This window comes from Podarcis raffonei, chromosome 6, assembly GCF_027172205.1.
Source record: "Podarcis raffonei isolate rPodRaf1 chromosome 6, rPodRaf1.pri, whole genome shotgun sequence".
In the NCBI taxonomy this organism is placed as follows: Eukaryota; Metazoa; Chordata; class Lepidosauria; order Squamata; family Lacertidae; genus Podarcis; species Podarcis raffonei.
Window position 1 is genome coordinate 85,970,821 of NC_070607.1, and position 126,180 is coordinate 86,097,000.

A 126,180-nucleotide genomic window follows, 5' to 3' on the forward strand; every position below is an offset into this window, starting at 1 on the left:
ATGTCAAAATATTACATTTACAAGTTCAAATAATAAAACATTCATCAGAGGTTTGAAAAATTTAGTGGCTGGATTATACAAATTTGAGCAGAACTCGGAAACACCTAAATGTTAAAGGAAAAGTATTTTGCATGGAGCTCCTGCCTACATCTGGCCAGCCACCTTTGTGCATTTCTTTAGTATTTCTGATTTTAAAATAAGGTATGTATTTCTAAACAAGCATGAAAGAAAGATAGAAATAACCTTTCCCCTTTCTCTCTTTAAATAGATTTCTCTGATATTTTTTTTTTAATGCATTCTGTTGCTTCTATATTAACTCTGTTAAATCGGACAATAAACTTTGGTTTGTAACTCCTTTTTTTTTTTACAAGGGTAGTAGCTGAATTCCCACTGCATAATCAAGCCCCCCCCAAAAAAATAAATTGGCAAACTGGTTCAGCTAAAGAAAGGGGTGCTTCCAGGCAGTCACTATCTTCAGGTGGGACTCACACTCTGGCAGATCCAAGTCTCACCATTATAGTGGACTGGGAGGCCTTACAGAATAATCCTGCTTCTCCCATCTGAGCTTTTGCAAGAAGGAAAGTGATGGGGAAATTCACTTGCTTTGACACAACATCATCTAGACTCCCCTCAAACAAATCAGGAAGAATGCTCAACAAACAAGTCATCTGGAAGCACCTTAGAATCTGCTATGGAATAGTGGCTGAGAGACTGAGCTGGAGGCAGGACAGGCTCCCCTATTGGGCAGGGTAAGGAGACCACCTCAGGCAGCATTTGTGAGGGAGCAGTAGAAGCAACCTCAGGGCCAGCCCAGGAATTAGACAGATTGAGATCACTGTCTCAGGTGGTGGGTATGGGGGACAATGAATTGCCACCCTGCTCCACCCCACGCACCCCATTATTGGCCAGCCAGTGGGGCAAAGCTCTCTACCATAGCCTCTGCCTCCCTGTGAGAAAGGGTCAAGGGGGCCTTTCTTCAGCGCCAGGTATTCTTGACGAGATGTTCAGGACTTGGTAGCAACAACTTCCTACTGTGAGCAAACTGAAGCTTCCATCAATGCATCACCAATTAAAGGCTTCCTAAAGAAGCCAATCTGAAATCTTTCCAGCCTTCATAAGATCAACTAGAATTTTAAATCTGCATTAGGGACATCTCTTTTTGGTTGTGATATACTTCTCGCCCACGTACAGGGATGAAAGAAGGCATTGATTTCCACTCCAACTTTCCACTCGATTTTCTGTTCATCCCATGCAGAGTTGTTTCCCTTCTACTGCAGTTTGGCTTCTGACAAAAAGCTACGGCATTCATCTTCCTGTCAGAATTGAATGTAATCTATTTTTAATTAACTTATTTATACTTATTCATAGGTATACTAACATACATGCCCATTACAAAGTATATTTTTATAAGATAATAAGATAAGACAGCTGCTTAGTCTTAAAAAGTCGGAAAGAAGAAAAGACCTGTAAAAAGAGAAAGGGGGTGTAAAGGTCATTCATTGCGATGCAAAATTGGGGGCAGGGTGAGCCTTCAATTACATATCTTTTGCAGACTAAAAACAGCAGCCAATTGTTTTTGCGTGGACAAGCGGAGTCCCCCAAACTCTGGGCAGCCCCCACGTGGAATAACGACTCAAGGGAATGTGCTATAGGATTAAAATTAGCCCCAACTTTATTATGTTTCAGATGTGGGTAGACCTTGGCTCAGGGATCTAGGGAACATCAGGGTTATCCAGTGGGGGGGGGATGGGCTGGCTCTGGAGAACATATGTTCAAGCAGAGAGAGCCTGCCCCCGTTATGCCGCTGTCACAGGGGTGAGCAATGACAACCTCTAGGCATACGGCCAAAGCCTCCCCTCAAAACAACCCCTTTAACGAGGAACCCTGGTATCGCCGTCGCAAAGAGGAGGGAGCGTGGGTCACCACTACACGCCCACCCCCATTTAGAGAAGGTAGACTAAAGGCTTCCGCCCAAGGCCTGATACCGCCAAAGTTGTGAAATTTTGCCACGGGAAACGCAAACCTGCCAATGCAGGAGAATTCCTTTCTGGCCCTTCAACAGCGACCTTGACGTAGCAGCGCCCGTGTACCAGTGGAGAAAAGGTTAACCTGCAAAAGAAGTCTTAACTGAGGGTGGGTAGGGTGGGAGAAGCTCTGGAGCCAACTGACGATTCCCAGGTAAGATCCTCTCCCTATTGTGTGGGCAGGTGGTCCCTCCCCCTACCTGGCCTGATCAGCTTGGCAACACCTCCCCAGGTGGGATTGGGCAAGTGGCTGAGGTAGGCGGAGACCTCCAGGTATCCCACCTGGAGAAGGCAAAGCCAAGCCTGTCCTAATGGTGCTGCATAGGGTCCAGGGGGCTGCGCATGACCATGCAAAGGGCGCCCCCCATTTAATGTGGGGAGCGGTCATTGCTGGATGGATTTCCATTCTGGACATGGGATGCGTAAGGGAGCATTGGCAATTTCCTATCTCATTTCAGTTTCCGCTGGAATTTTCTGACATCCCTATTCAAGTATGGCTATCTCTCTATGGATAATGGCAATGGTTTCATCATGGTACAGTTGTTTTGTAGTATTTAGAACTTGATATTTGAAGTTTTAATGGAGAGACCCCTAAAAGCCCAATGATGCCCTTCACTGCTTGCAACTATAGATGTGGTGAATAGCCAAGCATGAAATTATTAAAATATAGTTTGTTGTTAAGCTTACGAAGGTTCAGATTTGTACAAAAACACTTGGCTTCATTTTTACAGGAAATATTTAGATAGCATACTGGAGTCAAACTGAAATTTCAACAATATATTTTCTAACATCTCCCAAGGAAAAAAGATTACCGTTCCCTTTCCTCTAAAAGGATTTAGATGGAATAACATCTGTGTTGAGATTATTGTGAATATGTTAAACTGACAGCAAGCCTCTGAGGGGCACTGCTCATTAATGTTCCACGCATAAAATTAAAACTAGAAATATTTTTTTTCCAATCCATTTTGAATCATTTAAGCAATTCTCATGCAAAGAAACTATTGTGCTGCAATAATATATTTGGAAAGTAAAGTATGAAAGCCATTAAAATGTCTTAGACCTCCTGCTTTTCATCAAAAGAAGAGGGAAAAAGCATCTCTCTGCTGATTTGAAATGCATGCTGTATGAGACACGAAAAACTACTTTAGAATGGCATTAAGAGTTTGACTCCAACTCGTTGGAGCCATGAAATCGGAAGTTAAGTTTTCCAAAAGCATCTTTAATTCATGCTGTTTGTTGAGGTGCTGAAGCATATGGTGGAATGCAGGAACTCTCCCAAATGCGAAGCAAAGGCATCTAACCGGAAGATGCTGGGCCTCTGCATGTTTCTTTTCAAAATTTGGTGAGAGAATCCTTTCTTTGAATTTCTTGCATCGGTAGCCTCTTTCAACAAAGTCACCGTTGCAACAATGATGGAAATTATAAGCAAAACACCGCCGGCACCTTAGCAAAGTGGTGATGTAAACTTATGGCCTAATCCCAACAGCACTATGTGAATCCCAACCATCACAGAGGAATGTGAATGACAGGATTTCCTGATGTATGTCCTCACTGGTTAGACGTTCTCTGGGGAACGCTGGCAGTCTTGCACAGGTGCAGTATGTCTTGAGGTTTGGGGCATTCCCAAAATTTCCATCGACTAGTTGGGATTCACCAAATTTCTGACACTCAAGAGTTATGGCCATTTTGGTTCCATTGGGTCCTGTTGACAAGTAAGTAATGTTGTGTAGTGGCAAAGAGGCTATGCTGTGAACCACAACATCAGTTCTGTATCATGAACTCATTACACAAGCCACTTTCTCCTCTACAATGTGGGAATCGTGTTACTACCAACCTATCGTACAAGTTGTGTTCCTGTATGGCATGTGTTCAGAACACTCTAAAAGAGCTCTGCGAATGCCTAGTATTATTGTGAAACTATGATGGTCATGAATATCCCAGTGTAAAAACCTGCAATAGAGCAGATGACATTATTTGCAGCTGTAGCAAACTGTTACCAGCCATGTTGATGGACTCCTCCTGTTCCTTTGAGATCATCACTCTAGAACAGGCATGGCCAAACTTGGCCCTCCAGCTGTTTGGGGACTACAGCTCCCATCATCCCTAGCTAACAGGACCAGTGGTCAGGGATGATGGGAATTGTAGTCCCAAAACAGCTAGAGAGCCAAGTCTGGCCACCACTGCTCTAGGAGATAGACTGTCGGGCTGCTACTCAATCTAGTGGTGCAGATTACAACTGGGGAAGGTAATTCATGAAGTTTTCATCCAAGGAGTTGCTCTTGTGAAATGGGCTTGGTGTTGATGACCTCTTTGTCCAAAATGTCTTCTCCTACCCAACAGCTGAAGGTTCAGCTTCCCTCCTTTGATCTGGCCACTATATTAGAATTAGAGGTTTACCAAAGCTTATCTCCATTCTTCCAAACGTAGATTATGATCATGGGGATTGAAAAAGAGATTGTAGGACATAACTTGATCATATGAGTTTGTCTTCTGGATAAGTTCATAGCAAAAAGGTAAACACAGCAGTCAGTACATCGTCTCGTACAGGATAATTTTTAAGTGGCAACTGTGCACACAACAGCAATTGTGAACAGAAAACTGGCATGCTCTGCAGCGTAGATACAGTGATATATTGATGGAATGTATTGAGAGTCTCCTTTCCATGGGATCAGATGATGAATGCATCGTTAATATACCCAAGGCACGTTTATGGAGAAATGTATACAGAATCATTATTTTATTTATTAAATTTACACCCCACCCTTTCTCTCAAAGGAGCTCAGAGGAAATAACCAAAGCACTAGATCTGCAAAAGCAAGAAGAAGAAGAAGAAGAAGAAGAAGAAGAAGAAGAAGAAGAAGAGGAAGAAGAAGAATAGTAGTAGTAGTAGTAGTAGTTTGGATTTGATATCCCGCTTTATCACTACCCGAAGGAGTCTCAAAACGGCTAACATTCTCCTTTCCCTTCCTCCCCCACAACAAACACTCTGTGAGGTGAGTGGGGCTGACAGACTTCAGAGATGTGTGAGTAGCCCAAGGTCACCCAGCAGCTGCATGTGGAGGAGTAGGGAATCGAACCCGGTTCGCCAGATTACGAATCCACTGCTCTTAACCACTACACCACACTGGCTCTCTCATAAGCAAAAGCATATGAATACATATGTTTGGGACCAAACATAAATAATGTCACCATTGTAAGGGAAAGGACGGAGCAAGGGGGTATTTGGACAAGGCAGGAAAAGATGCTGGAAGAGCTGCAAACAAATGAATTCCAAATCCAAGTAGGAGTGACATGGGATCAGGGGGTGCTGTGTGTGACCCAAGAACGTTTCCTGGTTAAGGTATTTGAGTTTTACATACCTACTATATACCGTATTTTTTGCACCATAACACTCACTTTTTCCCTCCTAGAAAGTAAGGGGAAATGTCTGTGCGTGTTATGGAGGGAATGCCTACGGATGGCGGGGGGATCTGCTGCAGTCGTGAGCAGAGGATCCATGGTTCCCCTTCCTTCCCTTCTCCGTGACTCGCTTTGAAACAGCAAAGCGGGAGAAGAGCCGCTGAGTGGGGAGGAGAGAGGGACAGAGAGCCTGCTTGCTTTAAAGGAGCAAAGCGGGAGAGGAGAGGAGCCTTCTCCTCTTATACCCCTCTTCTGCATTATTAACAGCAACCTTCTCCACACACCCCACGCGTGTTCCTTGTCCCTTGAGTGCTTTTCCTTCCCTCCCCACTTAAAACGTGGTTACAAAGCACGGATCCACATGGATCCTCAGGATTTTTGCACTGGGTCACCCCAAATTCACCATCAGATCACATAGCATGTCCATGGCTACATCTTGCACCAAAAAAACCACGCACCCACTGTTGCCTGGGGCCGCAGTGGTGCAAAAACGTGGTTACAAAGCATGGATCCACATGGATCCTCAGGATTTTTGCATTGGGCTACCCCAAACTCAGCATCAGATCACATGTCTGTGGCCACAGCATGAGCCGCAAAAATCATACATCCGCTGTTTCGTTTAGAGTATTTTTTTCTTGTTTTCCTCCTCTAAAAACTATGTGCGTGTTATGGTTGGGTGCGTGCTATAGAGCGAAAAATACGGTAAATTATAGCATGCAGATGGAGTTACATATTTATAATGCCTGTTTCCCCAACTCAGTGCAAAGATTTATTCCCTATCAAAGGGAATTAAAAACACTTAAGGAGCTGCCACTGTAACTCTGATTTTGGTTGCCTTCATTAAACGATCATTTCCCTCCCATACGATGTGGCAGGGTGTATTAAGGAGACATAAAGAGTGTGTGAGCAGCAGGAGTTAATTAAACAGGACAGTGGATAACCTTTGGTAAATATTATTGTGACCTCAAATGAATGTATAAAAAACTCCATTTATAATCTGGTGGTTTTAGGATATTCTCTTGGATTTCTGAGTGGTCAGAAGTATTGTGAAAGTGTGAAATAACAATTCTATCACTTATTTAGCTGTGGGAAACAGTCGTATTATTTTGCTATAAATAAATTCTACTGCGTATTGGAAGTAATAGTCAAAGGTATACTGCAGTGTTTAACCTTAAACCACACAAGCACTTCCAGAAATCTTCTTTCTGTTACCCAGAAAGCATATCGCCTCTGACAGTGAAGGTAAAATACAGATAAGAAGCAGAGGATTTATGATGGCTCAAGTGTGGATAGAAATACCTGTGGTTTTTCTTAAATGGGGAAAAAAAACACCTTAGACACTGCAATATGTGTTTACAACAAACTTTGAGCAAAAATCAAACATTTTAAAGCTTGCACTTATTATGGCTTCACAGATGTGGGCAGGCGGTTTTAAGAAATAAGGAGAGCCCTGCTGGATCAGGAATCTAGTCCAACATCCTGTTTTAACAGTGGCCAACCAGATGCCTTGTGGGGGGCAAGGCAAGAGAGCATGTCTCTCATAGAATCATAGAGTTGGAAGGGACCACGAGGGTCATCTAGTCCAACCCCATGTAGTGCAGGAATATTTTGCCCTGTGGGGGTTCCAGCCCACAACCCTGAGATTAAGAGTCTCATGCTCTGCCAGCTGAGCCATCTCAGCTGAAGAAGGGACCGTTTAAGTGAAAGAGACAGTTGGCTTCATTTGTTGTTGAAATGTTTTATGAAGCCACTGCAAGAAGAAGGGGGGGAAATGTACTGGAAAGTTGACAGAAGGCCAAAAATATTAATATACTAGAACACAGTGAACTTTTTGCATGCTGTAAATATTTTCTCAGGCTCTCAAATATAGCCAGGAAGTGTGTTCAGTTTTTCTCTTCTACATCATCTAGAAGAAGTGAATTAACACACAGCCCATCCTTCTCCACAAACCATCTTGTAAGATATTGTTATGTGTTATATTTGAATATTGCTCTTCGCTTAGGAGTTTAAGAGGCAAAACTTCCAGGTGATTTGAGAAATAGTTATTTGGGCATATGGCTGTCTACTGAGGTTCACCACTAAGGAAGGATCTGAACCTGCAATTTCCTGTGACCAAGCAACCAGCACAGTGGTACCTCGGGTTAAGTACTTAATTTGTTTCGGAGGTCCGTACTTAACTAAAAACTGTTCTTAACCTGAAGCATCCCCCTTTAGCTAATCGGGCCTCCTGCTGCTGCCGTGCTGCTGGAGTACGATTTCTGTTCTCATCCTGAAGCAAAGTTCTTAACCTGAAGCACTATTTCTGGGTTAGTGGAGTCTGTAACCTGAAGTGTATGTAACCGAAGTGTATGTAACCCGAGGTACCACTGTACTGTACACCATATACTTTCAGATATCAATGTTCACTGGAAGATTTTGAAACCTGAAGGATGTTAAAAGTCTCAAAGCACAGGGGGGTGTTTTCACACACAGCACTAAAGCAGTTTTTTTCCTGCATTCCGTACTGCGACTGCGAATTAGCTTAAGGAGGCAATCGATTACGGAAATGTCCACAAACAGCACAAATGCACTATATGTGCAATCCTGTACCTTAAAATAACAGTGTCTGCCAAAAACTGCACCCGACCCCTACAGGAAATTGTTGCTTTGTTTGGACCATCCCTGATCTAAAGAGGCTAGTAATCTGAATTAGGAAAACTTATTTATATATGGGGTTTTTTTAAAAGCATTTCTAAACCACTCAGTGTTTTAAGACTCTCTAAGTGGGATACGCTATGTACATTGTACAGTACAGAAACAATAAACTTTTTTTTAAAAAAAATACTTAACTAGAAGCAGGAATTGTAGAAAGATTTCGACAGGTTTTTCTGGGTGGGGTCAAAAGAAAATAATTTAAAACAACTGCGGTTGAGACATTTCATTCCGAATCTGCTAGACAGAGCTAAACAGAGATGGGTGTCTTGCCCTCCCCTGCCATAAATCCTGGCTATGCTCATGTATGTGGGCACCTGCAGAAAATATATAGAGAGAGCAAAGCTTATCATAATGTGAAGGGTACTCCGCCTGGCATCCTTAGCGCTGGGCAATATAATGTTGGCTGTGAGTTTCAGCGTTCTTGCACTCCGCGCGATCCTGTCTCCACCTCTGTTTGGTGGCCGAGTGCGCAAACCATCCATCTCTGCCCTGGCAGGCGGATGCAGCGCCTCCTCCCTCCGCCCCTCCCGCGGCATTCCTCAGCCGTCTCCTAGCAACGCGATGCAGCAGCAGCAGCAGCAAGCGGGGTTATCTCCGGCTCGGAGGTGGCTCGCTGGCTGGAGCCCGGCTGCTAGCAGCGCCCGCCCTCTGCCCAGCCGCCAGGGGGCCCTAGACCGGGGGAGCTAGTCCGGGATGACGCAGAAGAGCAAACTCAACTTCGTGGCTGAAAACCAGATCTGGTACAGTCCTTGCTTCTTCGCCTTACCCCACCGACCGTCTCTTCCCACCCCACTCCCAACCATTCCTCCTGCCGGGGGTACAGCCTGCCTGGGATAGCCAGCAACATGACCTCTCTGAAGTCTAGCTCCTAATGCTGAAAGCACACACACACACACACACACACACACACACACACAGGACCCAGTTACAGGCTTTCCTAATAATAATAATAATAATAATAATAATAATAATAATAATAATGGCACCTGTTTGCTTTGCAAGACCCTTCCATCACCCCCACTGTCCATTGCTGTAATGAGAGAGAGAGAGAGAGAGAGAGAGAGAGAGAGAGAGAGAGAGAGGAGTCATAGAATCACAGAGTTGGAAGGGAGTCTGAGAATCTTCTAGTCTACCCCCCCCCCAAAAAAAAGGTAAAGGGACCCCTGACCATTAGGTCCAGTCGTGACTGACTCTGGGGTTGCGGCGCTCATCTTGCTTTATTGGCCGAGGGAGCCTGCGTACAATTTCCGGGTCATGTGGCCAGCATGACTAAGCTGAGAGAGCAGCGCACGGAAACGCCGTTTACCTTTCCGCCAGAGCGGTAGTTATCTATCTACTTGCACTTTTTGGTGTGCTTTCAAACTGCTAGGTTGGCAGGAGCAAGGACTGAGCAACGGGAGCTCACCCCGTCGCGGGGATTCGAACTGCCGACCTTCTGATCGGCAAGTCCTAGGCTCTGTGGTTTAACCCACAGCGCCACCCGCGTCCCTACTCCAACCCCCTAGAATCCAGGAAAATGCAGTTGTCCCATATGGGGATCAAACCTGCAACCTTGGCATTATCAGCACCACACTCTGACCAACTTTGAGTTGGGTGGTTGTCAGTTGCGAAGTGGTGGACCGAAGCCCCACGTTTGTCTGTCCCCCTGGAGTAGACAAACAGAGTCTAGGCAACTGAGGCTATCGTACAAACTTTTCTGCCCCACAGTGCCAAATTTCAAATCAATCACTAGAGCCATTTTCTTGTTATAATGGTGGGATGTGATTTCGCCAATATGCGCTCAACAATAGGGCCGCCGCCGCCGTCCTATAATAGTTCATACCACAGGAAATGCGATATTTCCTCCTCCCTAGCCTCAAGCTTGTGTCTCTTATTGCAGTTGTGATTTCTGTGTGGAATGTGGTTGCACAAGTGTTAATGGGCACCTGCTGGTTGTATTTTAAGTCATGGTGACATGACCGCTCCCAACACCTCAGGTGTGCCATTTTTGTGAACTTTTAATGTCCTATTTCCCCTATTCTACAGTATTTAGTCCATTGTGCTTTCGTTTTGTTTCTTAAACAAAGCTACTACTGCCATCCTACCTCCTTCAGGAACATTTTTAAAAACATTTTTTGATGGCCCTGTTGACAGAGCAAAAACATAAACAAAGTGCACATCCTGTCCAGCTCATGCAAAAGTTGTGTGACATTGGCTATAGCACCACCACAATCCAATACATGGGTGCTGGATCAGAGCTGTTTTAAAGTAAGGATTTTAACTAAGGATAAAAAACAGGCTACTTCTTTTTTTTAAGCATCTGGAAGCCAGTCCTTTACCACAAACAGACGGGCAAAACAGAGTAAGGGATAGAATCAATGTGTTTATAGACTGGCTTACAAGCGGCGTGGTAGCCATTAAGTGGTCAGCCCCTTCTATTTGTTCAATATCGTTTATGTTCTCTCGGGTGTGAAAGGCGAAAACTAAAATGTAATCCTAAACTGAACAAAGGAATAGCAGAGCAAGGTGTTGCATTCCACAGATGATCAGAATTGCTTCATAACAAGGCTCTTAAAACTGCAGTCTAAGCTCCTTCTACGGTACAGTCCACCGCTCAGTGAAATCAAAGTACATTACAGGCAACAGTCTCACTCCAAGTACTTCATCTTAACTGCCTCGTGGGTCACGCTGTTAACAACTTAAGAGGACAAGGTTACAATCTGCAGATCACTTATTCCAAAACAATGGCTTGATATAATTACTGTAGAGTAAATAAAGTTGTGGGTTGCTGCAGGGTTTAGTTGTTCTATTTATTTTATTTTTTTTAAAAAGTCCTTGAGAAGGACTTACTCAGTAAAATAAGCCAACTCGCTCATTATTCCTTCAACTAGCAAAATACATCATTCTGTTAGGTGGAGATGAGTGTGCACAGAGAATAAAGCTTATGTATTTCAAGGTCCCAGCTGGCAACCTGGCTCTGTGCAGAGAAACACACTGTGTTCCTTTGTCCACCTAAGGTTAGAAGTGTGGGGCAGGTTTTACTCTCCACTGGCGCTGTGGGTTAAACCACAGAGCCTAGGACTTGCTGATCAGAAGGTCGGTGGTTCGAATCCCCGCAACGGGGTTAGCTCCCGTTGCTCGGTCCCTGCTCCTGCCAACCTAGCAGTTCAAAAGCACCTCAAAGTGCAAGTAGATAAATAGGTACCGCTCTGGCGGGAAGGTAAACGGTGTTTCCGTGCGCTGCTCTGGTTCGCCAGAAGCGGCTTAGTCATGCTGGCCACATGACCCGGAAGCTGTACACCGGCTCCCTCGGCCAATAAAGTGAGATGAGCGCCGCAACCCCAGAGTCGGTCACGACTGGACCTAATGGTCAGGGGTCCCTTTACCTTTACCTATTCAGTATTTTACTACTCTCCATGGGGGTGAATGGCAGGATTATGGAGGAGAGTCAAGGAGAGCCCTGAGGGGCACAAATAGAATGGGGCTGTATTTTCTCTCTGGTCCTAACTGCACCCTTCCTCAAACCCACCAATGATCATTTCGGCAAGCGTACCCAGACAAGCAATTTAGTTATGTAGATCTGAGCTGTATTCAGCATCACGTTATGCAAATTATTCAGTTGGCACAAGGATTTCTCCTTGCGCAATTGAACAATCTCCCCCCTCTCATCCCCTCAAACAGTCCATCTGTTTTAGGGGTTCCCTCAACTCTCTGGAGCAGATTTGGGGAATGGGGAAAGGTGTGTGGAGTGTGTCAATTTAGCTGAACACAGCTCTGTGCTTCTGAACTTCTTGCTGATTTTATTTGTGTTCTGTTGGTAGTTTTATTATGTACACTGCTTTGAGAGTTTTCTGATTCAGCGGTCTATAAATCTTTCTCAATAAATAAAATAAATAACCATATAATAATAATAATAAAATAATTTTATTTATATCCCGCCCTCCCCAGCCGAAGCCGGGCTCAGAGTGGCTAACAACAATAAAAGTAATACAGCATTCTAAAATCAATTCATTCTAAAATCAATTCAAAATCAAATTAAGTTCTGTGAGGATTACCAAAGGAGGGGGTCAGACTGTGCCTTGGCCAAAGGCCTGGTAGAACAGCTCTGTCTTGCAGGCCCTGCAGAAAGATGTCAAGTCCCGCAGGGCCCTAGTCTCTTGTGATAGAGCATTCCACCAGATCGGGGCCACAGCCAAAAAAGCCCTGGCTCTGGTTGAGGCCAGCCTAACCTCCCTGTGGCCTGGGACCTCCAAGGTGTTTTTGTTTGAAGACCGTAAGGTCCTCCGTAGGACATGCCAGGAGAGGCGGTCCTGTAGGTACGAGGGTCCTAGGCCATATAGGGCTTTAAAGGTTAAAACCAGCACCTTAAACCTGATCCTGTACTCCACCGGAAGCCAGTACAGCGGGTATAGCACAGGGTGAATGTGAATATAGCTTCCCTCTTAGATTCAGTCTTTTGGGCATGCTAGAATGTGGTGGGAATTGGCTATTTTTAAATAAACAGATCTAGAAGGTGCCGAAGGAGGGCAGAAGGGCAAGTAGTAGCCCCACCACAAATAATGAGTTTCCCCCCTACTATCTCAATTTCTGCACTCCTGTCATAAGCACAGGCTGTTATTTTTCTTTCTCATCCACCTACAAATATTCTTCCCTCTTCTGTGCCACCCCTCCCCCTGGGAGATTTTTGTGATGCTACCACTGCTTTTCAGAGACTATGATTATAATGATGATGATGATGTACTGCCCATCTGACAGGGTTGCCCAAGCCACTCTGAGTGGCTTCCAGCATATAAAAAAAGCACAATAAAACACTAAATATTATACACTTCCCTCTACAGGGCTGCCTTCAGATGTCTTCTAAAGGCTGTATAGTTATCTTCTTGACACCTGATGGGAGGGCATTCCACAGGGTGGGCGCCACTACCAAGAAGGCCCTCTGCCTGGTTCCCTGTAACCTCGCAGGGAGGGAACCACCAGAAGGCCCTCGGAGCTGGACCTCAGTGTCCAGGCTGAACGATGGAGGTGGAGACACTTCTTCGGGTATACAGGGCCGAGGCCGTTTAGGGTGCTTTTAAGACCCATTCAAAATATTTTTGCCAGTGGCTTTCCTTATGCAGGAAGACAGAGGATTTTTTTTATGTTAAGGGCTTACACACACTTCGATTTGTCCCCTGGTTTTTAGGCATGGGTCCGAGAGGTTTTTCTTTTGTCCCACCACTTTCCCCAGGAAGCTCCGCTGTTTGCTGATCTGTGGATTAGTGTTTGTTCCAATTCAGTGGTAAAAACCACAGATTTTCCTGCGTAAAGCAGTGGGACAAATGAAAAACCTCTCAAACCCATTGCTAGAAATCACAGGGCAAGCAGAAGAAAACAGAAGTGTGGATGAGCTTAAGACTGTTTCGTAAAGCCTTTTAAACCATTTCTTTTGTATCCACATCAGGAAGGATCATGTTGAAACGGAAAACATAGCTGCAAGGAGATGGCCCCAACGGTGGGGGTTTATGTTAACACCAGTGGAAGAGGTAAAAAAAAAATTGTTTGTGTGTGTGTGACATTTATCCATGAAGGGCAGTTTTGTTTCAGTTCTTAATCCCACTTCATGACCTGCATTGAACAAGAATCACCTTCTTGCAGAAACGTGAGGATATGGTCTTGTTTCACAAAAACATCTACATCTCTCCTTATGGCCCTAGAAAGAAACCCTAACCATCAATTATATGTTGTTGGGAGGACAGTTTAAATGTGTGTGTGTGTGTGTGTGTGTGTGTGTGTGTTCAAAGATATACAAAAATGCATACCCACTACAAAATGTACTGAGATCAATCAACTACTTAGTCTAAAAGAGAACAAAGCCAGAAGGAAGAAAAGACAAGGAAAGGAGAAACCTAAAGAAAGAGAAAGCGAGAGAAAAGGAAAAGAAAGAAAGAAACTAAAAAATAAAATAGAGAAGGAAAAAAATAAAAGGATTTCCAGCTCTTTGTCCTGCAGCTACATATGATATTCATTCCTTAACATCCAACCATTCTCCCTTCTACAAACCAGCATTTTTTTCAGTCTTCAAATCCAGATATTTCAAGTTCCTTTTCTCTTTCTCGCAAAAAAATCCACAATAAATTTCTAGTCCATAACAAATGACTGGAGTGCTGTTGATTATTTGTTCTCGGAAAGGATTGCCATAAGTTGAGAGCACTTATCCGTCCTTCAGATTCAGTTGCTAGCCTTAAAATGACAATTAGTTGCCCATATGGAACAATGGATTTCAAAAGCATCCAAAGCTATATAATATATAAATACAGTGGTACCTCGCAAGACGAATGCCTCGCAAGACGGAAAACTCGCAAGAAGAAAGAGTTTTCCGTTTTTCGAGGTGCTTCGCCAGACGAATTTCCCTATGGGCTTGCTTCGCAAGAAGAAAGCCCATAGGGAAATCTCCGGGGACCTCTTTTAAAATGCTGGCGGTCGGGAGCAAAGACTTTCGCCCACCGCCGGCCTTCAGAAGAGGTCCTGGACCTCTTCTGAAGGCCGGCGGGGGGCAAAAGTCTTTACTCCCCCCCCGCCTGCCTTCCCAGGATAGCGGAGAAGCGCAGCGCGTTTCTCCGCTATCCCGGACTGCTTTTGGAGGCAGGCGGGGGGAGCAAAGACTTTCGCCCACCGCCGGCCTTCAGAAGAGGTCCAGGACCTCTTCTGATGGCCGGCGGGGGGCGAACGGCTTTGCTCCCGACCGCCAGCATTTTAACAGCGCCCCGGGACAGCGGAGACTTCTCCGCTGTCCCGGGCCGATTTTAAAATGCTGGGGGTCGGCAGCAAAGCCTTCGCTGCCGACCGCCAGCATTTTAACAGCGCCCCGGGACAGCGGAGACTTCTCCGCTGTCCCGGGGCGATCTTAAAATGCTGGCGGTCGGCAGCAAAGCCCTCCTGTCCCCGGAGCTTGCGGGGCAGGAGGTGGGGAGAGGGGCTTTTCTTCCCACCGCCAGCCTTCAGAACAGCCTTCTGAAGGCTGGCGGTGGGAAGAAAAGCCCTTGTCCCCCCCCCCCAGCCTTCAGAAGAGGTTGGGGGACAGACTGTCCCTGGACCTGGTCTGAAGGCGGTTTCCATAGGAACGCATTGATTGATTTTCAATGCATTCCTATGGGAAACCGTGCTTCGCAAGAAGAAAAAACTCGTGGAACGAATTAATTTCGTCTTGCGAGGTACCACTGTAGGCTTATATCTGAAGTCAAGTACAAGGTCATTAGCTACTGCTATGATGGAAACAGCATAAATATCTAGATAGATATGAGTTGTTACAATGTTATCCCAATGCATGGCTCAGTGTGAAGTACCCATTAATTGTATTGCATTTTTCTTCTATTTTTAGTTGTTAAAAGATGAAAAGAAGCCACCTGCCAAACCCAAGATCCCACTTCCAGAACACTTACAAATCCGTCCTGTGACACCGGTGGAAACATATATTAAGGTTAGGCAATAGTCGCACAGTCTTAAATGGCACCACAATTTCAAAACATTTATTTTGAAAGAAAGAAAGAAATACCTCTGGTGGTAGATAGCCTTGAACGTTCCTCATCAGTTGTTCTACAATGACTCGGGATGCGGCCGGCACTGTGGTCTAAACCACTGAGCCTCTTGGGCTTGTTGATCAGAAGGTTGGCGGTTAGAATCCCCTAGATGGTGGTGTGAGCTCCCGTTGCTCTGTCCCAGCTCCTGCCAACCTAGCAGTTCGAAAGCACACCAGTGCAAGGATATACATAGATACCGCGGTAGCAGGAAGGTAAATGGTGTTTCCGTGCGCTCTGGCTTCCATCACGGTGTCCCATTGTGCCAGAAGTGGTTTCGTCATGCTGGCCACATGACCCTGAAAGCTGTCTGTGGACAAATGGCGGCTCCCTTGGCCTGAAAGCGAGATGAGCGGTGCAACCCCATAGTCGCCTTTGGCTGGACTTAACTGTCCAGCGGTCTTTTGCCTTTGCCTTCTACAATGGTTGGTCTTTCAATAAAGATGAGAGTAAATGGTGCTGGAATCCTGAGGGCTACTTTGAAAGGACAACTTAAGACAGGAAGTCTTCTTTGAATGTTCTGCTGAGCAAATGTTTCGTTGTCTTGCAATACAGTGGCCCTGCTGCAGGACAGGAAAGTTATATATCAGGTTAGCTATCTCATCTCTGCAAGTGTTCAATGCACAGATCAAAATCCAGAATTATCTTATGTTCCAGGAGCACACAAAAACCACTTTCATGAGAGATGTTTAAACTTCGAATGCCCCGCTTTTCCATACGGATATCAGGCCAACCACATAAGATTTATGATCTTGAGAAGACATACTTACAGTTTTCTAATAAAAGCTAGACCCTTTCAGTAGCAGGGGAATCCAGATGGTACATTATTCTGAGGCAAGAGTAGCAAACGGGAGGTCTTAGAATCTTGATGCGGACCAGTGAACAATTTCATGTAGTCTCTGTAAGCTTCCTACCAAATTAGTTTGGGTAAAGGAATTTGGATTGGCAAGAAAAAATAATAATAATTCAGATGTTGTGAGAGAGTCTACACATTAACATGGCATCTCTTTGGGTCTGTATGCAATGCCCTTTGTAATGTCCAAGCCGCCATGTGCTGCATATATGTTTGTGAATCCCCAGTTGTTAATTAAATTGACTGTACTATAGCGCATGAATGGGTTGATGATCTTCATCTTCATGACTGCATCGTTCATGGGACAAGAGAAATGTGCACAGGTGGCTAAATCATCCAGCCCAGTGTTCTTCAGTCTTGGATCTGCAGATGGAGGGCACCATCGCTGGCCATTGGCTAAGCTGGCTGGGGCTGATTGGAAACGTAGCCCAACAATGTCCGAGGACTCAAACTTGAAAGATCGCTGAGTCAGTGGTGCAGGAAGTTTCTTTTCTTCTTTTTTTTTGGAAAAGTTTTTATTGTTAAAATAATCCAGCATTAATACACACATATTGCTAATATACAAACATACATTTCATACAATCCTTAAAAATGTTCAAACATACCTACACTCAATCCCACAGATAATTCCTTTTCCCATCACCATCCACCACCCCTCACCCCACCTTTGTGTTAGACTTCCAATCTACTCAATTGCAATTTCTTTCCACTTCTGTTACTTTCTTTCACACACCTTTAACCTAATTTCATGCTCCTTTTTCTATTACACATTGTTATCCATCTTATTTAGTATTCCAGTATTTAAAACGGAACTTGTTTATTCTAATAGGAGTTCTGATTTTTCAATATGGTTTTGCAAGTATCCTTTAAACACCTTTCAGTCCCTGTCTATCTTCTCTTTTGAGATCCTTCCAATTTCTCCTATTGTTTTGGATATATTGTAGTACTCCAATAATTTGGCAAGACACTCTATTTTTGTCTGTATAATACCACTTTTCAAACAATTTTGGGAAACAATATATAACGAAATGAAAAAAATGTTTGGATATTCATTTAGGAAAACACCAGAAGGTTTTCTATTGGGAATAGTACCAGGAAGTCTAAAGGAAGAAGACAAGACGTTATATTTATATGCAACAGTAGCCGCAAGGCTATTGATTGCGAAAAATTGGAAAAGAGGAAGTTTCTATATGTAACCTGTTTTGCTCCATAAGCATACTGTGTTACAGCACCTCTGAACTGTGGGCCTGTCGGATATGGAAGTCGGGAACTAAACCTGGCCTGTGTGCTGCTTTCAAGTCGTGGCTTGTCCGTCAGGAGAAAAGTTAGTTGGTGACTATGTGGAGGAGAACCAGTTCTGGTGTAAGTAGTTAGTGTCTGATTAGGACCAGGGAGATCAGGGTTCAGATCCCCACTCAGCCACAAAGCCCGCTGAGGGGACCTTGGGCCAATTGCTGCCTCTCAGCCTAACTTCTCTCACAGAGTGGTTGTGAGGATAAAATATGGAGCCTGTATGAGCACTTTGGAGGAAAAGAGGGATAAAAGGTAATCAATCAATAAGCAAATAAGCAAGCATTTAAACACCTGGGGCTTGAAATTCCAGTTTGCTCTCTCACTTGAAAATGAAAAACCACTTGCATGGTGAGGCCCCGGGCCCCACAGTTCCCACAGAAATAAAAACACAAACACAAATATGTTGGGTTAATGGGATAAATTAGGCCACAACTTTATTGGTTACAGATGTGAGCGGTTTGGCTTAGGCAATTGGGTGAAGCATGACTATATCCTGACTCCTGCCCATGTGTAGGAAGTCTCGAAAGGGTCAACCATTGATAGGGGGCGCCCTATGATATACATCAATTAAGAGCTGCCCCAGGGTCACCGATGGGGTCGTGGCATGGCCCCAGCCCACGCCCAGGCTTCGGACAGGAACCACACCCCCGGATCCCTTTAATGGGATACCCTTAGCTTAGAGGGGCAGGCAGAGGCAACAACCTCCCCTCCCATAACAAGGCTTACTCAATGCCTATTGTGACGATTGCTACTAGGTAGGTGAAAACCAAATGGCTGGAGCCAATTTGCCAAGTGGAAATATTCCTACTAACCCAATTGATCAGTCGGGGGGCGTGACGCAACTGGGCGTCCTAGTGACATGGGCAGCATCCCTCTGCGGGTAACTGAGGCCCCGGAACTCCTCCCGCAGTGCAGCCCCTCCAGAAAAAGCGGAGTGTCTTATCTATTATTCTCAATGGGTTGGGCAAGGAATCCTTGACCAGGCCCTTCCGACTCCCTCTGTGTGTCTGTCATGCAGCATGGAAGCAAGTGGATATAATTGCCTCCTTTGTTTGGCTCTGTGGGTGGTGCGTATGGCCGTGAAAGAAAGGAAAGAAAGAAGAGGCAGTCGGTTCAAAGGATGTCCTCCGCCTAGATATCACAAACGTTTCCCAGTCTTGGCTGAGGAACAAAGCAAAAGGGCTCTGGCAACAGAACAGAAAGAGAAACATTGCTTTCTCGCTGTGCGTTTCTCCAATGGATAAGCCCCCAGATGTTGAAGGGATACGTGGAAGGCTCTTTCGATGTGCCTTGTGGAGGTGGTTTAGTCAAAGCAAGCGCAGAAGCCAAGGCTGATACGGCCCTTCAGTCTTTTCCCTCCCCTCCCCTAGCTAGATTAGTTCCTTATTAACCAGGTTCATTTATAGCAACTACAGATTGAAAGATTCAGGCGTTGGTGTGACGCAGCTGAAATAAATAAAAAATTGTTCAGTAGCACCTTAGAGACCAACTAAGTTTGTTCTGGGTATAAGCTGAAAAAGTGTGCACGCACACAAAAGCTTATAGAGTGTTACCTCAGGTTAAGAACTTAATTTGTTCTGGAGGTCTGTTCTGAACCTGAAACTGTTCTTAACCTGAGCTACCACTTTAGCTAATGGGGCCTCCCACTGCTGCTGCGCTGCCGCTGCGCAATTTCCGTTTTCATCCTGAAGCAAAGTTCTTAACCTGAGGTACTATTTCTGGGTTAGCGGAGTCTGTAACCTGAAGTGTCTGTAACCTGAAGCATATGTAACCTGAGGTACCACTGTACCCAGAACAAACTTAGTTGGTCTCTAAGGTGCTACTGGACAGTTTTTTATTTATTACAGATTGAAAGCTTTTACAAAAAGTTTCTTTCTGCAAAAAAAAAAAAAAAAGCCTAGTCACTAATATTTCTTACATTTGTCCTGAAAACTCTTCCCCTCCTCCAGCCCAATGTACATAATGTGTGTTTAATAGAGAGGTGGATAATCTTTTTTTAGCCCAAGGGCTACATTGATGGTTAGCCAACCCTTGGAAGTCTTCTGCATATGCACACACAGATTTGAACCTCTGTAGCCGGTTTCCTGCTAATGTTTCCAGAGAATATTTTCTTGCTCCTCTTGGATGCCAAGGGAGTCAAAAGTGTGCTAAAGAAGGATAAGGATCTTGCAGAGAAGTTGGATGAATTATTTGCATCTGTCTTCACAGCATATCCTTGTGTCAAGTGTCCTGATTTCCCAGGACATCCTGAAACTACAGAAGCTATCCCGACTTCTGATTTGATCCCAGAATGTCCTATTTCCCCCCTCCAGCACCACCACCGCTGAGCTCAGAGAGGAGGATGAGACAGCACTTGTTGGCGCTTGCTGTAATGTTGTGTTAGCATGTGACTCAGCTAGCTCCCACGAGAGCACGGCACCCGACGACACACGTGCAAGTCGCTCACGCAAGAACGCAGCACACAAAAACACGCATCCCGATTTTCAACAGTGGAATGTTGGAGGGCATCAAAGTGCATATCTCTGAGCCTAAACTAACTTTCGCAGGGCAGGAGTCTGAGGAACTGAGGCGGGCAGTGATTGTGAGAGATGAAGTTTTAGACCTAATAGACAAAATGGGTAAAGGTAAAGGGACCCCTGACTATTCGGTCCAGTCATGGCCGACTCTGGGGTTGCGGCGCTCATCTTGCTTTATTGGCCGACAGCTTCCAGGTCATGTGGCCAGCATGACTAAGCCACTTCTGGCAAACCAGAGCAGCGCACGGAAACGCCGTTTACCTTCCCACTGGAGCGGTACCTATTTATCTACTTGCACTTTGACGTGCTTTAGAACTGCTAGGTTGGCAGGAGCAGGGACCGAGCAACAGGAGCTCACCCCGTCACAGGGATTCAAACCGCCGACCTTCTGATCGGCAAGTCCTAGGCTCTGTGGTTTAACCACGCGTCCCGATAGACAAAATAGAAACTGACAAATTGCTGGGTCTGAATGGCCTCCACCCAAGAGTTCTTGAAGAACTCAAATGTGAAGTTTGCTGATCTTCTTTTAAAAAGATATATTATATGACTTGTCTCTGAAACCAGCCTCCATACCTGAGGACAGGAAAGTGGCCAATGTAACACCAATTTTTGAAAGGGGATCCTGGAAATTTCAGGCCACTTGGCTTGTCATCTATCCTGGGGAAATTGGTGGAAAGTATTATTAAAGATAAAATAGCCAAGCATATAGAAGAACAAGCCCTGCTTTACTCCTTCTCTATGGTTGGAGGCACTTGCTGGAAATCCTAGGAGGGAACAGTGTTGTTGTGCTGAGATCCTGCTTGTGGGCTTTCTACGGGCATCTGGTGGACCACTGTGAGAACAGGATGCTGGCCTAGTTGGGCCACTGACCTGTTTCAGCTAGGCTATTTGCGTGTTTTTATATCCTTTTCTTAGCTTCTGGTGTAGTTTGTCCAGGGAGAAACCATAATCACAGGTTCAAACATCACACTAAGCCAATGTTTGTGGTTTGTTGCACATGCTGGGAGAGGAACCAAGCCATTCTTTGCAGTAAATAATTAACCATGGCTTACCACAATGTGCGGACGCAGCCACTATGTTCTTGCTTCCACATAAATGTTAACAGCTGTCCTGAAGAGTCAGGAAGAATGTTTTAACCTTTGAAAGGTTAGTCTTCATACATACATTTTTGCAGTGCTGTGATATAAATCTGATTTATTGTTGGTGTGGTCTTCTTTTTTTCATATTGTTATATTTTTACGTATTACATATATTTATGGGATTGATCTTCATGAAGAGCGGATTATACATTACCTATTCATATATACATAGACTAGTTAAATATTTACCTTTAGGGTTAAACACATTACTGTTTCTCTACTTCTTTAAGCACTCGTTCTGATCCCCCTGAGGGTCAAAACTGACTTGTACAAACAGATTTTCAATGGGTTAATGGCTACAACTTCATGCCCACAAGGCAACTGCGGGGTCAAATGCAGACACAACTCCCTCCATGTTGTGGGTAAACTCAATGTTTCCCCCCACCCACCCCCAATCTAGTACTTCTTTGGACCGGAAGAGACGGCATCATATTGTGTTTGCAAGACTTCTGTATCAGGGGGCACCATTGCATTTCACGCTCTTACGAAAGAAACTTTTTTCATCTTGGCATTCCTTAAAGCAGCTGCCGTCCTCAGTGGGACAGACTCTTCCTCAGCAACTGTGTGGCTTCCAAGTGTCGTCTTCTCACAAGTGGCACTAAGGAGGCCTTTTTGTTCCTCACACGGGGAGTATTTGAACTTGGAGTTGTGATTTTGCTTAATGTAGCATATACCGTGTGAAAGAGCCATAGTTAACTCTAATGGTGGTCCCCCTAGAAATGTTAGGAATTAAATATGAATAATCTGGAGGTGGTTGCACATTGCCCAACTCCCCCGCCCGCCCCCCAAAAAACCCTGTATCCATCTTTTCATCTTGCAGAAGAAAATAGTTGTAATGGTATATTCCAAAGAGCGCAAGAACATTTAAGTGTTAACGTGTGCATAAGGCAGACATGGGAAATCCATATTGATTTAAGTGTCTTCTGTAAAAGTGGCATTAAACTAAACACTCTTCCAATTAATTCAGCACTTTGCAGAATTAAATCCCATCGTTGTCAGAAATATAGGCTCAGCTGCTTTGTAGGGACTTTTATTTAAATCTTCGGGGGCTGTCAGTATTCTTTTATTTATGTGGAACAGTTTGTTTTGAGTATAAACTAGTAGGAACTGCAGCAAAATTTTGCACCATGGGGTGCTTCTATTTAGGGCTTTCTGGTTTTCTTCATCTCAGCAATCCGTCTGACTTCTGCAACCACTGAACATGCTCAAATCTTCCTTGGGCTATTCTGTGGATTGTGCCTCCCTTGATATCCCCCCACCACCATTATAATTTTTTGTAAGAATGCAGACCTTAAGATTCCCCACCTGCCGATGCCCACCATCTTGTGTGAGAGCAGCCACCATTTTGGCTGCACAGTTGGAGAATGAGTTCACTGCAGTTGGGGTAAGGACAAAGAAATAGACAAAGTTCTACCCAAATATGTGGATTGAGATTTGTACTCAAGTTGTGAGCTCATCCTTGTCCCTTTGCCAACAGAGGTGTGGTTGGCGGGGACAAGAATAAGGGACAAGAGGCTGTGGACACACTTACCCATTGTAGCACAAATAAGTCGTTTTTCTCAATACAGACTTGTGCATGCACATCCTCAACCTGCTGCTTTCATTCTAGTGAGACTTCAGAGCCTCCCATCCACAAAGGTGGACGTGGTAAGCATTTGAGAACCGTTCCCTCGATTAGTTTCTCCACACTTTTCCTCCCTGAACGAATGAAGAAGGAAGCAGTAAATGTGATCTTGGTTTATGCCCACCTACAATGGCACTGGGCAGGTGTGGACACAGGCCTCATTGTTGGGGCCATCTCCATCCCTTTTCAAATGGACACATTGGGGAAGAAGGCAGAATCAGTCTTCCCTGAGCTTTTGTGTTCAGAATGAAACAAGTTGGTGGAAAAGTGCTTTTCAGGGGTGTAAGATATGCAGTAGGGCCAGATGATGTGAGGGAAGACCTGTTGTGCATAGAGCTTGAATAAAACTACCATATTTTTCGCTCTATAACACGCACCCGACCATAACACGCACATAGTTTTTAGAGGAGGAAAAGAAGAAAAGAAATATTCTAAATGAAACAGTGGATGTATGATTTTTGTGGTTCATGCTGTGGCCACAGACATGTGATCTGACGGTGAGTTTGGGGTAGCCCAATGCAAAAATCCTGAGGATCCATGTGGATCCATGCTTTGTAACCACGTTTTTGCACCACTGCGGCCCCAGGCAACAGTGGGTGCGTGATTTTTTTGGTGCAAGCTGTAGCCATGGACATGCTATGTGATCTGATGGTGAATTTGGGGTGACACAGTGCAAAAAGCCTGAGGATCTATGTGGATCCGTGCTTTGTAACCAAGCTCTCTGTCCCTCTCTTCTCCCCACTCAGTGGCTCTTCTCCCGCTTTGCTGTTTCAAAGCGAGCCACGGAGGAGGGAAGGAAGGGGAACCATGGATCCTCTGCTCACGACTGCAGCAGATCCCCCTGCCATCCGTAGGCATTCGCTCCATAACACGCACAGACATTTCCCCTTACTTTCTAGGAGGAAAAAAGTGAGTGTTATGGAGCAAAAAATACGGTAATTACTGTTTGGTTCCACTGACCTGTCAATCATTAAGAATGTAAGAAGAGCCTCCTGGATCAGGCAAGGGCTCGTCTAGTCCAGCATCGTGTTCTCTCAGTAGCCAGCCAGATGCCTGTGGGAAGTCTGCAAGCAGCACACTTGAGCCCAAGAGCCCTCTCCCTGTCTGTGGTTTCCAGCAACTCGAATTCAGAAGCATTGCTGGAGGTAGAGCGAAGCCATCTTGGCTAGTCTTCTCCTCCATGAATTTGTCCAATCCTCTTTTAAAAGCATCTGAGTAGGTTAAACCAATAACATTACAGTCTAGGTAGCAAAAGCCTCAGTGTGCAGTGGATGTAGAATATAACGTTGTGTGTATACCACTACAGAGAGCCTTTGCCATTGCGGTGTCTAAACTCGGGAACCGCCTCCCAAGAGATATTGATCTGGTCTCCTTCTTTGCTTTGCTCTTCAGACCATTTGATTATGGCAGGTCTTCTTTGGTGTGGGATGATACTTCCCCCCCACACACACCAGGCTGTTGCATCTATGTACATAACCTGCCCTTGGGGCCATATGGAAAAGGCAGTTAAGAAACCGATGCATCAGTTTTACCATTGTTTGTTTTGTTTTATAGGGCTGGATTCAGCTAACAGGTCCCACAAGGGCTTACACTAGCCCAAGAGGGCTTCCCCCGCTCTTCGTGCAGCCTCACTCACCCTCAGTTGGGCTTTTTGTGGGGTGGGGGATTGGGAAGACAGAATAGCACTCAGGGGGAGGTGAGGGGGAAATCATTCCATCTGACAAGTGGAAATGCTTACGCTGATGGAATGATTGCCCTAAGTGCGGCATCAAATTTCTCCTAGTGTCAGGGTTATTTTGAATTTTGTAGTGCTTCCTGGTTTGTAGCGCAGAAAGCTGGGATATATACTCAAAGAGGTGGAAGGAAGAATCAATTCCGACCAGGGAAGAATGGAAAACCAACTTGATGGACTATGCAGAAATGGCAAATTTAACTGGGAAGCTCAGAAACCAAGAGGACAATAACTTTAAAAAAACAGAAAGGGATAAATTTATAATTTATTTAGGAGACCATTGTAAACAGATGATAACATTAGCAGGATGTTGACCACACACTTGGAAAATAACAAAAACTATGGGCAATTTAAATGGATAAAAAAAATGGATAATGAACTGATACTGTTAAGTTGTGGGTGAACATATCAGACGACACAGCGATTCTTCAAACAGCTCTTGTTTATTCACAGGCCCAGAACAGAACTGGGCTGAAGGGTTCAGCCAGCCTGCTTATATAGAGCTCAACTACAAAGCAACAGTAACAACTTTCTGTAACTATCCAATCACTGAACGTCACTTTCAATTCCTTATTTGCATATGTGGACCTGAGTGAAAACTATCTACAGTATCGCCCTGCTGGCCCAGGATGAGAACTTCAGTACATAACAGATACGCAGTTGTAAACATTGTCACTAGGACCCATGGAGGGGATGGGGGGAAGTCTCGAGAATCAGAATAATCTATATGGATTCTTAATTTACAGTGGTACCTCTAGTTACGAACTTAGAGAGCATTTGTAACCTGAGGGGTTTGTAACTCGAGGTACCACTGTATTTTGTTATTCGTTTATACTCTTTAAAATCTAATAAAAAATATTTATATAAAAAAAGAAAGGTGGGACAGATATATATATATGTATATGGCCAACTAAATAAATTGCATGCTACCTCCATTTCAGATTCACCCATCTCCTCCTGTCCCTCAGACGACACAAGGCTTCATAGGCTGGAGATCCACAGTTCCAGGTCTGGGACTTGAACGTTACTCTAAGATCATAAGCACCAAAGGTGCCTTTTACAAGGACGTGCAGTGGCCAAATGAACCAACCGACTGACTTTGTCCACCTCTGTCAGCTTCCCTCACGTTTATTTCCACCAGCTTTTCAGAGGCTCCTACTAGGTAGGAGAACATACGTCTTAAGAATGTGTTTGTCTACCATTTCAGCAGTACTTTTAAGTGAAGGTTAACGATGAAGTTATGCATGGCTTAGGGGTGTTTTATTAAAATCAGCAGTATACAACAGACAAGTGCTCTTTGGGGCTTTTTTGTAACCCAGGTGGTTCTTTGTGATGATGGAGGAGGAGGAGGAGGAGGAGGAGGAGAAGGAGAAGGAGAAGGAGAAGGAGAAGAAGAAGAAGCAGCAGCAGCATCTAGGAGCTCAAAACAGTGTTCAATAGAATTGACTGTCCTCTTCTGAGAACAAATAGCAATTCCTGGCTCAACCATCCTGTTTATTCAGAATTCATCCCGATTTCCTTGCACAAAAATTACATGGTGGTTCAACCTTTAGGTCCTTATTGAGCGCTTGTTTCAGTTTGCTTGCAGGGAGGCTGAGCACTCATTCTACATTCATCCTGATTGCTTGTAGAGTATTCTGTGTCTTCCTAGGAATTATTAATTCATCCAGCTTTTCAGTGCATTTCCTTTCCACTTTTCTAAGTGCAGAAACTCACCCCCACACACACATTTAAGTGGATTTGTTGCACTACAGCAACAGAGAACTTTAATCCACTTTAACTGCAAAAACTGCACACACTTCCTCTTTGCCCTGTGGCTAGAAAGCATGGGTCTGAGTGGTTCCTCACTGGTCCCATTTCGCCTAGGCATGGGTCCCAGCAGTTTTGCCTTTGCCCTGCTGCATTCTCCTCTTTTTAGCCCTAAACCGGAGCACATGTCAATCAAGAGAAAACCCAATTGATGTTTGCTCCCATTCAGTAGTAAACGGCAGGTTTTCCCAGTGGAAAGCAGAGGGGTAAGTGGATGAGCCCCTAAATTTGTGGTGTGCACTTGAATTGCTCCTGAAATATACTTAAAGTAAAGGGACCCCTGACCATTAGGTCCAGTCGTGGCCGACTCTGGGGTTGCGGCGCTCATCTCGCTTTATTGGCCGAGGGAGCGGCGTTCAGCTTCCGGGTCATGTGGCCAGCATGACTAAGCTGCTTCTGGCGAACCAGAGCAGCGCACCGAAATGCCGTTTACCTTCCTGCCGGAGCGGTACCTATTTATCTACTTGCGCTTTGACGTGCTTTTGAAGTGCTAGGTTAGCAGGAGCAGGGACCGGGCAATGGGAGCTCACCCCATCGTGGGGATTCGAACCACCGACCTTCTGATCGGCAAGTCCTAGGCTCTGTGGTTTAACCCACAGCGCCACCCGCGTCCCACGCAATATACTTACCCCTGTTCTATTCAGCTTGCCCACATGACCTAGCACACACAGAAACTGAGCCCTGCGTCTCACCAAGCAAGTTATGAATTGTTTCTGCAGCACCTTCTCAATAATCCCACGGTTCTTTGTGGCTGTTATTCTTGCATTATCAGCCCAGCAGAAAATCTCCTGCATGGTGGCGGAAGTGGCAGGGTCAGTTGCTGGTGACTTTAGCCTTCTAGAAAAGTTGCAGCGAGCCATTTCCCTCTTCCTGCCTGCAAGCGCTTTCTTTGAATCTCTTGTTCCGCACCCCTCAGAAACAAACTGACCTTCTCAACATTCTTTCCGAATAACTGAGAAATGATTCAGAGCCTTTGGAAAGAACCCTCAAAGAATGAAAACACTCGCAGAAAACATCCTTCCCCCCCCCCCAGAGCTAAACATTACTTCAGGAAAAATGGGAATAATATGTTAACAATCAGACATGATCCTGTATTTATTGGACACAGTGAAGATTCTTGTGGTACAACTTTGGAAGGCTACCCGCGTTCCCGAAGTTACATTTTGGTCGAAAACATTTTTGGGAGTTAGAAGTGGCCCTCCCTCCATCTCCCAGTGCTAACACTGTGTAGCTAATAACACAATTTATGCAGTAAGACAGCATCAAACAACTAAGCTGTGACAGATCAGGTCAATGGCATAGCCACACCCTGTCGGAACACATCTGGGGGGCACATGCAGCCCCCAGATTGACACAAACCTCTCCGGGCATCTTCCTGATGAAGCACAGCCCAGGACATTCACAAATCAGTCCCAGTGCACACCAGTGACACATATCAAAAGACATGTGCACTCTCAATCAGCAGAGTATAGCAGAAACTATCGTGGAGGGTGAGTGTGTGCATTCCAAGTGTTTATTAAGCCATATATACAGGACAAAGCTATCATGGCGTCCTCTCCCATCTTCTCCGAGAGAGAGAGAAAGAAAAGTACAAAAGTACAGTGCAGCGGAAGTGGGATAAGACTGACTTCCGTTCTCATACTTTCCAAGCCTAGAAAGTAAACACTGACATGTGATATAACAATCACACATCCAGCAACGGAGGAGTGAAATGCTAACACACCCATGAATTTGAACCCTTGGGGGGGAGTCTGTCAATTAAAAACAGTACCAATACAGATGCAAGCTGGGAAATATCTCGGCTAGAAAACCTTGTTGAAAGAGGAAGATCTACAATAGCCACTGAAAAGACTCCAAAGGTTAGGCACCTCCACACTAAAGGCCCACTTCCTACATTGTGATTTTCTATATCTATCATCTCCTTCATGGATCACTGCCTTGTCATGGCGAAGGGGCTTGAACAACTCAGAGAAGCTATGAGCTGTGCCGTGCAGGGCCACCCAAGATGGACAGGTCATAGTGGTGCTCCTCCATTATGGTGCTGGAGGAGACTCTTGAGAGTCCCATGGACTGCAAGAAGATCAGACCTAACCATTCTGAAGGAAATCAGCCCTGAGTGCTCACTGGAAGGACAGATCGTGAAGCTGAGGCTCCAATACTTTGGCCACCTCATGAGAAGAGAAGACTCCCTGGGAAAGACCCTGATGCTGGGAAAGATTGAGGGCACAAGGAAAAGGGGATGACAGAGGACGAGATGGTTGGACAGTGTTCTCAAAGCTACCAGCATGAGTTTGACCAAACTGCGGGAGGCAGTGGAAGACAGGAGGGCCTGGTGTGCTCTGGTCCAGGGGGTCACGAAGAGTCGGACTCGACTAAACGTCTAAACAACATATCTATCATAGGGATAGATTCAGAAGTCAAATCAAGGGGGCTTCTGGTGCCAACATCAATGGCAAGAGAATTTTGCTATTCGGTTTAATCTTGTCTCTTAACTAGGGGCTATGGATCTTCTAGATACATTTATATGTATCCTGATAATTTCCTGGTTCAGGTTGGGTGGACAGAAGCAGGAGCAGCAGCAGTTCACTCCCTTGAAGAGTCAGTTTGACCCTGGGTTCAGAGTAACAACAAAAGAACATTGACCTAGGTCTTGGGGCAGGCTTTCTTGACAAGGTAGAGTCAGTCTTCAAATCCCCACTCAGCCATGAAGCTCACTGGGTGACCTTGGGCCAGTCACTGTCTCTCAGCCTACCCTACCTCACAGGGTTGTTGTGTGGACTAAACGAGGAGGGGAGAAACCTTGAGCTCCTTGGAGAAAAAGGTGGGATACAGAGGCAACAAATGAATAATATACAATATTCCATTTTTGGTTTTGCAAAGCCAATACAATTCCAACAATATTTTGCTAACACAACTTGTGCTTTGCTGGTTGCATGTTAAGATCAGCAATTTGGAATTGCAGTGGCCCAGATCCACGGACACAGTCCTGATCAAACGTGGAGTCTCCTATGAAATCCAAGAGACTGCCAACAGACAAAAGAACCTCATATGCACATTGGACTAAAAGTTCCGGATTTGGACAAAACAGTTGTTAACACTAAGTACAGATTGTTAACACAGGAGTAGATTAATTTTTGCAATTCATCTTGCCCAACTAACTTTGACCTCATCTATCCTTTGGTAGTATGATGCTGTTATAGAGTCCATTAGCTCGGTAAATAAGTAACTCCACAAAGGATTTTCGTTGCTTAGGGCTGCAATTGTGAGCACAAGCTGTAACTGTAAGCACACTTACTATTATTTAGTTATGCATAAAATTAGCATCCTGCCTTGGTGCTGACAACCTTGCAGCCACTTAGCAGAAAATAAAACAGTGAGGTTAGGACAACGAAGAAGAAGAAGAAGAGTTTGGATTTGATATCCTGCCTTTCACTCCCTTTAAGGAGTCTCAAAGCAGCTGACATTCTCCTTTCCCTTCCTCCCCCACAACAAACACTCTGTGAGGTGAGTGGGGCTGAGAGACTTCAGAGAAGTGTGACTGGCCCAAGGTCACCCAGCAGCTGCATGTGGAGGAGCAGAGACGCGAACCCGGATCCCCAGATTACGAGACTACCACTCTTAACCACTACACCACACTGGCTACGACCAAAGAAACCCCACCAAGCTACAGGCAAAACCATACAAACTTGATGGTGAAAAGCAGATGAATCTGTAATAAGCAGCAAAAGGGGTCCAAGGCATTGCTAAAAGCAATGAGAGGCAACAGAATGGATTTTGCCTAAAATATATTTTTAAAGGTGCTAGATGTACATCATTAGGGAAAGTGGGCACCGTCACTGAAAAGGCCCTCTCCCTTTAGCTATCTGCCTAACCTCAGACGTGGAGACATGACAGCTATTGCTAATAGCTATGGAGGGACGCGGGTGGCCCTGTGGGTTAAACCACAGAGCCTAGGACTTGCCGATCAGAAGGTCGGCGGTTTGAATCCCCGTGACGGGGTGAGCTCCCGTTGCTCAGTCCCTGCTCCTGCCCACCTAGCAGTTCGAAAGCACGTCAAAATGCAAGTAGATAAATAAGTACCGCTCCAGCGGGAAGGTAAACGGCGTTTCCATGCGCTGCTCTGGTTTGCCAGAAGCGGCTTAGTCATGCTGGCCACATGACCCGGAAGCTGTACGCCATCTTCCTCGGCCAATAAAGCGAGATGAGCGCCGCAACCCCAGAGTCGGCCACGACTGGACCTAATGGTCAGGGGTCCCTTTACCTTTACCTTTATGGAGGGGGGTTCATCACAATTGTGGCAGATTGGACCTTTTTGAGGAGAGCAGACCTTACCAGAGGCAGTAATGCTCTGAATACCAGTTGCTGGAAATCACAGGAGGGGTCCTGCTGCAGTCCTGATCTAGACTGAGGGTGGGGGCGGGGCAGACTTGCATGGCAGAAAAGGCTCCCAGTTCCAGATACAAGGGCCTTGTTCCAAAGCAGGACTGCAGTGGATCTGGCGGACAAAGGGCTAAAGCCCCACTACCAGCCGCTTGCCAGAGTCCTAATTTAGATCAAGCCATGTCATGTCAGCAATCTCAGTAAGAAAATGTACTTTGGCCTTCAGTTGGACTTGCTTCTGAGTAAATATGCTTAGGATTGTGCTGCACATAACCTAAACCTCTGGGGGATTTCCTGAATCAAAAATTAATAAAAGTAAGTCTTTCCGGTTTTTCTTCTTCTCTCTCTCTCTCTTTCTCTCTCTCTCTGTTTTGGGGGGGAGAGATTTTCTTTTGAGTGACCCCCCTGACCCCGCCAGCCAGATTTGGCAGCAATTCTCTTTCAAATATATTTCATCACTAACCAGAGTTTCTAACATGACCTTCTTGTGGGGGGGGGGGTGTTTTTAAAAAAACAACCTTCAGATGCAATTACAAATTAGTCATAAAAAGGACTGGCTAGTGAATTGCAAACAGGCAACACCAGGGTATTAAATCACTCCACACTGTATGAAACCTGGCATTTAATCTATGGAAATTAACCTCCTTATTGGAATCCAACTGGGTACATAAATGTCACCAGCGCTTTAAAATGCCACGCGGTTGCCAAGGTCACAAGAGTGTAAGTAAATCTGATGTATACCTATGGGACATGCACTGAGACACTCTCTCGTGTGCTTGTTTGTTTGTTTGTCTGTCTGTCTGAGGATCATATTTAAAACTTTGAGCAAAGACCCCCGTTGTAGTGCGGTGTTTATATATGTTTATTAATTTTAACTTCTACAAATTAAAAGTTCAAAAGCAACAGGGGCAGGGAATGAAAGGCACATTGAAACGAAAAGTTTGTCACTTGATCTTTGACAACAATCTCCTGGCTGTTCTACACAGCTCAGAAACAACTCGATGGTGGGGGCAGAGACATTTCCTGGAAGATAGATTGCTTACCAGGTGGGACAGGCAGAGGTAGAAAGAAGGCCAGCATGGTGCAAATGCACCAGCAGAAGCACCGGAATGAGTCCACCAGTGCATCTGCACCGCACTGACTTCCTCACTGCTGCTTCTCTCTCTCTCTCTCTCTCTCTCTCTCTCTCTCTCTCCCCCCCACCCTACCCAGTAATCAACTGTGACTCACCTGTCAGGAAGCTCGTGTCATGGCTGCACAGGCAGGTGTGAGAGCCAGTATGGTGTAGTGGTTAAGAGCGGTAGTCTTGTAATCTGGTGAACCACGTTCGTGTCTCCGCTCCTCCACATGCAGCTGCTGGGTGACCTTGGACCAGTCACACTTCTTTGAAGTCCCTCAGCCCCACTCACCTCACAGCGTGTTTGTTGTGGGGGAGGAAGGGAAAGGAGAATGTTAGCCGCTTTGAGACTCCTTAGGGTAGTGATAAAGCGGGATATCAAATCCAAACTCTTCTTCTTGTTGTTGTATACACCAGCAGTCCAAGCAGCACTGGACTCCTGCCGCAACACACGGTTGCAATAGCCCCACAGGCAAGCTGACATAGGCTTCAATAGCTGAAGCTCCCAAACACACTTAATGGGCACCTGCACACACAGCACATGGCAATAATCTTTCATCAAGGTTTACGGAGGCATGGGTGATGACAGCTGCTAGATCCAGATCAGACAGGCATTGTCAAAGCTTCCTCACTTGATGTAATTGGTAAAATGTACTCCTGGCTGCCGAGGCATTGTGGAACTCCAGGTGCGGCAGAGGAGGCAGCCGTCATTCTAAGCTGCGGACCTGGGAAGTGATAGGATGCCCTTCAGCTATGCTCATTGGACCTGCCAAGAGTCATTACTTCAGCTTTTGTCAGGACCCGGCCTCAACTGTTTTTATCAAGCACACCATCCAGTTCAAAGGCAGTGCTAGAGACACCAGTTGAGGGCCATTTGCAGTACATTTAAGGGTACACAGTGTTTGTTTATTATTTGGAGAGCTGGCTTGTTCCAATTCTTTCCTGCAGCTAACTTCAAACAAAACTGTCCCTTCCTGATGATGTCATCTAGCTCAGCTACCTCCAACTTGGTCCTCTCCAGATGTTCTGGACTACCATTATGCCTAGCCAGTGTGGCCAATGTTCAGGGATGATAAGAGTTGTAGTCCAACAGTTTTGGAAGAGCCCAAGATTGGGGGAGGCTGAACTAGCTTAACAGAATTTTACTCTTCCTGCTGCCATTTGCTCTGGGGAAAGTGGGAGAAGGAATAGTGTCAGCAGTCCTCACTAAATGATAGTTCCCAGGATCCTTTGAAGGAAGCCATGATAATTAAACTGCTAGACATTTGTAGTACAGACATGGTCAGCAGAACCAAATGCAATGAATGTTTTGGACTATCAAATGCAAACATGTTTTTACTTGTTGGTACTGTTTTATGCCTGTTGTCTTTGTCCATGGAGTTTGACAAAGACATAAAGCATCTTAAAAACCAGAGACATCACCTTGCCAACAAAGGTCCATATAGTTATAGCTATGGTTTTCCCAGTAGTGATGTACGGAAGTGAAAGCTGGACCATAAAGAAGGCTGATCGCAGAAGAATTGATGCTTTTGAATTATGGTGCTGGAGGAGACTCTTGAGAGTCCCGTGGACTGCAAAAAGATCAAATGTATCCATTCTTAAGGAAATCAGCCCTGAGTGCTCACTGGAAGGACAGATCCTGAAGCTGAGACTCCAATACTTTGGTCACCTCATGAGGAGAGAAGACTCCCTGGAAAAGAACCTGATGTTGGGAAAGATGGAGGGCACAAGGAGAAGGGGACAACAGAGGACGAGATGGTTGGACAGTGTTCTCGAAGCTACCAGCATGAGTTTGACCAAACTGCGGGAGGCAGTGGAAGACAGGAGTGCCTGGCGTGCTCTGGTCCATGGGGTCACGAAGAGTCGGGCACGACTAAATGACTAACAACAACAACAACTGTTTTATGTTCTAAATAAAACTGTAACCCACAGTAATAATAAATGCTGCTGAAATTTCTCTCAAAACTTGGTAGAGTTCCCCTTGTTGGTTATTTGTTGAGACTGACCATCAGGCAGCCAATTTTTATCCTAGCAGTTGAATAGATAGCTATAGTCTCTCATTCCCTTGCCATTTTTCAGGCGACACCTATTTGCAGGTACAAGATAACAGCTCATGAAACAACTTTTAAACAATGAACCTAGTGCTCTTCCCCCAGCTTCCAGGTAGCACAAGTTTGGAGTCGTTCCATAAAAGTCAAAGGGGCTGTCTGGAGAAGTCCACTCAATTTATAATGACAACGGGCAATTGTTGTTAAATGCCCTCCAAATTTGGAGAAGGAATTAAAAAATCAATATGCTACCCCATCACTTGATGAGAATGTTTGTGGTGTTAAAATATGCACAAACACAATTTCTGAATTTACACTTGGACTAATTCGCTTGGGATCATATGGAGTTTGGATACATATTTGTTGTTTCAGTGCAGGTGGGAGGGAGCAATGTAGAATAAAGATGATATGAAAGTCAAATAATGACTGTGGAAACTGCACTCCTAGAAATGCAATCAGTAAACAAGCCTTGATCTATATCATTAGGGCTTTAATTACTATTATCATCCAGCTCCTAAAATTCCCTTAAGTCCTATGTACTTATTTATTTGGGTTTTATGATAGTGCGTTAAGGATCAGAGGTCTGATCATTTAAATGTATCCCACTTTTCTATACGAGTCAGCTAACAAAATCAGAACATCAGTACCTAGGAGTAAGACCACTGAATACAATGAAACTTACTTCTGAGAAGATCTGTATAGGATCGTGGTGTAAATTTTTATATTATCCGCCAATACACATCCCCATGGCCAACACAATTCTCAAATGTTGATGCAGAAGTAAGTATATCTTGCTCAGCAAAAGTCTCCTGCAAATTTAATTAGAAGCTTCCTTCTTGAGAATTCTTCCTTTGACTGATGATCACAGCCTGGATTTCTTTTTCTTTCCCACCCCACTGGAGCCATGATCATCTGTGGGAATTAAAGTTCATGTAAGGGATGACTCGTCACCAGTAATGCTACACCAAACTGAGGCGGGAGCAATCAAAGGCAGAAGCTGATGAAGGAAACATCTAATTAAAGACACAGCAGCCCTGTAAAACCTCAATAGTTCTTCACCGGACAAGACTGAACAGACTGGCACTACAATTATGGTTTCAATCACCATTTACTAGTGGGGGGAAATCACCACAAAAGAAATCTGAAAAAAAGATAAGAGGATAAGAGGGAAAAAAACATTAGTGTATGAAGGAGAACAATTCCAGTGTAAACAGCTAGTGTGGAAGCCATTTATATTTTATTAAGCATTTTTGCACACTATATTTTGTAACACTCTCTAGAAGCCTGTTATACTGCAAATAAATTTTGCAGTATAATACACAACAAAGACAACATTGGCAAAGGGAAGCAATGCAAAGAAAGCAAAACTCATAAGAAATAAATAAAACTGCTCTCTAGCACTGAGATTATTCCTGTTGTTCTTTATCAGATCTAATGAAGAACAGCCACTATAGTGCCGAAAGTACATTAATAAAATGCTGAAAGAATGGTAGTGCTCCAGTTTATATTCATCTAGATTGCTAGAAACATAAGACATAAAAGAGAATTGTATATTGACGCAAGCATCCTCTCGCCCGGCCTGAGGTCTTGTGACTTTTAAGTAGTGAGAATGTTTTTCCATTATCAGAAGAGCCCCAGTTTTAGAAATCCAGTTTTCCAGTGTTGGTATTTCAGGAATACTAACCTTAGCAAAACCTTGTTTAGTTACTAAGAACAGAAACATTGAGTAGTATATAATTAAGCTTTACTCAGAGTAGACCATTAAAGGTAATAGCCCTAACTTAATCATGGGCCTAGCATAGTCTATCTATCTAGCATAGATAGATGATAGATGATAGATAGATAGATAGATAGATAGATAGATAGATAGATAGATAGATAGATGATAGATAGATGATAGATAGATAGATGATAGAATGCTGAACGAAAAAATTGCGTAACATTTTAAGGCAGTGTACAAACCAATCATGCTCCGCTCTTCATGCATTAAAGTGTGCTGGCAAATAAATATATTAGATGTATATTCATCCTTCACCTTACACCCCGCCCCCCGCCCCAAAAAAGTTAGGGCACATTTTAAATTCAAGCTTCAAGAATGATGCGGAAGTTGATGTCTCGGGTGCTAGCCAATAGGTGCTTGCCACAGCCAGCTCTTTTCCAGTTTAAGCTGAAACATACTAGAAGAAACCTGTAGGATCAGGGTTGTTGTTGTTTTTCCAGAGCTCTCCAGCAGACAGAAAAATATGCAAATGTTTGGAGAGCAACTACATGGCTAACAAACTACCTCCAACACTCTTGAAAAGTTACATCTGTCTTCACCGTACATGTCTGCTTTCCTTTAGATGCCTGACAGTCCCTGCTCTCTGTCTTTCTCTGCGCCTTCCTTTATTAAACGCTGCTGTAGTGTAGATTTGACACTCCATTGTGCTTGGAAGCAGCTCTATAGGTGAATAACAATATCTGCTTCGGACTCGTTTCTTGAGTTCATTTCACTGAGGAACTGCGCTGTAAGTGGAGAAGAAATCGCAATGGGAAGACTATATTATAACTAAGACTAGAAAGCTTTCCGCAGCAACAAAAGAAGCTGCAAGAATTCTGCTTACAGCTGTAAAATAAAACCCTTGTGGAAGGGGAGGAGGTGGAATTATTTGGGTCATATGAAGCGGAGCTAGTTTTGACATTCAGGCTTCAGGCTGGTCACAAAGGACTTAGAGGCTTCCTCTGTAGCAGACAGAATAGATTACAGAGCTTTTCACTTGCATGATCAGGGTGTAACTGGTTGACAAATGTGGTACAGGAAGGAATTTTCCCCTGGTCAGAACGTCTGGGGAACCCAGTAAGAGCAGGGAGTGTTCACCTAGCCTTGCAATTAAGGCTCAACTTGCAGGCTTGAGCTATCTGGGCTTATTCGACAGAGTGCCAGAATCCTGCATTGCAAATAGCCCAATTCTCAAAACAAGGCTGATCCAACACCAGCACAGGTTTGTGTGTAGGGGGGGATGTCACAGGAGCATAGCTCAGTCTGTAGAGCACAAAAGCCTTAGTCTCCAGCCCCACATTGGGCAAAAGATTCCTGCATTGCAGGGCGCTGGACTTAATGACCCTCATGGGTCCCTTCATACGTTTCCTGGCCCACCAGGATTGCAGTAATGAGCAAGCTCCCTTGCAATTAGGATCGACGTTATCAGTTGCAGGATGCACTTTATCAAAAGAATGCTTTTAAGAGCCGGGACTTCCAAAAATGCCATTTTGTGCCTGGCGTAATCACTGGATGCTGAGGATAAACAAGGGAGGGCTGTGGCCTTCGAGGCCATATGCATCCAGCTGGCCCACAAACAAAATACTGAGTTCAAGGGAACTCTGGCCGCTCTTGCAGAGCTCTTTTTGAGGAAGGGCTGCAAGCTCCCACCCTTTGCGTTCAAAAGGCTGCAAGTTCAATCCTTGGTATCTCCAGTTGAAGAAAGCGGAGGGGAGATCAGGGAGCTGCTTACACCTGAAGACAGATATTTCCAGTCTGTCGTTGGTTTGGGGTGGGATTCACTGGCAATCTGGCAAATTCAGGTTGTGCAATGAAGGCTGCGTACATGCCGCATATTTCAAGCACATGACTCCCCCCCCCCCAAGAACTTTATTGTTTGCTCCTCAGAGAGCTGCAATTCCCAGCACCCTTTAACAAACTGCGGTCCTTGGAATTATTTTTTTTAAAAAAATTATTAGGAATTTCAACATAACAATTTATCAAAAATATATCACCCTCAAATGAAGGGTGGGGAAAAACCCTGTCCCACCCCCACCCCAGACTACCCTCAGCTCCTCTCTCTGGTTTCTCAGCACATATTATTCTCTGCATGTTATAAAGTTGTAAAGATCCTCAGTTTGTCTATCGGTATATTACCAATAAAGAGTTTGTGAATGTTTATTTAAAACCTGCCAAGGAGTCCAGTTCATTTTGTTGTTTCTTTAAGTACCGTATTTTTCGCTCTATAACACGCACCAGACCATAACACGCACGTAGTTTTTAGAGGAGGAAAACAAGAAAAAAAATATTCTAAACGAAATAGTGGATATATGATTTTTGTGGTTCATGCTGTGGCCACAGACATGTGATCTGACAGTGAGTTTGGAGTAGCCCAATGCAAAAATCCTGAGGATCCATGTGGATCCATGCTTTGTAACCATGGAGGAGGGAAGGAAGGGGAACCATGGATCCTCTGCTCACGACTGCAGCAGTTCCCCTCCGCCACCCGCAGGCATTCGCTCCATAACACGCACAGACATTTCCCCTTACTTTCTAGGAGGAAAAAAGTGAGTGTTATGGTGCAAAAAATACAGTACTTCATCAAAGGTTCCCATTCTTCTTCAAAGTCACAGTTATCTTTGTCACGTAGTTTATGTGTCAGTTTTGCCAGTTCCGCATAGTCCACCAGTTTCTCTTGCCATGGTTCTTTAGTCGGGATTTCCTCATTCTTCCATCCTTGTGCTATTAAGACTCTTGCCGCTGTTGTCACATACATGAAAATGTTTTTTAATTTCCTTGGCAGGTCTTTTCCTACAATCCCTAACAGGTCCTCGGGATATTTTGGGCAATGCTGTGTGCTTTAAATGTGTGGTGTGTATGCAGCCTAAACTGATCAGGTCGTCTTGCACAGGAAACCGGCTTCCCCAGAAGATCAGACTTTTTTGTGATAAGGAAAGTGATGGGAAAAGGCACTGGGAAAGGTGGAATAGCACTTACCTTGACGCAGTGCCCCTCCCAGGAAACAAATGAAAGTGGATGCTCCTTAAATAGTTGCCTAATCTCCCCACAAACAACTCAGGATGAATGATCAATAAAGAGGTTGCTTGGAAGCACATGGCTTCCCCTGAAAGAATATTGGTAGTTCATCCCATACTGCTATCTTCAGCTGGGATAGCTCAGTTGGCTAGAACGTGCTGCTGATAACACCAAGGTTGCAGGTTCAATCCTCGTATCGGACAGCTGCATATTCCTGCGTTGCAGGGGGGGTGGACTTAGATGACCCCCAGGGTCCCTTCCAACTCTACAATTCTAGGATTGCCAGCACCCATCAATAAACTACAGTTCCCAGGATTCTTTGGAGGGCGCCATCTGGTTTAAATGTGCATTGGAAGTGCTTTAAATGTATGGCTTATGGATCTGCCCCACAAGACAGCCTCCTATCTATGCCCTCTTTGAGGATTCCTCCTGTCGCCCCCTCCCTCCAGTGTGAGTCTTTTGGCTGAGGAACAGAAACACTTCAATCTGCTTCGCTGAAAGATCACAGCCGTTTCCCCCCACCTCAGACCGCCCTCTGCACTTCCATTGCCTCCTCCTCCTCTGGGGCAAGCCAGAACGGGGGGGGGGGGCAATTTGCACGGGCCTATGATATTATTATTATTATTTGTAATTTATTAAATTTGTATATCCCACCCTCACCCCCCGGTAGAGGCAAAGGGGGAACCTACATTTCCCATCTGGCTTGAGCCAATTACAGTGATACCTCGGGTTACATACGCTTCAGGTTACATACGCTTCAGGTTACAGACTCCACTAACCCAAAAATATTGCTTCAGGTTAAGAACTTTGCTTCAGGATGAGAACAGAAATTGTGCTCCAGCGGCGTGGCAGCAGCAGGAGGCCCCATTAGCTGTGGTGCTAATGTGGTGCTTCAGGTTAAGAACAGTTTCAGGTTAAGTACGGACCTCCAGAACGAATTAAGTACTTAACCCGAGGGACCACTGTATCAGTGTGGCACAGCCCTGCTTCTGGATGGGCACCCTCTTCCATGCTCAATTCCCCCCCCAAAAAAAAAAACCCGCAATTCCTCCAGGCTACGGTCTGACAACCAAATCCTCTCCCCAGTGGTAGAAAGAGCCAGGCAGCCTCACGCCTTAGCCTGACCTCAGCTGACAATGTCTTCCTCTTTTTCTGTGTCTACAAACACCCTCCTCCTCTCATCTCCTCGCCAAAGTGAGAGACGGCTAGTGCTTTCAAGCTCCTCGCTGGAGAGGCAGGAGGAGTTCCGCTGCTCCAGCTGAATCTCCTTCCCTCTCGCATTGGCACAAGTTAGACACTGCTGATCAGCCTTAAAAGCCGGCTGGGAGATAGAGACCGAGATAGAAAAATATGTGAAATCAGGCAATGGAAGTACAATTTCTCTGCCTGAAGAGAATTAAGCGTTCTCCGTTGTGCTGTGTGGCACTGCTAGGCCTGTTCTGCGCAACTAGACCTCATTTAAGGAAAGACGGATCAGGCCCAAACCTCCCTATAATGGCCCTAATTCCTGTGATCACAGAGCACCTCCCATTCCCTGCTTCTCTACAGCCAATTGATAGTGATCATCAAGTAAAATGTAAAGGTAAAGGGACCCCTGAACATTAGGTCCAGTCGTGGCCGACTCTGGGCTTGCGGTGCTCATCTCACTTTATTGGCCAAGGGAGCCGGCATACAGCTTCCAGGTCATGTGGCCAGCATGACTAAGCCACTACTGGCAAACCAAAGCAGCGCACGGAAATGCCGTTTACCTTCCCACCGGAGCAGTACCTATTTATCTACTTGCACTTTGACGTGCTTTCGAACTGCTAGGTGGGCAGGAGCAGGGACTGAGCAATGGGAGCTTACCCCGTCGTGGGGATTCGAACCGCCAACCTTCTGATCGGCAAGCCCTAGGCTCTGTGGTTTAACCCACAGCGCCACCCGCATCCCAAGTGATCATCAAGACACAATGGCAATTCCAGGCTGCCACTATCTTCTGGTGGGGCTCAAACACATACCAGCAAATCCACGTTGGTGAGATCCAATATGAATGGGCTCTCTCGCACAGAAAACCCATACCTTCCAGCACTTCTCTGATGAAGACAGGGCCGTCCTAAGGAAAAGTGGGACATTCCGGTATCAAATCAGAAACCGGGACGGCTTCTGTAAATCCGGAACTTGTCCCTGGAAAATAGGGACACTTAGAGGGTGTCAAAACCTGCTTCCTCAAAAGAGCGAACTTTTTATAGAAACGGTACTTGAAAGTATGAGATAACTTCATGTTATCTAGCCTCCCTATGAAGACATCAGAATGTTTGCTCATTAAATAGCTGGTGGTGTTTAACTACCAAGCAAGCAAGGATGAATGCTTAACAAACAGATCACCTGAAAGCAACTATGGGAACTTGTGATCTAATCACCCGAGGCAGAGGCCTTCTCACAAAGGGTAGGAAATGAGCTGTTTTCTTCTGCAAATGTTACAGCTGTTAGCAGCTGGAGGAGGAGGACAGAGGGAGAAGAAGGGGGAGGGGGGACTTTTCCCATCCTTTGGGCCCACTGGGAAACTCAACAAACCTGCTGGAGCTGGAGCTGAGTGTGGAAAGTGCAGCTGAATGGGACGCGACATTTCTTCATTTTATTGCTGGGGGTTGGGCTAGATGACCCTCGGAGCCCCTTCAATTCTTCAATTCTATTATTCTGTGCACTTCCTCTCCCCTGTAAATGCCATCCATTCTTGTCAAGTCGCAGGCCACCTTCTTCCACCCCAACAATTACACTTGCCATCTCTGCAGACATGTTTCCATTTCTCTCTCTCTCTCTATCTCTCTCTCTCTATATATATATATCCAAAGGCAAGTCAAATAGAAAGTGCCACATCTTAATGACAAACATTAGACGCTGGTCTGTTTGATTAACATAATTTCTTTCTGCAGTTGATTTTTATATATACATATATCAAAAATTACTTCCAGATCAGTTGTTTCCCCTCTCATTTAAGTGCACGGGTTGTGGGGAGGGGATTGCAAAGGGGGCGGCCAAATCTATTTTGACATGAAGCACTAATGTGTCCTTTGCTGTGACCTTCTGTCTGCAAGTTTGCGTTCTCACCTCTCTCCCTGCTCTTTAGAAAATACAAATCAGCTCCGACCACAGCCATTGGTCAAGAAGAGCTCCTGCTGGCTCCCCTCCAAGCCTCCGGGGTTTCTGGAGCAAATAAAAAGGTCCTTTCTTATGACACATATTTAAATTTAGCACTAAGCAAAGTGGAGGGTGGAGGTGGGAGACGGAGGAAAATATGTAAAATGTCAGCATCTGACAAGCAGAAAATTAGAATTCATTCCCCTGGGACTTAAATGGACTTTTCTGCTTCTAGTCACTAACCATGACAAGGTTAACATTTTTCAGCTTAATGACTAAGGACATTAAGTGTGCATGTGAATAAGGAATAAAATTACTAGAGGGTACTTGCTTAAGTGTGCGACAACAGAGATGACAACGGAACTGGGGCTATGTTAAATCCAGCAAGCCGGGACCGTCCCTCGTGGAGGGCTCATGATTATGGTGGGAGTTCTGAGCGCCCGATGATGGACTTATCATGATCACTGAGTACTGCTAGACAAGAAACTCATAAACCTCTTCCTTGCAGCTTCTGAGGGACAGGCTACCCATTGCACTCACATTAAAAAGGAGATTTGCTACGTCTGCTCAGATCTGAGGCCTCCTCGCCTGCTGGCCAGGAAATGTGGATGGCTCAAGGTAGGCATGTAAGGAGGCAGCGATTTCCATGCCCTCCTGCATTCAGCGCAATCACCGCTGTTCCAGTTCTGCTACAGTTCGACTTCTGCTGAAACCTACCTTATTAGTCATGCTATGTGCTGTGTGCAATTCGTTATTATGCGGTTGATTTCTGTGTATTGCAATAGAAGGGAAACACCAAAGAGCAATGGAGAAAACAACATAATTCTTTATGTAACATTTGTGGTCTGAAAAAAAACACTGTATGGAATATTGCTCTTGTTCACTTGTGTAATATCCAACCTCAGAGGAATGTGTATATGGTGACAGTTTCCACTCCTATTTTTGTTTCTGACTGAATTCTCCAACATCCCTATCTACAGGATAAAGGGGGCCATTTGTTATCTTTCTTATTTATTTATTTATACATACATACATACATACATACATACAAACATACATACATACATACATACATACATACATACATACTCTGCCACTCTGGGTGGCTTTCAACAGAACATTAAAAACAGAATAAAACTTCAAACATTAAAAACTTTCCAAAACAGGGCTGCCTTCAGATGTCTTCTAAAAGTCACATAGTTGTTTATTGCCATGACATCTGGTGGGAGGGCCTTCCACAGGGTGGGCGCCACTACCGAGAAGGCCCTCTGCCTGGTTCCCTGTACCCTCACTTCTCGTTGTCAGGGAACCGCCAGAAGGCCCTCGGCAGGCTGTTAACATCCCAAGAGTTCAAAGGGCCTTAAAGACTTGTTTTAATTGGTCTTCCCTAGAGTAATTCTGGGTCCACTTACCACCCCAGCTGAACTAGGGTTACAGTTGACTGCGTTATGTTTTACCATCCTAAAGTAAAGGTAAAGGTACCCCTGCCCGTACGGGCCAGTTGTGTCCGACTCTAGGGTTGTGCGCCCATCTCAGTTAAGAGGCCGGGGGCCAGCGCTGTCTGGAGACACTTCCGGGTCACGTGGCCAGCGTGACGAAGCTGCTCTGGCGAGCCAGCACCAGCGCAGCACACGGAAACGCCGTTTACCTTCCCGCTAGAAAGCGGTACCTATTTATCTACTTGCACTTAGGGGTGCTTTCGAACTGCTAGGTGGGCAGGAGCTGGGACCGAAAGACGGGAGCTCACCCCGCCGCGGGGATTCGAACCGCCGACCATGCGATTGGCAAGCCCTAGGCACTGAGGTTTTACCCACAGCACCACCCGCGTCCATTTACCATCCTACAGATTGCTAACAAATTGAATGGGTTTTATTCTTTTGCTTTTCTTCATAATTATGTTCTTTTTGTGTGGTGGGTTTTTTATTGTTCTTCTAAGATGAGCATTGCCTAGAAATTCAACCTACAGCTATGTTAAAATAGAAGAATAAATAGGTCCTGTGGTATGGTCTGAAGGCACATTATGAAGCTAAGCAGGTCTTGTTCTGGTCAGTTCCTAAATGTGTAACCACTTGGGAAAATGCATGTACACTGCCTTGAGATCCATGATCGAAGAAGTGTGGAATATAAACATAAATAGGATAAATTAAATTATGCAGCAAAAGCACCCCCACCTCCTCCCTGTGTGCAAAGTAACAACATACCATAGCTGTCAACTTTTCCCTTTTCTTGTGAGGAATCCTATTCAGAATAAGGGAATTTCCCTTAAAAAAGGGAAAACGTTGACAGCTATGCTACATACATGAAAGGGTGACAACTCCCGATGAGCAGTGATGGTGCCAAAGCTGGCCATCATATAAAAAGTTTCTCCGTACTTAGAAAATTAGCACTACAACTTCTCCTTGACATGCTAGATTTCTGCATGCAAGACCAGGGAGAGGGTGCATTGAAAATGTTTAGTGCCCAACCTGCACCCGCAGAGCAGCATCCCATGGCCCTCCTGCTAATGTAGCTTGTGGTCCGGAGGCAGTTGCCTCGATCGGGTTCAATTTAGTAGTTACTTTCATGCGGCTCATGATTTCTCGCGGTGATGGACTGATCTATATTCCACATTCTTCTTGCTCAGACCGCACTCTCTTATTGCTTTTGGTCCCTGGCCTCATTACCTCATTCTTCTCCTCTCTGCTGCGAGCCCCACAAGTCACTTATCAGGCCCTAATCCCAATATAGCCAAATCATTTTCAATATGTTTGCTCTGCTCAGGAGCTCCTTCTCCAGCCCCACACTCACAGCGCTGTTTTGTAGCCTCAGCACATTTAAGTCACTCTTGAAATTACATCTCGCTCAAGGTCATCGTGCTGAATTTTAAAACGCTCTTCGGTTCGGCGCGCCATCCCTGCACCTGCATTAACTCTCGTCTGATTATCCTGTTTGTTGTTGCTTACAAATTAAGTAAAAAGGAAGGGGAATCCAAAGATACCTGCAGTCTCTTCCTCCAGCCCACCCTTGAACTAGGCATAAAATGCTAATCAGATATTGGCGGGGGGCAGAATCTGGCAGGCATGTAATCAGCTGAAAAGGTTTCCAACCACCTGGCTCCTGTATCCCAAATCTGGGTCTTGACTCTCTTTCTATGGTTTTGCTGTTCGCTTGTTCCACAGCAGAACATGCCTGTTTAATGACAAACATAGGCAGCTGTCCAATGTCAAGTCAGACCGTTGGTCCATCTATTTCAATATTGTCTACACTGACTGGCAGAAACGCTCCAAGGTTTCAGACGGGGACACCTCCAAGCCTTACTTGGAGATGGTGGGGCCTGAACACACACACACTGCAAACTGCTCTGAGGTATCCTCATAGCGAGTGGTCTATACAGTGGTACCTCTGGTTGCGAACTGGATCCGTTCCGGAGCCCCGTTCGCAACCTGAGAGGAACGCGACCTGCGTCTGCACACGTGCGGGTCATGATTCGCGGCTACTGCGCATGTGCATGATGTCCTTTTGTGCGTCTGTGCATGCAGAAGAAGAAAAAGAAGAAGAAGAAGAGTTTGGATTTGATATCCCGCTTTATCGCTACCCGAAGGAGTCTCAAAGCGGCTAATATTCTCCTTTCCCTTCCTCCCCCACAACAAACACTCTGTGAGGTGAGTGGGGCTGAGAGACTTCCAAGAAGTGTGACTGGCCCAAGGTCACCCAGCAGCTGCATGTGGAGGAGCGGGGAATCGAACCCGGTTCCCCAGATTACGAGACTACCGCTCTTAACCACTACACCACACTACACCACTACACCACATTACACCAGTGGCGAAACCTGGAAGTAACCCTTTCCGGTACTTTTGGGTCGCCTCAGGACGCAACCTGAAAAGACATAACCTGAACTGAATGTAACAAGAGGTATGACAGTACAGGGCTCTCTTAGGGTGGGGTGGGGAGAACAGGGGTAACAGCCCCAGAGCCCACACTTTGGGGAGATGCATACCCAGTGCTGACAGCCACAAGTAGCTGCGAAACAGCAAAATGCAGTAAGCCGGGCGTGGGGGGGTGGGACATAGGAAATTGCCTTGCACTGAGTCAGATCATTGGTCCACCTAGCTCAACATGTCTGCCCTGACTGGCTCATCAGGGCTTCAGAAAGGATCTCCCTTGCACCAGCCCTGCCTGGAGATGCTGGGATTTAACTCGCAGCCTTATTCGCGCAATGGATTCTCTGCAACTGAGCAATGGGAAGATGAAGGCAGCAGGAGGCCCACACCGTGCAATTTGCCCTTCTCAACAGGCCCTTCTCGGTGGCTGCTCCCAGACTCTGGCACTCCCTCTCGAGGGAAGCTAAACAGGCTCCCTCCTTGTTGTTCGTCCACTGGGAAAGACCTCCTTGTTCCAACAGGCTTTGGGGAACAGGCTGCTTCTAATGAAAGGGCTGGTGCTGTGCTGTTTTAATTGCAATCATCTTTAATAGATCTTTTAGATGTACATGTAGTTTTGATTCTATGAAAGTTTACTTGTTTTCTAATGATTGGGCATTTTAAAAAAATGTTTTTAGCTGTTCCTATTTTACCTGTAGAGGATGTGGGTGGCGCTGTGGGTTAAACCACAGAGCCTAGGACTTGCCGATCAGAAAGTCGGCGTTTCGAATCCCCTCAACAGAGTGAGCTCCCGTTGCTCAGTCCCTGCTCCTGCCAACCTAGCAGTTCGAAAGCACTTCAAAGTGCAAGTAGATAAATAGGTACCACTCCAGCGGGAAGTTAAACAGCATTTCCGTGCGCTGCTCTGGTTCGACAGAAGCGGCTTTGCCATGCTGGCCACATGACCCGGAAGCTGTACACCGGCTCCCTCGGCCAATAAAGCAAGATGAGCGCCGCAACCACAGAGTTGTCCGCAACTGGACCTAATGGTCAGGGGTCCCTTTACCTTTATTTTACCTGTAAGCTGCCTTGAAGGTGGGGTAATAATAATAATAATAATAATAATAATAATAATATCAATACCACCACTCCTGGGATAGCTCTGGTGAAAATATAAGCTGTGTACATAGCTGCAGGCTGTGAAGCATCCCTGCTTTGTGTTCTCCCTCCTTTTATGTGCATGGCAATCGCACGCCACAAGGCAAATACCAAATTGACCCTTCTTCATCTGGCTGCGCTGGATGCTCCTGCCTGCAGCCAACCTTCAGTTTTGCAGGTTGGTCTTTGGAGTATCCTACCTGGTCTCCGGAGGAATCTGAAAGACCAAACAATGAATAGCTGCTTGGTGTCTGATCCTTGAGCGCCCTCTACCGGGTACTGTTAGAATGGACATTCAAAACAGAACTAAAAGGTGTCTTCAGTGGCGAAATATTTCAAAACCAGGGAATGGGTTCTTGTCGTTGTCTCGTTGGGCTGTGTACGTGATAAAGGGGAGCCATACGGCCTAGGACCCTTGTACCTATGGGACCACCTCTTCTGGTATGCCCCGCAGAGGACTTTACGGTCCACAAATAATAACATCTTGGAGGTCCCGGGCCTTAAGGAGATTAGCCTTGACCAGGGCCAAGGCCCTTTCGGCTGTGGCCCCGGCCTGGTGGAACGCTCTGTCACAAGAGACCAGGGCCCTGCAGGATTTGACATCTTTCCACAGGGCCTGCAAGACGGAGCTGTTCTGCCAGGCCTTTGGTCGGGGTGCAGTCTGACTCCCCCTCTCTCCTTATAAGAACTTGCATGAAAGTGCCCCCCCCCACTTTTCTCACAGGCTCATATAAGATCAGTATAAACAGTTAGGCCTGGTGAGCATTTAAAGTCCCCATCCCAAATGGCTTTCCCCCCCCAAAGTTTAGTTTGTTTTCCAGAGGCTTATGCCTTTGTAACTTGGTGAGCCAAGGGGCCAAACAAGCCATGGTTAAGGAAGGGTGCTGGGTTCAAATGTAACTCGAAGCTATTGTTAAAGCAAAGTTCATAAGCCAACAACTAAACTGTGATTTCAGATTGTTGACTTATTTGGCAGTAAAGAAATCTTACAATTAAGCCACTGGCTGAGGTTCAGACAATCAAACAAGCCATGGTTTGCTTGCAGGACTGTCAAACAAATTTCTGAACCCTTCTTCTTCCACCACTAGCTGCAGAGATATAGCACTGGGATGTGTTGGTGTCCTACTAGAGGGATTGTTCTAAAATTATTGGAGGAGACAACTTCTCTATTTATCCCAGAAAACCTGCCTATAAAGTGAGTGACCAGCACCCCTATTGGAGGCATCCCATCCCTGCCCAGATTCGGATCTAGGGTAGCAAATTTGGGGCAACGGTTTACTGCCCAAATATTACATGCTAAATTTGCCTCCCAAGATTAGGTTTTAGATTAACTGGGCCAGCGACTGAGAAGGCAAGCAGCTGTCTTCTAGCCATTCCCAAAAGTGCTGCTGACTGTGTCTCCCAAGAATTAGATGAGCATATGGCTTGTTCCAGTAATAACCCATAAACGTGACATGCAGATAGAAGTAATGAGAAAAAAGTCCCCTCAAAATCCAATAAAATCCAAGGTTGGATTACTGCAATGTGCTTTACATGGGGCTTCCCTTGGACTTAGTCCTGAAACTGCGTTGAGTCCATATTACACCTCCGCTAAGGTAGTTGCATTCATTGCCAATAGGCAGTGAGTTCCACAGATCCCAGAGGTGTGCTTAGTGTGTCCTAGAAACCAGGCTTTTCGTATAGTAGCTTCAGCCCTCTAGAATCAATTACCAGCTTAAATTAGACAAGTACCTACTGGTTTGTTTCTGACCCAATCATTTTATGGGATGTCAGTTGCACAATTCTATACATCATTTTATTGCTCTTAACTTTATAATTCATTCTACTGTACAGCACTTTGGTAACGTTGGGTGGTGAAGCAGTTTATAAACCTGCATTAAACAGACACAAACACACACGGGGATGGAAGTGTCATCCGTTAATTGTGTGTTTGAGAAGGGAGGTGTTGACTTACAGAGGCAACCATCACTTACACAAACAAACAAACAAAACCTAAACTGAACAATTTAGAGTCCATGCTGCACTTCTTCCCAGATAAACATTCGGTGATGCTCAGACCAGGTGCTTCTCAGCAAGGGATCAAAGCCCCTCCACTGGATCTTAGACTCGGAATCAAGGTTCCACTCTATCCACCGATTTGACCTTGATAGCAGCGAGCTGAGCGCTTGCGCCTGCCCGCAGCTTCCACTGGTACCGAAAGAGCCTCCGCTCACATTCCTTCTGCCCCCACAGGCGGGCCAGCATCACAGCATTTTGGCCATCATTGTCTTCATCACTAATCTTGGCCCCGTAGCTAAGAAGCAGGTCGATGCAGTCGCAGTGGCCCGAGGTGACGGCAACGTGGAGGGCTGTTCTACCCAGCGGCGTTTTATATGCCAAATCAGCACCTGGAGAGGGGGAAGCACACAAAACAAGGGATCTAAGAGACCAGAGTTTAACATATCAAAAAACTTTTGTAAGACAATACAGTACAGTCATACTTCAGGTTACAGATGCTTCAGGTTGTGTTTCTTTAGGTTGCAGACCGCCAAAACCTGGAAGTATCAGAACGGATTACTTCCTGGTTTCGGCGGTCATGTATGCGCTTTGCACATGCGCAGAAGTGCTGAATTGCAACCCACGCATGCACAGATGCTCAGACACAGGTTGCGAGTGCTGCAAGTTGCAAACGTGCATCCCACATGGATCACGTTCGCAACCCAAGCGTCCACTGTAAACTCTTTAACCCTCTAATGCAGTGGTCTTCAACCAGTGTGCCCTGGCACCCTGGGGTGCGTTGAATGCTGGTCAGAGGTGCCACGGGCAACACTGGCCTCTGTCCCTCTTCCCTCCCCTCCCTCCTCTGATGCCCTCTTGCATCTCTGCCTCCCAAAGGCTTGCGTGGCTGTTTGTTGCAGCAGCCCAGGCTACAAGCTCCCCAGGCAAATGGTGCCTCTGGGGCTGGCCAGGGGGTGCTGGTTGCCAGGAGCTGAGTAAAAAGTAAGCAAGCAAGTGGGTGAAGGAGCCCAGCCAGACAGTCCACCAGCCCTTGCTGGTGGGAACAGATGGAAAAGTGGGAGGCCAGGCAGGGAAACAGGCATCGTACTGGCTTGCTGTGTGCAAGGCCTGCCTGGGAGCTGCGTGTCTGGTGCCAAAGGGGAGTGGCTGGGGAAACCCATCCAGATGTGCGGGGTATAAATAAATTGATGTTGTTGTTGTTGTTGTTGTTGTTGTTGTTGTTCTGCCATGCAGGCCTGGCAGTGCCCACTGCTGCCATTGCTGCCTCCCAAGGTGAGTAAGGTGCGGGTTTCACGTTCACCTCAGCTTCACGATCTGTCCTTCCAGTGAGCACTCAGGGCTGATTTCCTTCAGAATGGAGAGGTTTGATCTTCTTGCAGTCCACGGAACTCTCAAGAGTCTCCTCCAGCATCATAATTCAAAAGCACCAATTCTTCAGCGACCAGCCTTCTTTATGGTCCAGCTCTCACTTCCATACATCACTACTGGGAAAACCATAGCTTTAACTATATGGACCTTTGTTGGCAAGGTGATGTCTCTGCTTTTTAAGCTGATGTCTAGGTTTGTCATTGCATTTCTCCCAAGAAGCAGGCATCTTTTAATTTCGTGGCTGCTGTCACCATCTGCAGTGATCATGGAGCCCAAGAAAGCAAAATCTCTCACTGCCTCCATTTCTTCCCCTTCTATTTGCCAGGAGGTGATGGGACCAGTGGCCATGATCTTAGTTTTTTTGATGTTGAGCTTCAGACCATATTTTGCGCTCTCCTCTTTCACCCTCATTAAAAGGTTCTTTAATTCCTCCTCACTTTCTGCCATCAAGGTTGTGTCATCTGCATATCTGAGGTTGTTGATATTTCTTCCGGCAATCTTAATTCCGGCTTGGGATTCATCCAGCCCAGCCTTTCGCATGATGTATTCTGCGTATAAATTAAATAAGCAGGGAGACAAAATACAGCCTTGTCGTACTCCTTTCCCAATTCTGAACCAGTCAGTTGTTCCATATCCAGTTCTAACTGTAGCTACTTGTCCCACATAGAGATTTCTCAGGAGACAGATGAGGTGATCAGGCACTCCCATTTCTTTAAGAACTTGCCAAAGTTTGCTGTGGTCGACACAGTCAAAGGCTATGCATAGTCAATGAAGCAGAAGTAGATGTTTTTCTGGAACTCTCTAGTTTTCTCAATCCAGCACATGTTTGCAATTTGGTCTCTGGTTCCTCTGCCCCTTCGAAATCCAGCTTGCACTTCTGGGAGTTCTCAGTCCACATACTGCTTAAGCCTGCCTTGTAGAATTTTAACCATAACCTTGCTAGTATGTGAAATGACTGCAGTTGTGTGATAGTTGGAGCATTCTTTGGCGGGAAAGCCATGTCTTATATGACGACCAGCTCACCATATCATTTTAGGCAAATTAACCTGTTGGACTAATGCTCTGTGATCAAATTGTATGTAATAGTTTTCTTCTGACCACTAAGGATGACCAACTGGGCTGAAACACATCTGGTCTTGGACAAATTTTGGTTATATTGGTCATATAATGGTTTTGATCAAGTTTCAGCTCAACAGACAAGTCCATTTGTTATTATACTATCTTTGTAATTTTATCTATTTTGACCCTGGTTTTTATGTTGGACTGAAACTGTGTTTCACTTTCCTACAATGTTTGGAAGCAATTCACTTATTTATTCCTAACCACCTTAAACTTTGAGACTTGCAAGATTGAAAACATCAGCCTTAGACAGCTACAAGGGCCCCTTCAGAATATAGGGATGCTACCATTTTGAATCAGGAAATCCACTGCATCCAAACGACCCCTGCGCGCATTGATAAATAAAGCCACAAAGGTTCGGTGTGCTAACCATTCGCTCCTCTCCGCTGGTCCCAGGGATGTGGAATAGGCTGTGGAAAATGTGGAAGACATTGCACCTCCTGCAACAACAATCTGGCAATGGAAGACACAAAACAAGTATTGACTCATTATTTAAACAGACTCGGAGGAAACCTATTGCACACTGTGAGCGAATCCCAAGCTGTTGGAAAGGCAGTAGAAGATGGGCAACATTTTTCCTGTTTATCTAGTCAGCGGGTTTGCGGCATCGCCTTCCATTTGGCTTCTGGACTTCTCTGCCAGACTCGTCATTATGTGAGGATTGAATCATTGTGGGAAGGGCGATGCAGAAAATAAGCCAATATGATGGAAATGTTAGGGTTGCCATATGTCCCCTTTTCCCAGGACACATCCTTTCTCTCATGGGTATGTAAAATGAGAGTCGTCATAGCGATCCATAGTTCAAAGTAGAAGTTTGCAAATGTGTCCTCTTTTTTTGCTCTTCAGAATATGGCAACCCTAATATCCTTCCCAAATGCATGCGGATTAACAGACAAAAGCTATTCAATGCAGGCTTCCTCAACCTCAGCACTCCAGGTGTTTTGAGACTACAATTCCCATCATCCCTGACCACTGGTCCTGCTAGCTAGGGATCATGGGAGTTGTAGGCCAAAAACATCTGGAGGGCCGAGGTTGAGGAAGCCTGATTTAATGTGAATGTGAAGGTTGGATGGTTTCAGGGAAACAGAAATATTGTTAGGGTACGGTATTTATTCATTCAGAGCCCAAATTTCCCAGGGCAGCTTATATAGAGAGTTCAAATTATTATTATTATTATTATTATTATTATTATTATTATTATTATTATTATTTGGGTGGCTCCCAACAGGAATAATAATAATAATAATAATAATAATAATAATAATAATAATAATAATGCAATAAAACAACAGACATTTAAAACTACCCTAAACAGGGCTGCCATCAGATGTCTTCTAAAAGTCAGATAGCTGTTTATTTCCTTGACATCAGATGGGAGGGCATTCCAGAGGGTGGACGCCACTACCAAGAAGGGCCTCTGCCTGTAACTTCACTTCTTGGAGTGAGAGAATGGCCAGAAGGCCCTCGGCGCTAGATCTCAGTGTCCGGGCTGAACAATGGGGGTGGAGATGCTCCTTCAGGTATACTGGACCGAGGCCATTTAGGGCTTTAAAGGTCAGCACCAACACTTTGAATTGTGCTCGGAAATGTACTGGGAGCCAATGTAGATCTCTCAGGACCGGTGTTATGTGGTCTCAGCAGCCACTCCCAAACTGGTATTGAACTCAGTTATCTCATTCTTTTTTGGCGTTCCCTCTCAGCAGTGATGTACTGGGCTAGGGATGAAGCTCCTTTGCTTATTTCACAGCAATGTCACTGCCCAGGGTGCTGTCTGCCAATCCCTCTGCAGGCCAAAGAAGTTTGTCTCAGAAGGCAATTCATCCAATAAAGCGGGAGAGACGGACTACATAAACCAAGCACGGCTAAGGGTTAAACTGCAACCTTGTTCTGAAACATTTCAAAATCCTTTTATTTACTATGGCAACTGAGCACATCACAAAACAGCGAGCAAGCCTTCAAGTCCAAACAGAACACTCCATCAGCGCTCAGTCGGTAGAGCAGGACGCTCTTAATCCCAGGGTCAGGGATTCGAGCAGCCATGTTAGGAAGAAGGTTCCTGCACTGCAGGGGGTTGGACTAGAAGACCCTCGTGGTCCCTTCCAACTCTACAATTCTATGATTCTATGTTAAGCAAGTTGTGAAGGGGTAGGGGGAAAGCAGCCTGGCTATTGATGCCGTAAGTAAAAAAAATTAATTTTTCCCTATATATGTTGGGAAAATGTGTACGTGCAGCTACTCACACAGAGTCAATTAAGGTTTGGCAGACAGCCAGAAGGCAATCTGAAGGAGTAAGTCTGCCTGGTGATAACAGAGACATGGAGACCGCTCCCTGATTGGTCAAGCTCTCTCAAGGGAGTGATATTTAATGGCCTACTAACTGGAATGTGCTAGTTCAGGAGTTCAGTGTTCAGAGTTTGGAGTTCAGAGTTCTGTGTCAGTATAGGAGGTGTGAGTCTTATCAGGGAGAGCTAGCAAAAGATCCGTGTTCTGTTCCTGTAAATAGTCCATTGTATATAATAAACACCTAACTACAAGTTCCTGGTTCCTGCTTCGTCTATCCTGTCTGCAGCCAAGTCGCCCGTTGCTTCCATGGATTCTGCGTTTACTCTGCTAGGTCTGGCTAGGTTTTGCCAATAATATAGTCTCAGCAGGGGGTCAACAATGAGTGGCCGCTGCACTCATCAAGATGGGGATGGGCAGCGGCGAGGTTGGGGAGCTACAGGTTGACAATGGAGAAGGGCCTTTTCTGCAGTGGCTCCCTGTTTGTGGAATGCTCTCCCCAGGGAGCTTCAGCTGGCGCCTTCATTATACATCTTGAAGTGCCAGGCAAAAACGTTCCTTTTCAACCAGGCCTTTGGCTGACTACATCAGATACCCTTTTAAATGTGTTTTAGGGGGATTAAGGGGTTATTGGTTTGATATTGTTCCTGTTTTAACAGACGTAGCAACATATTAAGCTAAAGCAAGTTATGCAATGCCAATTTTAACTTCACACAGTAAGCAAAATGGTGACCCTGAACAATGTAAATGAAGATTCTCTTATGCATCTAATAATAATAACGCCTTTATTGTCATTGTACAACCTGTGAGAAAAGTGTGAGTAAAGGAAGTTATGGAAATGCCACTATCCTTTAAGGAAAGGAGCCAAACTGGTGCTGCCTGATACAAGCAAGCACCAAGGTAGTATCTCTAGATTATTATGTGGCTGCTTTTAATGTCTCAAGCAACTAGTTGCTTTAACAAGGTGGCAGAAGTATTAAGCTCCCTCTGTTTCTGCTAAGCACCTTGTGATTTTGAGATCTTGTGCTGTATTCAAGGTGTACTTTGGTCCTGGGCAGAGAGTGTGTCAAAAATGCACATATATCCTCTGACTTTTTATGACACGGTAAAACATTTGTGCAAAAAGAGAAACTGAGAATGAAACAACAACAGTGTGTGACATGGGGGACAACATTAACATCCCTTCTCCTACTACGGAAACATTGATTTCCTCAACATAAAGACACCCTCACAAATCACCCGCTGCAGTTTCTGTAGAAGGAATCCCCCCTGTTTAGAAAAGAAAACCAACCTTTTTGTTGTTTCCTGTCACAGCTGCAGTCACCAATTGCCCCCAGGAGTCTTCTGGCCAAATTCTCATGCTGATGGTTCCTCCAGGAATAATGTCATTATGCTTGAACATAGAGTGGTCACTGAGATCCACTGCAGGAGGAGATAATTCAAAAAACTTCAGAAGGTTGCAAAGCAAAAGATGACGACCGAGATGTGGAAAGGAGGGTTGAAAGACCAAGATCAATTTGCGGGGCGGAAAGGGAGCAAACATCAGTCCACTTGAAGGTCTCAGGGTGACTTGAAAGGCACTGACATTTAACAGCTGCATTTTAGGGCGTGAATTTATGATTTCTCCCTAGTCCCTACCCTTAACACACAAGAATAATTTCCTGTAATATGCACAGGGATCACCTGTGCCTCCACAAAGCAGCCATTTACAAGCCAGCCCTGAATTTTGAGCCATCTATACACAGCCCAGGGTAATCTGGGTATCTCATAGAAAGGCAATTAGGGTAATTGTCGTCATCGTGTTTGTTTGTTTTTTAATCAAAACATTGAAGCAACCAAGAAGAGAAAACGAAGAAGGCTGTCGCCAGTGTGGTGCACTTAAGTGCTAGACATGGATCTGGGAGACCAGGGTTCAAATCAAAGAATTGTAGGGTTGGAAAGGAGCCTGAGAGTCCAAACCCCTTGCAATGCAAAACTACGCAACTGTCCCATACGGGGACTGAACCGGCAACCTTGGCGTTATCAGCAGCACATTGCTCTAACCAACTGTCATGCAACTCACTGAGTGGTGTTGGGCCAGTCATTGCCTATACAGTGGTGCCTCGCAAGACAAAATTAATTCGTTCCGCAAGTTTTTTCTTCTTGCGAGTTTTTCGTCTTGCGAAGCACGGTTTCCCATAGGAATGCATTGAAAATCAATCAATGCGTTCCTATGGAAACCGCCTTCAGACCAGGTCCGGGGACAGTCTGTCCCCCGACCTCTTCTGAAGGCTGGGGGGGGGGGACAAGGGCTTTTCTTCCCACCGCCAGCCTTCAGAAGGCTGTTCTGAAGGCTGGCGGTGGGAAGAAAAGCCCTTCTCCCCAACTCCCACCCCGCAAGCTCCGGGGACAGGAGGGCTTTCCTCCCGACTGCCAGCATTTTAAAAGCCCCCAGGACAGCGGAGACTTCGCCGCTGTCCCGGGGAGATTTTAAAATGCTGGCGGGCGGCAGCGAAGGCTTCGATGCCGCCCGCCAGCATTTTCAGATCGCCCGGGACAGCGGAGAAGTCTCCGCTGTCCCGGGAAGGCAGGCGGAGGGAGCAAAGACTTTTGCCCCCCGCTGGCCTTCAGGGGCAGGGATAGAGGGAACAGTGTATACCATCATGAGTTAATAATAATAATAATAATAATAATAATAATAATAATAATAATAATTTTTATTTATACCCCGCCCATCTGGCTGGGCTTCCCCAGCCACTCTGGGCGGCTTCCCAAAAAAATTAAAATACTGTAATACATCACACGTTAAAAACTTCCCTAAACAGGGCTGTCTTCAGATGTCTTCTAAAAGTCTGGTAGTTGTTGTTCTCTTTGACATCTGGTGGGAGGGGGTTCCACAGGGAGGGCGCCACTACCGAGAAGGCCCTCTGCCTGGTTCCCTGTAACTTGTTGGCGGAAAGGTGGGATATAAAGGTTATAATTTATTTTTAAAATGGATTTTTAAAGCTAGAATTCTGGCCAAACTTTAAAGCAGTTCACGACAAGAGTCTCTGCAGGAACAGCCAAACCTTTTTGATTGTTCTAGATTCTGACTACATTCTTTTAACCCTGTCTTCAAACCCACATGGGCTAGGGTTTGCTATGATTGCTTAATGGCAGCGGAGATTACCAGCATGAAAATTCTGTGTCTCGTACCATAATCTCCTTTTTCTCGTGAACATTTGGTTTCTTGGTCAGATAATGACTTGCTTAGTAAACTAACCCACCCATGTACAGTTAAGCTATCTCAAAATGATAGATTTAGGGAGGTAGAACTGCAAACGTTATACTGGATCAACTGCAAAACAAATTGGATTAACTGCTCAACAGTCTACAAATTCATGTAACGTGTTTTATAACAATTATTAAAAGCAAACAGCTAATGATGACTCCTAAAGCAACTAAACATAAAATATTTCATGTTATGACAACCAATATTCCTATATGAAAAAAAGACTTCGCTGCTTCTCAGCTCCATTTGCCAAACATTACGGAACAATATAGTGTGACAGAATTGCCACCTGCAAGATGAAAAGAAGCTAGAAACCGACACTAAAGGTTATTAATTCAGGTTCCTTGAGGCTGAAAAAATACACTTCAAAGTTTGTGGGCATTGCCTGCACAAATCTTAGAAGCCAGAAAGGGGTAACTGAATAAGGGGTATCTTTGCCCCTCTCAAAACTAGAAGAACCAGAATTATACAAAAGAGTAAAAAGTAAAAAGTAGGGAATTGTGCTAAATGAAATTATGTATATTGGCATAATTAATACAATTCAGCTTTCCTTAGCACAGAATCTGGATTGCTTGTGTCCAGAATGACACTTTAATCATTCTGGCTGTAGAGGCCTCTGTGACATATAGAATCATATAGTCATGAATTTTACAATACTTGAAGCTGGCAATAAACAGGTAACCATCAATACAAAGTCACCCTTTTTGGTAGACAGCTCTTGAAACTAGAGTGGTACCACAGGTTAAGTACTTAATTCGTTCCGGAGGTCCGTTCTTAACCTGAAACTGTTCTTAACCTGAAGCACCACTTTAGCTAATGGAGCCTCCAGCTTCTGCCACGCTGCCAGAGCACGATTTCTGTTCTCATCCTGAAGCAAAGTTCTTAACCCGAGGTACTATTTCTGGGTTAGCAGAGTCTGTAACCTGAAACGTATGTAACCTGAGGTACCACTGTATCCAGTTTTGGATGCCGACTCCCAGCTTAGCTGGTCTAACTCTGAAAGGTGGATTCATTTCCCGTAACACTTTTGCTGATTGTAGAAGAGGGAACTCACCTCTATCCAGGTAGTGGAGGCGCTGGAAATTCACAGGGATCCCAACTAAGAGCTCCAGACGGTTCTTCAGATTTCTTATGGTTAAGTCGCGGTGACACTCGGGCACCGTATAGACCTCATCAGCCTCCACCAGATGCAACTTGATGTTAAAATATCGGATCAGGGGAGATTGAAAGTCCCCTGGACGTAATGACCTATGCCGTGAGAAGATGCCGCCGCGAGAAGCCCCCACTCTGAGTGAGGAAGTGTTCACTGGCTTTTTTTTCTTGGCCAGCATTCTTTGAACCACTCATCAGATTGTTGCTATCTGAACCTCTAGGACATCAAAGCCATGATGTCATGACACAGGACAATGCACGGCTGGCAGATCATCAGGACACAGCCAGTGTGATGTCATGTTGCAGCTAGGACACACCTTTGACAACTTGCAATTGGAACTCCCGGCAGATAACAGACACTTAAATCTCCTTTCCTTCACTATTTATCCCCCACTGCTGGGAAACATAAGATATTAGGTGTCAGGGACCGTGCTGAGGAGGGCTGCACAGATGAGGAATAGCGGGAGCAGCCCCCTCCCTCGGATCAGGATCCTGAATCTTCCCAGGAGCAGTATAGATTTTGAACAGTGGTTCACAGAGGGACATAGTTCAGAAGACAAAAGTTGGGAAGAACTGGGTGGTGGACAGCTAGGAAAACTGGAAGAAAGAGAGTTAACAGACTCTCTCTCGCTGGAGAGCCTACATCCGCCCAGCCCAAGGTCACGATGAGCAAATAAGGTGGCAGCACAGACAGCAAATTGGTTGCGAGATCAGGTTGCAAGACGAGGAAGTGACGAGGGTGACTGGGGGGGAAGTAGGTGTAAACCTTAATTAGGAGACCTTAACTCTGAGAATGGACTCTCTGTTCTTTTGGTGTCATCATTAAAATCTCTTTAAATGGTAAAAGACAATTTTTGCTTTGTTCTGTTTATCCACGGCCAAAGGGAGAGAGGAAGATGTTTCCCCGAAGCCTGACATTATGGGGTGCCTGACATATTTTGAAGGTAGCCCTATTAAATTGCTTAGAAGGGTTTGCTATGTTATGGTGTAAGTCAACAAAAGAAAGAGAAGTTTGGGAAAACAGTCATTGGATTTATTGAGATAAATATGAATAAAAAGTTACATAGATTCTATGTTTTGACAAAATCAGCGGCACTTCCAGAGTGTCTTCATCTATTCTGGGTCCTAAACATCACCTTTTACAGACATACAACTGCCACTTGGGCAGGATTCCAGGAGGCGCCAAATTTATAACCACATACAGCAGATAACAGCAGGTTTGATTTTGAGGCAAAATGGCTAGCGTGCTTTGGATTACAATATTTCAGTATTGCACCACTTATATTTTTTGCATCCCTTATCTAAAAGCAAAATCCTTGCAACTTTTGTGCGAGAGGGATGGCAACTTTTGCTCCTTGTGAGGTCCACCAAATTTCTTTTTACATAATTTAAAACAGAGTGAATGAATATGTTACTCCACAGCATATGTCCATCTGCCCAGAGAGTGATCTATAAGGTGCTGTCATCATGCACAAATTACATTGGGGAGCAAGTCAAGAACCGTTGCTCCCCCTTTTCAGTCATTTCAGTTGTTTATGCAGAAGCGACAAACAAGCCACTGTGAAATGAATGGAGGTTGTGACAGTGAAGTTCTTTGCTACTCTCACCTATTGCCAATAAGAAATGGAATGCAAAACACACAAAATCGGAAGGGGGGGAGGGTTTCAATGTTGGAAAAGTGAGGTGAGAGAGGGAAAAGTCGAAGATAACTGCCCAGAATTCTCTCTCCTCAAGTGCATGCAACTCTAGATTTTTAAACACCATTAAAAAAAAAACAATTTAAGAACAAAAATCCCATTTTAAAAATGGTCAAAACTCCTGGATTTAGAAAAAAGGTGCTATTTTTAATGAAAATTTTGATTTGTTGCTTCTGCAAAATTAAGTTCAACAGCTTACTCATGCATAAGTGAAACTAACTAAACAATACCTTCATGAAAACTACTCCAACTTTCTAAAGACACATGGATACTTAGGTTATTTAGTTAGGCTAGTGTAGCAAAGGGTACCTATCAATCTAAATCTAACAACATGGCAGCTCAAACTGGATTATTTTAATGTCCAAACAGCAGACCATATACAATTCTTTTCAAACATTTCTATATACACTTAAAAAAAGATGATCAGTGCTGAAAAAAATTTAACGACCTGTTATGGTCAACAAAACTAAAAACTGGTTAGAACAATTTTAGAAAAATCGGAACTGTTAAAAAATACTTGTATGTTAGCATTAGAAAAAGATATTAAAACTACAAAAAAAACTGACATTTTGCTGAAAAAACTGCAGTCATAAAAATCATTTGCATTGAAGAGGCATTTTGTTTTAAACATATTAAAACATTTAAGTGTAGAACCACCTTGCAGAATTCACAGAGTTTAAACGTTTTGTACTGAAATAGCAAGGACACATTTCTAAAAGCATTTTAGGATCTTGCAAAGCAAAACGCTATTATAAACGTTAAACACTGTATTGCAATCTGGAGCACAATATTTCATCGTATTATGTCCAGAATTCAGTAGGCAATTGTGGCAAATTAAACCATAAAATAAACAAATTGAGAAACATACCAGGAAGCAAGCTGACAATTCTGACAGTACAACCACTTAATGAAGCAAAGTTATTTGAGAGACCATAGTTATGCCCTATCTAGATACCAGACAAATGCTAAACGGAAAATATTTACTTGCTGCTAAATGTGATTTGGTCAGATACCTTTAAAAAGAGAGAGAGATTCAGTTATGCTTAGCCAAAGGTTACAGTGCTTCCTGTGAGGTTCTCTGCATTTAAATTCCAAACAGCACAATTTTATATCTTATCTACTTAGAAGTAATTATCACAAAGATCTGTGGGACTTACTTCCAAGTTGCGTTTATTTATAATTGCGCTGTGAGGCTTGCATATTCAAGTACTGTAAAGAAAACTTGAAGAGGATACTATTTCATAACTGTTAAGACTCTACTGCAGAACTTTTCTACTTATGGCCAAATCATAAATAAATATTAAATTCCAGCAGCAATCACTCCCCTGAATAATCCCTGGTGAAGACCTATAACATATACATAATTTGCTTCTGTACATACAGTATAATCTGGGTTTCTGGACTCCACAGTCGCTAGAGAAGTTGTTTATTATGTATTTAAAGATTACATTTTCATGGGTATCCAAAGATGGAAACTCCTAAGAATGGCCCTACAGTTGGGAACACAATGTGAATCAGCTAGTTGGTGTCATTAATTTTCCAGGACTCTTGCATATAGTATATGAACCATGCAATGTCCAGATTGCTCTGATCCCCCTCCGTTTTTCCTTTCCCATTTATATTTCCACTGATTTATATCCCTTCCAAGACAATGTCACTCAAATTAGAGTTTACAACCGTAAGCCAGAATTAGTGGGAAATCCAGAGAGGTCTGTGGGCACATGCAACATGATTCCACACAGAGACAGAGAGGTCTTGGGTTTCCCTTCTAGCGGTGGTCCCCCACACCAAATGGAATGCTGCTCCTAATCTTCAGAAACCCAGATTCCCAGATCTCTGACCTTGCACTCATAAACAAGCAAAAGCTTTTGTGTGGTTCTCCAGACTTTTGAACAAATTCCAACCATATCCCAGGATTGAAGCCCCAACAGTCTATATCCACAAGCCTCAAACCACTTACTTTGGAGTAGGCCCAACAAATATACAAGAACTACTTCAGAGTTAGTTGTTTGAGAACTGCAGCTTATATTAATGTAACAGCTTTCTCAGAAAAAGATTGAGAGATAACTGCAAGAATGAAGAAAAGCTACCACTATGAAATGAATCTCTCTCTCTCTCTCTCTCTCTCTCTCTCTCTCTCACACACACACACACACACACACACACACACACACACAAAGTGACATACTCACAAACACAGAAAAACCAAAAAATGCTACAATTCACAAAAGTGAAGCCCTCTGTTGTTTTTAAAAAATGTCACCTCCACCCAGGGGAATGAAAATTTACTTTTGCTCTAATAAAACAACTGTGCTGTTTGTTTTTTCTAAAAAATGGCTTACAGATATGGATTCAAGTTTTCCGAATTCTTTGCCAACTTTCTGGATGAATTTATATAATAAAATGTGATGCCATTAGCAATGCAACAGTGAATGTCCATTACAACAAAACTGGTGAAACTCCACATTTTCTATGTTCACTGACTATATAGCTCTGTGCACCACTCTGAATTCGAAGCCAAGTGATTAGCCTTCCCTTGTCTCTGAGTCACCATGTTCAAAAGGCATATTCCTGTTATCTGGGGTGACGATGAAGCAATGAACGTGTACAACTTCACACAAGCAATACATAAATACTTTCTGTAGAGAGGAGTGTCCCTGCCCACATCCTTGAAAGGCAAAAAAACCAAAAGCTGAATGATTGGTGGGCATTCCATATCAGTATTGCCAGTCTGTAGATAAAAGGTCAATGTGTTTCTCATTTAAATGACGGTATTAAGAACAAGCCCTTTTCCCTTCGGTTACATTGGTTGCTTGATGCAGTCCTTCCTCCAGGTTCATTGCCAAAGCGGCAACCTGTTAGCTGAGTCATCATTTTGTGGTCCACACGGACAAATGAAGTTAATTTTGCTTCTCAAGTGAAGTAATGTGCATATTATTGTGTTTTGGTTTGATGGTGGCAAAAAAGGAAACATCCTGGTCCCTGTCCGCCTGCAGAACTAGGACAGTCTCTTCAACGGCTTCAAGGTGAGGGTTGCCAACACTTCTAAAATATACTAAAATAGGGGAGCGAAAGAGAACATTTTAGTCTGAGCCACATTGTTTAGCACTTAGCTGTTCATTTATTATTTTTCCGAAATCTTTTAACACACACTCTTGTCCAGATGAGCCCACAAGGGATCTTACAGTAACTTAAAACAAACAATAACACACAAATTATAAAAAACAAGAGCCAATAAAAAGTAGATACAAAAAATTAAAATTACTAACAGTGCCAACCATACTCAGAAGCAAGTCCCCTCAATTTCAATGGGACTTGCTTCCAGGTGAATGGGTACAAGATTGCAGCCTAAAACCATGTACAGCAAGGGAAAGAAACACAACAGTGACAAAAGTCTGGAGAAACAAATGAACAAATTACAGTTTGCTGAAAGGCCATTAAGGAAAAGGCCAAATGGGACCCACTCGGGAAACTGGACTAGACTAGGAGGATATTCAGTCTGACTTAGCAGGGTTCTCCTTATGATGATATCTCAATTTGCACTGGGTTTTCTGGAACACCAGAACCAGGAAGACACAAGTCCAACTGATTAATTCAGGGGTCAAAGCTGTGAACCACAGTAGGATGTATGTGTTTGGTGAGTAACCATCTCTATAAAGGCCTTTGTTGAAAAGGAATGAACAATTGAAATGCTCAAGTTTTTTCAGATTACAATACAATTGTAATCCAAAACAAGTAGCAAAAGACAGCACTATTACTTAACTATGGAGATCACACTGCTAGAAAACAGTTTATGTGTAGAAGGAATTAGCATACCTTTCTCCAACAATGTTTGCCTCAGAGCTTTAGCAAGCAGAACCCTTACATTTGGCACGGGATCGGAAGCCAGACTTAGAAGGCTGGGTAACAAGTGTTCAACAAAATGGTCAGCAGGCATGCACTCCTCTTCAACGACTGCCTGCAAGAGAAACCCATCGCACATAAATGCTAAAACACCAAGCATCATTTTCAATAAAAGCAATAATCAAGAGGTGGCATCTGCTGTGCACTAAGTAAGTAGCTTAGGAAAGCCACAAATTCTTTCAGCTTCCATCTGCAGAAAGGAGATAATAATAATGTCTTACAGGATTAAGAACACAAAGGGATTTCGAGAAGGTCCAAAAGGATCTCTCCAAACTGGACGAATGAGTAGTAAAGTGGAAAATGTAATTCAGTGTAAGCAAACATAAAGCTTACACCGGGCCAAAAATCCCTAATTTCACATAAGCATCAATGAAGTCTAAACTGGCAGTGACTGGCTAGGAAGAAGACCTTGGCATCATGGTGGAGTGCTTGGAAAAAAATGACAAGTCAGTGTGCCGCATTTGTGAAAAAGCGATCACTAGGAAAGGGAATGAAAATAAAACTGCCAATACTGCAAACAGTTCTGATCAGCACACCTCAAAAAAAAAAAGCCACTGTAGGGCTGGAAAAGGTTCAGAAAATGGTACCCAATATGATTCAAGCAGATGGAGCAACTCCATCACAAACAACGATTGCGATATTTGCAGCTTTTTAGTTAAGAAAAAAAAGGGCTCACTAGGTGTGTACAAAGTACCGCATGGGGTACTTGAGCACAGAAAAGTTCTTCTCCTTCTCATATAAGTCCTAGAACCCAATGTTATCCAATTGAAACTCTGTGTTGAAAGATTCAGGATAGACTAAATAAGTGCTTCTTCACCCAGTGCCTAGTTATATGATGGAATTTGTTACTCCGAGATGTAGCAATGGCTACCAACTTGGATGGCTTTAAAATGTGGCCAGACAAATTCACAGAAGATGAAGCTAGCAATGGATACTTGCCAGCATGGCTGTGTCCTACTTCCTGTAGCGGAGGTGACAGGTCTCCGAACACCAATTGCTAAGGGACAAAGTGTGCTTTTGGTCTTCCCTTAGGGATCTGATTGGCCACTGTGAAAATAATGTGCTAGACTGCATGGGTGTTTGGTCCGATCTTATGATTACAAGAAGATAATGTTTTCAAGGCTCTTGGAACACCCTAAGAGGGTACTTGAATGCAAAGTGTTTATTAATAAGAAGTATTCTCAACATCCCTCTCCAAGGGGGCACCTCAGTTTCCCTCGTGGTACAGTTTTAAGCTGCAATATAGGCCCCGATACATCAGAGCCCCTAAGTAAATGGTATCAAAACAGGTGAGAAAGGCGGAGAAAACGGGGGGGGGGGATAATGTGTAGTAGTTAAGTGGGATGGCAGAACCTCCACTGAGAGTCTTGATAGGACTTGCTGTCAATGGATTTGAGAACTCTTTTGCTGGTTTTAATTGTGTTCCTACTTGTTCTCTCAGTCATGAGTGGTGCCCCCTCTGAACAGGAACCATTCAAACTAAATCCTTTATCATTAAGAATCCCAAAGTGCCTTAGTATCTATCCAAACAGGCACAAATTTAAAAGACAGAAGATTCCATTACACTGATTCAAGGTTATACATGTTCCTCCTGTAGATGTTCATGTCATAACTCCTATCCCTTTCTTACTTCACACAACTCAGAGTAGCATGCACACAGTTTCCCAGGTAGTCTTCCATCCAGTTAGCTTCCATGCCCTGCTTATCTTCAGCAGTATACCTGTATGAAGGCAATTCTGTTCTTTATTCACACCCTAGTCATGAAAGAAAGAAAGAAAATCCCACCTGGCAGATGAAGGCAAATGCTTGTCTTCCAACCCACTTGGAACAATGGCGGAACCTCACAATCAACTCGTTAATGAAATTTAAACCCAGAGAGTTTGCACTGTTTGCATAAAATTTCTGTAATATTGCCACAACCTGGAGGGGGGGAAAATCAAAGGAAAGAATCAGGTCATGAATAGTAACAACTAAAGGTGGCAATGCTGGTGCAACAAATGCCTAAACATTTTCCAGATTTAGAATCATAGAATAGAATCATAGAATCATAGAGTTGGAAGAGACCACAAGGGCCATCGAGTCCAACCCCCTGCCAAGCAGGAAACACCATCAGAGCACTCCTGACATATGGTTGTCAAGCCTCTGCTTAAAGACCTCCAAAGAAGGAGACTCCACCACACTCCTTGGCAGCAAATTCCACTGTCGAACAGCTTTTACTGTCAGGAAGTTCTTCCTAATGTTTAGGTGGAATCTTCTTTCTTGTAGTTTGGATCCATTGCTCCTTGTCCGCTTCTCTGGAGCAACAGAAAACAACCTTTCTCCCTCCTCTACGTGACATCCTTTTATATATTTGAACATGGCTATCATATCACCCCTTAACCTCCTCTTCTCCAGGCTAAACATGCCCAGCTCCCTTAGCCGTTCCTCATAAGGCATCGTTTCCAGGCTTTTGACCATTTTGGTTGCCCTCCTCTGGACACGTTCCAGTTTGTCAGTGTCCTTCTTGAACTGTGGTGCCCAGAACTGGACACAGTACTCCAGGTGAGGTCTGACCAGAGCAGAATACAGTGGCACTATTACTTCCCTTGATCTAGATGCTATACTCCTATTGATGCAGCCCAGAATTGCATTGGCTTTTTTAGCTGCCGCATCACACTGTTGGCTCATGTCAAGTTTGTGGTCAACCAAGACTCCTAGATCCTTTTCACATGTACTGCTCTCAAGCCAGGTGTCACCCATCTTGTATTTGTGCCTCTCATTTTTTTTTGCCCAAGTGCAATACTTTACATTTCTCCCTGTTAAAATTCATCTTGTTTGTTTTGGCCCAGTTCTCTAATCTGTCAAGGTCGTTTTGAAGTGTGATCCTGTCCTCTGGGGTGTTAGCCACCCCTCCCAGTTTGGTGTCATCTGCAAATTTGATCAGGATGCCCTTGAGTCCATCATCCAATTTGTCCATTAACAGTAATTGTTTTAGTCTTTAAATACACAGGACAAATCACAGGAAAATTATAGTGAAAATTGGGGCAGCAAGAAAAAATATATATGTTAAAGCAGTCTAGTAAAACAAAGTATAACATGAATAGCAACTGTAGACACAGGGAAAGTACAAAAAGCTTACCAGCTTGAAGGAGATCCACCTGACTTCAGAAACTTTATCTGAACAGAGTGTTAGTGCAATATGCCGCAAGTAGTCATATACGTCATTGGGGTTATAGAGCTCCAGTATCAAAATGAGTTGCCTAAAATAAAAGAGAAATAATAATTTACAACACTGTCTTATTGGTCAAAGAATCATAGAATTGTAGAGTTGAAAGGGAGCCTGGGGGTAAGCTGGTCCAACCCCTGCAATGCAGGAATCTCAATTCCATCCAAAATCATACCAGACCCTGCTTAGCTTTGCAAATGTGCTAGCAGTTTTATTGCTGCACCACTAGGATGGCCATTCTATCTTCTTGCTCAAGAGGGGGTTTCGGGTGACTAACAATGCCTGGTAATTTATTTAGCAAAAAAATATATTATTTCATCTAAGTAGTTTACAAAACATCTGAGAAGTTTACACACAAAACCCTAAAATAAAAGCAGTAAAAAACCAAGTTATTTTAAAAACAATTAAAACCAGCTGTAAACTAAAGAGAGATTAGAACACGTCAACATCAACATGTCTGGATATGCTTGCCTAAACAAAAATGCTTCAAGCAGGCATCATACAGTGAAGGCACCTGCCTGTTGTGAAAGTGTCGGCTGGGCCACACTGAAAGAACAATTTCTTACAAGTGCACAACAAGTGCTGTGTGGCATCTGTAATGGTGCCAGTTCCACAAATCGAAGCTGTCAAGTGAGCACATATGGGGTAAGGGGATCCTGTAAGTAAGCTCTTAAGGGCTTTATATAGCAACAATAACGACTTGAACTTGGCCCAGTAATAAATTGGAAACCAGTGCAGATCTCTGAGAAGAGGTGTTAGGGTCTCACTCCTATCAGCAAACGTGCTGCAGCGTTTAGAACATCAGCAAATTTTGAAAGCAAAGTACAAAGTACTACCACTGTCTTATTAGACACTTTATATTTTGGAATCCACACAGTCGATATTACAACCATAATAAGAAATGTAAACGGATATACTTGTCACTTAGAACTGAGAACCTTGTACTGAAATTACAAGGTTCTACACTAGATGTCAGTGTTATTACACAGAATGATCGGCTGCATAGATTTATAGTCCTGCTTTTAAGTGGCCCTTGCTATAATTCAAAGCCAAATGGAAACCACTAAATAGCAAATACATACAAAACCGAAACTAGTTTCACTTACTCTGCAAGCTCATAACGAAACCGCCAATTCCTGCTGTTATCCGTAACCACAAATTCTTGTAGCTGGTAAAGGTACTCACGTCTTTTGTCAGCATGAAGCAACTACCCCCACAAAACAAAATCCAAAATGAATTAATACTTCACAACTGAACCTATTAGCAACTGAGCATGAAGACTAGTAGATCATATTCAATATTAATCTAGCACAATTCTGAAGCATTAAACATTTCTTTCCTAAGAACAACTTTTCCTCATTCAGGCTAAATGCTAGTCTGCTGTAAAGTTTAGTGCTGGATCAGGACTGGACTTTAGACCCTGCTCTGCCATGAAGCTAACCTGTTAACCTTGGGTTTGCCAGCTCAGACGTAACTTCATGAATAAACAATAGTGAGCATTAGACATGTGAGCTTCCACAATTTGATCCTGGTTTGTTCTTACTAAACAAGCCACAGTTCCCTAAGCTGTGATGTAATGAAGAACTGTGGCTTCCTTGAAATATGAAGCATAAGCTTCCAATCTCCTCCTCTGGTACATGAAAGAAGAAGAAAGAGAAGGAAGCCCACAAACCCAAGACCAACAAGGGCTCCTCATGCAGTAGGAAACCATGGCTTCCAATTACGGCGGAACCAGACTTCAACCTAAGCTACTAAACAGGGCTCTTAGGATAAAATGGGGAGAGAGAAAACCACGCCCAATGCCCTGAGGTATGTACACTACCCTAACAGAAGGACAATAATATAACAAATAAATCTCAGTAGTAATTTGTTTCTGACAATGGAAGCACAGGGCTAATATAAAGTATCCCATTTCATTCGTCATTAATTTCAAAGGTTCAAGTAGTCAAAACATTTGCAGATATTTCAATTAGGAAGCAGATCCTGATAATGCTGACCAGTAATTATTGTTTCATGTAACTTCAACTTCTTTATGCAATGTGTTCATGATTTTAAGACCAATTTAAACATTACATTCTCTGTACAGTGGCTGCCTAAGCCATTCACCAGTATCAGTGCAGCACAATACTTAAAAGCAAGGCCTATGTATGCACACTATCTACATACCAGGGTCAACTTTGCATTGGACATATATAGCATTTGCAGTTAGATATTACAGAGGTTTGGGCTGGTACACAGACTTAGGGGGCCTTCAGTCACAGAGTGATACCAGTGGGACTTCTCTAAGTATGATTAACAATGGAAAATCATCCATTATGCCCACTATGAAAGTGCAGATTGGGAAATATATTTTCTGGTGGTGGTGATGGTGGGGAAAATGTTTATGAATTAGTTATCATTTTTTTTCCCTTTCAAAAAATTAACATCTGGGATTTCTATTCAATTAGTACATCCATTTTTGACACTTCTTCAATCATATGAAGCAATACATAACAATGCAGATATGGACCGCATACCAACACAATGGGCTGCTATCCAATGCTGTGATAGCAGATTTCTGCTCAAGGAACCGGACTTCACTTTCCTCTCCTTCCTCCTGCAGCCCTTATGCACTCCCTAAATCAGCTCTGGAAGATCCCCCAATCCTCTGGAGCAGATTTTGAAGGTGCAGTTAGAGAGTGAGGAGTTAGCATGAAGTTAATCTTCAGAAATGAAACATTTTTTTCTCTTTTTTGGCTTTTCCATGTTCCTCTCTAGACCAGGGGCATGCCTCTAAGAAAAATATAGCTGAAACAGAGCAAACATGAACGACTTATCTCCATCTACCTTAAGGAAGTCATAAAGATGTTTAAGGATTCCAATTCGCACTTCATCCAGATCTTTTAAGAAGCCGTTGAAAATAGGCACTAGATCCGCTGCTGTTAACTGATCTCCCAAAATAACAGCCAGCTCGTGAATAGAGAAAGCGAGTGTCCGACGCACCTTCCACTGTAAACAGTTAACAAAAATGGAAAACAAGACTGAACTCTGCTGAGCAAATATTGCAAATTTAAAAGAGCTATCAAACCACGAGGGCAACCAAGCACAGAGCATTAGCTTTTTTTAAAGGCCTCTTCTCTATCTTGTCCTTCCAATTTCCTGAGTTGATTGTGCCAGATTCTAACTTCATTCTTGGTCTTTGAACTCAACAGGGTCCGGGAGGATAACAGGATTAGTTAGCTATAATGCCCACTGCTTCCCCCTGGCAATAGTAGAACACTTTGCATGAAGACAGTAAAAAGCTGTGCTTTCTGGGAAGCTTTGCAAGAAGCAAAAACTTCCTTAGTCTCATTCCATAGCATAAAGTTATACCTCTGTAGAATTATTCGCCAACCTTCCACCTCAAGGTGGAAACAATTAGGGCCCCAAATACCACTAGCATTGAATCTGCCAGGAATATCATTTCTTAACTCGAAAAGAATTTGAGAGGGAGGGACATATATAGCCAGTTTAATTAAAAACATAATAACCTGACTCATGCAGACACTGTATGTCATATAGATTGTTTCACTTTATCTTAAGCTACACAGAGTTCATGGAACATGGGACATTTTATTTTTAAGCATAAAATGAACTTTGTTCTTGGCTGCATTGTGCATATGTGCACCTCTCAATATTGGCTAGGCAAGGTGCTCTCTTCAACCTGCTATCCTGACAGCCTGAAGCTGGATTAGTTAAAATGAACTGTAATCTTATTATGGGCCAGTGAGGAAAGCAAGCACTTTATGGAATTTGAAAGGTTTAAGTTGTATGAAGCTTCTTCTCCCAGTCCTTGTAGCTGATGGGAACTTTTGGGGCTCCATTAGGCAAACTAGCACAGACGAATGTGCACTAAATATCTCATGCTCCTTACAAATCTGACACATACACCTGTAAAACATGCGGCGTTAAGTGATACTTGACTGCCATGTGCTTTACCTGTACATCTGATGCCAAGGTCTCATAGGTGTCTTTCAAACAATGCCAGTTCTGCCTACCAAGTGTTAAGGCCACACCAGGAAGGCTGTACGCACAGTGTTTTGCAATTTCCGTATCAACAGTCTGTGCTCGAGCAGGGTCCGTCATAGATAAGTACTGGTCCAATAAAGGCTGAGGTATGATATCCTGGAGACAAAAAAAAGTAAATTATTGATGATAATAATAAATTAAACCAGAGAAAGAATGCGTCAGCACTGAAAGACATCTGTTCAAGTATAGCGTTCCATCTCCCCGTTCCAGATGGCAACTGCACAGTGAAAACAAGCACGTGCAAAACTACAGCAGTTAGAGAACACAGAGCAGGCCAAACTTTGTCAGCTCTATCATGGGAAATAGTTCATACACATAAAGTTCAGATGGATATGAGTTACAAATTACAACTGAAAATAGCAATTTGTGTGCATTATTAAATTATATAGAGAATTTGTTTGTATATTTTAACTATGCAAATTATACCCATAATAAACCTGATTTAGGGCCTTGGTCACATGTTACTTTCTGAAGCTTGTGAATGAGACAGAGCAGGAAGAAAGCAGGACATGGGTGCATGTCCAAGAACGATCCACGCTCATAACCAGGCTGAGAAAAGAAGGCCTGGTCAGCCTTTAAGTCTATATTCATTGCAGTTCACAAAAAAAGCTTATACTTCAGATTCTGCCAGAACCAAAATACTAAGGCTGGCTTCTAGACATTGGTCTAAAATGTTTAATTTATGGGAGATGAACTTCCCTATAGCACATCATTAAGAAATAATTGAAACAACCTGTAATTTTGATTTCTCTTCTTCATGAAGTGGATCATTCTTTTCTGCCTCTAAAGCTTTGTTGTCCCCACTGTGTTGCTCTTCTGAGTCCTGTAAAAGTGCATAATATGCATTTATGGAAAGAACAAAACAGTATTTGGGGCACCGCATTAAAATTCAGCACAACACGAACAGTGAACATCTATGTAAAAATTGAATCCATGCTGCAGTGCTAAAAAATGTAATCAAAACTATGCTAAGCCATACAAAGATGTAAGCACAGAGAAAAGGTTCTATATTCATACGAGACTTCAAAGGTTCCATGACACCCATGGGGTTTGTCTTGGTTTGTTACTAGCCCACTGAGTCTAGCCCAGTGGTCTCACAGCAGCAGTTCCTCACTGGAGACTTATGCAATCCATGAATTCATGAATGCTCTGGGGGATTTTCTGATGGAGCTGGCAGTTCCGCTAAAGCCCTTGTCTTGCTACTGAATGGCAAGATGCAATGGGCCATTGATGTGATCTCTTTCAATTGTATCAATAGCCCATGTTATTATGAGTAGTTGTGGACAATGGAGCAGGCTGGATCATGCCTAGAGCACAAATGACATGGAACTCTGCAAAGAACTTGCCACATGAAAACGTTTCTGTTTTCGTTGGCCTATTCAAACACATAACTGGTTACATGTTTTATTGCGTTTCATTCTTTTAGATGTTTTTAAATGTGTTTATTCTACTTTTAATTTTAATACAAATATGTTTGCCACTCTGGAAGGGTGGGATATAAATTTGATGGGTAAATAAAAATAAGATGACTGAACATGTGCTATAGCACATAATCATACCTATTCAGTGGCAGTGAAGGTCTACTTTACTGCCCCCACTGCCATGACACTGAGTGGTGTGAAGTTTATTAAGCTCTAACCTGGTGAATGGGTTATTACAATTCTCAAAAGCTGCAGCAGCAAGCACCATGAGGATAAAATTACTTACCTCTGCAAAGTCTTAGATGCCACTGTTGTGATCAGTCCTGATGAAGTATCCAATGCACCACCTAGACTTTTGGGGGGATAATTTTCAGCTTCTGAGGCCTGAGGATGTGGACAAGGTGCTTGCAGTGATTTGACTAACTGTGTGTCCTCTCAATCCTTGTCAGTCATGGCTAATTTGAGGTAGCCAGGGGACATGACCAGCTGTCCAGGGTACGATGGATGCACAACTGCATGAGGGGTGTTGCCTGAAACCTTTTAAGAGGGGCAATGCAACTCTCCTTTTGAAAACCCACCTTTGACACAGAGATATACAACCACTATAACCTGGTTGCAAACATGCCCTTCCTAAGCAAAGTGTTTGAGAGGGTAGTGGTGGCTCAGCTCTAGGAACACTTGGAGGAAAATGATTGCTAATACCACGGGTGGGGACATGGTCCTCCAGATGTTGCTAGACTCCCAACTCCCATCATCCCCAGCTAGCATGATCAAAGGCTATGGATTATGGGAGTTGGAATCCAGCAACTTCTGGGTCCATTTCAATCTGGATCCAGGTCTAGCTTGGGTACTTGATCAGACAGAAGGATGGCCTTTATTAGCAAAGGGACTCAATATCCCAGCATCTTTTGATACCACTGATCATGGTATCTCCCTGGACCAGCTTTGGGTTGGAGGCAGTTTTGCAGTGGTTCTATTCCTATTTATGGAACTGGGTTCTGAGAATGTATACTTAATTTGCTCTGGTACATATTGTAGAAAATTCCACGGTTCATTCATTCTTCTACCCCATCTACCATGATGATACTACTTTCAACATTTCCTACATCCAACTGAAGGTGCCATTCTCAATGGCCAATCTATAATTTTCAGACTCCTTTCTCCTGGGGATCTGCCAGTCTAAGCATTTATTTGAAGCATTGCAAGGCCTTGGTATTTGGACTGGTTTCGACGGGCTGGGATAAAGCCAGTACTCATACTCAGTTGTGTTTAGATAAATACACAGGCATGATTTAGTGCACTCTGCTAGTTACATTTGGCTGCTATTTTAAGTTTAGGCCCAGTGCCCTGCATTTTCAGGGTGGCAGGCTACAAGTCAGAATAAGTAAGTAGAAGTCTTTAGTGGTACAAAATGACTGACAAGCCATTAACCCCCCCCCCGAAAAACACATTTATTTTTCCTGCCATGACCAAAACTTACCATATTTTTAATCACAGTTGGACTGGGTGGTTTAATTGCCTCATCGTGGCTTGGCAATGATGATAAGGTGCTCTCATTCACTGAACTGGGATCAAGGACCAAACCTGGTGTGTCTTCTGGGTAGTTCCCATTAACTTCTTCATTCTGCTTGATCTCATAGCAACCGACGGAATCAAGGTGAGCAGCTCTAAGTGCAGCAGACAGTACTTGAACCTGAGCTGATCAAATGGAACAAGTCCCATTAAGTTTGTTTTCATGCATCTCCTTTTACAAGTCCTAAAAACCTATGTCAGAAAACCCCTCTCGAAAGGAGCAGAACAAAGCTTTGAAAACTGAACAATGAAAGAGACTGAGAACTGCAAAACTTTTAATATTAACTTATTACACAGTAGTTCTTGAAAGGGATAAGACCTATTCTTCACAAATTTGCCTATCAATGCCTCTGTGCCTATACAGAAACTCTAGATTCAGATGCATTTTTGAAAGATTATAACTTATTTACAGATTAAGTATAGGAGGTTTTCAGCTGCAATCCTGTAAGCATTTACATGAATTCAAAAAAATTACTTCTGAGTAAGCATATGGGATTCTGCTGTGAGATACATAAAACACCACAAAGATGACAATACAGAAATTTAAGGTTCACAGATGTAGAGAAGACCTGGCCCAGGATTTTTTTGGATCCCAAGCTAACCCCACTATTTCTATTTTTAGTACAATAACTAAAACCTCTTTACTGGTCCTAATAAACACATTTCTACTTTGGGCTGCTTTGCCCTCTGCTCTCATTTCTTATGCCTCATTTATTAGATACTATTGTGTTATCATATATACAATACATCTTGGTTTTACCAACAGCTACTACTACACAAGACAGGCTTAGTTTTGCCTTGGTGATCAGCTAGGAGAAAGGTGACTAAGGCAGCAATCCTATGGATGCTTACTGAGGAGTAAACCCTACTGAAGACTTCTGAGTAAACAGGACTGTGTTTAAATCCTGCTTTTATTTAAAGTTCAAACAACCAGACATCTGATCTAGCTTCTGTAGACAACTACACTAGAAGCCAGCTGAATTCAGAGCTGATATTAGGAATTATGAGATCAACCTCCAAAACCCTAACGGCTCTTTTTTCTTCCAGGGCTGCAGTCCACTTTTAGATGCAATTCTAAACAGAAAGGAAGAAGCTGAGGACCTCAGTGAAGGCTGTACTGTGGCAGCACCCAAGTGCCAACACAACTGCCCTCCTTCCTACGACAACTCAAGCAGTAAAATGCTTTTTAGAACAGCAAGAAGTTTTCATCAAATGCTGCTGGAGCCAGACGGCACTTCCCATTTGTTAACTATAGAGAGATGTAGCTGGAATGTATTGTGGTTAAAGGGAACTGCATGCAATCCTAAGACAGAATAGTTCTTCATTATAATAAAACAATTGTGAGCAACATGTTTCCCAGAGCAAAATCTTTTGAAGAAGGGTCTAAGAACACAAGAGCGTAAGATCTTACCTTGAACATCTGGGTCATCCATGTGTTCCTGCAAACTCTGCAGAACTTTTTTTATCTCACTGCTGGCAACACAATTATTACAAAGAACTTCCGACACCGGGCAGCTCTCTTCATGTATTTCAGTTTTGCACTGAAGCAGTTCTAGATCCTGACTTATGTCAGGAAGAGGAGGACGCCAGTATAAGAAGGTATTGAACACATCCTCTGCTGATTGGACCCTTGAGTTCACTTCCTGATAACTGTTGATTTGACATTCCTTAATATCCTTGGTCACATAAGGATCAGCATTATCACTCTGAGTCAATATAGTCTGATCTACTCCAATGTTTACTTGTATGGCTGAACTGTCTTCCGTTGCATCTGAATTTGAATTCTCACAGCTAGCAGAAGGCCCGTCTGTCAGTGATTCCAATTTCCCCCCCACTTGCTCCTCTGAACTGAAAACAGAAGCAGCATTTTTTAAAAATTGAAAAAACAAATTTCACTTAAACATAGTATCTTAGGTAATACTTTAACTGCAATAATTGCAACTTTTCTCTAAAATCTTGCTTTCAAAGATGCTTCATTAAATCAGCTGGTTAGCTTCAGACCTCCTAAGACGTCCTTAACTGATACTGAGGTGTGCAAATATGACATCTGAAACTACCAGCTTTTATCACAAGGACACTTTTCTGTGTATTTTGAAGTTTATGTTATCTAAATAGCTGATAGAAGCCCTCTCTCACTTTATTTTAAGAACTTAAAAATATGAATTGCATTGAAACTACAGACTAATTGATTTGAAAAACAAGTAAAAGACACCATACTACTTAAGGTATGGGTGTGTACATGTGTACCAGTTATTGTCTTGGACCAAAGAATAGAGTTCAAGGTTTAATATAATCTGCAAACTATAATTTAATGTGAACTCACAACTTACTGGCTTGTTACAACATCTGAACCCAGGCTCATGGCTTGATTCACTCCAAGGAAGCCACAAACAGTAACTAAGATTTGTTCTTGACTTACTGCACATGGTTTATTGGGGGTGGGAGGGGGACCACGAACCTGGGTTCAGGCATCACAGCAAGTCAGATCTTGGCTTGTTTCCTAACAGCAGTGGGATGGAGGAAGACCCATGATTTAATGTGACATGAGAAAAAGGTAAAGGTACCCCTGCCCGTTCGGGCCAGTCTTGCCAGACTCTAGGGTTGTGCGCTCATCTCACTCTATAGGCCGGGAGCCAGCGCTGTCCACTTCCGGGTCACGTGGCCAGCGTGACAAGCTGCATCTGGCGAGCCGGCGCAGCACACAGAACGCCGTTTACCTTCCTGCTGGTAAGCGGTCCCTATTTATCTACTTGCACCCGGAGGTGCTTTCGAACTGCTAGGTTGGCAGGCGCTGGGACTGAACGACGGGAGCGCACCCCGCCGCAGGGATTCGAACCGCCAACCATGCGATCGGCAAGTCCTAGGCGCTGAGGTTTTACCCACAGCACCACCCGCTTCCCTAATGTGACATGAGAACTAGGCGATAAACTAAATTAAGCCAAATCACTGTACCTGGATGGCATGTCATTTGCATTGTTGCCTGTTGGGCATGGACTGGAAGGCCGGATACTAAGCGTCCCATCCTCCCGAATGTAAAGACCAGCACTGGAAGGGTTTGCAAAAGTAGAAATAAACGGCCCAAGGGACTGGAAAGCAGCTTGACGAACCTACGGTATTGGAAAAGTAAGAAGACACAATTGGCTTGATAACTATACTTCTGGAGACAAGTGTACACTTTGCTGTTCCAATATGATTCCAAAGTATCCCAATCAACTAAATGGAAGGCATTAGGGCAAGGATAATAGTATACAGTAATTTCACTGCTAGAATGAGGCAAGTTTTAACCGTTTCAGGGATTTGGACCAATGTAAAACATCAAACAGCTAGATATAAGGCATCAACAGATATCATGAGAATGCAGCTGCACATTGTTTTGCATTATATGAGTTACTTACTGGAAGGAGGGGAATCCATTTCTGAAACATAACAGGTGATTGGTGCCTGGATTAAGTCCACATTCTCCCCCAAGCAGGTGGTCTGTTGTGCTTTCAAAGCTAGCAACTGACCAGCTACTAGGCACTTCATATACAACTCTCCAGTCTAGCAGGAGAAAATGCACATGCAGCCCCAGATGCCTGGGCTATGAACATTCAGCAACAGAAACCACACATGGTATTTATGTACATGTCAATGAGTCAGTCCAGAAAGAGATCACTGAGACTGAAGTTTCCTCACTCAAACAGGGTGCTAGAATTCATAGCCAACACTTCAAGAATGACATTTCATTCATCTCAAGTTAAGGAGCTTACATCAGCAGAAAAATCAAACATACTACTACACTTTGGTTCAAAACAAAAACCAAAAGGAAAAATATCAGTATGAGACATATTACTACTTGTTAACAAATAAGATAATGCTTTGAGGTAACTAATAGTGCTTAAAAACCTAATTGTTAAAGAATAAAAATAACTTTTGAGCAAACTATAAGATATTATTACGAGTATGGATTTAACAAAAAAATACACCAAGATAATTTCCTTTGAACCTTAGCATAACAGAATTACTTTTATGTTTTGCAGCTAAGGACTTATGCCAAAGGCTTCACTGAAGAGATGTGTTTTGAAAAAGTAAGATGGTCCATCGGGACCATGAGCATTTACAACAGAATAAACTCTAAATTAAAAGGGCTGTCACAAGTCATCTCTGTATGAAAGCAAAAGGAGAAAGCTGATCAATATGCAATCATGAAGAGTTGATTAAAGTCTGCTTTTGACAGCTGAACTACTATTTGCTTGCTTAAAAAGCTTCCATCATGCATCAGCTAACAGAAACAGAGCTTTAATGACTTGCAATTAATTAGCTGAGAGGAGCAAGTCAAATAAAACATTCGATAATTGTCACTTGAGCTAGTCATGGTCATTTATCAAAAGACAGAAAAGTACAACTGCAATTTAAGATGGACTAATTCACTCTCTACTTACCCATCTGCAAGGGTCACTGATGAGACTAATAAAGAGGGGAGACAGTTTGCTTCTCCGAACTTCAGGTGAAATGGTGTAGGAGACAGCCATAAAGCATTCAGCACAAGCTTTTCGCATACCCCAAACGCTATCAGAGCAGAGCTCAAAAAACTTCGGAATCTACCAAAATAAAGACATATCAGATCAAACAGTTCTAAAATAGCAATTTTACTGATTTGCACTGCAGCCCTTAACACATCTAATGGGAAGACATTTACTTCCAAATAATTATTTGAGGTTTCGAGTAAGGGTTCTCTTTTGAAAACATCATTTGGCTAGCAGTTTCTAGCAAACAGCAGCAAATGGCATCAAGTTAACAAATAAATTAAAGCATTCAGGTTTATTTTGGTAATTTGGTAATTCTGGCTACAAATACTACGTGCAGTTGCACATAAACAGATACTTATGTCACAGAAGAAAGCTAAGCTGCCTGAGACCATCAATCTGATTTATTTCAATCCGTGAAGAGAAGCTGACAGCAGGGTCAGATACCTTTACAAATATTAATGTCCTTTCAGCAAGGCTTAAAGAAGGAATGCTAATGCTGAAGGATTATCCTTGCAAATTGAAGTTATCAATAGCAACCACCATGGCTAGCTAAAGATCAAGCACGACAGTTTTAGCTTGAGGGAGAAATCTGACACATGGATGAATTTCTGAGACTTTAGTTTTACAAGTCTCAGGGGGGAGGAGAGAGAAAAAAAGAAAGAAAGCTGCTAGCTTGGGATCAAAACAACCTTCTTGTTACAGTGCTGCTATGAGCATGCCATGGGTTGCTGTTTTTAAGTAACATTGATGTATTCTTCAGCCACCCAACACCCACCCAGTATCATATATTCATAAGCCGCATTATGTGTGTGCCTTGGTGCATTTGATGGAGTTGCTCCAAGGTTTGATTTCAAGGGTGTCCAGAGACAGTGCATCAGACACACTCCATCAAAAGAAAGCATGTACTTCTGGAGCCTCTCTTTTCCTTAGAGGTTTGGCTTAAACCAGTTCTGTGTTAAATGTATTAAAAGCCCTAAATGATTTAGGACTAGGTTCCCTGAAAATCACCTCTTCCCGCAGTTGCCTACCTGAACCTAAATACTGTATTTTTTGCTCTATAAGACTTACTTTTTCCCTCCTAAAAAGTAAGGGGGAAAGTGTGTGCGTCTTATGGAGCGAGTGCAGGCTGCGCAGCTATCCCAGAAGCCAGAACAGCAAGAGGGATCGCTGCTTTCACTACGCAGCGATCCCTCTTGCTGTTCTGGCTTCTGGGATTCAGAATTTTTTTTTTCCATGTTTTCCTCCTCCAAAAACTAGGTGCGTCTTAAGGTCTGGTGCGTCTTATAGAGCGAAAAATACGGTATATTCTTTAGAGGTCCTGTCCAGGTGCCCTTACCAAGTGAATAGATGCAGCTGATTATCAGAAAGACAGGCTTTTTACGAGTGGTGTGTGGGCTACAGAATAGCCTCCACAGAGAGGATAGCCTGGCACCTTCTCGATGGTGTTTTTAGTGCTAGATGAAAAAGCTTATATTCACCCAGACTGCACATTGTTTTATTATATTGTCTGAGCAGTTAGGAGTTTCCCCCCTGTTTTTTATTGTGGATTTTATTGATTATCTGTTGCATTTTTTGTATTTAGATACTTTAATATGTAAGACTCTCAGCAGCTATTATGGATGGGCTGCTCTATAAATTTAATAAAATGACATAGCTTCAAGACCCCAAACTTTAACATACCAAGTTCTTTTCTGTGGCTTCTTGCCCCACAGCATTGCAAATATCTCCAAAGTTTGCTGCACAAACCTAAAACAAGAGAAACAAAAACTTTGTTTGCTTTTATGTATCAATTCTGAATCCGTATGTCTTTCTTTAAACTGATCAAATTACAGTTCTTCACAGAGTAAGAATTTGTTTTAGAAAGAACCTTGCTGCCTACACTCCCAACCCAGAAAATATACTTTTATGGTATGTTTCCTACTTGCAGACGTTATTAATCATATTAACTGCATAAAAGTCTACAGGGTATGCTACTCAAATATTTTAATGCATACTAACAGCTGCTCAACACATTTCATAGAGAATGTGTGATAAGCAGGAAATGACTGAAAGGAAAAATAGGATCATCAATTCTGTGGCCCTTATTCAAGAAAGCACAAGTACATGATTAACTTTATATACAGGTAACTCACAAGTTTCATGGGGTTACATTCCTCGTCATTGTGTGTATAAGCAAAACCATGTAAAGCCAGAACAGCAATCTCGCAATTATTATTTTTCAGCAACAGGTGTAAAGATGCAAGAACTTATTTTAAATAAGTGTAAGTTGCGAGTTACCTGTACATTTCACTAAAGTGGAATCTATGTTTTGGCCAATATATGAAAAAGAAAATGTTGCTTTTTAATGGCATACACACAGAGAGATGAGAGAAACACATTGAGTTTTACTGCCACTTGCAGATGAAAATAATTTAACCTCCAAATTTGAACAGATAAATTCTAATGTAGATGCACAAATAAGTCTTAAATAATAAGCACTAACCTTCCGGACTTGAAAGAGTTTCCCATCACCACAGAGCTCACAGAATCGGGGAAGCAGCAACTGTTCAACGGTTGATTTGTTCACCATAGAAGCCATTTTGCAGATTATCTAATAGGGGAAAAATATCTCAATTCTTTCTCTCCATTTAAAGTTCTCCTCTTGAAACTTAGCAGTTCTGTTAAAAATTATGTTAGACAATGTGACTTCTGTATATGAACTTCTTATGGCTTAGAAATCAAATTCATCAGATATTTACTGATTTATTTGGTTAAAGCAATTTTTCCTCACTTTTCAGAAAAAAGAAAAAGCTCCTAGAACAGCTTACAAATATCAGTAGTAAGATATCCCCTGACCTTAGGCTTACAATCTAAAAAGCATAGCACAGAAGTAAAGGGGACAGGAAGTGGGGAGAGAGAGAAAGCAAACTCAGGTGCTAGTTCTTTGTTAAAGATTTCTTGTAACAACCAGTTGGATTAGAAAGAGTTCAAAGGAGAAAAGGAGCCAAATGTTGCTAATTTCTGAGTTCAGCCAATGCAAAGGCCCTGCTTAGCAACCAATTTTTGTTTAAAACCAGGTTATAAATTTAGCAGACATTACCAGCAGTGAATATTCAGTTCCCCTTTTTTCAACCCATAAAAGGCTCCCATCCCTCAGAGCAAACTGAATAATTTCTGTGCATCTTTGACTATAACACCTTTTCCATAAGCAGAATGAGGTTTTTTCTCAAACATTAAGAATTAGAATGTTTTCTAAAAAATAAACATTTAAAAAATGTTACACTGCATGAATGTACTACCTATCCCAAGACTCTTGTAAAATTATTAAATTGCCAATACCACAAAAGTTCATTCAAATATTGTAAATACAAGACTCCTAAACTTTGCTGGTTTTTTTTTCTTTTAAAGTCTCAATATGTTTATAGAATATATTAAAAAGTATATGGTTATTAAAAATAACAGCTTCCTTCTCAAATGGTTCAGTCATTGTGACTGAATGCAAAGAAAGAACTTGGAGAACATTATCCTATTCTGACTTTAATGGAATTGTCAGTCCTTGAAAAAGACATATGGCATTCAGATGTTACAATGGAAATTGGCCTAAGCAACTCCCAAACAAGAAACTGTAGTCTAGCTGGTAAAGTCATTTTATGGGTGAAGTGTCAGACAGCCATGGTAAAATGAAATTGCGAATGTTCACATTTTGTGGATACACAACGGATTTCTTGCAAATGATCTGAAGAACTCAATACACTTAGGAATTAGAAAATTTAAGCAACTATTTATAGTCAAGTATAAATTTAAAAGAAGCAATGATGCTATAGATTTTTGGACACCACATCAAGAAGAAACATAGCTTTAAGATAGTACCTTTAGGGAAAACTGCCAAATATTTTAATGCTGGAATTTATAACCCATTAATAGGACTATATGTGACTACTTGGAAGGATTATATTTTCTTTCAGTTTAATTCTTTTAGCAGCTGGAAAATAAAATAACACTTTTTCCGTATTTTGACCTTTTCCTCCAAACAGTTATATTATTGGTCCATTGTGGGTTTAACTGAACTGGAATATAACAATTTTGATGGATAACAGGTTAAGATAACACCACACAGCAGTGACTTCAGAGCCAAGGAAAGAGAGTATAACATGCCCAGTTCTTCTTAAATTTCTGCAGCCCAAGAGCAACTGAAAACTAATACTGAGGCTGATATACAGTTCTTTTGCAAAGAAGTGGTCTGTTTTGTGGCTGCCAGTGTCCGTTATGTTGGAACTTACTTAGACTTTTTAAATTTGACAACATATTTCAATGTGCTTTCAGAACAGCTGTGTTTTGTTGACACTAATCTAGGATTCCTCTTTTTTAAAAGGAAAGCAGGAGGAGATACGAATACTAATACTTAAAAATACTTCAAGCTCCTACAGACTCAATAGTCATGTTTGCATGTCATTGTAAGTCATAATTATGGGTTCACCTCTACTCCTGTGATGGGAGGAAACAAACTGTGGTCCATGACATAGCATTACAGAGAAACCAGGGGTCATGATTTATTTCACTCCCAACAAACCATGATCTCCAGTTAAAGTATGCTCTTAGTTTATTAACTACAGTTTGCTGGGAGGAAAACAAGCACAATCTCTGGTTTAGCTGTAACACTAAGCTAGAGTTGTTTTCTCACAATGCCAGCTAAAAGGAGCAAAGTGGGCACAATTTCACTTGTGCAAGATAAGCAAGGTTTATGGCTTACTGTGATGTGCGGATATGACCCATCTCTAGACTCTAGATCAACAATTTGCAATGGTGGACTGTGAACTATTTGCAGGTCACAGAATATTTATGAGGGTGGCACAGCAGGTGGCAAGCAGCTTGTGCTGAAAGTACCGTAATGTGTGAAAAAGGAGTTGATTTGGGACTCCCTAATCAGAAAGAATGATTGATAGATCCTTCCAAGAGATAAATTTTATGAGTGGGTTCTTTTAGTAAGCAATATGGAGGCAAAGAAATTGGCTCTTCTGTAGTGGCGTCATCATTGTGGAATGCCCTCCATAGGTGTTTTTTTTTTAAATGTATTTTTGTGCGTTTGTTTTTAAACTACAGCTCTCGGTCAAAGATAATTTTCAGTCCCTCTAGTACAGGGGTTGGCAAAAAAATTTAGCTGTGGGCTGGTCCACTGTCCCTCAGACCTTGTGGTGGGCTGGAGAAGCAGCACTGTGGGGGGGAGCTAGAAGAAGAGGCAAGGGGGGAAAGTAGTCATCCTCCACACACCCCACCTCCAGCTGCTGCGCTTACCTTCCCTGGGGCTGCCACCACCACTGCCGCTGCTGCTTCTCGTGGGTAGGCAGAGCAAGCTCGTCCGCTCCGCTCTCTGGTCCACAGGAGCACCAGGGCGGCAGTAGCAGTGGCAGAGGGAAGATGAGTGGCGCGAAAGGGCTGGTTCCGGAGAGGGACTGCTTAAAATGGCACTCAGCCAGCTCAGCCCAGCCCCCTTCCTCTTCTAGGCAGGGCGGGGAGAAGCTGGGAGGAGGGAGGGAGGAGGTGCCTCTGCAGTGTTTGTGAGGGAGAGGGGGAAATGGAATGGCGCAGGGGGGGAAATGGCACAGCACAAACGAACAAAATCCCCACGCCAATCCACAGACAGTCTGCGGGCCAGATCCTGAAGGCAATTGAGCCTGATCCAGCCCATGGGCCTTAGTTTGCCAACCCCTGCTCTAGTACACCTACACAGAGGCCCTCCTCACATTACCAGCTTGACACCCAAATACTAAAAAGGATGAGCACTCTTGTACTCAGAAAGTCCAATAAAGAGGTTCTCCCACAAGTGCCACACTTCCCCTTCCCTTATTACATTCACCTTCACCTGTAGGGTGAGGTCAACAGGGGCTAAGCCTGGTCATGTGGCTTGATACACTATCAAGCACATCTGGCACATCCTTTACTCCTCTCTCTCTCCTTCACTGTATCGTCACTTAAACAACAAATTTAAAACTAGACCAGTCACGAATAAGAAGCCAATAACAAAAGTGGAATTACACCTGTATAGTCTTCATTTGTTTAACTTTGTACAAACAAGTTAAGATGGTAGATATAGGACTTAGTTTCCTACTGCAAATTTAGAAGAATTTCCAAATGAAAGACAACTGCTACTTACGTTTACAGCTTCCACTTTGTATTCATCATCACTCTCAGGAGCAGAAAGATCTAACAGGATTGGACACACTTTATTTTCAATATCATATTGACCGACAAGACCTTGTTCCAGTAGTATGAGTAGTGAATCCTGGCTTGCTTTTCTAACCTATCAATGTACAAAGGAGAAAATGAAAACCAGTAAGAAAGAATTTCCTCCCAATAGGCAAGAAATGTCGCAGCAGCACTGAAAATCAGAAAAGCTGATTCATGTTCTTCTGCATTTGATAACTTGTCACCACCTTTTGTTTGTAAAAGTATTATTATAAGGGCACTGTGAAAGAGGTCATCTCAGATTCAACTCAATCTAGCTCACACAGAATACATGTGAGCACCAGAGTTACATCTAACATTTCTGAAGAAAGTCAAATACAGAGTATACAGTCAAAGCAACAAAATTAACAGAAAACTAAAATATCTTAAAGATTTCAAAATAAAACATTACAAAAGAGTTCAACTACAAAATACATATTTAACACAAAGTTAACAAAAAAATTAAGAGCTTTTGTCACATCATCACTTAATTTAAGATGGTAGAAAAAAGCTATTATCTTGGGTAGGAGATGTAACAAATCTAATGCAAGAACCTGAATGTGACTCAAGGAAAATAGCAAGAGTGCAGGACTAAAATTGGGGGTTTCCTCACTTATCTGTATAACTGTTATTTATTATGATGGCAACAACCTTAAATCCTCTTACTCACATCTGCAGAAACAGCTGCCACCTGAGAAGGAATTCCAACTTGCTAATATATTTAATACTGTGCCAGTTGCACTGATTGCCTATTTGTTTCTCAACTCAATTTAAAGTGGTGGTTTTGACTTTTAAATCCCCAAATAGTTTGGAATCAGCTCCCATGTGAACCTCCTTGGGTTCTGAGATTATCTTCAGAGGCCCTGCTCTGTTGCCTACCACCAATCAGTCTAGCAGGTACCAGACACAGGGCCTTTTCATTGACAGCCCCATTTCTTTATAATTCTCTTTAAGCAGACATTGAAAACTGTATTGGTTTTGCTTAGCATTTTATTGATTTTTTAAAAAAATGTAAACATAACACAAAATTATGCCTTCGTTTATGAGAAGAATCCACAGCAAGTCTTGGACTGGTGGGCTCTCCTTCCATTGCACAGAAAGGATGAGCTCAGAAACTTTAACTTTTGTTTTCGATTAATGGCAATCCAAACTCTGAACTATTGTTTATTGAAACAAGCTAGCTTCATAAACTATTTTTGAAGCTGGCTTGTTTCAACAAACCATAGTTAAGATTAACCACAGTTTGTCCAGGTTTGGATGTCACAATAAATTATTTAATCTAAAACAAAAGCTAAAGCTTTCAAACTGCTCCTCACTGCTATGGTGGAGGACGACAGGGGAGCGTATGAGCCTAAGGCTCATTCTTGTTAAATCACAGTTTGCCACTGTCTAATTAAGGGTCTCCAATTGAAGTCATTGTTATTACACTGAATAACAATCTTAAGTCCAGAATTTTTTACCTGGTTATTTGGATCTGTGAGATATCTCACCACAATAGGCATAAGGTATTCAGAAAAGGAGGTAGGAAAGTTTGGTCTACTCTCCTGTAGAAAAATAGCAATGGGTGGTATCTGCTCCATTAATTCTGTCCGTACAGTAGGCTCTGGGGATTTAGAGAATAAAGTAACAATGTTAGTTGATTTGAAGGTGGTAAACATATGCTTTCAATGAACAGAATGTCATGCATATGAATATAGCAGCTTCTCTATAGGAAGCAAAATCTTTTGGAATTACAGAACTTAATAGTGGCACACGGCAATAAATTCATTTTTAGCAAAGTGAGCTAAAGAACATACTTCACATGCAGAAGCTCATAGATTCAATCCAGCTATCTTCAAGTACAGCTCTGAGTTTCCTGTTCGCAACTCCAGAGAGCCATTGGCAGTCAAAACCTGGCTGATCTAGATGGACCATGCAAACAACCATATGCAATAGTATATCAAGAAAGAACTGGAACTCTCACCTGTATCTTCAGCCAGTCGGACCACTATTGCCATTACTGTCAAGTAATCTTCTTCATTGTGACTGAAATCTCGAAAGACATCAAGTAGACCCCTGGCAATGATTTGCCTGTAAAGGCAATGTTTTTAAAAATAATAATAAGAAGAAATATGTAACCCAAGCATTGTGAGCAATATAGAACAGCGGAATCTGATCAGTTCCATGTGTGGGTGGTCTACTGACGTAAGGTGACTTTTTAAATATTTACAATGTAATGCAACATAGTGCAGCTTGGAGATTTACATAACAGAAGCAAAAGTTGGCCACAATGTTCACTGTTCAGAAAAATATGAAAACATGTCATAGGGTTGTACTAAGTATAACCTATAATTACGTCTTAAAACATCTTGTTGTGGCTGGTGCTTTGCTCTGGTACTACTGGAGTTTGGAGAACGGTAGGGTTACCGTATGTCTGGGCAGAAATCGCTTAAAGAAAAAAAAAGCTCAGCAACTTTTGTGTCTGGATTTTCACTTTTTGAAATATGGCAACCCTAGAGAATGGGAATGTGGCTTCATTCACGGCATCTTCCCCTTTGCCCTGATTCTCTTCTCCGCTTCTGGCCCACTCTGACCACAGAAAACATTTGAAGCTACACTGTTCAAAAAGCTAAGCAAATTATACCAAGGGATCAGAGTTCAAATTGCATGAGTGCCAGAGGGGTACATCCGCTTAGCTATTCTTTTTAAAAAGAAGGTTATTGGTTGGTGGGCACAATGTGCCAAGATAGCAGAAGTCCGGGGGGGGGGGGGGAGAGGCGCTTATGGATTTAATTAAGGTTTTACCTCCCCACCTATCTGAGGTTTTTTTTCTTTACAATCAAGCAGTGCATACAATTTACAAAGTAAATAAAAAGCAAATTACAGGGAAACAGCTAAAAAGAGGAAATTAAAAGGAAGAGAATGAAGTCAGACTGGGATGTGGAGAAAGAAAAATTGTTTGAGGGCAGCAGTTGGTAGCAGAAGCTTGCTACCCCATTCTAAGAATGTGGGGAGTTCAACCTACTGAACAGAAACACTGAATATACTACATTAATACAACACAATATTATTCTTTAAAATATATGTGGTTAAATCATATAATAAGAATATTACCTGCACTGAACATCTATGAAAAGGAGAGAAAAATGAACATGACAACATTTGCATAATTATTTGCACTGTTACCTGTTAAATATATTATCACTAAAAGCATATTTTTCCAGACGTGCAAGCGGAGCCAAGTTATCCTGTCCTGGAATGTCCAAGAATGCAGTTATCCTCATGCTATCACAATCTGGTCCATAGTCTTCAAACCCAACTTGAAGGGAAGAAAAGTACCATGTAAGCAAGGAAAAAATAAATTATCAGCACCAAATTATCAGCACCAAATATTTCTAGTGGGGAAACCTTAAGTCTTTAAATCTAATCCACACAAAAATAACAAGGTTGCCAATTTTCACAACCTTTGGCCCTTCTTAAAGCCTAAACTAATGAGATTTGTGATAAAACTTTTAAGGAATTCACATACTGTAACTAGCTCTTATTAGTGTAGAGACTGGCTTAGTAAGACTGGAATGCACTTGGAAATAAAGGGGTCAACACGCAATTTACAACTTTTTTAAAAGCTTGAATTCAAGGGGATTCTCTAAAGCCAGACAGTTGGAAAAGTTGTTCAGTGAGGCACTAAAAGATATATACATTTTCAGTTACTAATATACTGATACCATAATATCCTCCTGATTTATCTTATTACATTTGTATTATATCTTTATTTGGACCAAACATATCCAAAGGTTCTTCACAGTGTTCGAAACTCCCATTATTCTAGGCACATTTTGTGACAGGGAATTTCATTAGCACAAACAGTTTCTGAGCTCTGGGTGCAGTACTGTGCCTTAGATTTCAGATTAAAACTGCAGAGTGGAAGGAAAGGAGGACCTTTTTCTATCTTCCCACTTCCAGTTACTCACTGAAGACAGGAGAAGAAACCTCTTAAGAATATTAGGGGGGTGGGAAGGGGAAGGACTAAACCATGTGGGAAATGTACATAATATTTTAGTTGCAGTTCATTCATTTTCAGCTTTGCATTCTTTTTATGAAAAAAGCACGCCTAGACATTCCGTTGTTGCTCCCATAACCTAGGTTTAAGGTGCCATTTAGCTCCTAGCTTTCATATCTCAGCTTCTAACACTGCTTATTCATGTCAGATTACAACTCAGATTTGAACTATAACAGCTAAGAACAGTATTTGCATAGTAGTTCTTGACTGTTCGGTGGAGTTTATATACAACCTCAGCTATCCTTACAACAAACCTGTAAGAAAAGGCAGGTTTCTCCATACAGCAGGTGTGGACTGGAGATAATGGTTTGCATAAGGCACTGTAATAAACTCCTGGCTAAAGTGAAATTTGACCCAGGAATTTATCTGATCACATTTTTGGCTATCACTTCCTCACTTAAAGGATCCTCTGTCTGACCAGTAATTTCTGTCTGAGAAACTCCTCTACTGAAGCAAACTTGTGATTATTTATTTATTTCCACAGAAGCTTAAGAAAGATACAAACAATGCAATAAATGTGGGGGGGGGGAGAGATCAAACACACAATTTCAAAATCCACAACTAATGCAAAAAAATTAAAAAATGCTTTGGCCAATACAAACTAAATAGCAAACATTGAAAACCTGCGTAAAATAAATGTTCAGAAGCCAACTAAATGATGGAAGAGAGGAAGCCTGATACATCTAATCAGTGAGGGCATTCCCATATTTCGGTGCCACCACTGAAAAGGCCTTGCTCTTTATACCACCCAAACCTCAATTAATAATGGGATAAGGGAACAGGGCATCTGAAGCTGGTCAGGCAGTTACATTTAGAAAAAGCTTCAGGCTGACATTTTTAACAATAGGTTTCTGCTTGCTGGTCTCCATATTTAAAACTTGTTTGTAACCGATCAACCACTACCCTCTTGTATAACTTAGTTTGCTTATTGTAATTGCATTATAAGTTTTCACAAAGGCAAATATCATGATTCTTGCTTTGATTTATGGGTAGGGGAGGGAAAACTGTCAATTGAAGTATGGAGTGGAGGGGAAGAATGTGTTTCCTGCTACTATTGAAATGATTATTACTTAAACATCTCTATTGTGTATGACCAAAAAAAGGTGCATGTTGTAAAAGGCAAAACTAGCCAATTATACTTGTTTAACTATGCAATAAATAAGGTGCTTGTTTTGTCATCTCTGGAGAGTTAAAAATGAGTTCCAGATGCAGATGTACCAGCCAGTGTGCTCTATTGCAATTCCCAAACAAGAGGGATATGCTATACTGTTTGGAATGTATGAGTATGTCTGCCTATGCATTCTCTCACAATGGCAGACAGATAAGAACACTTAGATGCAATGGAAAGGTTTCAGATCTTTAAAGATATACATCTGTTAGGTGATATACAAAGGCTGCAACTAGTTACAAAATAAGGCACTGAACTATTTAAATACAACTCCCAGATTAGGCCAAGAAACAGTGTTAGATAACGAAAATGTTTCCCATACCTACGTCATGTTTTAACTAGCTGCACACAATTAATGCCTTGAAACTAACCTAAGAAGTTGGAAACCAATTTTACCCAACCCAATTTCTTGTATTAAATAGGAGCCAACAGGATGGGTGGACCAGATGAGTAAGAGATATGAAAGCCAGAAATATGTGTTGTATGTGAGAGAAGCCAATACAATCACTAGAGATAGGTATGATTTAGCCACTGCAATGTGATTTTTTAAGAATGAAAGATAATGAGTCACCTTTTTCAAAGCAGGCACAAAGTGGAAAAGCTGTTAGTTGGCAAAATTATGAAAGGAAAAGCAGAGATTTTGCCATTATGTCTCAGGACAAAGGAGTGAAATGCAGTAGCTAAGCATTTTTGCAACCTATGTTGCCAAAATGGCTGACCAAGGTGAAAGCTACCTTAGATGTTAATTTTTCTTAAAGAAAAGAATGGAGAAATCTGGGTGTGGGGAGGAGAGAACAGGCATAAGTCGCATCTGAAAAACCAGAATCTAACATACAAATCCTGCAGAACAGTTTTGGTTTCCCCTGCCACCCTTCAGTACTGAAGGCTTGCCAAAACTACGTACCTCCATGCAGCTAGGAGAAGCGCCTCTGGAAGCAAAGAGCAAATGCAACCAGCAACAGCAATCTGCTGAAAACAGCAGAGCTATGTAGCACTCCTGCCTACATTCTCACTCTTTCCTCTTTCACTCTAGGAAAGGAAATACAGAAGTGGGTAAACACAGCTGTCTTTGCAGCCATTCTTTCTGTCCTTGTAGAAAATGAGAGTATGGTAGCACCCCAGACCAGGGGCAGTTTCAATCCATCTCTAAGGGAAGGTACTTGACTGTGCTGCTACAGTTGCTGTCTACAAATACTTATTTATTACATATGTGAAAACATGTATATCCCACCTTTTAGCCCCTCACTGCCAAATTACCACTATTAGTATGCAAAAAAAAAAATAAAAAGAGTAATATTGGTGAATATCTGGAGAACCTTGTGACAAATGCAGTCCCATTTTAGGATAGCTCTTCCTCCCCACCCCCAAGGTCCTAGGCATTAAGCAAAAGTGGATGGAACAACTTTGTGCAGTAAATTTCATAGAATCATAGAATCATAGAATCATAGAGTTGGAAGAGACCACAAGGGCCATCGAGTCCAACCCCCTGCCAAGCAGGAAACACCATCAGAGCACTCCTGACATATGGTTGTCAAGCCTCTGCTTAAAGACCTCCAAAGAAGGAGACTCCACCACACTCCTTGGCAGCAAATTCCACTGTCGAACAGCTCTTACTGTCAGGAAGTTCTTCCTAATGTTTAGGTGGAATCTTCTTTCTTGTAGTTTGTGTCCATTGCTCCGTGTCCGCTTCTCTGGAGCAGCAGAAAACAACCTTTCTCCCTCCTCTATGTGACATCCTTTTATATATTTGAACATGGCTATCATATCACCCCTTAACCTCCTCTTCTCCAGGCTAAACATGCCCAGCTCCCTTAGCCGTTCCTCATAAGGCATCGTTTCCAGGCCTTTGACCATTTTGGTTGCCCTCCTCTGGACACGTTCCAGTTTGTCAATGTCCTTCTTGAACTGTGGTGCCCAGAACTGGACACAGTACTCCAGGTGAGGTCTGACCAGAGCAGAATACAGTGGCACTATTACTTCCCTTGATCTAGATGCTATACTCCTATTGATGCAGCCCAGAATTGCATTGGCTTTTTTAGCTGCCGCGTCACACTGTTGGCTCATGTCAAGTTTGTGGTCAACCAAGACTCCTAGATCCTTTTCACATGTAGTGCTCTCAAGCCAGGTGTCACCCATCTTGTATTTGTGCCTCTCATTTTTTTTGCCCAAGTGCAAAATTTGTTTCTGTACGCACTCACACATTCTGCTCTATCCCCCAAGAAGTATTGCCGGAGTTCAGGGATAAAGGTAAAGGGTAAAGGGACCCCTGACCATTAGGTCCAGTCGTGGCAGACTCTGGGGTTGCGGCACTCATCTCGCTTTATTGGCGGAGGGAGCCGGCATACAGTGTACAGGTCATGTGGCCAGCATGACCAAACCGCTTCTGGCGAACCAGAGCAGCGCACGGAAATGCTGTTTACCTTCCCGCCGGAGCGGTACCTATTTATTTACTTGCACTTTGATGTGCTTTCGAACTGCTAGGTTGGCAGGAGCAGAGACCGAGAAATGGGAGCTCACCCCGTCGCGGGGATTCGAACCGCCGACCTTCTGATCAGCAAGCCCTAGGCTCTGTGGTTTAACCCACAGCGCCACCCTCTTCCTAGTTAAAAACTCCCAAGGAGGATCCACAGCAGGACTAATGAGGCGCATGGCTTGGGAGAGACCCAAGGGACAAGCAGAGTGCCCTCAAGGGACATATTTGTCACCCAGGCCTGAGGTTCTTCTCCCCTTCTCTACATGTCTAGTCAGGAGTAAGTCCAATTAAGTTGAATGGGACTTACTCCCAGGTAATTGGGTATATGATTGCAACCCAAGAAAGGAAATTAGCCTGCTTTGGTTACTAACATCTGATAAAGTAAGCTGGAATCATGCAAAAGAGGGCAGGAGCTCCAAGAGGAAAAGCAGTACAGTGCTGCCTGTATCAACCCCATGCTCCACAATACTGACCACAACTTAATTGAAATGCAACCAAAGCATAGGTGAAAGCAGCCAGAAACAAGGAAAAATAAAACAAACATTAAGCCGGTGGAAGCTGCAGGTAAAGCAGGAAGGTCCCACGGGTGGGTTAAAGGTAAAGGTAAAGGGACCCCTGACCATTAGGTCCAGTCGTGGCCGACTCTGGGGTTGCGGCGCTCATCTCACTTTATTGGCCGAGGGAGCCGGCGTACAGCTTCCGGGTCATGTGGCCAGCATGACTAAGCAAGCCGCTTCTGGCGAACCAGAGCAGCGCACGGAAACGCCGTTTACCTTCCCACCGGAGCGGTACCTATTTATCTACTTGCACTTTGACGTGCTTTCAAACGGCTAGATTTGCAGGAGCAGGGACCGAGCAACGGGAGCTCACCCCATCGCGGGGATTCAAACCGCCGAACTTCTGATCGGCAAGCCCTAGGCTCTATGGTTTAACCCACAGCGCCACCCGCGTCCCTAGGGGGTGGGTTATAACAATGTAAAAATACAAGATTGTGAACAGTTTTAACTAATTTTAAATCAGAAGAATATCAACCTTTGACAATTTCCCTTTTACTAAAATGAATTTGTGCAACCTTTTTAAAATACTGGCTGAATGATGGTAACATTTACAAATATGACAGATATGCAGGAACAAGACGCATTAGAGCAAAATAAGAACTGTAATGAACTGAACTGAGTACTCTCTTGGGATAAAAAAATCTTTCCTGCCCCAATTCTATACAGTCTTATCTGGGAGTAAGGCAAACTGAATACAGGGGGACATACTGTATTTCAGAATAAATGTGCATATGATTGCTCTGCATGACTTTTTTCAAGACATCTGGAACCAGTCAGAAAGAAAGTTCATTTTTGTATATTTAGAAGTAAAAAAATTAGTAATCTTATTACTATCTTGTATTTTTATGCTGTGATCTGGCCTCAGATCTTCAGATGAAGGGTGGTATACAAATTTAATAATAGTACAATAATAATAATAATAATAATAATAATCTTGTCCACTGAGCCCTGCAACAAAGAGATACCCAAACTGTTACTGGGGTGCATAAGTGTAAATTCTTCCACTGAACATTATAGCAACTTGTGGCTTCACTGCACAGCCACCATAACAAAGGTCATGCAAGCTTGTTCTTATGCTGAGCAGAAAACAAATTTGTACCAGTAAATTGGGACTATAAAAAGCTCGAATAATTCCTACACACTAGGATATGCTATATGGATTTGACTGCTTTGTGACCGTGCCACATAATCATGAAATTAAAAAGACACCCATTTAGTCATGCAGTTCAAAACCATATCTCCTAAAAACGCATAATGTTTTTGTCACAAAAATGAATAAACAGGATCTATAAATATAACTGATGCCCTCAAGTCATAAGCACTGCATGGCTACAGAACATATGTGTATATGCATTGCCAGGGTATTATGCAGAAAATCCAACACAAGATTTAAAGCCTAGATATATCTTAAAAAGAGAAAGCACCCTTTTTCTTACAAATGAAAAGCTTTTTACCTTATCTTGGTTAACATTTGGTAGAACCTTCAGAAGCTTCAAGGGCTGCATCAGTCCATCCCTTCCCTAAAGCATCCTCAACCCATGTCTAGCAAATCTGAACTCAATAGGTCGCAAGTAAGTGACCTCCTAGTCTCAATTCTCAATATGGCAATAGGGGACCCATTTCAGGGATTTTGCTTATACAGTACACTCAATGGTCAGTTACCTGTAGTTATCAACCAGCTACAAATCCATCTAACTGTAGCATCATCTAATCCAGATTTTACCAGCTTGCAGGCAAGAGTATCATATTGGGCTTCATTGAAAACCTTGCTAATATTTCATCCACAGCATTCCCTTGTCTAGCAAGCTAGTAACATTTTTTTTAAAAAAAAAGCTTGGTATGTTGTGACGTATTCTTGAGAAACCCCTGGTAGTGTTTTGTAATCATAGCAACCAAATGTTAGCAGACTAACTACTTAAATGATTCACTCAGGAACCTTTTCAGGTATCAATGTCAGACTGTCTAGTCAGCAGTTGCCTGCAACCTTCACACATCCCACCTTGAAGATGGGACATTTGTCTGCTTTCAATCTCATGGAACTTCACCTGTTCTCCAAGAATTTCCCAAAATTGCGAACAGAGATTCCGAGATTGCATTTAGAAGTTCTTTCAGTATCCATCTAATAAAGTTACAAACTGATGTTACAAACAAATGATAGGTTCTTTTTAGCACTTCAGATTTGATGGCTGTGGCACATTGAAGTCAAGTTTTTGACTGTAACTAGGGGATATAAATGCTATTGAAACAAACAGGAGCCAGGATTTCTACTATTTTTACTTTTCAAGTCACAAGACTCTCATGAAAATAGCTAGAATTGGCAGCTTTTCTGCTGTAAGTAAGTATGTCATTATAAATGGAAACAAGAAGAATCAAAAAATTATTTCACAATCAAGTTCTCCTTCCAAATGACTAAGAGCTGGCAATTTTTGACAAGACAACAAGCACATTAAAAAAGAAAATTAAGGAATTATGGAGTTGCAAGGGACCCCAAGGGTTATCTAGGCCAACTTCCTGCAATGGTGAAAACGACACAGAATGCAATCCAATACATACAAAAAGTAAAGATAGCCATAAAGGTAAAGGGACCCCTGACCATTAGGTCCAGTCGTGACCGACTCTGGGGTTGCGGCGCTCATCTCACTTTATTGGCCGAGGGAGCTGGCGTACAGCTTCCGAGTCATGTGGCCAGCATGACTAAGCCGCTTCTGGCGAACCAGAGCAGCACACGGAAACACTGTTTACCTTCCCGCCAGAGTGGTACCTATTTATCTACTTGCACTTTGACATGCTTTTGAACTGCTAGGTTGGCAGGAGCAGGGACTGAGCAACGGGAGCTCACCCCGTCGCGGGGATTCGAATCGCCGACCTTCTGATCAGCAAGTCCTAGGCTCTGTGGTTTAACCCATAGCGCCACCATGCTGGCCTAAAAAACAAGTTCCAAAATCTTTATTAGGCAAAAGCAAAATATCACAAAATAGTGTACTGTCTTTCAAGTTCTCTATAACTCTTCATCAGGCTGGATGATAAACCAGGGCAGTTGGGGGCTGGCAGAGTTGGTTGCTATCTTTTAAGATGGAATCTGGAAATTTTATTATCAGCTATTACAGATACCTAGACTTTAGTCACTCTAAAACAACTCATACTGTCCAAAGTGGCTGAGGCAACCCAGTCATATGGGTGGGGTACAAATAATAAAATTATTATTACTGTATTACCACAAATATGAGATTCCCCAAGAGAACGTCCCCTCTAAATGCTAGGCAAAGCTACATAATTTGGCTTGTGATGACTTTTTATCTAGCACACCACCAAACATTAATTTTCAGCTCTGCTAATGTACAATTGACAAATTTCTCATGATCCCCATTTTCTACCTATGTGTTTGGCCTAAGGATGGAGACAGACCTCAGTAACAGTAATTTTTTGTAGTTCCAGCGATGGGGGTCAACCATCACCATCTTGTTCCCAGTAGGGCTTCATACTCTATACATACCTACCTAGCACTTAAGCAGTCTTATTTCAATATTTGCTACCTTCTCCCCTATCTAAGACCAGATGTAGACACAAGGGGTGGAATCAATGTGGCACGTAACTGATTAATTACTTCCTCATCTAAAACTCACACAATTAATTAACAATTTTAATAGAGCGACAGCGCATATGGCTCAAGACTCAAATTGCATGCAGTGGAATACTGTCATTTGAAAGCATCATATTGCATGACAATCGTAAAAAACATGAATGTTACAATGCGATAATTAAAGGTCATAGTCACCTCAACAAATCTGACTCTAAAACAACTCATAGAGAGTGGATTCTCACATAACTATAGCTTTTATTATCCTAAGGAGCTGAGGTGCTTGGGGCATTCAACATTTTATCCTCACAGCAACCCTATGAGGTAGGCTTAGATGGACTTGACATTAAATTTCCTGACAGCCAAAATTTGACACCATGTCTTCCTAGTCATGTAATGAAGCAGCTCAGACTTTCCCACATACTGTAATGTGTATTATTTCCATACCAAAGCTGCCTGGAGACTATCCATGTGTTGACCAGCTCCCAACTTTACAAACAGAGCTCTCATGTAAGAATCAGTTATTAGGGAACACTAGCATTAAACTTCTAGCCTGTCCTATGTGCTTTTTTAAAATGCTAGAAATGTTCCTAGTCCTGGAGGGTTTGCAGATTACCATTATTCATTAGCTCTGTCAAGTTTCAGTACCAGGAAGTCAATTTCTTTTCTTTTCATTTTATTATTTATACTCTGCCCATCTGTCTGGGTTGCCCCAGCCACACTGGGTGGTCAACGAGTTATGTTTAGGAAGTTTTTCATCCCCTTTGGTCCCTGCTTTTGTACAGCATATAGGAAAGCTTTCCATAATTCAGCATGATCAATAAGGAAGCAAGATAATCTCAAGGACTAGCTATTTCTGAACAAAAGTCATATGCAAATGGAAACAAAGTGAACAATGCAAAGCTCAGAGCTATCTGCACATGCATCCTTGTATCACGTCTGCTGATTTACCTAAGCAATAAATGTCCTTACAAAAATCTAGACTATACATTGCCCAACTGAAGTTTCTGCAAGACAAGATGGAACAAAGCTATGCTAGGTTTGCATTCATCAAAGAACAGCTCCTTCAAATGACAGCTGCAGCTGGATGTTTTCTTCTAATATATTTGCTACTGCATAATTTTTTTCTGTCAGGCATTTTACAATGCTAACATATCCAGATGAGATACAGCTTTGTTTTCTTAAATACACCAATGATGTTGCTTATTTGGCACATGATAAGCTTATGCTGACCTGAATGAATGCGTACTCCCCCCCCCCATCTCATCTGAAAATCCTAATATGTTCACAATCACCACCATACACACTAAATGCTAAGTATTTTAACAGACTATGTTAAAAATAAAATAAAATTCTGAGTCATTTGTTTCCATGAACAGCAAAAAACCACACAACCAACTCCACTTTTTAACCAGCCATTAAAAAGGGGGAGGGGAAGCTGCATCTCCTCCCCTATCAATATTCTGCCAAACTCTCACCATGTCTTAAATATATGCATATATTTAAAAATATTCTTTAACAGCCTTATAATTAAAGCAAATAAAATAAAATAAAAATCTGCATCTCCTCTGAGTGGTCAAAACAAAACAGAAACACACTTGACAGTCTACCTGTCAGAACTACTACATTGTCTCCGCCAATGTGGTCTAGCCAAGGCACTTACTTCGGATCGTAGTAAGCAGAATCAAATCAAAGCTCCCTATTTTAAAATGCATTTTATTTTTTCTTCTAGAAATAACAAATCCCCTTAACGGTGAAAGCCAGGGGTTGGAAGTGGGGCCGGGAAATCACCATCTTTGCCATCCTTTCCCCCCATACCCATAATCTTGGGAAGGACGTGAGGAGGAAGATAAGGGACCTTTCAAAAGGAAGATAATAAAGATACGTGGCGATTTCATTCCTACTTCCCCCCCTTTTCTTAAAAAAAAAAACCAAAATGAAAACAGTTACCGTACTCACAATCATCTAAGTCATCCTGCAAATCCACAAAATACAAAGGGATCCCTACAAACAAAAACAAAAGAGAGAGATGGAGAAAGAGAGAGAAGAAAGAAAGAAAGAAAGAAAGAAAGAGAGAGAGAAGACACAGGGGGTTGGTGCGTTTTCTTACCCTTGGAGAGGAGTCGGAAATATATATATACATTTTAAAAAATAAATAAATATACACGATCATCATCATCCGCAAACAAACCAGCAAAAGAGGGCCGACGCTTGCGCCGCGCTTAAGCACCCTCTGATGCGTGTTTTTAAGGAAAAAAGACAAGGCACACGACAATAATAATAATAATAAAAAAGGAAAACCGTTTTTTTAAAAACGACATAAACCAGAGAAAGCCCTTGCGCGCCTCCTCACACCCCGCACGAAGGAGCAGCAGGAGCGAAAGCCACTTACCGGCCATTTTGAAATGGTCCTGGGCGAGGAGGAGGGAGGAGAGCGGCGGAGGAGGGAGAGGAGGGACCGGGCCGAGGAGGAGGAGGAGCAGCAGCGGCGGCCCGACGCCCCGCCGCCTCAGAGCTCCCGCCTGACCCGCCACTGAACCAGCGCGGCGCCCCGGGCCCACCTCAGCCCCAGGCCCCAAGCCCCGCCGCCAGCCCCACACAGCGGCTCCCCCGCCAGCGCCCCTTTCGCCCCGGGGGGCAGAACAGCGAGAGAGGCGGTGTGGGGAGGCGTGACAGCCCAGGCCCCCTTCTCCTCCTCCGCCTCCTCCTCCCCAGTGTCGCCGAAAGGGGTGGGGAGACTGGGTCAGGTGATTGTCAATGGGCCGTCCAAGATGGCGCCCGGTTTGTGGAGCCTGAGGAGGAGGAAGAGGAGGGTTGTTTTTTTTACCTGTGACTTGGAGCTGAGGGAGGAGGAGGTTCGGAGTTGATTTTTTTTTTATTTTGGGGTCATATCCTCCCACGCCTTCGTTTTATTCCTGGGAGACTTTCGCCTGAAGGGTAGACTTGAGAAGGAGGAGGAGGCGGCGGCGTTTTTTATTTTAATTCCCCGATGTGCGCCTTTTTCCGAGGAGGGGCTACCGGGGCTGTGCCTGTTGCGCTCCCGACGAGAGAGCCGTCTATCCTTCCCCAGCCATGGCTCTGAGGGAGCTCAAAGTTTGCCTGCTGGGGGTAAGTAACAGGGGAGGGAAGTTGGGGCTGGAGAGGTGGCGAGTGTCTCCCTTAACACACACACACACACACATATCCCCCATAGAAAGAGGGTTTGGAAATTTGGCCTTTTCTTCTTTCCATCAGCTACCACTTTCCACAAAGGGACTTTCAAATGCGGCTTTCCTACACGCCTGAACATATATAGTTACCAGGGCGTTGGGGTGGTGTCGGGGGAGATGGGGGGTCTACCATCCCATTCCTGTCTACTCGGAAGTAAGTCCAAATGTGATACAACGAGGTTCACCACCACCTTGGGATTGTGGCCTTGAATTGGTTGGAACTCGGTTGCAGCTATTCCTGTTTTGTTTTGCTGCGATACCGCTTTTGTAGTTTCTGAGCCCAGGTATAAGCCCCACGTCCTTCAATAGGACTTACTTCAAAGTAGATGTACACATTTTATGTGTGTGTGTGTTGTTTTTCCTGCCAACGAGAAGTATTTTGCTCGTAGTTATGAAAACTGTTGCTCCTTTATCCTCCTCGCTGGATGGTCTTCCTGCCTACCCCTTGTTAAAAATCAAGAAACTTCTTGGGTTTGTTTGTTTTTTGCACAACTTGAGTTTCAAAACATAAGGACAGGAATCCTATAAACAAACAGAAGAAGCCTCTATTGACATCTAAGGATAAACAACATCCTTTCCTGTAAAACTGAGAGGAGGTATTTAACCCTATAGATAGATGCTTACCTGAGAGAAAGGTTTATTTCTGAGTAGGTGTGCTCTGTAAAATACTTTCTCTCTTAGTAGGAGAAAGAATAGAAACCAAAGTTTCAGAGACTTTTCTCTTTTCGCAATACTTTTTTGCAGCATTGAATCAATCGTGGAGTGTGTTTTTCCCTTCTTCCTGACTTTTTCCCCCCCAGAAGTAGGCTTTGTTCTGTGTATATGATTGAGAAAAGAGGCTTGATAAGATAACATTGACATCTGCTATTTTTCCCCCTTCAATCCATTCTGTGGTTGGTAGTATATGTCAAACTAGTGTTAAAATTTAAGAATGTTGGAAAAGGTACATTCTTCATATATTTTCTGACAGTAGCATTCACAAGCTCCAGAATCTTTGACTACTTTAAAATTACTAAGTAGCTTGAATGTTTTAGACTTGTTATTGGATTTTTATGGCACAGGCTGTCCACAAGACTTAAACCACTTCCTCTCAAAATTTGCCATTTGTCACAATGAAACCATATAAGCATATGCTTAAGGTCCATACATGGCTGTGATGCTTTAAACTATGGAGTTTTGCCTATTGATTGCTTTGTCCTTACTTATACAGTACTGAAGAAGAAACAGATCAAGCTATCTAGTCTGTTCATAGCTGCTTAGTATTCTTCCAGGTGTGTTACTGGAACTATGTATAGCCTTTCATTAAATAGGGTGGGGCTGTATGAGTAAGAGGCATTGCAGAAACTCTCCAACTAGTTTAGCACCTTTGAGTTTAAGTTGCTTGCTATACACATCATAGAGTAGAGAATGAGAGCTTTTCTTAAACATGCAAATGCAAATGTTTCCACAGTGATGCAGATTCACTGAAAGCATGGAAGCATCTAATCTGGGTTATTATCTAATGCTGGGTTTTTAATATGATCATAGAATCAGAGTTGTAGAGTTGGAAGGGACCCAAGGGTCATCTAGTCCAACCCCCTGCAATGCAGGAATCTCAGCTAAAGCATCCATGACAGATGGCCATCCAGCCTCTGCTTTAAAGCCTCCAAGGAAGGAGAGTCCACAACCTCTGGTGAGAGACCGTTCCACTGTCGAAGAGGTCTTACTGTCAGAAAGTTTTCCCATATATTCAGTTGAACATCCATGAGTATTGCATCCATGTACAAAATACTGCTTGGATAGAAAAACCCAGCACTGCCATTGGTTGGACTGGAGTAGACAATGACCACCTGGTTATATATTTACAACTCAATACTTGTCACTTAGAAGAAAGTCAGTGGAACTTACTTTGAAGTAGCTCACAGTGTATTGTGTTAAACTTAGGTGCACAATAGTAAACCTAAAATTATGAGGACCAGTTTTCAATAGGTATAGAGTTCTTTATCTCACAAGCAATTTTTCAGTTCAGTCCTAATCCTTGGATCTGTGCTGCTGAAGGGGCTTAGGGTAAGGCAGTGGGAAGAGTGCTAGAGCTGAGGTCTCTATAGGAAGCTACCACTAGCATTCAGAAAGCCTCAAAACAAGGCAAGCACAAAAATTTGAAAATGCATAAATATTTTTTTAAAACAAGGCAAGCGCACAGCTGCTTTGGATCCATAGGATTCAAAGCCTGATGGATCCCACAAGGGGCCTGATTCTCAGCTGCACCAGCCTAGTTACCAAAAAAATAAAGCCAAAACACCTTCCACCTGGACTGGTGCAAGCTGTAGGGTTGCAGATGCGGTTGTAGATCTGCTATTCTACTTTGCTGCAGGCTGGGGTTGACTGAGTTTGCTTTTTTAGGAAGCTTAGGCGTGTTCTTTGTTCATAGTTAAGATACATTTTCCCCTTCTACCCTTCTCCACTAGTAGAAAAGTTTTTGTAAAATAACTGAAATTTTTCCATACTCTGTTTAACTGTATCAGAGGTTGAAAAGCTACTGCCTGTTCAGTCAAGTAAAAAAGGGGGGAATTTTATTAAGCAAAGTTAACATAGGTAAATTCAAGAGGACTAACCTTTCGTTACAACAAACAGAAAAACAGTTGTATGACACTTAAACAGATTTACACTAGCCTGGGGAGGCCAGGCAGCACATTTCAGTTGGCTTGATTTGGACCAGGGATTGCCATTTGCTGATTCATAGACTATCTCAGACTGATGCAGCTGGAAATCAAATGTGAGGAGTTCTTTTGCCCAGAAGTCAGCAATATTTGAAGCTTTCTTTCATTCTCTGGCTATAAATAATAATTTATCTTATGGTTAATTTTCTTTTTCACATTACCTCCCTCATATAGACAGTTAATTGGAGAAGGATCACCGTTCATTTCAATGTGTTGTTCGACTTAGTAGTTGCTTGAGTTGCATAGCTTTTACCCAAACTACACCATCTATCGGGCAGGGAAGTTCTTCACTCCTTTCTGTTTGTGGTACATTTATATTATAGGGAGTGGTTGTGGAACCATTCAGGCACATTACAATCGTATGATAAGTTGGGAGGAAATGTTCTGCCCTGTTCATTCTAGTAAAACTAAGTGTTATAATACCCCATAGTTCAGGAGAGGAAAATAACTTCTAGCTACTACCCTAAAATGTGAGATTGAGTTCTTGATTATTTCCAGTGTGGTGTAGTGGTTAAGAGCGGTAGTCTCGTAATCTGGGCAACCGGGTTCGCTTCCCCGCTCCTCCACATGCAGCTGCTGGGTGACCTTGGGCTAGTCACACTTCTGTGAAGTCTCTCAGCCCCACTCACCTCACAGAGTGTTTGTTGTGGGGGAGGAAGGGAAAGGAGAATGTTAGCCGCTTTGAGACTCCTGAAGGGGAGTGATAAAGCGGGATATCAAATCCAAACTCTTCTTCTATACATGTTTCAATCGTAACAGCTTAGTTTAGTTTTAAACACATCTTTTTGCTTGTTGTAATACTTTTTATTTTATTTTTCACAATATCAACATTGAGGAGAAAGGAAACTACCATTTCATCAAAATTTAGGGTTGTACTGCAATTGCTTCAAAAATCACTTATGTTCTACTGTCAATGCCTAAATGGTCTTTAAATTGTCTGTCTGATTTTACTTTCAGGACACTGGTGTGGGCAAGTCAAGCATTGTATGGCGCTTTGTAGAAGACAGCTTTGATCCCAACATCAATCCAACAATTGGGTGAGAACAAAACTAACAACTTAGGGAGATATAGCACTAAACATAGAATCATAGAATGGAGAGTTGGAAGGGACTTCAAGGATCATCTAGTCCAACCCCCTGCAACGCAGGAATCTTTTGCCCAATGTAGGGCTCGAACCCACAACCCTGAGATTAAGAGTCTTGTGCTCTTCCAACTTGGCTATCCTATCCCAGCTCAGTTCAATGTAGGAACTTTGTGCATAGAAACGTCTCATGTAGGAGTATAAAGTTTGATGCAAATGCTAAAATCCAAGTAAACTGTGCTGCATGGCAGATAAGTGGGAAACTAGAAGTCAGTAATCTGGGACCAGTATTGATCTAACGCTGAACCTTTTTTCACCACAGTTAAGAGATTGAGAGAATGGTTCCAGTACTATTCCTACATGACTTACAGATGTGCCTGAGACCATGGGGAAAATTTAGCGGCAGCCCTGTTAGGAGAAGATTTAAGCATTTGTTTAAGCCACTTTACCTTTTATTAAAAGAGTGCCGTCCACAATTAATTGTATAGATATTTTTCAATAGAATCAGCAGCTCTTTTCTTTTTCTTAGAACAACCCTGTGAGCTTTTTAGTTTGCAGCTGGGAAACGGGGGTGGGGGTGGCATCTGGCAATTCCATTTCCACAAAGGCAGTTGGATCCACATCCATTTCTAAAGCTATCTATTTTGCCTTGTTGGCTAGCAGCCATTAATACTGAGGTGCTGTCTGAGTAAATGTGTCACAGTTTTCATAGATATGCAGAACCTGAATCATGTAGAATTACAACTTTTAGTTTCATTCCTTTTTTTTTTAATGGCCAGTGTATCAAGTAAAAGATTAATTTTCAAAGTGGCTTATAAATAGTAAACAATCCTGAGCAGATCAAGAATGGTGTTCACAGCAGTTTTTCCTCCATCTGATAGCATCAATGAATTCAAAAAGCTCTGCTTTTTATTTGAGACTCCTTTCATTGCACATATCACTCTTTCAGATCAGTGTAAGTGGATTTGTGATGTTGAAAAGTTGGTCCCTCTAAACATGAAACCGACTGTTTGTACAGCTTAGGCTATTGTTCTTGACTCATGTAGGATGACTGCCCACCTTGATCTTGCAAATAAACTATTTTACATTTCATAAAATGAACATTTTGTCTTAGTAGACAAAAGGTGTAGAGGGGCTTTTACAGTTTCAGTGTACAATGTGTAATGCTTGAATTGGGGGGGGGGAGTTAAGAAGACCTTTAAGGAAATCCTCAAGCTTCAATCCCTGACTCTCCCCCCAATTTTAGCCAACTCATGTCTCAATAGCCTTCTAAAAACAGTAACACATAATGTCTGGAGACTAGAGTCTTACCGCAGCCACCATCCTTGTAATTTATCACCAACAGTGAGGTTACGTTTTAAGCATGCAGCTATTCACTTTCTTGTACAGTTTGTGACCTCTTCTTGTTGAAACCAAATTGATTTTGTTTGTCTCAACGATCCAAAAGAGAGTAATCTAGCTTATCTTCTTACACTAGCCCTTCTAAGGTGCAATTGGATTGTTGTTGCCTGCAGCATTTTCCTGTCTAAATAAATGCTTTTTTATCAGTAGATAGAGAAAAGATAAAATGTACAAACTTTATTCCTTCCGTGTCTAAAATAATGGATCTATGTAGCCAGCATGTGAGGGTTGTACCTATCTGGATTCTGTACAATGGAATTAATATGATCCTTAATATTTATGAATGGGGAAGGTTATAAGGTGGTGGTTTTTCTCATACGTTCATGTATTAAATATTTTTCAGAGCATCTTTTATGACAAAGACAGTGCAGTATCAGAATGAGTTGCATAAATTCCTAATATGGGATACAGCAGGGCAAGAACGAGTAAGTAGATAACCCATTACTTTTTATTTGCAAAAAGTTGTGATAAAACATTATAAAGCCTTTATTAATGTGCCATGGATGGCCATAATACATTTTCCTCATTATCCCAACAAGAAGTTGTATATTAAGATAAAGCCTGGAGTCATACATTGTACATTTAAATTTGTCTACTTCTTATGAAATTTTAAATATATGGTTCATTCCAAGGATTAAAAGATTTTGTTTATAATTCAGCATGGGTGGTTTCTCAGATCAAGAAAGTGACATGATAGATTGATTGAGATGCATGCATAGTGTAATATACAGGAAAAGGTGATAGGCAGCAATTATGCCTTTAATACATAGTTAATGATCTGTGTTCCTGTGGTGGAATGATCCTACATTAAACTAATTTGGAAGCCACTTTTCTGACTTGCATAACTATATATTTTTTTAAAATTTCTGTGACTCTGACAAGAGCTTGAAAGTAAGGTAGGGTATATATTTTTGCATACAATGGGATCTCAAATGTTCTGCATTTCAAGCTTTGTCATTTGACACATTATTGGTAGAGCTTTCATTTTCATGGAAGTATTAAAAATCAAGGGCAGTTGTTGGGGACAAGCATAAGCCTCTCACAAACCATTTTGTTGGGCTGGAAGGTAGAGATGGGACATTCTTTCCACCACCCACCACATCCAAATGAAGATCTGCAATACCATGTCCCCACTCCTTAAGCTGTCCTGCTGCCATAAGGCATTCTGTCTTGCTAGTACGTTCTGCCTCTTAAATCCCCCAGCCCCTGACTCCATACCCAGTCAGCTATTAGCTTTCTTAGGAACATAGGAAGCTGCCTTATACTGAGTCAGACTATTGGTTTCTGAGCGTCTCAGAATCCGAACAATTCAGAACCCAAGCATCGATAACCCAGAAGTAATTGTTTCCGTGTTCAAACGCACCTCTGAATTCAAATGGCTTCCGAGGTGTTTTCATTTTTTCCCATTGACTTCGCAGCCAGCTCATTGATCCTCAGTTTTTGAACATTTCAGTAGTCAAAAAGTGAAACAGTCTTCCGGAATGGATTATGTTCGTAAACCAAGGTTCCACTGTACCTGAAACAAAATGTGTACTTGCTCAGATATTGGGTGACTTCCTTTGAATGGCTTTTCTTTTCTTTTTTTTCGGCTTTTGAGGAATCAAACCTTTGGCCAATAGCTGCTTGGCAGAGGATTTTCATTTAATACTGAAACTCTTCGGTTTTGTTTTTATTCTCTTTAAGCAGTACAAGAACACAGGCTTTGTACTCTTTATTTTATATCAAACCAGCTACATGTCACTGTTAAATAATTGTCTTGGATTGTGCAGTACTTTCAAGAGAGGAAAAAGCAGGATCCTCTTTTCTATTTTTACTCATGGAGTAAAACTTGCAGCTTTTGCAATGGAAATAACATGATCCTTTGTCAGTGCTCTGACTCAGCACTGCAGTCTTCTCCCTTTACCCTACAGCATGGTATAACAAAGAAGAAAACGTTATAGGGCTTATTGGGGTGGTGACAGGGCACAACCTTTGCCTACTACTCCAGCTGGTGATCAAAGCGTTGGCCAGCATGAATCCAATTCCAAGAGAGAACAAGGAAACAATTGTCTCACAATTAATCCACATTAATATCCAGTTCTCTGTTTCCTGAAAGGCCATCCTTGGTACTGGCTTCACATTAAAACCACCTCTATGAAGTACACGGGATCCAGCGTGGTGTAGTGGTTAAGAGTGGTGGACTCGTAATCTGGTGAACTGGGTGCGCTTCCCTGCTCCTCCACATGCAGCTGCTGGGTGACCTTGGGCTAATCACACTTCTCTGAAGTCTCTCAGCCTCATTCACCTCACAGAGTGTTTGTTGTGGGAGAGGAAGGGAAAGGAGCTTGTGAGCCAATTTGAGACTCCTTAGGGTAGTGATAAAGCAGGATATCAAATCCAAACTCTTCTTCTCTTCTTCTTCTTTGCTGTAGATTTTGAGTTTATTCCTTCATCGGCTTTCCTGTCCATTTCTTGCTAGTCTGTCATGGATAAAGCCTTGCCTTCACTGAGCTTCTAATTATTTTTCAGAATAATTGCCGGCTTCATTTTCTACCCTGTGTAATCCCTTTCGAACAAGAGCATTCTCTCTTTCTCTAAGTAAAAGGTGCATCTCAAAATTGCTTACCTGTATGCCTTTCTGTCTTTCTGTGTGGTCTTCTGTCATGCTCTAAAACACCTGTGCCTAGTATTCCAGGACTCCTCTTCTTAAAATAGTTTAGCTACTGGGATGTGAAACAGTTGCTTGCTGTTGTCGTAAGTAGCTTGGTGTTTCCATCGACTGCTTTTATTAGTCACCATGCTTGCAGTAAGTCTGAAACATGAATTTAGTTACGAAATCTTTTCTCTTTCTTCCTGTTAATTGAGCATCAGTTTAAATAATGCATTCTAGAGCTTGTTCTCCTAGAGTTTAGATTTACCAGAACACAAAGGGAAGTGCAAATTAATATCTTCCATGTTCTAGTTAATGTGATATGCAGTTTCCCTAACTGTACTAGCGAAATGCCCATTATTGTGATGGACAGTATGTGTGTGGAGGGGAGGGCTTACATTAGGAACGAAGAGCAGACTTTTACTGCATCTCTGTCGCCACATTCAGCACTCTGTTTTTAACCCTTGGAGTAGGTGGCTTATGAAAGCTCATGCTGAAATATGCAATATGTTTGATGATGAATGTTATAGCCAGGTCCAAATGCCTGCCCCTGGTCCTCAGTATAAGAGTGCTATCCTGTGTCCAACTAGGATGAGTCATTGAGCCCTGACACAATATCTTGTACTCCTATTTTATGCTGTCCCTGTATAGGTGCTCTGTGCACTTGCTGAGTCAGAATACATATGGCTTACCAAACAGCGTGGACGCTTGTTATGTGAGCTTTCATAACCAGGAAAACTTAGGTTTGCTTCATGAGTTTCACGAAGAACACCTTTACTTGCAAATGCCAGTGCTGTCGTAAACTATTTTTTAAGGTTTCAAAATGGTGTTTGAAGTTCACACATCACATATGCACAGTGTCTGTGTACACTGTTAAAGGCTGACAAATAGTAAGAAAGCAACTGTTCATACAGCTGTAGTGAAGATACCAGTTGCTTCATGGCTCTACTCCTTTACTGAGAGCAGTTTCACAGATTGATTAAAAAAAACCCACAGCTCTATGCACTCCATGTCGTGGATCATGCTGCAGAGATGGCATTTCAGTATTCAGGATGGAGTATACAAAAATATGGCAGTGGGGGAGTGTAAGCATGGCTCAAAGGTGTGCTCTTGGATACGTCCAAGTTCAAATTCAAATAAATAAATAAATGGTAAGAACATTTGCAAAATGACAAGTGAGAGCTTGAAAAATAATCACATGATCTGAAACATGGACGGGGAAAGCTTCTTTGTTTAAATGGTATCCAGCCTTTGTTCCTGGGCTCTTAACCTTAAAGTAAATGGTTCTGCTTACTACCATTGTATAGTTTAACTTCACTATCGCAGATAGTATAAAGTATTCATGTTTTGCTTTCTAAGGCATCGTTGGATATGACACAAGGCAGAGATCTACTCCTTGCCACCCCTCTCTCTACGCACCTTCCTCAGTATACAAACGCTGGCTGAGGTGTCTGTTATGGCTCAGAGTTATGTGGCATAGCGAGTAGAGCACAGTTGGGCAATTTCATTGCCCCAAAGGCCCACACATGGCTGTGGCACTGGTGGTGGACAGGACCCTTCTATTTCTTGCTCTCTCTCTCACTCACACACACACACATACATATACTTCCTACCTTACCCAATATGCCGGGTGGCTGAAAAATCACTAACCTCATGCTGCTAAGCAATTTTTTGCTGCCACGTGCAGGCTGTGGGTTGACCACCTGTTGTGTTCCACTAGGGCTAGAGAGATCTGAGTTTGAATAACCACTTGGCTTTGAATCCTGCTGAATCACCATGAGCCAGTCCCTTTCTCTCTCTGCCTACCCTGGGTTGTTGTGAAGATACAATAGGAGGGGGAGTCATGCACACTATACTGAGCTTGACGGAAGGGTAAAATAAAAATGTGACAATAAGTACGATTCATTCATTATGAGGCATTCATGTCCTTTGTCCCAGACCTAAGTTATTTTTTACTGTATGACCTTTAATATGACCCAGAAGCCTTTTTTGCATATTTCTTCTCTTTGCAGTTCCGTGCTCTAGCACCGATGTACTACCGAGGTTCTGCAGCAGCTATTATAGTTTATGACATCACAAAAGAGGTAACCAAAATATTTTTTTGCAAAAAAAAGTTATCTATTGGCAATAGTTAACATGCTTGCTAATTCCATCACTTTGATCATAGGAAACATTTTCAACATTAAAGAACTGGGTGAAAGAACTTCGACAGCATGGACCTCCCAATATTGTTGTTGCTATTGCTGGAAATAAATGTGATCTTAACGATGTAAGGTAAATTAACCCTCATCCTATCTCGCCACCTGCTATTGTGGTCATTCTTTGTAGTTAGAAATTTTCAGAAATATTTTGAGACTCCTGGGTTTTATAAATTGCTGACTATTGAACCAGGTACATTCTCAAGATTATTAAAGTCTAGCAGGGAAGGAAACTGGCTCACAACATGAATTTTACTCTTGCCGCCTGTGGCTCAGAGATAGAAGTCCTGGAGGGGGTGCTGTATGGGCTGCATCTAGAATGAACAAGCTAGGGTGGCAGGAGTCAGGCACCATATTAAGATCTCTTGGGAGAGGGAGGCTGCAGAACAAAGCTGCTTGAGACAATAGCTCTGGACAGATTTAACTGGGTAAGGGAAGACAGACAAGTTGCTGATGGAATAGGGTTGCCTTTGAATATCTACAACAATGTAAAGCTTATGTTAGAGAACTTGGCTGTGAGCCCCAGTGCGATCGTGGGTGGTTGCAATGTCTCTAACCATTCTGTCTTCCCTCTGAATTAACTCCTCTAATGGTTTGGTAATGTTGGAAACAAAGTTTACCGTATTTTTCGCCCTATAAGACGCACTTTTCCCCCTCCAAAAATGAAGGGGAAATGTGTGTGCGTCCTATGGGGTGAATGCAGGCTTTTGCTGAAGCCTGGAGAGCGAGGGGGGGTCGGTGCACACCGACCCCTCTCGCTCTCCAGGCTTCAGGAAGCTATCCGCTAGCCGTGGGAGACCCAGCTCTCCCAGGGCTAGCGGAGACCTTGCCGGCACCCAGAAGCTTGGGGCGCGCTGAGCTCCGCATGCCCCAAGCTTCGGGATTAGCGCAGTGCTCCACTAGCCCTGGGAGAGCCGCGCGACGTCACGGGGCTCTCCCACGGCTAGCGGAGACCTTGCCGGCACCCAGAAGCTTGGGGCGCGCTGAGCTCCGCACGCCCCAAGCTTCGGGATTAGCGCAGCGGTCTGCTAGCCGTGGGAGAGCCGCGCGACGTCACGGGGCTCTCCCACAGCTAGCGGAGACCTTGCCGGCACCCAGAAGCTTGGGGCGCGCTGAGCTCCGCACGCCCCAAGCTTCGGGATTAGCGCAGCGGTCCGCTAGCCGTGGGAGAGCCGCGCGACGTCACGGGGCTCTCCCACAGCTAGCGGAGACCTTGCCGGCACCCAGAAGCTTGGGTCGCGCTGAGCTCCGCACGCCCCAAGCTTCGGGATTAGCGCAGCGGTCCGCTAGCCGTGGGAGAGCCGCGCGACGTCGTGGGGCTCTCCCACGGCTAGCGGAGACCTTGCCGGCACCCAGAAGCTTGGGGCGCGCTGAGCTCCGCACGCCCCAAGCTTCGGGATTAGCGCAGTGCTCCACTAGCCCTGGGAGAGCCGCGGGGCTCTCCCATGGCTAGCGGAGACATTGCCGGCACCCAGAAGCTTGGAGCGCGCTGAGCTCTGCACGCCCCAAGCTTTGGGATTAGCGCAGCGGTCCGCTAGCCCTGGGAGAGCCGCGCGACGTCGTGGGGCTCTCCCACGGCTAGCGGAGACCTTGCTGGCACCCAGAAGCTTGGGGCGCGCTGAGCTCCGCACACCCCAAGCTTCGGGATTAGCGCAGTGCTCCGCTAGCCCTGGGAGAGCTGCGCGGCTCTCCCACGGCTATCGGAGACCTTGCCGGCAGTCAGAAGCTTGGGGCGCGCTGAGCTCCGCACACCCCAAGCTTCGGGTTTAGCACAGCGCACCTGGGGGGGAAATAAAAAAAAATTTCCTTTATTTCCCCCCCCCCCAAAAAAAACTTGGTGCGTCCTATGGGCCAGTGCGTCCTATGGGGCGAAAAATACGATATGCTCCAGGTGCGAAATTTGAGGGGAAAGTGTTAATGGAGGCTGTGTCTCAACACTGTGCTCACACCTGGACTTAAGTTATATTGGAATTTTACTTTTTTCATAAATTAATACTCTGCTTGATTGTAAGGGGGAGGGGACCTCAAAGTGATTTACAAAAATAGAGAACAATCAATTCAAGAAGATTACAATACTTTAAAACATGCGAAAAGTTAAAATACTAAAATCTTTGGTTTTATTAGCATGTTTCCCAAGTACATAGCCTTATGCATGGTTTAGATTAGTTGTTGACGTAGATTTTAAAGCTGCATTGAATTGCACCTACTTTTTCCTTTCTAAAAACTGTATGGCTTGTTTATACTATTCTCTCTCTTCTCCTTAGGGAAGTCATGGAAAAAGATGCTAAAGACTATGCAGATTCCATCCACGCAATATTTGTAGAGACCAGTGCAAAAAATGCAATAAACATAAATGAACTGTTCATAGAAATTAGTAAGTATCAACGCATTGGGATTTCTCTAGCCAATCTCCAATTAACAAAAAGAAACCTGACAATTATTTTGGCTTGAAGTTCTGTTTCTACCAGTTGTACGTGATGTCACGTATGTCACCATTTGATAGGGACTGAAAGTGCAACATGATCTGCTTTGGGTCATTCATGTCAGAGCTTCTGTATGCTTGTGTGTTAACCCTCTACATCCTTCTGTTGTGCTTGATGGATCAATAGCAAGAAGTACACTGATCCCGAGAAAAGTTTGTTCATTTGAAATCACCAAGAGGAGAAAGGCCTGGAAATTCATAGAGAAATACTTTGTTAACAGTTAATGCCATGTGCAGTTTTTCATACAATCCTGCAAGATACAGATCAGGTTAGATTCCACATTGTCATGGACAGAGACTACAGTAAGTGAAGGCTTAATTTAGTTATTGTGGTTAATATATTTGGATAGGCCACTTGTGGTTATAAATTCAACAAGACAATTTTGCAATTAATGTGCTGCCACTCGGTTTAATTGAATAACCCTGTGTTTAAGTGATGATTGTGTGATAAACATTTCTATACCACCCTCTCAATACTATTTATAATTTAATAGAATTAAGATGATTGGGCTTTTCAGTGTTTGATTGTGCATCTGCAAACCATGCCACATTTAAATCCTCTATATGAAAGGTGATTTTTTTTTTCTTCCAAGCAAAAAGTGTGCTCCGTAACCATTCAGTGATTGTGCGGCTTAAAAGATGAATTTCAAACAGCTGAAATAATAACTGCAGAGTTATCTATTGGTATTCTTTACTTAGCTCAGAAAATGTACAAACTTAGTTTGGCATCCAGTGCTATTCAACCACTGGCACAATGGAAATCTCCTTGAGCAATAGAACATCTGGTTTCTCTTCTCCCCTCCATTCAGTGATTCTGATTACAGTGACTAGATGCTTATCCTAAGCCAAAAAAGCACAATTTTTCTACCAGTATAAACTGTATCTTTCTTAAGAAACAAATTTCAGAACTGCTTGCAAATGGTTTTCACTAATAACTTTTTAGCATTGTCACCAACCAAATTTCTTTCAAGTGGTTATAGCCTGTCAGTCTTATAGTTAGTGATGAGTTACGCCTACTCATAAGGCTAAACTACAGGGAACTCTGGGGAATGTGGAAAGGTGTTTCAGAGTCTCTTATAACAGTGGTTTTTTGCTCTCTGTAGGTCGTAGAATTCCATCAACAGATACCAACCCCCCATCTAGCGGTAAGGGCTTCAAACTTAGAAGACAGCCTTCAGTGACAAAACGCAGCTGTTGTTGACTGATACGATCATATACCAGACTAGCTTTTATAAAGTATTTGGCCTTGGAAGTTATGGGTTTACTTTGGGTATATCGTACTCGTATTGGATTCCTATCTGCCTGGTGTTCATAGACCCTGAAATGGGCCAGTTCTGGCGTGCTTTTACGGACTGAGGAGACCGCAGTCATCCTGCTGTTGGACTGCTTCCTTGCATACAACGTCTGGATTATCTCTTGTACTCAAAGGGAATTCATCTTCAGTTTCTTCTTTAGCCTCATGAGAAAGGAACTCCAAAATACAGATTGTAAGACTTAATATTTCATAGTTTTTATAAACAAAACTTTGCTATGTTTTTTCGTGAGGGAGGGAAGGGACACTAGCACTTTGTGGGAGTGGGCAAGCCCTGTGGATAGAAATGTTAGCTCTGATCTCAATGCAGTTCTACACTCCACGTCATTGTTGCTATAATAAGCCTTACTGTTTTCATGGTTGCTTCTCCAAAGTACAGAATGAGCAGCTGATTTAATAGTCAGCTGCAAAAATAATGAAGCTGATAAAAAGACCAAATCCAGTCACCAACCTTACTTGCACTTTTATTATTTACTGATGATATTGAAGATGTGTTCAGAAAGGGGAGGGGCGGGGGGAGCTTAGACAATCTTGCCATTTTATGCTTAATTACTATAGAAGAAAATAGATAGAAACCTTTTTTTAGTAGGCTTCTCATTAAAAACCCTAGATGAAATTGACCAAAATGAACTTGAGTACAACTGGCAGGCATCAGTTGCTGTCAGTCATTTTAGAACAAGCATGTTGAATAGGGGGCACTCCCAATCGCTTAGCATGAGCAAGTTTTTATACTCTCTTATTTATGAGACCAATGCCTAAAGTATTATAAATTATGTTAGTGCCATGGATGACCTCTTTTCCTTTCAGTCCCTCACCTGCGGGTGGGGGGGGGGGGGACACAAGTCCACAGGTCAGAATTGCTGTGGGCTCCAGCCTGTACACAGATAGCCTTGCCTTATCAGGCATCCTCGTGTTACTAGTACTGGAAAACACTCTTCTCTCTGTCCAGTAGAGGTTGCTGTGCGTATAGTTTGAGGTTTGCTTACAGAACAAATCACTTCTGCATGATAAAAACAGAAACAGGGATCCAAAGCCAAGTTGTGTAGGGCAGTGTAGATCGTTGCCTCCTTCCTCTTGGGCCTATCCTGAAGATTTAACTCTTTTTAAATCTTGTTTTTAAGCAGATTATCTTTTGGCTTTGTATTGTGTTTCCATTTTATATTAAACTATAAATTAATCTTGCCCTATTATACTATTTCTCATTATTTATTTTTGTTGCAGCCTGCCAGTGCAAAGGTGTGTGTGTTCTCCCCCTTGAGAATATAACCACTTTAATAAACTCATGATGTGTAAAATAGGCCATAAGGCTTTGATTTTTGATGCTCCTAGAGGCATCTATGGTGGCTTGTTCCCAAACTCTAGCTTGGCATTTTACCATCTTAAGTGTTTTCAGCTGAGAAGGAAATTTCAAAGGATACATAGGAAATGAAACAGCTTGCACTTCAAAATACTAGACCATATTATTAAGACCAATTCTTAACACAACGAAACTACTATAGTTAACTTGTGTGAGTGGAATTATTCTGTCCGAATAAGCAAGCTAACTTTAAGGTTTAGAGTGTAAGTGAAACTTCTCTGTAGCGTTCAAAGTTCTAAGGTTATATTGCATTGTGTAAACATCACTGCACAGGGCTATCAAGTACTAATTTGCATGTTAAAGGTCTTGTTTGCAACGAATCCAGCTTGAAGCATGAAATTTATTCCAATGAAATGTGCATATATGTTAACACTGAAACTTGCAGCACGCTCCATACCTCAACTAGCTTGCAGCGTCTGTCTTCTCTTCGTTTTAATTTCAAGAATCAGCTGACTCTGCTTTGTAATCTGGTGTGAAGAGTTCTGAGCTGGCGGAAGGCATCTAGGGTTGGTCAAATATAGCTTGGAGCAGATTGATATCACAAGTTGATTCAGGGTTTCTTACTGGCACTGTACCCTTGATTATTCAAGGTTCTGGCAAAGGTAATCCTGCCAGCCAATTCAGTAGCACAAACTAGACTGAATGGAAGTGTGTCAAGGATGTAATGGTAACTTTTCTACATAGCATTTTCAAGGCAGCTTAGCTAGTGTAGTCCAGTGAAGTGAGAACCTTATGGCTCCATTTCAAAGAGCTGTATTGGACTTCAGCGGGGGCCTCAGAGTTCCCTCTTCTGATAGCATCTTACAGTGCATTCATTAGAAACTACCTTTGAAATTCTGATACCTCATTCAGTACAGTGCAATGAGCTTCTGTTGGGAAGGGGAGAATGAGAATCTCTGGTACAGGCATGCAGGTCCTTGTTAGTACTTAATAGTCCCCAGTTAGTGTGCTTAATTTTTTTTATAACAGGTTATGAAATTACAGTTCATTAGCAGGTTGCCTCTGTAGCTACCTTAGGACAAACCATTCCATCCCAGCGTGGTAGCGCATAAATCTAGGATAGGTGTGCCACTGCAGAGTTGTAAAAATGCTGGTCTAGACTGGTGGCTGTTAAAGCTTTATATTTTTGTTCATATGGCCTTTTTCCAATTGGAGGGGGGTTCCTTTGCTGTGCTGAAGTACTTTTCTGTACTTGACTGCTTAGTCAAAGTAAGTTTTGTGCAAAGAATGAAAAGCAGTAGGCTGTTGTGTCCCCCCCCCCCCGCCCCTGATATTACAGTCATAGCAGCCTAATTTATCTCTGCATGCACAGTGATAGCATCTTGTCACTGCCCTCCAGTGTGGCTTTCACAGTTCACTGGTGTCATTGTGATGCCAAATAGCTCCCTTCTTTCAATTATGCATAACTAGTTTTTTTGTTTCACCTACTGTGCAAAGAAGAATATCTTTACATACATCCAGTAGCATCTTTTTAAAGTTGTTACTATATCCTTGTCTTCTGTTACCACATGGTTATGCAATGTGACACTTCAACTCACAAGCTGTTGGTCTTGGCAGTGTTTCAAAGCATCTCCCTATCCAAGTTATCAGGTACGTTGCCAGTGTGTTAACCTGCCTTAGAGTTCACTGGACTTGTTTAATCAAATATTTGCATTAAAATCATTTAAATATTAATCCTAATAGATTTCTGAGCAAAAGGGCTTGTCTGCAATGCATCACTGCTGTCTTCTTATCTCAAATTGTGCAGATCAATAGATATTTGAGCTTCAGCGTCTGCTCCGTAAACATCTGGGGGTCTTTTTAGCCTCTCGGCTATTGTGCTTAAATCTGTCTCTGGTTTAAAACAGTTCAAATTATACCACTTCATTTAGCTGTTGGAATGAAATATGTGGCAACAAAAATCTTGCATTAATTCTGTGTCATAGTAGTTACCCTCTGCAAGATGTGTGGGTTATCTTTGTGTTGTCCTTGCGTGCCTTATGGTCTCTCATTCACTGCATGCCACAGCATACCTGTATTGTGAAAGAAATTGCAAGAGCTTAAACAAAAAAGGCATCTGGTACTGGAAGGGTGACATTCTTGGACTTAACACCCATCCCATAGGACAATCCATTACCCCAGCAGGATTTGACACCTGGCCAAAGTGAAAAATAAGGTGTAAATTAGATGTGGGAGATTGGGAATGTGAGCATGCAGATCAATGTGAAACCAAAAGTTACACAGCTGGTTTTATTCTACTAAACACCGAGCTGAAGACAACTATTTGGAAAGAGGTCAGGAATTTGTGTTCTGTCCAAGACTAATGTGGTGAGCTTCAAAAATACTCCTACAGAGTGAAGACCATTTTAACAGAGCAGTCCTATGTACGTATGCCTTCTCAAGAGCAAGCCCCATTGAGTTCAATGGGACTTATATAAGTGTTGCAGGACTGCAGCCTTAAGTGTGCATGCAAAGCCTCTGGGGTTTCTGCAAGTGAACAGAGTAATGGTCCCTAGCAGTAGGCAGAATATTTCCACCTTCGTGCAAAATGACCCTTTAGATTAGAAATTGCAGCAAAAGTGGAACTTGTAAATGCATCTTGGGAGCTTATTGCTTAATAGAATATCTAAAACATTCCAGGCACTGTACTTGAAAAAGCTATGTTGCCTAACATGGGTTGAAAAACGAGAAGGGAGGGGAGAAGGGAAATACTGAGCTTGTTGCAAATTATAGTCCAAATGCTAATATCATCATCATTATTTTGCTGGAATTTTTTGTTTGTTTGGTGGTGGAGTTTGTAAGCACAACCGCGGGGACTTATGGAAGGATGCCTCTTAAGTCATGTGAGTCATCTGTCTGTTGTGATTCAGATTAGTGATTGGTCTTTAAGGTGTTTATGCATTCCGTCCCAACTGCTGGGTTAATTCAATTTTTTAAAAAAAACACACCCACATAGATTCTTGTTTTGCTGTTGTTGTTTTTAATCCTTATCCGCAGGGTTGATCCAACTTTGTGCAGAGCTAACAGCCACATAAGGGACGCGGGTGGCGCTGTGGTCTAAACCACAGACCCTAGGGCTTGCCAATCAGAAGGTCGGCGGTTTGAATCCCCACAACGGGGTGAGCTCCCATTGCTCGGTCCCAGCTCCTGCCCATCTAGCAGTTTGAAAGCACGTCAAAGTGCAAGTAGATAAATAGGTACCACTCCAGCGGGAAGGTAAACGGCGTTTCCGTGCACTGCTCTGGTTCACCAGAAGCGGCCTAGTCATGCTGGCCGCATGACCCGGAAGCTGTCTGCGGACATACGCCGGCTCCCTCGACCTGTAGAGCAAGATGAGCGCCACAACCCCAGAGTCGTCCGCAATTGGACCTAACGGTCAGAGGTACCTTTACCTTTAACAGCCACATGCATGATCAAGGAGCTATTCTATTAGTCCTTTGACAAATCCAAAGCTATGTACTTAAAGATACCATTTTCTCCCTTGCAGCTGTAGTGGCAACACAAGATACATAAAGAGCTGCCTTAGACTGAGGCAAACTTTTAGCCTATCTTAGCCCAGTGTTAGCTATTCTAATGCTCAAAGCCTTGAGCCTCTTTCTTAGCCCTGCTGCCCATGAGTCAGAGGTTAAACCTGAGGCTTTCTGAAGTACTCCACTATTAATGTATGGTCTTTTTTCCTATAAAACGTTGGCCCCAGCTGGTCCCAGGGAGAGCATAAGGTTTGAACCTGTAAACACAAACCAAGCACAACTACTAGATGTAAGACACTGTCAAAGAACAGGGTGTAAGTATAAAATAAAAAAATGTCTTTGCCTAACATGGCTGCTATGTCATTTCTTTAATTCCCATGGTACCACTGTTTTATCAGCATTAAGGTAATGCAGTTGTGGGAAGGACAGAGATGCTGGAATAGTAGAAGCTTAATTCCTTTATATAGATAGAGAGACCAAATGTTTTGCATTCATAAGCCAGTTCCCATCAGGCTTCTTGACCTCTTTAATATGATGATGTTTGAAAAGTGCATGTCTCAGATGCTTTGAAAGCTGTCTTCCAAAGGCTTTTCATGATGATGATTCATTTTATTATGTTAAATGTGATATTGACCAGGTCCAAAGGCAGAGGAGGGGAGCTTGGCCGTTACCCATCCTCAAGGCATGGATGGGCTTTAAGGGCCAGTGCAAACATGCCCTACCACAGCTTGGAATAAAGCTTCATAGATATTGCAATGGTGAAAACTGGCATTGTCAATAGGTAAGGGTTTGTTTGGATGGTGTTCCTCCGGTGTATTAAGGAGAGGTGTCTTATTTTTAGCATCTTAGATCAGCAAGTCTTCCTCTAGATGAACTTGAGGGGAATTGCTGATTTACAGCAGGCATGCTGCCATTTGAACTGTACAACCTGCCACTCCCTTGTCTGTAGTTTCACTTTATAAATAGCAGCAAGCCAGGCTAAACAAAATTTAGGAAATATCCCAGCAAATAATATGTCAACTGGCTGGCTTTTATGCGGTCACTTTAAAAAAAAAAATCTCCCTTGTATTGATGTTATTGTGTAATGTCAAGCTCTCCTTGCTTGTGCTTAGAAACTTCCAAAATTTGATCATAATTCATTTTCTTGCTTGGGAGTAGCAAGAACGGTGCACTAAATAAATGCCTGCAATTGATTTTTCTCATGTGAAATCACCAATAGGGCATTCTCATTCTCTTTCTTCCTGGATCCATATATAACTATATTCAATTTTTCATGCTATAGAACCATGCATCCGGAACCAAGCTATTTAAAAGCCTGGCATAAAATACCCTGAAGATAACATAATGATATTGATATTCACATCTCATTCCCACCTGCGTGTTTTCTGACTACATAACAAAAACACTGTTGCATATAGAAATGTAGCTGGGGGGGTGAGGAAAACAAAATCTGCTCTAGTTTGTTGTACAGAATTTGAAGCCTGCACAAAGATTGCAAAACATGCTAGCCATATATGCACGCAAAAGGCTCCAGATAACAAAGTGATCAGGTAAGAAGGAGATGATGCCTTTTTACTGAGGTAGATGGACAAATCGTCAGCTGGTAAAAAGCAGCATCTTATGTTCCTGCTATTCTGCTGGACTATTTCTCCATCTAGCCCAGAAATGAGGAACTAATGGCCATACTGGTAGTTGCAATCCAAAATCATCTGTAGGGCCATATCCCTAATCTTGCCGATTGTTACTTACTGTGATGGCAGCTCTCCAAAATCTCTGGCAGAGGTCCTTCCCAAGGCCTGAGATATTTCCAAAGATCCTTTAGCTAGAAGTTCCAGGGTCTCAAAGTATTCATGTGCTGTATGATAGAATGGTAGAATCCTAGAGTTGGAAGGGATCCCATGGCTCATCTGGTCCAACACCCTTCAAAGCAGGAATATGCACCATACAGGAATCAAACCTGTGGCCTTGGCCTTATTAGCACCACACTCTAACCAACTGAGCTAACCAGCATCAATGAGCTATGGGCCTTCCTTAGTTCGCTTAATGACCACATGCTAGGAAGCCATGGTTGGTTGTAGTTGCCCAAGATATGCACACAGCTGCAAAAGCCCACATGTAAGTTTGGACCTGGCATGCAATGCTTTTCTCAGCTTTGAGAAGGCAATATGCTATAATCACCATATTTTCTGTCGTCTTGGAGGTTCCATGTGTCTCCCAGGACAAACTTTACTGTTTCAAATTCGGATGAAAACTGGCTGTAGCAGGTATAACATTTTAAGGTACTGTAGAATAAATTGGCTCACTTTTTTGTTGTTGTTATAGTAAGGGACAGGACTAAAAGAGTCTTAATACATTGTTACATCTGTCCCAACACAACTTCATAATAAAGGGTGCTTCGAAATGGAAAAGTTTGCAAGTGTCAGGAATGCTGATGGCAATTCAGAGGGGTTCGGTAAGACTTCATATGGATAGCACTATACAAATAGGTTGTTGGACTGCAGGGGAGGTTTGTCCAATAGTAGTATCACTTTTCTGGTACTGTTCTTGCTGTTCTGGTTCAGCACCCTATTGCTCAATAATCAACGCATGAAGCTGCTGTCTGGGCACAGCCTTAGAAATTTGACCTTCTGCCTTGTTAATGGAAGTAGGGAGAAGGCCATCTCTCTACTCGAGAAGCGCTTGTCTTGACAGAAATGTATTTGTAAAATAAAATGGTTGTAATCATGTAGGTAAGAGCTGTTCACAGTGGAACGGACTCGGGAGGTTGTGGACTCCTTCATTGGAGGTTTCTAAGCAAATTTTAACTGAGATTCCTGTGTTGCAGGGGTGATCCTCAGGGTCACTTCCAACTCTAGAATTCTATGATTCTATTATTTAATGTTTAACAGGAGCAGCTGCACTCAAAACCGTGCCTTTCTACAAAATACATTTCCACTTTGAATAAACTTGCATGCCTTAGGACCAAACTAGGCATGGATTTAAATCCATCTTTGCAGCTAATGTGCAGTTTCTTAAAATGCAAATGGCATCAGCTGAGGGCTGGTAATTATAAGGATTGTAGCAGGTATGGAAGGGGAATTTTACCCTTTCCTCCCCTGTTGAGGTTCTGAAGAAAATCTCTGCTCTGAAATTAATATTTGCATTTGGAACAACTGCCCTCTATTTGTTCCAATAGAGGATTCTACCCCACCCCAATGCTACTTGCATTTTTAAAAAACTTGAATATTAAAAGCAAATATGTATTTAAATTCCAGTGAAGTTAGATGCTTTAAACCAGCCTTTATCAACCTTCGGTCCCTAAATGTTGTTTGACTACAACTCCCATCATTCCTAGCCAGTAGTCAGGGATGATGGGAGTTGTAGTTCAAGCACATCTGGGGATCCAAGGTGAAGGATATTCTGTTTTAGACCATTAAACCTGAGATTATATTTATCCAACATTTGGGGAGGCAGTTTGCTAGGAAAGCATAGTTGGTGATATACTGGTACAAAAAAAACCCCCTGCTTTATTTTGACTGACTTACCTTCAGGAAAAACTACGTAGTTGGGGGCAATGTATAAAATGGGGGACAAATCTGGAGGCAGCAACACATCAGTGATATCTCAGGCTTGCAGGAATAATCAAACAAACATCAGTTGTGTCCAGTGTAGTGCTGTAATATGAAGGCACAATGGCATTTTGGGTTGTCTTAATGTGTGGTTCAAATAATCAGGAAGTACCAATCAACTTGGTGTGGCCTCTAATCTCACCTGAAACCTTGATGCTCAGTTCTGGCTATTGTAGATCAGGAAGAAAGTTGTGCAGCTGGAAAGGAATTTGGAGAAGAGCTATGAGCTTTTTCTAGAAAATAAAACAAGCGAAGGGAACTGGGTATACTTGGAGAAGAGACGTTTAAGGAAGTGGGTTAAGGGGATATGTGAGAATTCTCAAAACTGAAAAGACACCAGGAAGAAGAGAAGCAGTTGTTGATCAGTCCGTAGAGGATAGAGAAAGGAGTAATTGTGTTTAAACTTCATTGAAATGCTAAGTATGAGACAGTGCCGTCCTAATATGTACTGCAGTGCATGATACATAGATCCCTTATGTCTTGGGGGTGACTTTTGCTTCACGTTTGCTCAGCTGGAGAGCTGGTAGCAGGACAGAGCAGGAGAAGCAGGCAGGAGTGCACCATAATAATTTATAATAATAATAATTTATTATTTATACCCCACCCATCTGGCTGAGTTTCCCCAGCCACTCTGGGTGGCTCCCAAACAATACAGCATTAAATATTAAAAACTTCCCTAAACAGGGCTGCCTTCAGATGTCTTTTAAAAATAGGATAGCTGCTTATTTCCTTGACATCTGATGGGAGGGCGTTCCACAGGGCGGGCGCCACTACCGAGAAGGCCCTCTGTCTGGTTCCCTGTAACCTCACTTCTCGCAATGAGGGAACCGCCAGAAGGCCCTCGGTGCTGGATCTCAGTGTCTGGGCTGAACGATGGGGGTGGAGACACTCCTTCAGGTATACTGGACCAAGGCCGTTTAGGGCTTTAAAGGTCAGCACCAACACTTTGAATTGTGCTCGGAAACGTCCTGGGAGGCAATGTCGATCTCTCAGGACCGTAGCCTTCAGGCTCTTCTCCAATCGTCTGTAAACCAGCTAGCCTCCCAAGATTTGGCAAGTGAAACCTCTCTCCCCCCCCCGCCCCCTATGTCTAATGTGGTGTCTGGTTGTGGTGCGTGTCTGTTGGCAATGGCAGTGCATAGTTAGGAGCTAGATCCAAAGACTCCGTGAGCTGGACCATAAGATCAGTGGAGCAATTGAACTGATTGCAGGGCGAACTGTTAAAAGTGTTCCTAAGAAGAACACTGTATGTATTGTCAGGTTCAGCAAGGGAGGGAAAACCTTTTGAGGACCACATGCCAGTGGTCAGCAGGGCCAGAGGCAAAAGTGGACAGAGCAGCGGATGTAAGTTCTACCTTAGTATAATAGACGAATTTCTACAGACACACACTCCCCTCTATGCTCCATCCAGACAAGCAAATTGTATATAAACGCATTGAAAGACACATTCCATCCTGGCGGAGACATTCAAGGAGAGAGCAAAGCAAGGCTGAGCTTTGCCATCCCTGAAATAGCCTTGCAGCATAGTCCCCCTCCAACTCCTATTTTAAGTTTACCTTTTGCTTTCGGGTAAGCACAAATTAATCAGATTGTAATGTTCTTACTTTACTCTTAAGAAACAGCAACAACCTTTCAGTTGCAGACAGCATTCCTAGCACTCCTAAACTTTGGAAGGGTTATAAGTCACTGGGTTCGTCTCCTGCGTAAACACCACTTAGATTAATATAAACCTAATTCAAGGGTGTTAAGGCAGCCTCGTCTAGAAGTAAATGCATGCAAAGATGAGCCTGAACATGAACAGAGCTCCACACAGGGGCTGCTGGAATCCTGGGGTGCTGAACTCCAGATTTTCTTTTGGTGAGGCTTGCACCAAACATATTGGACATTGCAATGGATTGTGCCTGTTATTTCTTTGCATGAAATGTAGCCTGATACAGAACTGGTAAAACAATAATCTTTATTAGCCAAGCATATGAAAGTCCGAAGACTTGATTTCTTTTTCTTCTTTTTTTCATTTTTTTAAATGCTCTTGGGCTGGTCCTAAGATTATGTGAAAAGTGTGTCTGTATTGTGTAAAGGCTGATATTGTGGGGTTTCATAACTTAAATCTCATGGTATTTGTAGGGATTTTGTTCATTCCTTTTTGTACTTATACTTTTGTTAAGGAGTCATTGTTTTAGCATAGTAAACAGCCTTGTTTCAGCTTAAACAGTTTTTTTTGGTGTTGTTGTTTTTTAATTGTTCAAATACATAAATATATCTAGCTGTTTGAAATCAAAATGGTTCTAATACATAATAAAGGACATCATTTTGGGGGAGGCAGGGGTCAGTTCACATAATTTGACCACTTCACTTGTTGAACCATACCTGTTTGCCCATTTGTGCTACTTCCAGTGAACAAATGTACTCTTGCAGCAGAACAACATGCTAAATCACAAGCTGGATGTATTGTGCAAAATAAAGGTGTAATTGATTTAATAAATTGTCTGTTTGTAACACATGCCACTTTGATTTCAGTGTTTTCCGTTGTTTAGACATTCAGAAATAGTTTCCATTTTCACAATTACTAACATGAATATTTGCATTTCCAATGTATGTAAATAAACCAAATTAGAAAGCTTCATAGGCTGGCAATACATTTTATATTTAAATGACTCTTTTCCGCTTTCTGCCTTGCATTAGCATTCCCATGAGATTCAAAGACATGAGTCTTTATAGCTAATGTTAACTCTTTTAAACATTTTCTCAAGTTTGCCTATCAATTTGTGGACAATGATTAGACCAGGTATCGTGCCATTCACAAGAGGCTATATGTTCCATGTTAATATATACCAGCCTTTATCAACCTTGGGTCCCCTAATGTTGGACTACAACTCCCATCACTCCTGACCACTGGTCCTGCTAGCTAGAGATGATGGGAATTGTAGTACGACAACATCTGGGGATCCAAGATTGCAAAAGGCTGACCTGTACTATAAACTAACTGCTGAAAAAGTATTCAGGTATCCAAATACTGATCTATGAACAGCAACTCCCTTACTTTTTTTTTATTTATTTTGGTTGCAGAGAGGTCAAAATCTGATCAGAACTGAAGGTGAAATGAATTTGCCCTTCTGTTCCATGCTATATTTACAGTGAAAATCAAAGATTTCAACTGTTATTGAATGCATGAATGAATGAGTGAGTGAAAATCCAAGTCTCAGCAACACTGAACTGTTCAATCTGGCTTTTATTCAGAATGTGAATTTAAAACTGCAATTTGAATGGGCTTTATGCTCTGTTGGTATCTTGTCTTAAAGGATATGATGGGCCAGTAAACTAAACAAAATTACTTATTTTCTTTATCTTGTTATAAGCTTCCTCGCAACAAAAACTAAAATTGGAAGGGGGCATTTCTGTTCCCAATGGCTTTATCATGATTGATTTGGTGCCAGAATTTAGTATCTTGGCCTTCTGTCTTAGCAAGATCTTTTCTGCGTTCATTATTTCGTTCCGCAGGGAAACAAAGGTAGGGCTGTTCCCTCCCCCTTTCAGAAACAAGACTACAAAACTCACCATTCTTGTGCATTCAAAAAAAAATAATGGTGCTCTATAAATGCATTGCAAAAAGTAAATCTCCACACTCATTTAAGGACATTCCATTGCATCGCCTCCATCCAATGCCTGTGCAATTTCGTAGTCCCTATTGGTTTTTCTTTTTTTAAAAAAAATAAAATATTTTTTCAGCGTTTGAAGGTTACAAAAAAAAGAAAAAAGAAATACAAAAGACAGAAAAAGTACAAAAATCATTTAGAAAAGGAAAAAGAAAAAAGAAAAAAAGAAAAGCAAGTTAAACCTTTACATAACTTTCTTCTTTTACTTATTTCCTTGACCTCCTCACACCTCCCATTTTTGTATTCTAGTTCAAAAATTTTCATTTCAGCAAATCCTTCCAACCTTTTTTTTTAACCTTAATAATTTATTTTAATATATTGTAGTTTTGCGCTCTCTCTTTCATCAATTTCATCAGTTCATTTTTACTTAATCCTTTAGTCCCTATTGGTTTTCCCCCCCCTTTAGCAAGCATACAATGCCTTCCCCTTTCAGCCTGAAGTCAGATGAACCCGTATGAAGATGTTTGTGATTCACATAGGGTGTCAGACCGAAGAATATGATGCTTTATGGCCAGTGCC

The 126,180-nt window shown here is 42.9% G+C and overlaps 4 protein-coding genes across 6 annotated transcripts; 2 read left to right on the forward strand and 2 right to left on the reverse strand.

The window, feature by feature from the left end:
- The first annotated feature begins 3,265 nt into the window (after nt 1–3,265).
- C6H20orf85 (chromosome 6 C20orf85 homolog) lies at nt 3,266–26,087 on the forward strand. Of its 2 annotated transcripts, none has more exons than XM_053394359.1 (4): nt 3,266–3,366; nt 13,537–13,618; nt 15,454–15,552; nt 25,748–26,087. In XM_053394359.1, the coding sequence occupies exons 1-4, from the start codon at nt 3,278–3,280 to the stop codon at nt 25,901–25,903; spliced, it is 426 nt and encodes a 141-aa protein (XP_053250334.1). In that variant the 5' UTR covers nt 3,266–3,277; the 3' UTR covers nt 25,904–26,087. The 2 variants fall into 2 exon arrangements, with proteins under 2 accessions (XP_053250334.1, XP_053250335.1); XM_053394360.1 differs by lacking the exon at nt 3,266–3,366 and adding an exon at nt 8,698–8,857.
- A 22,734-nt stretch (nt 26,088–48,821) lies between these two features.
- ANKRD60 (ankyrin repeat domain 60) lies at nt 48,822–58,741 on the reverse strand. Its single transcript, XM_053394355.1, has 4 exons — nt 58,118–58,741; nt 55,105–55,235; nt 51,821–51,986; nt 48,822–49,435 (listed from the first exon to the last, which is right to left on the reverse strand). Exons 1-4 carry the CDS (start codon nt 58,392–58,394, stop codon nt 49,161–49,163), a joined length of 849 nt encoding a protein of 282 aa, XP_053250330.1. The 5' UTR covers nt 58,395–58,741; the 3' UTR covers nt 48,822–49,160.
- Nucleotides 58,742–61,723: 2,982 nt separating this feature from the next.
- Nucleotides 61,724–99,045, reverse strand: LOC128416501 (serine/threonine-protein phosphatase 4 regulatory subunit 1-like). Of its 2 annotated transcripts, XM_053394352.1 has the most exons (20): nt 98,976–99,045; nt 98,543–98,587; nt 87,935–88,067; nt 86,733–86,839; nt 86,230–86,372; nt 84,699–84,845; nt 81,051–81,158; nt 80,249–80,314; nt 78,482–78,640; nt 77,013–77,167; nt 75,472–75,908; nt 73,969–74,186; nt 71,801–71,890; nt 70,978–71,163; nt 69,847–70,008; nt 68,127–68,227; nt 66,934–67,054; nt 65,601–65,735; nt 63,729–63,870; nt 61,724–62,967 (listed from the first exon to the last, which is right to left on the reverse strand). In XM_053394352.1, exons 1-20 carry the CDS (start codon nt 98,980–98,982, stop codon nt 62,813–62,815), a joined length of 2,817 nt encoding a protein of 938 aa, XP_053250327.1. In that variant the 5' UTR covers nt 98,983–99,045; the 3' UTR covers nt 61,724–62,812. The 2 variants fall into 2 exon arrangements, with proteins under 2 accessions (XP_053250327.1, XP_053250328.1); XM_053394353.1 differs by lacking the exon at nt 98,543–98,587 and having other exon boundaries at nt 98,976–98,997.
- Nucleotides 99,046–99,305: 260 nt separating this feature from the next.
- RAB22A (RAB22A, member RAS oncogene family) lies at nt 99,306–114,776 on the forward strand. The gene is made up of 7 exons (XM_053394358.1): nt 99,306–99,691; nt 103,449–103,528; nt 105,317–105,398; nt 109,615–109,686; nt 109,770–109,876; nt 112,065–112,174; nt 113,386–114,776. The coding sequence occupies exons 1-7, from the start codon at nt 99,656–99,658 to the stop codon at nt 113,481–113,483; spliced, it is 585 nt and encodes a 194-aa protein (XP_053250333.1). The 5' UTR covers nt 99,306–99,655; the 3' UTR covers nt 113,484–114,776.
- Nucleotides 114,777–126,180: the final 11,404 nt, after the last annotated feature.

What these genes read in the sequence shown, in the direction of transcription:
- C6H20orf85 (XM_053394359.1), top strand. Translation starts at nt 3,278, where the DNA reads ATGGTGGAATGCAGGAACTCTCCCAAATGCGAAGCAAAGGCATCTAAC. An exon ending in ATGTTTCTTTTCAAAATTTG is followed by an intron (nt 3,367 to 13,536) that starts GTGAGAGAATCC and finishes TATCCACATCAG; the next exon opens with GAAGGATCATGTTGAAACGG. An exon ending in TGTTAACACCAGTGGAAGAG is followed by an intron (nt 13,619 to 15,453) that starts GTAAAAAAAAAA and finishes TTCTATTTTTAG; the next exon opens with TTGTTAAAAGATGAAAAGAA.
- ANKRD60 (XM_053394355.1), bottom strand. Translation starts at nt 58,394, where the DNA reads ATGCTGGCCAAGAAAAAAAAGCCAGTGAACACTTCCTCACTCAGAGTG. An exon ending in CCTCCACTACCTGGATAGAG is followed by an intron (nt 55,236 to 58,117) that starts GTGAGTTCCCTC and finishes CTCCTCCTGCAG; the next exon opens with TGGATCTCAGTGACCACTCT. An exon ending in TGACAGGAAACAACAAAAAG is followed by an intron (nt 51,987 to 55,104) that starts GTTGGTTTTCTT and finishes TTCCATTGCCAG; the next exon opens with ATTGTTGTTGCAGGAGGTGC.
- LOC128416501 (XM_053394352.1), bottom strand. An exon ending in AAGCCACAGAAAAGAACTTG is followed by an intron (nt 78,641 to 80,248) that starts GTATGTTAAAGT and finishes TTATTTTGGTAG; the next exon opens with ATTCCGAAGTTTTTTGAGCT. An exon ending in CATTTGCCTTCATCTGCCAG is followed by an intron (nt 63,871 to 65,600) that starts GTGGGATTTTCT and finishes TTTCTCTTGCAG; the next exon opens with GCAGTCGTTGAAGAGGAGTG.
- RAB22A (XM_053394358.1), top strand. Translation starts at nt 99,656, where the DNA reads ATGGCTCTGAGGGAGCTCAAAGTTTGCCTGCTGGGG. An exon ending in AACATCAATCCAACAATTGG is followed by an intron (nt 103,529 to 105,316) that starts GTGAGAACAAAA and finishes AATATTTTTCAG; the next exon opens with AGCATCTTTTATGACAAAGA. An exon ending in ATACAGCAGGGCAAGAACGA is followed by an intron (nt 105,399 to 109,614) that starts GTAAGTAGATAA and finishes TTCTCTTTGCAG; the next exon opens with TTCCGTGCTCTAGCACCGAT.